Below are 144,179 nucleotides of genomic sequence, written 5' to 3' on the forward strand. Positions count from 1 at the left end.
TTTGCTAGTGGTGGCCCGGATTTCTGCGTTGTCTTCTCCCCTCTGCTCTTCTTCCGATGTTGACACGACACTCTCTCCGGCTGTAATGCTGTCTGAGTGCTCCGCTATGACTTATATAGGCGGTGACCTCGCCCCCTATGACATCACAGTCCCGGGGCATGCTGTGACTGTGAGGTCATAAGGGGGCGTGGTCATAGGATGACATGACCACACCCCCTTATGACCTCACAGTCCCAGCATGCCCCAGGACTGTGATGTCATAGGGGCGGGGTCACCGCCTATATAAGTCATAGCGGAGCGCTCAGACAACATTACAGTCGGAGAGAGCGTCGTGTGAACATCGGAAGAAGAGAAGAGGGAAGAAGTGTGTTTTTTTTATTGACACTTTTTTCCCTAGGTGAATGGGTAGGGGTACGATGTACCCCATACTCATTCACATAGGGTGGGGGGCCGGGATCTGGGGGCCCCCTTATTATAAGCCCCCCGCCCGCAGACCCCGGCAACCAATGGCCAGGGTTCTCGGGAAGAGGCCCTTGTCCTCATCAACATGGGGACAAGGTGCTTTGGGGTGGGGGGGCCGCAGGGCGTCTCCCTCCCCCAAAGCCCACACCCCCCATGTTGAGGGCATGTGGCCTGGTACGGTTCAGGAGGGGGGGCGCTCACTCGTCCCCACCCCCTTTCCTTACCGGCTGGGCTGCGTTCTCGGATAAGGGTCTGGTATGGATCTGGGGGGACCCCCACGCCGTTTTTTCGGTGTAGGGGTTCCCTTAAAATCCATACCAGACCTAAGGGCCTGCCTTTTTTTTTATTAAAATTTGGCGTGGAGTTCCCCCTCAAGATTCATACCAAACACAGTGCCTGGCATTGGCGGGATCCAAGTCGGATCCCCGCACCAGTGTGAACCCGGATCGCAAGGTGTCAATCTTGCCGATAAAAGCGGCGACATTGACACAATATCAGACAACAATACAGAAGTTGACCAAAGGAGGGTGGTAAAGAGCTGAAAAACCATGTGATTTGGTGAAAGTTGGCTGGAAAAGTCCTGCCGTCTGTATGCAATACAAACTTATGGTGTGTATGGGGCTTAAGATACATCTGGATGAGAGGTGCTGACTGCCAAGGGGTGAGTGAGCTCACCATCCATGCCTGTGTGTGACTGAAGTCTCCCCCATTGTCTCTCCTGCCTCTGAGTGAGTACACTAAGGTAAATCAGGGTTCTCAAAACACCCCTTACATCAGAGTCCTCTCCGTACATCAGAGTTCATAGTCCATTCCAGAGATAAAACGATAATTCTCCCACTCTACAAGACTCTGGTCCGGCCGCACCTAGAGTATGCTGTCCAGTTCTGGGCACCAGCCCTCAGGAAGGATGTACTGGAAATGGAGCAAGTACAAAGAAGGGCAACAAAGCTAATAAAGGGTCTTTATTAGTTATGAGGAAAGGTTGCGAGCACTGAACTTATTCTCTCTGGAGAAGAGACGCTTGAGAGGGGGATATGATTTCAATATACAAATACCATACTGGTGACCCCACAATAGGGATACAACTTTTTTGCAGAAGGGAGTTTAACAAGACACATGGCCACTCATTAAAATTAGAAGAAAAGAGGTTTAACCTTAAACTACGTAGAGGGTTCTTTACTGTAATGCCCCGTACACACGGAAAATGTGCGAGTTGTCGGAAATTCCGACCGTGTGTGGGCTCCATTGGACATTTTCCATCGGATTTTCCAACACACAACGTTTGAGAGCAGGCTATAAAATTTTCCGACAACAAAATCCAATCACGTCAATTCCGACCGTGTGTGGACAATTCCGACGCACAAAGTGCCACGCATGCATCAGAAGAAATTCTGAGACGGAACAGCTCGGTCTGGTAAAATTAGCGTTCGGAATGGATACAGCACTTTCGTCATGCTGCAATGTAAAAAATGGTTTAATACAGCGCACTCTCTTCTTCTTTGTAATGTGAGAAGAATGAAGTAGTTTTGCTGCTGATATTCACACAGACTTCTCACAAACTTCTTTCTTTATTATTTATCGTAATTCCCTCAATAATTTTGATTTGTCACATCTGACCAAATTTCTTTTTTGTTGTTTTATTTTATTTTATTTTTTTTTTCAAGGCTGTTTTTTTTTTTGGGGGGGGGGTTGTATTTTTTTCAAGGTTGATCTTTGTTTTATTTTATTTTTAGTTTTACTCCATAATAATAATAATTTTTGTGTGTCAAGTTACCACAACACCATTGATAGCTTGTATTATTTAATCTCAAGGAGATTGTTTGGTGTTGGTGTCCCTTGTTAATTTCACATTGAATTTTTGAAATGTACTTGAATCCTCACAAACAAACTGTCCTTTTTTGACGGAAAACACACATAGGTGAGTATAATTGAAACAAAAATTCCTTTATTAAGGGATCAGAACCAAAGAGGGAGGCAACGCTGGATAAACATCATAAATTGGCGAAGCCTTGGACCCCCAGGGCAGACATCAATTTTTTTCCTGCAAAATTGGTGGCCTGAGGAGTCCATATCTAAGGGAGTGCAGTCTGGTCCAGAAGTCCCAGAGATCCGGAAAGCAGCGGATGACATCTATGTCCCCAGGCAGTGGTACTACAAGAGCCTGCTTCTTTTGCCAGACCAGACTGGACCCAGGGTCATCACTCTCTGGTCTTCTTTCCACGCTTCCTTCCTGGCTGTGGCTCTGGTGTTGGAGATGTGGTAGGAGGAGGAGTAGGACCTGGAGGAGGAGGAGGAGTAGTAGCACCTGGAGGAGGAGGAGGACTATGTGTGAGGTTACAAATGTGGGTAGCACATGTTATTTGGCCCCTCAACCCCTTATTGAGAGCTTCCAAAATTAAGGACTCACACAGGAGTCGTTGGCCCTCCTCCATCTGCATCATTTTGCAGGCAGTTATGCCAGCAAAGTCCTCCTCCACACTGTGGTGGCTTCTCATGGCCTCCGTAACCTTCCAAAAGAGGCCTATGGCAGCCTCCTCCAGGTTACTCCTCTTCCTCTACTTTGTCTTTGAAGGCGGAGGGGAGGGACTTGGATATCAGGCAGCCTGCTTGGCCCAGCCACCTCCTGGCTGAGACTTCCCTGTGTATGAAAAAGGGACATGGTTTTAATTTTTGCATCATCAATCACAATCTTAAATTAGTACTCCAAACTAACATCTAGTTAACATCATTGATTGGACAACCATGAAGATTTAGAGGAATGCTATACCTGGCTCAAGCTGGGCTCCTCCACATGTTGCTGCCTGGAAGGCCCAGGTTGGGCGTCAGAAGCCTCAGCTGGGGGGGAAGGAAGATTGGAGAATGCTGGCCTGGGTTCAGTCTGGCCTGACAGAAAATGCAGCCTGTCATAGTACCACAGCCTGGGGACATAGATGTCATCTGCAGCTCCAGGTCTCTGGGAATCCTGGACCTTCTTGTGCTCCCTTAGATAAATTCTCCTCAGGCCACCAATTAGGATCTTCAAATAGGTGATGTCTGCCGTGAGGATCACCGTCTTCACAAATTCCAACAAATTATCCAGCGCTGCCTTCCTCTTTGTTTGGTTCTTATATTCAGGGTGGTTTATCTCCCATAGACAGGGCAGCTCCTTGAACATATCAATGAAGATTGGCATAAAGTCCTTATCTTTCAAGATATCCATTTTCACTGCAAGACACAACACAAGACAAACTCTAATGTCAGCCTAAAGTCTTCTAAACTTGTGCAAATACAGGCCTCAATCTAGAAGCAGTATAGGCCCAATCTTAAATCTTACCTTTGCAATCACGATCGGTGCCTCCGTTACTCCTTCCTCCGCTCACAGATCGTACGTACTACCCACGTGTGTTACGCTTTATAGACACTGCACATGGGGGGAACTCCGCCTGCCCCTGACGTTCTTTCTAGTCTATTCCCCGCCCCTTCTCGTTCGTCACAGTGAGGAAGAGCACATGGCGGAGTCGGAGCAGGTGTATGCTAATTACAACAACGAGGAGGAGGAGGAGGAAAGCCCGGAGGCAGAGACGTCCCGATCCAGAAGGAGACGATTTAAGGCATCAAATATGTCCTTTGGGGAGATGTTGGAGATGGTCGAATCCTGAAGAAGGCCGACTATGATGGAAAGTATGGACCTTACCCCAACCCCAATGTCCGAAAGGCCAAGATCATAGCGAAAGTGGTCAAAAGTCTGCACCGGAATTTCGGGGTACGTCGATCGAAAGATCAGCTCAGGAAGCAGTGGTCGGACCTAAAATTAAGAGAGCACGAGCAGTACAGAAAGATCCGGAGAGTGCTGCAAAAAAGTAAGTAGTTGTGCTGTGTTCCTATTCTTTTTATGTTTATTACGTTCGTGCTGCTCCATGTGCTTTTCTTAACTGTTATCCAGTTTAAAATGTCAACTTTCATGTTCATGGGCACATTATTCGTTCGTATCAAACATTTTTCTTTCGGCCTATAAAACACCATTGTTTTGGCCATATGCATTTGCCAACATTTTTTAGGGCCTACTTGTGTGAAACTAATTTGGTTGTGTAGATGGGTTTGTTACTAGAATGAAATGCAAACTAGATTCTGTGTAAGGAGAGGACACTCAGCAGCTGTTTACACATCTGGACGCTGGAGCACTAGTGTGGGACACAAGAACACCCTTTTTATTAGGGGGCCCACACAGGTGCTCCAGTGTATACTATAGGGGTGACTCCATCTGTGAAGCTTGTACAAAACAGGTAAGTATTGAAGCTTCACAAAGGACAAGAAAAATGCAACATCTTGGAACTCTGCCAAAACAGACAATTGTACCCCACCTCCAAGCAATGTTTCATATTTATAGTTCTGCTATCAAATATCTATGTGCTAAGTAGACCTATTTTTTTTTACATAGGGGAGAAAAGACTTGGAGGACACCCCTCATCCGAGGAGACCACAGACCCCCCACCTCTGGAAGAAGGGGAAATACACCCAAGACAAACAGAGCAGGAGGAGGAAGACGTGGTGGAAATTGGCACCACACCAGGTGAGTGTCTGCGACCACAGGCTCAGGTAAGAGATGAATGCCGGCATATTTATAATACATGGTGTTTTTTGGTTTCTATCTTTTTAGGTGATCGTGATGTTGTGGATCCAGATCCTTTCACCTCGGAAAGTGCACAGCTCCTGATCGGGGAGATCATGGAGTGTAATAGGAACTTGGAAAACATCAAGAAAAACATCAATGATGTTCTTCAAAAAATGAAGAACATCACTGATGTTTTAGAGAGAGTTTAAAACCCCTCCAAATCCCTTTGTTTTTTTGTGTGCTACAAATTTTTGACATTTTTTGACAAATTTGAGAAAAAACAAATTTTGAAGAGGCACACAGTGTGTCAACATGTGCTATATGCCATCACGGGAGATCAATGGATGCGTTTTGGGGGTGCAACCCCTTCCTCAATAATAAAGTAGCTGTTGGGGGTTGCACCCCCAAAACACGTCCCTTGATCCCTCGTGATGGCAGGTAGCACATGTTGACATTCGTAAATTTGTGTGCATCTTCAAAATTTGGCTTTTCCTGGGGTGACTTCACCCCATCTGAACGCAATATCAAACGCAGTTTGTAAATACTCATGTCTGATATTGCCTTCAAGTTCTACCAAAAGTGAACTTTGTAAGTTCAAGATTTGTGTCTTTCTTGTTGGTTTTAAGCATGCCTGTTTTATCTTAAATGGACATTTCTACTTTTTCTAATGTGACCCCAAAAATTGTTATACATCAAACATGTTGGTTTGTTTTAAAAACCTTTTCTAAATGCACATGTGATTGTGCTGGTATTAAAAAGATTGTTAATCAAGAATGTGTGGATTATTGTCTCAACGCTACAACACTTTTGTGGTGCTCTAATTGGTGTTTTCTGTGACATAGGTGTTATTTCCTAAGGGCAAATCCACTTTGCACTACAAGTGCAGTTTCAGTGCAATTTCAAGTGCACTTGTAGTGCAAAGTGTCTTTGCCTTTAGTAAATAACACCCACCAGTGCTTTGTAAGGTTACACAATCACGCCATTTTCAGGACTCATCACATTTCTGTCAGGGTCAGCTAAAACAAACACAAGCAGTAAATGTCACCAAAGATTTGAATAGTTATTTGTTTTTTTTTATTTGAAAAAGGTTTCAGACATTGTCTGGCATATTGATAGCCCCCCTACCCACAAAGTATTCAAGGTATCTTAGCCGGACATCATGGGCACTCAGGGGGGGCAAGCCAGGACGGACACTTTCAAGCGCCATCAGGGTTGTTTCATTTTGAAGTCCAGCCTCAGGCCCAACTGAGCCAGCATAGTTGGCAGAATGTTGCCGTGAAAAGTTGTGTAGAACACAGCACGCCAGGATGATATGATTCAGTTTATACTCCTCCATATGTATGGGTGTAAGAAATAGGCGGAACCGGCTGGCCATGATTCCAAACGTGTTCTCCATTACTCTTCTGGCTCTGGCCAGCCGGTAATTAAAAATCCTCTGGTCCGGGGTGAGGGTCCTCATCGGGAATGGCCGCATAAGATCGTCCCCCAGCGCAAATGCTTCATCTGCAACGAAGACGAATGGGAGTCCTTCCACATTGTCTTCTGGAGGTGACAAGTCCAAGCTGCCATTCTGGAGACGCCTGTAGAACTCCGTCTGGGACTCCACCATCGGACATCCGGCCATTCTTCCCCACGTCCACATACAGGAACTCATAAGTAACCGACACCACTGCCAACATCACAATACTATTGAACCCCTTATAATTATAATAGTACGACCCCGAGTTGGGTGGTGGGACGATGTGGATGTGTTTCCCATCAATTGCCCCACCGGAGTTAGGAAAGTCCCACCGCTGAGCAAAGTGGGAGGCCACACTGCCATTCCTGTGGCGTGGAAGGAAACTGTGGAGTCAAACAAAAAAAAGTAGTCATTTTGCACATAAACAGGGAAAGCAGATTAGGCACAAACATTCTTGGCCAACATCAAGATAACATTTATTTGAGGGAGTTTTTAAAGACCAAAGTATAAGGTACACCTATCACATTCCCCCCCCCCCCCTCATGGGCCATTTCTAAGATTATGGGGGGGGGGGACTCTTGGACAGGTAACCCTCTCCACTTCATTGAGAGATGAATGCCTAAATAATGTGTATTATAATGTGTATTACTTCCTTAGTTACACTATTGGCAGCCCACTGGACAGGTAAGAAGTGTCATAATACAAAGATATAAATACACATTGTACACATTTGAGCACATTTGGACATTCTGCTATTACTTATCAAGATAATAATAGTATACAGAAACTTCAAACAGTACCATTTGAAAGTATACAGGCAGGCCCTTGCACTACATGCTTTGGGGAATTCATCCATAAATCTAACCACAAAAGAGATGGCTATAGTGTGTATGGGTTTGGCAAAGTCAGCAGATAGATGATTGAGGATAGATAGAGAATTGGTATCAGCTGACTTAACAGTTGGGGGGGAGGGAGGGTTAAAAGTGATTTGGGGACCCCCCCAAAAAAGCCTCTGGCACTCTGCCTGAATTTGAAGCACAAATCACATTTTAAAACATTTTAGGGGGTGTCCGGGGTAAAGCACTACTATGGAGCTGATAAAATACATTGTTAAGTGACTACATGAGGTGAATATAGGGCCAGGAGACCATGCTGGGGAGGTAAGTGAAGGTAAATATGTATGAAGGAGAAAAAAAATAATTACCTAAAAATCCAGCATACATGAGGACAAAGGGGACATTAACAGCATATTACAATCATGGTAATTAGGGAATGAGGAAAGAAATACAATACATTAGCAAACATCAAATACAATAAAATGTGATATTAAAGGATAAAAATCTTACCTTCATATACTCCTTCTGCAGGACCTAGATGATGGCAGAACAGGTCTCTGGGATAATAATTCCCAGAGCCTGGGGGGAGATGCCTGTCGAGAACTTAGATTCCTGTAGGCTTCTCCCCGTCGCCAAGTACCGCAGGGTGGCGACGAGCCTCTGCTCCGGATTGATGGCTTGCCTCATGCAGGTATCCTGCCTGCTGATATAGGGAGTCAGCAAAGCCAACAAACGGTGAAATACGGGGTCCGTCATCCGGAGAAAGTTCCTGAAATCATCAGGATTATTCTCACTGATCTCACGGAGCAAAGGCATATGACAGAACTGGTCACGCTGAAGCAACCAATTCTTGGTCCATGAACTCCTCCCCACCCTGTTCATGGACTGGACTTGTGTCAAGGTCAGGACCCCAACACCAAGCCCCTGCACAGCACGAACTTACGAGGAGTACGAAAACGGTCGGCTGCTCAGAAAGAAGTAACAGAATGCACTGAAGAACAGCAGGGCCTGTGAAGAGCGACCTGAAAAACAGTAACGAATGAACAAGAACAGAATGACAAGAGTCACGCGTCACTTGATGCACGCACTGAAGAGCAGATACAAACCCACAAGCACAAACTGAACAGCAGAAAACGATCTGAAAACCAGGAGTCTGAAAAAGCGCGAATTGTCTCTCACCAAACTTTTACTAACACGAGATTAGCAAAAGGATGGCGCGCTTGGTTCTGAACTGGCCTTTTCTAATCTCGTCGTACGTGGTGTACGTCACCGCGTTCTTGGCGATCGGAAATTCCGACAACTTTGTGCGACCATGTGTATGCAAAACAAGTTTGAGCCAACATCCGTTGGAAAAAATCCATGGATTTTGTTGTCGGAATGTCCAATCAATGTCCGATCGTTTGTACGGGGCATAAGAGCACAAGGATGTGAAATTCCTTTCCACAGACCACAACATACAGGGACATACAATGTAATACTGACATATAATCACACACATAGGCTGGATTTGATGGACTTATGTCTTTTTTCAACCTCACCTACTATGTAACTATATGTAACTATGTAAAGGGGGACTCTTGTTATTAACTTCATATGATTAGAAATGTTATTTAATAGCAAAATATACGTATAGTTTAAAAAAAAAAATATGGCTGTGCGTCATTAAAGTGTTCAGGTTTGACTTGAAGAAAATGTGGCAACCCTAGGTACGACTTTTCATGCAACTTTGCAGTGACAAGTCGTAGACATGTGCACACTGAAATATTTTGTTTCGGAATTATGATTTCGTCCGAAAAATACATTTATTTAGTTTCTCCTGAAATTAGTTTTTTCATTTATTTTGTTTCGTTAAAAAATGCATTTGTCCAAAAATCCGAAATAATTAAGGTCGAATCTGTCATTGAAGGCTTATGGTGTCTGTCACATGTTCTAAGAAGTTTCGACGGAGCAGCTAAACTGTATGACGCCGCAATCGTACATTTCCAGGCGAATGTTCTGCCTACAAGCTATAGTAGAATTCTAATGTTATATGTCACTAGTAATAATTATATTTTATATAATATTATTATTACTAGTCAACCAACATTAGAATTCTTCTATAGCCTATGGGCGGAGCACTTGACCATAAATGTCCGCTCGCGGTGACTGCTTCGTCGAATCTTCATGTTGAATCTTTTCTCTCTATGTCCATCTATGTAATAGAGTTAGGTTAGGCACATTCGACCTTTTTTTGCTATTGTCTCTATAATGTCGACTCTTTTCTCTCTATGTCGAATCTTTTCTCTCTATGTAGAATAATCTTGGACTAATAGAGCTAAGGTTAGGCACATTGGACCACAGGTTCGATGGACACAGATCGCTAATGTCAGCATCATGTCCAATCTCCTATCTATATTGAACTGTTGTCACAATGAAAATGAAAATAAAGCATTTGTTTATGTCAGATCTTTCGGTTTTCGGATTCTGCACGTTCGTTAAACGATAACAAAAATACCTGAAATTTGGACGAAAATGCATTTGGACGAAAACAAATGCACATGTCTAACAAAGTCACACTAGTGGAAACTAAGCCCAACACAGTAATCCCAGAGCAAGCATTGAGAAGGGCCCAGGTAAATGCCATAAAAAGGGAAAACATGGTGCGCATGCGCGGGTCTCCCAACATGGCCGCATAAGCCAGGAGCTCCACTCTGCCCGAGCCAACGAGTCACACTAGCACAGGAACCGGCCCCGAAGGAAGCCCGATCTGGACGGGGATAGCACGGGGAACAGCTCTAGCACACCGGGATGTCCAGCAGTTCGGTCCGCCGCGACCTGGGGCCACAATTTACGGCCGAAGGAAAACAGGCCGCGTTCAAGATGGCGGCCGCGTCTTAGCCACGAGACCCACATGCAGGGGGACACTCAGAGCACAGGCAAGTGATTAACCCAGCCACTTTATCCTTCACCCCCCAGACGAATCTGGGTAGCCATAACATTACAACCCCCTCGCCTGCATCAACACACATTTGAAAACTATATGCTATCTCCCATGAACAACACTCCAGGCCCAGGGAAACCCTTATGTAACCAGGAGCAGGCCTCAGGACAGATACAGGACATTCCCTCAAACGTAGGGGATCTATTCATTAAATTCTCTGAAATGCTTGATCGAGGGCTTGCCATTATAGCCAGCAAGATCACTACTGATATAAGAGCAGACTTCCAGAATCTGGGCTCCAGAATGGAAGCCATAGAACATAAGCTAGACATAACGGTCTCCAGGGCTAATCAGAATACAGACCATATACAAGTAATACAGGACCAACTGGAAGTGGCGTTAAACCGTATTGATGACCTCGAAAATCGCTCCAGAAGAGATAATTTTAGGGTGAGAGGTATCCCCGAATCAGTTTCTGATGCACCTAAAGCCATACAGGACCTCATACAATTTCTAATCCCTGAAATACCACCACACAAGCTGGAACTGGACAGAGCACACAGGTCATTGGGTCCCCCCAGGAGAGACGGGAATCCCAGGGATATAATAGTAAAACCACACTATTACAGTGTGAAGGAAGAGATCATGAGGATATCCAGGAAACAGTCAAGCATCTCATTCCAAGGACAAGATATACAGATCTTTGTGGACATCTCTCCGATGACCATCCAAAGACGCAGAGCATTAAAACCATTACTACTTGTTCTCTCCTAGAAAGAAATAAAATACTGGTGGGCCTTTCCTTTTGCCCTTAAGTTTACCTTCAATGGAAAAACTTACTCTTTCTTCACCTTCACAGAAGGAGAGCAAGTTCTTTTAGCTCTAAAATTCATTACCCTGGAGTCTGGAGACATGGACACATCTAACACGCAGGCAAGTTCATCCAAAAGATCATCACCAGCCAGCCCCCTATCTCCATTATGGAAGGCGAACAAAACCAAGAGAGCGAAGGATCAAATGCCCACCTGAAGTTCAACGTTGCTGTTTACCCTTTTTTCTTTACTTTTCCCTCATGGCGAGATCATGACGGGAAAAAACCTTACATACCCTCACGTCATCTCTGGAGGATGAGTCCTTCTAATAGAACCTCAATATACCACCTATTCGGCTGGAAGCAGGGTTATGTAAACAAGATGGTTACCGCCATTCCCCACATTTTTCTACTATCACCTTTTTAACCCTTTTTGGAATTGTAGAGATTGCTCTACAATGGAACACAGGAACTAATCCTATTGTATGAAGCAAGACGGACTTCCCTAAACCGAGGCATTAGGCCTAGGGATGCTCAGGGACCTCTTCACAGAAGATACACATCATTATGGGATTCTATACTTTCATATTGAAGTCCCATTGTCTAAAACTCCCCCCCAAGTTTCATACACTTGGGGATTTCCCCCCGTCCCGGTATTACCAACTGCCCTTTTTTGTTTTTTATGAGGGGCTTCACGTTTTTTTTTTTTTTTTGGTATGATAGATCCTGATGGACTGGTTCCTTTCATAGTTTTTCATTAATACTTCTGGACTTTGATACAAGGTCTATTTTTTATATAAATAAGGATATTTGAGTATCATAGTCCTTATTCGACTGTGGCTCGGGCAGCAGTCATGCGTGCTCTCCCATCCCCCCAATATGGCTATTCTGTATTTGGGAGATGGGATGTCAGTGCTCTCATAGGGCTGCTCAATGTTGTTATCTACTAACGTAAGAGAGGGTTTTTCCCCCTTACTTCGTTACAGGCCTCTGTCTGGCCTTCTTTTTCCTCTTCTTCACTTTCTTTTTTCTTCTATAATTAATCTTCTCTTTTTGATTGCCAGCACTCGGAGAATTCTTCTGTGTCCGGAGGCTCCAGGTCCCAGGTTTCACCACGATACTATGTCATGGCTGATCACTTCAACGCTCCATGGGGTAAGTGGTAGACATAACGATACATCTATTTTCACGCCTATCCATGCCTTCTAACACCGTTATCTCGTCATCGCTTAGAATTGTTTCCCACAACGTGCAGGGATTAAACTCAGCGATTAGGAGAAGGAAGGTTCTGCAGGAATACCGGTCCAAAAAAATGGATGTGGTGTTTCTGCAGAACATACATTTTCCAATACAGTATAACCCTTCCTGCATGCTCATTATCCCCTCTTCTATTTAGCAAACGCTCAGGACAAAACAAAGGGGGTAGCAATTTTGTTTGCTAAATCCTGCCAATTTAAGCCTACTCAGGTTTACAAGGACACGGAGGGTAGATTTATCCTGGTGAAGGGAATGCTAAATAATCAATTGTACTCCCTGGTCTTGTACTATTCCCCCAACAGAGGTCAAGCTCAATTTTTTCACCTTCTGTTTCAAACACTAGAACCACTGCTGGAGGGAATAATGATTTTGGGAGGGGACTCCAACATGGCATTTGACCTATCCCTGGATAAATCTAGACCTCTCTCAACCCAAATGACGCGCCTCAAAAAGATTAGTACTAAAATTGCTAAGATGATCTTTAATCAAGGTCTTGCAGATATCTGGAGAGAAACCAACCCGACCAGTAGGGACTACACTCACTTCTCAAATCCCCACCAATCCTATTCTAGAATAGATCATATATTCATCTCAACTCATCACATACCCCTAGTTAAGAAATCTTTCATCAAGGACTCCCCCCTCTCAGATCACTCGATGGTCATTCTAGTGATGCGAGAGCTGCAACATAAACCCCCCCCAATAGAGACTCAAGGAATCCATCCTTAAAGACCCGATCCAGGTTACTATTATTGAAAAGGCTCTGAAGGAGTTCTTTATTCTAAACGATGTAGAAGGAACCTCGGCGGAAACAGTCTGGGCTGCCCACAAGGCAACGATCAGGGGCAAATTGATCCAAATGACATCACAACTCAAAAAAGAGAAAACCTCTGATGTTATCAAACTTGAAAATAACTTTGAAGCTTTATGTAAGCAACATAAATTAGACCCTTCTAAGGTCAATACAGCACAACTTGATGCCGCGAGGGTGGCTTTAAACTTGGCCCTGACGGTTAAAGCCGAGGTTTCCCTGCATTGGACAGGCGCAAAATTTTACCAGTATAGAGATAAAATGCATACAATTTTGGCCTCCAAGCTCTCCCCCAAAACACGTACGTTCGCCCTACCCAAGATCAGGCAGCAAGACGGTACGTTCTCTTTAAATCCCCAACGCATTCTACAATCATTTCAGGATTTTTATACAAACTTATACAAAGAGGGAAATCACATCGGGGAGTCCAGATTTGATGAATTTATGGCAGATTTAAAACTTCCTCGCCTTCAGAAAAGTCATGTAGATCTGATGGACGCTTCTTTCTCTACAGAGGAAACCCTAGAAGTGATTAAAAATTTAAAAGTTAACTCCGCCCCAGGCCCAGATGGCTTCTCAAACTTTTATTACAAAACATTCACGGCTACTCTAGCTCCTCACCTCACCAAATTTTTTAATTCCAAAAGAAGGGCTGAAGCCATTGATACCCATGCAAACTCAGCCTTCATTTCAGTTATCCCTAAACCTGATAAGGACCCTTCCCTTGTAGAAAACTTTAGACCCATCTCCCTTATTAACAATGATTTGAAGATATTAACCAAAATATTAGCCAATAGACTAAGCTCATTCATTGGACAATATATTCATAGGGACCAGGTGGGTTTCATCCCAGGCAGACAGGGCCCGGACCAAGTGAGGAGGGCGACGGATATTGTATCAATCCTTCAATCTGCCTGGGATGGAACCCCCCAGCAGGAAGGCCTGTTGTTATCACTAGATTTAAGAAAGGCTTTTGATTCGCTCTCATGGTCTTACTTATTCTCTACCCTTCGCAGATGGGGTTTTGGGGAACATTTTATGGGGATCCTACAATCATTCTACTCGAGTCCGGTGGCCAGGGTCAAACTTCAGGGCTTTGTCTCTAATCCCATTCCGATCTCCAGAGGGACCAGGCAGGGATGTCCTCTCTCTCCAATAATCTTCACCATTGCGATTGAATCTTTGGCCATTGCAATCAGAACAAATGTCAATATCCAAGGGATAAGGTGCGGACACTCAGTCCATAAATGTGCTCTTTTCGCAGATGATATCCTACTCTTCGTCACTTCCCCAACCACATCTTTACCTAATATTAACAAGCTCCTAGACTCTTTCGGGGATTTATCTGGTCTTCAAGTGAACATAGCTAAATCACAAGCACTGAATGTTTCTCTTCCTATAGCCCTAGTAGACCAACTGAAACAGTCCTTCAAATTTAAGTGGAGCGACAACTTAATTCGCTGTTTAGGGATAAATCTCACCTCAAAATTTGAACTATTGTATCAGGCAAATTTTCCTCCCATGTACCGTAAACTAGAGAAGGATCTCCTCACCTGGTCCCATCACAACATTTCATGGATAGGTAAAATTAATTCCATTAAAATAACCCTATTACCCAGACTACTCTATCTCTTCCGTTCCCTACCGATTCCTATCAGGAAAGATCACTTAAAATCACTTCAAGACAAAATAATCAAATACATTTGGGGTAAGAAAGGCTATAGACTAGCGAGAAAAGTCCTATTCAGCCAAAACACAAAAGGAGGACTAGGTCTTCCAGACCTTTTCAAATATTATCAAGCTGCCAGATTAGCCCAACTATCAACGATCTACTTCAAACACGAAATCCCAGATTGGATTAATATAGAAAGACAAGCGGTCCCTACATACACGTTAGACTTTCTACTGTGGTCTCCTCGTAAAAATAGAACTCCTATCTTGTCCCCCGCTCTTTCACATTCCATGAGATTATGGGATGATATAAAACACTCACCCTCCTTGACGTCTGACATTCAACCGTTGGCCCACATTTTCCATAATCCCCTCTTCAGACCGGGTATGGATATCAAAACATTTCAATGGTGGTTAGATAAGGGGATGTACAGGATTGGACACTACTTTACCCCTTCGGGCCCTGTTTCCCTGAAATTCTGTATGGATAAACTGGAGATCCCGGCCTCAGAAAAATTTAGATTTTATCAAATTTCCCACTTTCTTCATACAATTTGGAAAAACAAACCCATCCCTCCAACTTTTTCAGAGTATGAACGCTGGTGTGGCCAGGGTTCAGTGTATAAAGGGGGCATCTCCATAATATATTCTTTCCTATTAGAACCTACCTCTAAATTCTCTTACATGGAGGCCTGGGAGAAGGACTTACAAGAAACCTGGGACCTGGAGACATGGCACGGAAGAGGAATCAGAGCTCACAAAGGTATAATGAACATTTCATTAATAGAAGCCAATTGGAAAGTGATGACCAGATGGTATTTGGTTCCGTTAAGATTGAACAAAATGTTTCCTTCCTTATCTCCTCTATGTTTTAGGGAATGCCAAGCCCAGGGTTCCACGCTTCATATTTGGTGGGAATGCCCAAGAATTAGAGGGTTCTGGAATAAGATTTTTAATCTTATCTGCAAAGTAACAAACCTACCGATCCCTAAGACTCCACAAATTGCTCTATTGAATGAGCAAATCCCCAAGATTTCTAAATTTTCTCACCGACTTATTACCTTCATGCTATTAGGAGCGAAAATTACCATCGCTAAAGCCTGGAAGACACCAAAAATTTCACTTGTAGCGGCTAAACGAAAAATCTCTTGGATTATGACCCAGGAGAGGGTAGTAAGCAAAATTCAGGATAATTACAAAACCTTTGAAGCAATATGGGAACCCTGGGCTGGGCATATAGGTCTCTCCCTGGTTCCTGGAATCTTCTCGTCAGGATAGTTACTCATGAACTGAGAGCTGGACGTCTCTTTTTCTATTCCTTTCTTATGCTTTCTTCTTTCCTTTACCTTCTGCCTATTTCGTCTATTTCCCAGATATTGCAAGAATAGATGACTACGGTTCTTTTGACAAATCAAGTTTATGTTAGTTAATCCTTTAATTTCGTACGAGATTTTATACACTGCTATGTTATAAGGAATAAAAGTTCACCCTTGGAGATCGGTGCAGTTTCTCCATTGAGAATCAGTGGCTTTGGGGAGGCAGCTCATGATCTCTAATGGGTAGGGCATTTTCTATCTAAATATCATCAAGGTATAGACCAGGACACAGTGTGATCCCGTCAGGGGTGTCTGGTCAGTCCCTAGTTTATTGCGCCCTATGAAGCATTAGTCCCAATATGGTTGACGATGATAGTATGTCTCATTTCTTATTTTATGTTGAGTATCCTTAGAGTTTCGGATGTAAAGAGATAATAATGTACACTGAACTCTGTCTTTTGATTGGCATAATCTGTAATGTAAGTTGTCTCAATAAACTTGTTAAACTTCAAAAAAAAAAAAAAAAGGGAAAACATACCTGCAAACAATGACCACATAAGAATCCAGCATGCATGAGTAGTAGAGAGCTCCACATTTGTTTCTCAAAAATGCCATAAAACCATTAAAAACTCACATTTGCCATTAGTGATGATATCAGTGCCTGAGCATGCTCAGATCGCCATCTTGGAAAAGCTCTAGCCAAGAAACAGTTCAGAGGCCACATCACATCCTGCCTCTCATGCTCAAAGTGTACTTGCACTGCTGCAGCCATCTTGGAAATGACAAACGTCCATAACACAAATAAAATAAGTAAAAAGCATATGGAAAGCAAAGGGAAATGCTGTCACTCACGTCAAAGATTGTTTAACCACTTCAGCCCCGGAAGATTTGGCTGCTCAATGACCAGGCCATTTTTTGATATACGGCACTGTGTCGCTTTAACTGGCAAATGCGCAGTCGTGCGACGCTGTACCCAAACAACATTTTTTTTCCCCAAAAAAGAGAGCTTTCTTTTGGTGGTATTTGATCACCTATTTGATCCCCTCTGCGGTTTTTATTTTTTGCGCTATAAACAAAAGAAGACAATTTTGAAAAAAACACAATATCTTTTAATTTTTGCTATAATAAATATCCCACATTTAAAAAAAAAATAATAATATTTTCCTCAGTTTAGGCCGATTTGTATTCTTTTATATATTTTTGGTAAAAAAAAAAAAAAAAAATCGCAATAAGCGTATATTGATTGGTTTGCCCAAAAGTTATAGCATCTACAAAATAGGGGATAGATTTATGTCATTTTTATTATTATTATTTTTTTACTGGTAATGGCAGTGATCTGCGATTTTTATCAGGACTGCGATATTGCAGCGGATAAATTGGACATGTTTGACGCATTTTTGAGACCACTGACAATTATACAGCGATCAGTGCTATAAAAATGCACTGATTACTGTATAAATGTTGCTGGCAGGGAAGGGGTTAACACTAGGGGGCGATCAAGGGGTTAACTGTGTTCCCTATTGTGTGTTCTAACTGTGGGGGGATGGGAATGACTAGGGGAGGAGAGAGATCGGTGTTCATATAGCTCATTTAGAGACTGTACAGGAACGACTTCCACCCAGGAAAGGCTGAACCTGGCTGGGACGACAAACGGTAAGGGATACCTTGCGATTCCAGTCCTGATCAGGTAAGGAAAAAAAGAAGAATGCTGTGAGCTGGTTCTGTCTTTGATTTATATTTAACCAGTCCTATCAGGTTGTGTGGGGCTGAGTCACAACCCATGTGTATGCTGCCATGATGCACAAGGGAAGGAATGTTACTATTTAGCCTCTAAACATCTATGTGCATGAGGTCTAGTGTAACATTTTTTTTTTTGTTTTGAAAAGGGAAATTAGAGTTTTTTTGGGGTTTTTTTGCCTTTAGTGATTTGATCACCATGTTTTTTTCACTGGGACTAAAGGAGCGGACACTTGTTTCAGTGACAATCGAAAGAAAAATTTATGTTACTGAGCAGAGATTTTCTGTCACTTTTGTGACCACAGGGCAAGAAGGAAGAGAACATAAATGACAGGGGTGTAAACCATTCCCTACGCCATCCAAAATGAAAGAAATGTATGACTTTAAATATACTTACATATGAACTCTGAGCACAAAAACTTTAATGCAAAAAGAAAATAGAGCTCCTAAATTAAGTATCCAATGTCACTTTACCCTGTGCCATAACAGTGATGCCTCCTTGCTTAAAGCAGAGCTCCATCTCCTCCCCACCAAACACTGTAGCTGCTGACTTTTAATATTAGGAAACTTACCTGTCCAGGGATCTCGCAATGTTGACACCCCAGCCAATTTTGTTTTGTTTTTGCTCTTGGGTGCAATGATAAAGTGTCCTTCGCTCTGATCAGATGATAGAGTGAAAAATAAAAGCTAATAATATTGAATTATATACATATAAAAGGTTATATATATATCTATATCTATATATATATCTATATATAGATATAGATATATATATAGATATAGATATATATATATAGATAGATAGATAGATAGATAGATAGATAGATAGATAGATAGATAGATAGATAGATAGATAGATAGATAGATAGATAGATAGATAGATCTATCTATATAGATCGAAAGGGAGGTGTCATCCCAGTAGGCACTGTAAGTTTCTAAAGGTGGGCCCCCATCCCAATTTCTAGCCAAACACAAGCACCCCCTATCGGAGTGCAATACCTCTAACGGGACTTTATGGCGGGGTCACCTCTGGTAAAGTAGAAAATAGTAGGAAATTTTTAAATTTTGTATAAAAGTATTAAAGTTTATTCATTAAACATTTCTTAAAACACATTACCATGACCTAACCGTATATACAGTAAAAATGGATGCGTATAATGGGAAGATACAATTGTAAAGGAAAATTGACCAATTGCAATGATACAGGTAAATAACCAATAATCATAGAAACCCAACGTTTCGAGGTATGTAAAAAAGTTGACCTCTTCTTCAGGGGTAACGATAATTGGTCAGAGTGGGTGTTTCATCTAAAAAGTTAACAAAAAAGCAGAACAGAAATAAGTGAAAGAAATTCTCAGATATTCATAACAGGAGGCAGTGGAAAGCATTTTGGTTTGCATTACAAGGTTCAGTTCACATTTCAACAGTTGTTAACATCATTGGTAAATTCTAGGCATCTATAAGCAAGAAATTCATACTGACCCCTTGAAAATTATGTAAAACTTCCTAAGGACATTTCCAGCATCCAGTGCGACTTAAACAAATTGCCGTCCGTCACGGCCACACAGGAATCGCAAGACCAAGGTTGAAGCAGATAGAGAAAAGACCAAGTAAACCGCAGGAGTGAAAGCCAGGGTGGGCTGAGGTTGCTTCACAAAGGATGTCCCCCAAAAGGCGGAACAGACACAGTCCTCCCCTTTTCCCCTATGAGGGCTGGAAAAACAGCCTGCTTGATGGAGTATGGAAGGTGGGGGGTAATAGCCCGCTGTAATAAAAATACTTCAATGAGGATCTCAGAGAAGAAACTAGTATAAGTACAATATTCATCTCCAAAGTAGAGGTAATATTGGGGTAAGCAGATACAGACCACCCAGAATTGTACATATCAGACACATACCTAAAAAGATATAAAGGTGAGTGGAATCAGGTCACGGATTCCAGTATTGAGCCAAAAGGAGATATTTTGATAAACCTCAAATTAAAGTGGGCCGAGGTCCAGAGGGGTCTGCAGGTTCCCTGGTTAGGTATAGGCCCGCATAAGTCTGCAGATTGAAAGGCACAACAGGGAAATGTTGTAAGTAAATCAATAATCAGACCTCTGCATGGTTAGCAAGAATCCCAGTCAAAAATAGTCCTCAGGTTTACCTGCTTGTCTTAGCTTCCTCCAGGCACGTCTGTGTGGTATAGGAAACAGCTGATGAGTGCAGCGTCAGCAAGGTTTAAATCTGTGTGTGCTGGAGTGGGAGTTGGTGCCCAATCAGTAGCCTGATTGGCTGAGCCAGGGGTGGGGGGCGGTCTAGAGAAGGGAGGCCAGGACGTGTCTGTAAAGGACATCCCCCGGGCGGAGCGACGTACAGCGTCATCTCCACGATGCACTCCCTGGAGTGGAACCATCCACAACAGGGCGGAGATGGACCAATGCCGAGGCGCAGCGCTCGGCGGGGGGCGGAGCCAGCGCGACGTGGAGAGATCCCCCATACGTCTAAAGGTCCCGCAGCGCAAAGCTGGCGTGCCCGCTGTCATGGAAACCCATGCCACAGACTGCCAGAGAGAGGGGAGGCCGGGTGCGCTCAGAAGAGAGCGCATCTCAGTCTCCCCCGAGTGCGCTGAGTGAGCTGACACACAGCCCAAGCCTGGGAGAATTGAAGGGGAGAGTGAGGGTGATGGATTGTAAAGTAGGAAGGGGGAGGAGCAAACGACCGACAGTTAGAGAGTGCAGGCATGAAGGAAGGAATGAAGGGAGAGATGGAGATGACAGTAAGTGAAAAGAACAAAGGAAAGGAAAAGGGGAAAAGAAGGAAGGAACCAAGTTGGGACTCAGAGGAAAAGAAGGGAGAAAAGCTGGTGTAAGTGCAGGAGAAAAGAAAAGGGAAAAGGGAGGGTGTGTGCAGAGGAGGAAAAGAAAAAAGAGGAAGAAAAGAACCGAAGAGAAAAGGGAAAGGAGAGGAAAGAATGAAAGTGCATGCTGTGAGGATTACCAGCACTTGGTGAGTTTATCTGTGTAGTCGAGAGGGGCAGTCCCACTGAATTAGAAAAAGGTCCTAAAATCATAAAACAAGGTTATTGTGTCATACATTGAACAATGTGTTACATCAAGGGCCAGACAGGAACAAGCATATTCAAATTAAAGATACAGTCCTAGTGGTTCATGTGTCCTGTTGGTTTTAAGGACTATCCCCAAGAACCTGGGGTATATTGATAGTCCCGTATAGATACCCGATTGCTATATTCTGAATGAGGGGTACCAAAGGTCCAAGTGGGACAAAGGGCTGCATCAGTTTGATTGAGGGGGTGATTTTATTATAAGGACTCCCATTCGGATCCTCCTGAGGAGAATCCCTCCAGGAAGGGTCTGAAGGAAGTAGTAGCATTAAGGCCAGGTGGCATGGTCGCATTTAAGCGAAAAATCCACCTTTGTTCGGCCTGCATTAATGTTTTATTAGTGTCACCCCCTCTTATGCCAGGATGTATTCTGTCTAGAATCAGGAAGGAAATCTTTGGAGTGATTCCTTCATGTAGATCTCTCGCATGTCTACCCAAAGGGAGGCTTGGGTTACAAGCCTGCATGGATAAGATATGTCGATAGGCACGTTGCCAGAAGGGCTGAATAGTTTTGCCCACGTAAAAACAGAAGCAGTTACATAGAAGTAGGTACACTACATTAGGTGTTTGGCAATTCGCATAGTGTTTAGGGCGGTAGCGTTCGCCATTTGGGAGTGTTATGTTGCGCGTGGTGTTCATAAACTGGCTTTTCTCCCTTCTTTTCCTCTGAGTCCCAACTTGGTTCCTTCCTTCTTTTCCCCTTTTCCTTTCCTTTGTTCTTTTCACTTACTGTCATCTCCATCTCTCCCTTCATTCCTTCCTTCATGCCTGCACTCTCTAACTGTCGGTCGTTTGCTCCTCCCCCTTCCTACTTTACAATCCATCACCCTCACTCTCCCCTTCAATTCTCCCAGGCTTGGGCTGTGTGTCAGCTCACTCAGCGCACTCGGGGGAGACTGAGATGCGCTCTCTTCTGAGCGCACCCGGCCTCCCCTCTCTCTGGCAGTCTGTGGCATGGGTTTCCATGACAGCGGGCACGCCAGCTTTGCGCTGCGGGACCTTTAGACGTATGGGGGATCTCTCCACGTCGCGCTGGCTCCGCCCCCCGCCGAGCGCTGCGCCTCGGCATTGGTCCATCTCCGCCCTGTTGTGGATGGTTCCACTCCAGGGAGTGCATCGTGGAGATGACGCTGTACGTCGCTCCGCCCGGGGGATGTCCTTTACAGACACGTCCTGGCCTCCCTTCTCTAGACCGCCCCCCACCCCTGGCTCAGCCAATCAGGCTACTGATTGGGCACCAACTCCCACTCCAGCACACACAGATTTAAACCTTGCTGACGCTGCACTCATCAGCTGTTTCCTATACCACACAGACGTGCCTGGAGGAAGCTAAGACAAGCAGGTAAACCTGAGGACTATTTTTGACTGGGATTCTTGCTAACCATGCAGAGGTCTGATTATTGATTTACTTACAACATTTCCCTGTTGTGCCTTTCAATCTGCAGACTTATGCGGGCCTATACCTAACCAGGGAACCTGCAGACCCCTCTGGACCTCGGCCCACTTTAATTTGAGGTTTATCAAAATATCTCCTTTTGGCTCAATACTGGAATCCGTGACCTGATTCCACTCACCTTTATATCTTTTTAGGTATGTGTCTGATATGTACAATTCTGGGTGGTCTGTATCTGCTTACCCCAATATTACCTCTACTTTGGAGATGAATATTGTACTTATACTAGTTTCTTCTCTGAGATCCTCATTGAAGTATTTTTATTACAGCGGGCTATTACCCCCCACCTTCCATACTCCATCAAGCAGGCTGTTTTTCCAGCCCTCATAGGGGAAAAGGGGAGGACTGTGTCTGTTCCGCCTTTTGGGGGACATCCTTTGTGAAGCAACCTCAGCCCACCCTGGCTTTCACTCCTGCGGTTTACTTGGTCTTTTCTCTATCTGCTTCAACCTTGGTCTTGCGATTCCTGTGTGGCCGTGACGGACGGCAATTTGTTTAAGTCGCACTGGATGCTGGAAATGTCCTTAGGAAGTTTTACATAATTTTCAAGGGGTCAGTATGAATTTCTTGCTTATAGATGCCTAGAATTTACCAATGATGTTAACAACTGTTGAAATGTGAACTGAACCTTGTAATGCAAACCAAAATGCTTTCCACTGCCTCCTGTTATGAATATCTGAGAATTTCTTTCACTTATTTCTGTTCTGCTTTTTTGTTAACTTTTTAGATGAAACACCCACTCTGACCAATTATCGTTACCCCTGAAGAAGAGGTCAACTTTTTTACATACCTCGAAACGTTGGGTTTCTATGATTATTGGTTATTTACCTGTATCATTGCAATTGGTCAATTTTCCTTTACAATTGTATCTTCCCATTATACGCATCCATTTTTACTGTATATACGGTTAGGTCATGGTAATGTGTTTTAAGAAATGTTTAATGAATAAACTTTAATACTTTTATACAAAATTTAAAAATTTCCTACTATTTTCTACTTTACCAGAGGTGACCCCGCCATAAAGTCCCGTTAGAGGTATTGCACTCCGATAGGGGGTGCTTGTGTTTATCTATATAGATCTATCTATCTAGCTATCTATCTATCTATCTATCTATCTATCTATCTATCTATCTATCTATCTATCTATCTATCTATCTATCTATCTATCTATCTATCTATCTATATATATATATATATATATAGAATATATTGCAGCAAAATGTGAGTGCTCGCAGTAACACCAAAAAGTGAAAGATAAAAAGAAATATTTTGCGCAATATTAAAGTGGATATACGTGAAATAAATTGCTATGAATAATGTGCATCCTGTGTATACACCATACAAATCTATAAATAATAATATAGTGAATGATGTGGCATAAATGGCATTCTCTATAGGGACAAGGTTGTCCCATATATATGATGGATGCTGAAACTCCTAATATCTAAAAAGAGGGCTATAGTACGCGAAAAACCATGCAATGAAATAAATATACTAATAATACCGCAGTAAAAGTAAAAATGGAAATGCACTAAAATAAATAAATACACAATTGTGTTAAAGCGGGGTTCCACCCAAATTTTGAACAATATCTGTATGTATTCTCTTCCTTGCCTAGATGCTGACATGCCGTTTAAAAAAATTTAAATCGCCGTAATTACCTTTTATTTTTCTATTCTTCTTTGCACTTCCTGGTTCTCCTCCCGTGGGAGTAGGCGTGTTTCTAGGCTCTCCCAGACTCCTGGGAGCTAGTCTCAGGCTTCCCAGGATGCCACTGAGCATGTGCGGGAATGAGCGGTGAATGCTGGGAGCACAGCATTCACCACATCCAGGAAATAAATGCTTGTGGGCTTCAAATGCCCACAATGAAGATGGAAACCGCCTGCATTGAATAATATAAGTTATTCTTTCCGACGAAATCTGACACAGGTGGACATATTACACACAATATGTGAGTATGTAATGCTGAGAAGAAAAGTTTGTGAATGAACTAAAAAAAAAAAAAACGATAGATAGGTGGACCCCCGCTTTAAATGCACAGTAAAATAATGAATGTGATAAAGTCCATAGAAAATAATATTCAATGAGATGGAGAGTCTCTTAAATGTGGGATTAGGAATAAAAAAGATCCTCTAATCAGTAACTGGCTGGTGTTGAAATATAGTGCGATGACCTATTAAACCTCCAAGTAGTGTCTTCTGTGTGTGGTCTCACAGAACTCTCACCTTCAGACTGATGTATAATAGCATTGGGGGTTGTAGGTATATTGTTGTAATTTCTGGTTGGTATTGTCAGTGAGGTCCATGGATCTTTCCCTTGTATTCCTCCATCGATATCTCCTGGTATTTTTCTTCAATTGGCAAACCCAACTCACTCCCAGAAGTCACTTCTGCACTTGAGCATTAAGTTGTTTCCCTCTAGACTAACTTTGGTGATTTTTTTCAGTTGTGTGATTTGTTTAGTTATGATCAGGGTGGGTGGGGTATGTGCGAGACAGTCCACGTGGATATACAGTTTAGACAGTTATACACAGTGTACATAAATATATATTTCTACACACAGTATACAGTTACCTGGTAGAAGAGTGTAACTTGTCACTTTAACTCTTTTGTTCAGCACTGACTGAACCTTCATTGCCTTCCTCTTGTTTCTCGGGGGAATGTTTTAATCACCAGACATTTCCTGCTTCCTCTAGTTTTGGAGAAAGGGACTTTCATTTAATTCAGCATTCACAGGCAAGCCAGCAGTACCTTGTGGGAAGGCAACAGTTCATGGAATTTTTCTAAAGTTTAAAGTTTGCACCCCTTGGCAAGTGGAGCAAGGTATGCAGTAAAGGTGCATTGTCATTGTCAGTATATATATTTTTAGGCATAAATTCAGTTCATGCTGTTAGTTAAAAAGATATGTTCTAATCTAGACAACCCACATGTTTGAACATATAGTCATGTTTTCAGCCCACTTCAGCCCATGTTTTCCAGCCCACTTCTCTCATCCGTCCGCCCATCTGTCTGATCCTCCACCCGGCTCTCTCATCCGTGGCCCGGCTGCAGAGAGGCCACGGCCAGTAGTGGGCCGCGGCCCAGTGGTTGGGACCCCTGATCTACAGGATATCACCGGGTCCCTCATGCAGAGCACAGAGCTCCAGCTAGTCATGTCCGTCCATGACAGCAGAAGCCAGACAAAATGGAAATTACAGTGGATATTGGGCTTATAAAACATGACATGCGAAAAATGCGTGACCGTGTGGGTGAGGCTGAAAATAGAATCTCTAATCTTGAGAACACATTGGCACTAATACCTGACAAAATCGCAGCATATGAAAAACAAATGTTAATGTGCCAACAAAAAGTTGATGATTTAGAGAATCGTATGCAGCGCAATAACATTAGGATTATCGGGATGCCTGAAAGGGTGGAAGGCCAGGATCCAGGGGGGTTTGTGAAAAAAATGGCTGAGATCATTGTTCCCTGATGCTAATTTTTCACCTGCATTTGCAATCGAACGGGCACATAGGATACCAGCTATCACCCCTAAACCTGGTGTACCCCCCAGACCATTTTTTGGCAAGAATATTGAACTGTAAAAATAGAGATTTGGTGCTTCGCAAAGCAAGACAGAAGGGGACAATTGAGTATGAAAATACTAGAGTGTCCATATTCCCAGATTTTTCCCTGGAATTTCAAAAACAACAAGCAACTTTCAATGAGGTCAAACGGAGAGTTCGAGAAAAAGAAATTAAATATTTAATGGCATAACCTGCTCACCTGAGAGTAGTGGATAAAGATAAGGTTATGTTCTTCTCCACCCCAGAGGAGATCCAGGAGTGGCTTAGGACATTTGATATGACAGTAGCTAGGTAATTAGAGGATAGAGTAACAAGTAAAATGCTCTATCCAGCAAGGCTGAATGGCTGAACTTGGCACTGCATAAAAACTGTAAGATACACTAGTTGATGTGGTAGTGTGCAGGGGGGTTGGAAATAGTTTTTTTTTGTGTGTTTGTCTTTTTTGCCCCCCCCCCCCCCCCTTTTTATATATAGCAGGCATGTTGTAATGCAATTTCTCTTTTTGGCCACAAGATAGAGACAGAGAGATGCTGTCTGGTCCTTCCAGAAAACTGAGAGAGAAAGGTAACACTGGGAAAAAGGGGAGTTTCAGGAAGTGCTGAGGGGACAGAAGAGAGGGGAGTACTGAAGTAAAAGAGAAAGATTTCTGACAGGAGACAGAGGAGAGGAGATTGCATAAAAGAGAGGGAGATACCAAGGTTTTTAAAAAAAAGTCCTTAGCTGGAACACAGTGACACTTAACAGTAAGGAGAGGAGGAGGTGTGAGGGGAAGTAACTGAGGTGCCAGAGTTAGGAGAGAGACACACCCTGACACCAGGGACTGTGTGCCCCAACAGAGGAGGAGGGATATCCTGAAGCCTGGAAAAAAGATTCTGTGAGGAGAATAAGGAGAGCAGTCTGAGGAGAGAGAGAAAGAGAGAGAGAGAGAGAGAGAGAGAGTGTGTGGTGAGGTGACAGGTGTGAGGAAAACCACTGAGACTGAGCAGACTGAGAGAGAGAATCTGGCAGCATCAGAGGGGGAGAAAGCCAAGCTTTTTCAGAGACTGCCAGAAGAGTGTTGCCTGGAGACAGAGGTGTGAGGCTGCCTGAGGGGAGCCAGGAGCAGAGACAGCCATGTGGTCCACTACTATTTAGTCCAGGGATCCTACTCAGCAACCCAGCACCACTCAGCTCAGCAGAGATGACCCATGCCTTTCAGGGATCGAAATACCCATTCGCGTATCGGGTCGGCCGCTGCCTGTTCATCTTGCAAGTTTCGCTACCAGTAGGGATGAGCTTCGAGTTCGAGTCGAACTCATGTTCGACTCGAACATTGGCTGTTCGCAAGTTCACCGAACAGCGAACAATTTGGGGTGTTCGCGGCAAATTCGAATGCCGCGGAACACCCTTTAAAAGTCTATGGGAGAAATCAAAAGTGCTAATTTTAAAGGCTAATATGCAAGTTATTGTCATAAAAAGTGTTTGGGGACCTGGGTCCTGCCCCAGGGGACATGGATCAATGCAAAAAAAAGTTTTAAAAACGGCCGTTTTTTCAGGAGCAGTGATTTTAATAATACTTAAAGTCAATCAATAAAAGTGTAATATCCCTTTAAATTTCGTACCTGGGGGGTGTCTATAGTGTGCCTGTAAAGGGGCGCATGTTTCCTGTGTTTAGAACAGTCTGACAGCAAAATGACATTTTGAAGGAAAAAACTCATTTAAAACTACCCGCGGCTATTGCATTGCCGACAATACACATAGAAGTTCATTGATAAAAACGGCATGGGAATTCCCCAAAGGGGAACCCCGAACCAAAATTAAAAAAAAAAAATGACGTGGGGGTCCCCCTAAATTCCATACCAGGCCCTTCAGGTCTGGTATGGATATTAAGGGGAACCCCGGCCAAAATTTAAAAAAAAAATGACGTGGGGTTCCCCCTAAATTCCATACCAGACCCTTCAGGTCTGGTATGGATTTTAAGGGGAACCCCGCGCCAAAAAAAAAAACGGCGTGGGGCCCCCCCAAAAATCCATACCAGACCCTTATCCGAGCACGCAACCTGGCAGGCCGCAGGAAAAGAGGGGGGGACAAGAGTGCGGCCCCCCCTCCCTCCTGAACCGTACCAGGCCACATGCCCTCAACGGTGGCCCCGCCCCCCCCGTTATTTAAGAACTGTCAGACGAGGAGCGCCGTCACACAGCGGGAGCCTCCCTCCATGCCAGCATGGATTGCGGAGCGGCCCGGAGAAGAAAATGAAGAAGAAGAGAAGAAGAGAAGAAAAGAAGAAAAGAAGAAAAGAAGAAGAGAAGAAGAGAAGAGCGGGAGCCTCCCCCCCATGCCATGGGTGCGGAGCGGCCCGAGGAGAAGAAGACAGAAGACGCCGCGGAGGAGATGCTGGACGAGAACGCCGGAGGAAGAACCAGAAGAACCAGAAGAGCCAGGAAGATAGAAGAAAGAAGAAGCATTTAAATAAAGGAATTGTCAAAAACTGTCTCTTGTCATTTTTAACATTTTTGACACTTTTTTCGTGAAATGGTAGGGGTACTTATGTACCCCCTTACCATTTCACACAGGGGGGGGGGCCGGGATCTGGGGGTCACCTTGTTAAAGGGGGCTTCCAGATTCCGATAAGCCTCCGCCCGCAGACCCCCACAACCACCGGCCAGGGTTGTGGGGATGAGGCCCTTGTCCTCATCAACATGGGGACAAGGTGTTTTGGGGGGCTACCCCAAAGCACCCTCCCAATGTTGAGGGCATGTGGCCTGGTACGGTTCAGGAGGGAGGGGGGGCCGCACTCTCATCCCCCCCTCTTTTCCTGCGGCCTGCCAGGTTGCGTGCTCGGATAAGGGTCTGGTATGGATTTTTGGGGGGACCCCACGCCGTTTTTTTTTTTTTTTTTTGGCGCGGGGTTCCCCTTAAAATCCATACCAGACCTGAAGGGTCTGGTATGGAATTTAGGGGGAACCCCACGTCATTTTTTTTTTTTAATTTTGGCCGGGGTTCCCCTTAATATCCATACCAGACCTGAAGGGCCTGGTATGGAATTTAGGGGGACCCCCACGTCATTTTTTTTTTTTTAATTTTGGTTCGGGGTTCCCCTTTGGGGAATTCCCATGCCGTTTTTATCAATGAACTTCTATGTGTATTGTCGGCAATGCAATAGCCGCGGGTAGTTTTAAATGAGTTTTTTCCTTCAAAATGTCATTTTGCTGTCAGACTGTTCTAAACACAGGAAACATGCGCCCCTTTACAGGCACACTATAGACACCCCCCAGGTACGAAATTTAAAGGGATATTACACTTTTATTGTTTGACTTTAAGCATTATTAAAATCACTGCTCCTGAAAAAACGGCCGTTTTTAAAACTTTTTTTTGCATTGATCCATGTCCCCTGGGGCAGGACCCAGGTCCCCAAACACTTTTTATGACAATAACTTGCATATAAGCCTTGAAAATTAGCACTTTTGATTATTCATGTTCGTATCCCATAGACTTTAACGGTGTTCGCATGTTCGAACGAACTTTTTTCCTGTTCGCATGTTCTGGTGCGAACCGAACAGGGGGGTGTTCGGCTCATCCCTAGCTACCAGTCATCTCGGTCGGCCATCAGCAAGATATCAAGTGCCTTACAACATCGCTAGGAGCATCAGGAGCCTGAACCAGCACCTGGGATTATCGTTGTGTCATTGCACAGAGGACTGGTGAGCGGGTGTAAACCCAATATCCCTCTTGACACAATACTGATACTGCATGCAGACACCAATTTCCCTTTTTAGTGTCACAGGATGCTTGTTTGGAGTTGCCATCTCTAGTAGTTTGTCCTTTTAAATTTCTACCCAATGGAACATTCTAGATGATTACTGCTCCACGCAAGCTTGTTTAACTACTTCAATACCGGGCACTTACACCCCCTTCCTGCCCAAGCCATTTTTCAGCTTTCAGCGCTGTCTCTGTTTAAATGACAATTGCGCGGTCATGCTTCACTGTACCCAAACAGAATTTTTATAATTTTGTTCCCACAAATAGAGCTTTCTTTTGGTGATATTTTATCACCTCTGCGTTTTTTACTTTTTGCTAAACAAATAAAAAAAGACCTAAAATTAAAAAAAAAAAAAGTTTTTCTTTAATTCTGTTAAAAATGTTGTAAATAAGTAAGTTTTCTCCTTCACTGATGGGCGCTGATAAGGCAGCACTGATGGGCACTGATGAGATGGCACCAATGAGGTGGCACTGACGATGGGCACTGATAGGCGGCACTGATGGCCACTGGTAGGCGGCACTGATATGCAGCACTGATGGGAATTGATAGGCGGCACTGATGGGCACCGATAGGCGACACTGATGGGCACTGAAAGGCTGCACTGATGGGTACTTATGGGTGGCACTGATACGTGGCACTGATGGGCACTGATATGCAGCGCTGATAGATGGCATTGATAGGCATCACTGATGGCACTGGCACAGGCAGGCATGGGGGATGGGCACTGATTGGCAGCTGCCTGGGCACTGATTGACAGCTGTCTGGGCACTGATTGACATTTCCCTGGTGGTCTAGGGTGGCATACCTAGTGGTCTAGTGTAGTGGCAATCCCTGGTGGTCCTGGCGACATCCTGGTGGTCCTGGGTGGGTATCCAAGGGGGGGCTGTGCTGATAAACAATCAGCACAGACCCCTCCTGTCAGGAGAGCAGCTGATCGGATCTCCTCTACTCGCGTTCTTCAGACGCGAGTGAGGAAAAGCCGATCAACGGCTTTTCCTGTGTACATTGTGATCAGCCATGATTGGACACGGCTGATCATGTGGTGCAGAGCCTCCATCAGAGGCTCTTTACCGAGATTGGTGTAACGGTGTGTCAGACTAATACACCGCACCAACGATCGCAGCGATGCTCGCCCCCACAGGCGCGCAAGAGCAGTCGTTCTGGAGGGCCGTCATATGACGTCCACCCAGAACGAGAGCTGCGCTGCCCAGCCATCATTTGACGGCTGGCAGGCGGGAAGTGTTTAAACCCACTCTTAAAACAAGGGCCCCACCGTTTTCTAGCAGAAGACACTACAATTCTTCACCTCAGGACCTGTAACGTTACAGAACTATGCTTACTGTACTTGTGTAACCCATTCTTTTCTTTGTATGTGTGCAGCCCAGAAGGAGCTGGGAAGTTGACCAGTCTTCTCTCCTCCCTCTCAGCGCCTGTATTAAGGGCATATAGATTACTGTCTTTTCTATACTTACAGTTGCTAAGCATTGAAGGTTATCTTTTCTAATATATTTAATCTTTACAGCAAGGTTTAAACGTGTTGTAAATTTTCTATATGCTTTAAACCGTGAAAATATATGCAGCTCATTTATCACTACCAGTTGTGTCTGTCTGTCTGATATTGGTACTTTCTTCAATTGCATTTCTAAAAGCGTTTGCAGAAATTTTATAATTAACCAGGTATGCCAGAGGGGCTGAGGCCATTCTTGGAGTTGAGCATAGAACAGAGAACCCAAAAATCACCAGACGGCTCCTACGGGGGTGGTGGTACATATATATTAAGACAGGTCGGGTATGGGAGGTGGAGGTTGGGATGCGGGAGCACAACGTATTGCCGAGTGTAGGAGTTAGATACACTGGTAATGCCTCTATTTAGGTATGGAAGATATGCTTTTTATTGCTGTTTTGATATAGATGGTAAATGAAAATGGTATAAAGGATATACATGTAGACAAATCTCACAATTTAACGAAGCAAGTAAATCTAAGGTTTGAAGGGGGGAACACCTTATTGATGGGGAAAATATATACACATGTAAAGAATGAGTAATCAGTGTATATTGTTATTATGGAACGTTAAAGCCCTGGGGACAGCAATAAAACTGTTTTTTCTGTGATAAGTAAATAACAGGCCAAAATAATATTTCTACAAGAAACTAATTTAATTAGGAACCATCTTGGATATTTAAAGAAAACTTGGGTTCAACTCACTTGGGAAACTCACCCATTTCATACCACATACTCTAGGTGGGGAGTCACTATTAATACATAGATCGGTGCAGTGGGAATGTATATGGGTTAAAAGGGACTCAGAGGGTAGATATGTGTTTGTATATGCCAGGTTATAATCTCTCCCATTTATAATATTTTGTACATACAATCCCCCTCCTGCTAGTATGCAAATATTGAAAGAACTAGTAATGTTTATGGCTCAATATCCAGAGGCATATGTCTTGTGTATGGTGGGCTTTATTACAGTATGTGACTAGATCCGACTCTGGAGAGGCATGGAATGTCTGCCCAGACTTGTATAATGGGAACAGTTACATTAAAAAAATGTATTGAGGGGGCGTGGCCTGGCTATGAGACGGTGAGGACGCACATCGTGTGAGCTCCGGCGCCAGCAACTAAAAACCTTCCTTTTACACATAATCCACGACTCCTCCGTACACATGCCGGGCACGGGCAAGAGGTCGGGTAAATCCCACACTAAAAAAGCCACTCCGGCGAGCTCTATCAAGCGCTATCTTGCTACGGAGCCTGAAGATCCTGGTGAGTCAGACGGCCTAGGCCGCTCGCCTCGTGGGAGGAGTGTTAGCTCCGCCTCTCGCCATAGGCCGGAGACAAGACACCGGTCTCCAGTATCCTCGTGTGGATCAGACAGGGAGAGAAGCCCGAGGGAGGACTCGAGAGTGGCGGACTTAGTAAGCGGACTCCCCACCAAATCAGACCTTGCCCTGATGCTATCGGGCCTTGAAAAGGTAATTAAGAAAGAACTATCTGCCGTTCGCACGGACTTAGAACAAGTTCTTGAGCGCGTGGAGGAGACGGAGCAGAGGCTAGACAGGCACGCCAACGCCATTAGAGACTTAAAATCCTCTACACGAAATCTGTATATTGCGCACAGAATGGCGTTATACAAGCTGGAAGACCAAGAGAATAGGAACAGGAGAAATAACATACGTATCAGGGGTCTTCCAGAGGCGACAAGGGATGACGACCTGGCAGCGTCCGTCCGCGGCATCTTTAATACCCTGCTGGGGAACCAAGCTGACCACCCACTAAAGATAGACAGGGTACACAGAGCGCTTCGCCCACGCAACCTATCCACCGATACGCCAAGAGATGTCATATGCAGACTGCATTACTATGAGGAGAAGGAGATCATCATGAAGAAAGCAAGAGAGGCAGAATCATTGGACTTTGATGGAGCGATCTTGTCCTTCTTCCCAGACCTAGCCAGAGAAACCTTAGAGAGGCGCAGAGCACTAAAACCTCTCACAGAGAAGCTGCGTAATACCGCCATTTCCTACAGGTGGGGGTTTCCATCTGCGCTGATTGCTCAAAGGAATGGAAAGTCGGCGATCTTGCGATTCCTAGAAGATCTGCCAGCGTTCTGCATGGATCTCAGCATTGAACCACCTGAACTCCCTGGGTGGCAAGATGGCATCCCTAGATCACCTCCACTCACAACTGAAGATCAATGGCAGAAAGTATCCCGTAAACGTCACCCGGCTCATAGGGACTCCACTGACGAGGCAGTTTGAAGGCCTTAGATTGCCAAACGCTCAAAGGAGGTCGCAGTAAGCTATTTTTCGAGCTCAGCTATTGTCTCTAATAACTATGCATACCAAAGAAAAAGGAGGAAAGAAAACTTTTTTTTTTTTTTTTTTTTGCTTCTTCTGGGGTTTTTTCTTTTTCTTCCTTTTTTCTTTTTTTTGTTTCAGCGGTTTGGTTACAGTTTTTGGTTGGTTTGCGATATGCATTTAATAACAATTACTAGAGATATATAAGCTGACTGTCTTAACTTACTTAAAGTTTGAGTTATGTAACTTCATTGCATGGAGTTTGCTGGCGCCGGATCACGTGTGTGGATCCGAGTAGGCCACACATACATTGATGTACAGGATGGGTTATCCCCCCCATCTAGGGGCGACGGGGGGATCCCCTTGGTGGCGCGGGCGACCCTTCGGGGGAGAGCGCGCGGCTGGGGGGGTCCACACGGGGCCCCTGTTTTTGCACCGCAAGAGTTTGCGTGCAGATTTTTGTTATTTTTACATGATGGAGATTCCGGTTGTTTTCTTCCTGGATCTCTTTCTTTTCTCTTTTTTCCTCACTCTCCTCTCCTGCTCTCTTCCTTTTCCTTTCCCTTTCCCCTTTGAGTTATCCCTGCCAGCCTTGCAGATATTGTTCATGTGTATAGCCCCCCTGGGAACCCGATGGCCAACACTAAGCTAATCTCACTTAACGTGAGAGGTCTGCACGTTGCAGGCAAAAGACACTCGCTATATAGGGAATTAAGACGTATGCAGGGAGATATTATCTTCCTGCAGGAAACCCATTTAACACATACTACGCATACTAAATTATTTGATCACCATTATCCAAATTGCTATTATAGCCTATCAGATGTGTCTAAGGCGAAAGGTGTGGCTATTGGTTTCCGCAGGGGTACCGCATTTTCAGTTGAGGACCTCCTCGCTGATCCTTTGGGTAGATTTCTGTTTATAAGGGGCAGCCTGGGTGACTTTTCATGTACATTAGTGAATTTGTATGCCCCGAACCAGGGACAAGCCGATTTTATGTCTACAATTCTAACTAAATTACAAGATTTTGCGCGTGGGTGTATCATTCTGGGGGGAGATTTAAATGTCCCCCTAGAACCACTTATAGACGCTTCTAAAGGAAAGTCATGCATCCCGCATAAGCGGCTGGCATATATCCGAAGGTTAATGCATAACTCCCAACTTATAGGCACATGGAGGATGATGCACCCAGGCGCAAAAGACTATACCCACTATTCACAAGTCCATGACTCCCATTCGAGAATAGACTATCTCTATATGCAACATCACTATCTAGACCTTTTAGTTAAATCACATATTGAAATTTCGACAATATCTGATCATTCTCCGATTAGCATGACGTTCCAACCCCCATTCCTACCTATGAAATCCACAAACTGGAAAATGAATGACTCTCTTTTAAATGACGAAATAGATGTAAAAGAAATTGAAAGGAACCTCTCCCTTTACTTCAGAGACAATGCTTCCCCAGAGACTTCTCCGGGAACTCTCTGGGAGGCCCATAAGGCTCTTATTAGAGGTAAACTTATTGAACTGGGGGCGAGAAAAAAGAGGGAGAGAACACACCTACAATCTGCACTAATTAAAGAAATAGGAACACTTGAGCAGACCCACAAACACAGCAACTTTAAAACAATATTCCATGCCCTCACTAAAAAAAGAGAAGAATTGAAAGCTCTTTTCCATTCTGAGTATGTATCCCGCCGTAGAGTTGTTGATCAACAATACTACGAATGGGGCAACAAGCCAAGTCGAATCCTAGCCAGACCCTTGCAACAGAGGAAATCAGCATCCTTTATCGCTAAGATTAAAACGACATCAGATATAATGGTACACAAAACTAGGGACATTGCTCAGGAATTTCGGGCTTTTTATCAACAGCTTTACCAGGTCAGGAACACACAAACGTCTGATGACACCAGAGGTACACACATAGAGAAATATTTATCTGAGGCCAACCTACCAAAACTCCCGGCTAACATGCTAGAAGCTTTGGAGGGGGAATTCACTGTGGCGGAAATCAGGGGTGCACTTAAGTCGATGGCCAATGGTAAGGCCCCCGGCCCGGATGGGCTGACAGTGGCCTATTATCGCGCCTTCGCAGATGTTTTGCTTCCACATTTGACTGCATATACTAACTCAGTGCCCAGCAATGGCGGGTTCAGAGTGGAAACTCTCCATGCGCATATTACGGTAATCCCTAAACCTGGGAAGGATCCTACCTTGTGTGGTAGCTACCGCCCAATATCGCTGTTAAACCTGGATGCAAAGTTGTACGCCAAGGCTCTGGCCATTAGACTTTTACCCCTGATTCCGCAATGGGTCTCTAAGGACCAGACTGGGTTTATCCCGGGGAGGGAGGCGAGGGACAACTCACTCAGAACTCTTTCTTTAATGTCCTATGCCCGTGGATGCTCCCAGCCCACCCTTCTTCTGTCTACAGATGCTGAGAAAGCGTTTGATAGGGTGGACTGGGAGTACCTTATGGCCACACTGTCACATTTTGGTCTGGGTCCAAATATGTTGGCAAAGATTTCTGCTCTTTACCAAACACCAACAGCCCAATTACGAATTAACGGAACGCTAAGTGACCCCTTCTCTCTCCATAACGGAACACGACAGGGGTGCCCCCTTTCTCCCATTTTATTTGCCCTTTCCTTGGAACCCTTCTTAGCAAAGATACGCCACAATCCTAACATACATGGAATTACAGTAGGTACAACTGAACACAAATATGCGGCATACGCAGATGACGTTCTCTTTTATATTCAGCAACCACTCATAACTTTACCCAACCTCATGATAGCCTTTACGCAATTTAGTGAAATATCTAATTTTAAAATAAATTTGTCCAAATCGGAAATTCTAAATGTTTCAACTCCCCGCCCAACTGTGATTAACCTACAAAGATCTTTCCCTTTCCATTGGCAACCATCGGCTATGAAATATTTAGGAATATACTTAACCCCAGACCCGGCCTCACTCTTTCGTAAAAATTATATCCCTTTGCTTAATGCTATTCGGTCAGACTTACAAAAATAGTCGCAGATGGCGCACTCCTGGTTAGGAAAAATAAATATTGTAAAAATGAATGTGTTACCACGGCTGCTCTTTTTATACCAAATGATACCATATAAGGTTCCTATAGGTTTCTTTAGGATCATTCAATCTGTGATAAGTAAATTCATATGGAATCGTAGAAACCCCCGTATTGCCCACAGGTGTCTAATTAGACCTAAGACGGAAGGCGGTTTAGCACTTCCGGACCTTAGGAAATATTATTTAGCTACAGTTCTTAATAGGATCTCGGATTGGAAATACCATAAATCATCCAAGCTTTGGGTGCAACTAGAAATGGACTTGGGTAGAGCGGACCTGTTTCCTCTCATATGGATACCTAACAAGTTCCGCAAGTTAGCTCCAACTACTTCTCCATTGACCAAATCCTCATTGGCTTCTTGGGACTCTCTATGTCACAAACAGCATTGGCCATACAACTCTCCACTGATGCAACTAAAAGGTCATAACTTCTTTCCGCCAGGGAACATGAACTCAAAATATGGTGAATGGTTTGCGGACCCATCCCTACTTCTTGGTAAAGTGGTAAAGGACCAAAAGATACTGCCAATATCTGCACTCTCAGCTAGTGTACCAATATCGTTTATGCAACAATGGCAATATCATCAGCTAATACAATTTATTAAAGCTCTACCTCAACCCTTACGGTCAGATGCAGAAATGAATCCTATAGAGTCCTTACTGTCAGGAGACCTCCCGTCTGACAAACCTTTGTCTTGCTTCTATCACGCTCTACTTTCTCTATCATCAACGAATCAGGCATCCTTCCTGTCTAAATGGGAACTGGAGCTCCAGAAACCGCTTTCCGACCATCAACGTAGTGTGATTCTCCGTTTGTCGCATGTTTCATCAATCGCATCTAAGACTGCGGAGGTAAATTATAAATTACTAACCAGATGGCACTATACACCTGCTACTCTCCACAGATTCTTCCCAACCATCTCAGATTTATGCTGGAGGGGATGCGGGTCCACAGGGACTCACGCACATATATGGTGGTCTTGTCCTTTTATAAGCCCATACTGGTCCACTATCTTGTTCTGGTCTGAAAAAATTCAAGGATGTTCAATTCCAAACGATCCATGGGTGTTATTGTTTCACTGTACAGATGAACCAACTGGATCATATAGAAAGTCAATCACACCTCACTTGTTGAATGCGGCAAAGGCCCTTATACCAAAATTTTGGAAACAGCAAAAAGTACCCTCACTACGCCAGTGGTTACTGGAAGTAGATAGAATATATTACATGGAAGATAGCACTTTAAAACTCAGGAACAAATCGGCATTGGCATCTAAGATTTGGTCCTGTTGGTTCATCTTTAAATATTCATCCTTGTACGCTGAGATTATGGAAAATAGAGATGCTTCATAGATGGAACAGTAGAAATAACACTGTAACTACAAGGTCGATGTGAATCTTAAATAACATAGCATACACTGCAATGGCTGGCAACCCTCTCCCCCCCCATCCCCCCCCCTCTCCTCCTCTCCCCTCTTCTCTCTCTCCTCACCTTTCTCTTTCCCCACTACCCTTCTACTTTCTCTTTACTGCTCTTTCTATTCTCTAAGGTTTCCTTTTTGTTTTTATGTGGTTTATTTGTTATTGATGGTTTAAACACGACATTCAGGAAATGGGTAATGGAAGCTTCTGGACTTTAAGAACGGCGACTTTTTGAATGCGTTCTAGTTCACAGAAGCAAGGATCCACCCCATATGCCAAACGCAAGATGGGCTGGTTGTCCACTGCCCATCTACTAATTGCTTTCTATGATTGATAGAGTGATAATAGGTCCAGAACTTGATATATGTACCAGGAAGTCAATCTAGGTAATATTGTCGGTGCACAACAGTACAGAAATTCTTATTTCCTGATGTCAATACTGTAAATGTTAACAGTATGTTAATTCTCTATACTTCCAATAAAAACTTATTGAACAAAAAAAAAAAAATGTATTGAAGAAGTAGGCCTAACGGACGTTTGGAGGAGTAGGAACCTGTACACAAGAGCATATTCCTGGTCTGCAATTAGTAGAGTAGTGTTTCTCAACCTTTTTACAGTCGAGGAACCCTTGGCAAAAGGTTTGAGATCTCGGGGAACCCCTAAAATAGCGTTCGGGTCTACAGCTCACAGAACATTGCTGTGATTATCGAGCTGTGATATGACAACAATTATTTTAAGAAGTAGCATTAAATAATAAAATAATAGAACTTACCTATTTTATGTGAAACTTGTGCTGATGCTCAATTCTAGGTTTAACTTGAGATAAGCAGTGTACAGAGGACAGCAGGACAGAGCACAGGAGGTCAGGACACAATACGGGGGGGACAGCAGGGCACATTATGGGGCACCACAAGGGCACATTATGGGGGGACACAGCAGAGCACATTATGAGGCACACAGCAGAATGTTGAGCACATCACAGGACACACAGCAGGACTTGAGGCACATCATAGGGCACACAGCAGAACACAGGGCACATCATGGGGCACTCAGCAGGGCATAGGGCACACAGCAGAACATGAGGCACAAATCAGAACATGGGGCACATCATGGAGCTCATAGCAGGGGATGGTGCACACCATGGGGTAAACAGCAGAACATGGGGCACACAGCAGGGCATATCACAAGGCACACAGCAGGACATTGAGCACACAGCATGGTACAGGGTACAGCAGGGCACATTTTTTTTTACAGGGCACACAATTTGGTGCAGGGCACACAAAATGGTGCAGGGTACACACACAACAGGGTACCCAATATTATACAGGTGACACAGCATGAAACAGGGCGCACAGCATTATACAGGGCACATAACATGGTACAGGGCACACAGCAGAGCCAAAAACATGGTACAGGGCACAGCAGGATACAGGACACACAACACGGTACAGGGCGGTGCAGGGCACACAGCACAGTACAGGGCACACAGCAGGGTACACAACTGTCAGGAGACGCAGGTCGCCTCCGTACCCTGGGCTTCGGGGCGCATGCGCAGTGGGCTAGCGCTGAGATGTACACCCGTTCGCGGCCCGATGGTGCGGTGCGCGCGGGTGCACGGCGGTCCCCGTGTGCGCACCGTCGCCCGTGCGGGTGCCCGGTAGCTACTTCAGACGGCTCCAGCACCCAGTCGGGTTGCTGGTTTGTCGTCAGCTATTCCTGTTTCCTTGAACCATTGCTAGTTCCTTGTTCCTGTCTGCCCGTGCTGAACCTCTGCCTGTTTAACGGATTACTCTGCCTGCCTGATACCCCGGTTCTGACCTCTGCTTGCTTAACGGACTCTGATCTGCCTGATCTGCCTGATCTGCCTGATACCCCGGTTCTGACCTCTGCTTGCTTAACGGACTCTGATCTGCCTGATACCCCTGTTCTGACCTCTGCTTGCTTAACGGACTCTGATCAGCCTGATACCCTGGTTCTGACCTCTGCTTGCTTAACGGACTCTGATCTGCCTGATACCCCAGTTCTGACCTCTGCCTGCTTTATGGACTTTCTGTTTCTCAGTCCCCCGGCCCTGCACGGCACCCGCCGGTGTTCTCCAATATCCACCTAGGACTTCTAGCCGGCCTTCCTGATATCCTGCAGCTAGCGGAAGCCCATGCCTCCGCGTGCCCCCGACTCCCTGTATCACCTCCAGGGGCTCGGGTGCGCGTGGTCGTAAGGGCGAGCCACTCTCGGCATCTTGGCCTCGGTGAGTATTAGTCGTGACAGTACAAACCAGCCAGATGTCCGAGGCCGACAGAGCGCGCTCCCCCTTGGAGATGCTGTGTCAGCAGGTTTCCACCCTGGCCGACTCGGTACAGAAACTACAAGAGGGATATACTAATTTTCTCCTCCACGATTGAGCTACACAAGGGGCACGTCAGAAAGGTTCTTACCATACTGAAGCAACACAAGCACTACTTGAAAGTGGAGAAGTGCGAGTTCGAAAAACCAGTCGTGCAATTCCTTCCTTCATCATATCAGCAAATGGAGTCGCAATGGATCCTCAAAAGATACAAGCTATCCAGGAGTGGCCAGCCCCATCTGATAAAAGAGGAGTCCAGCGGTTTATAGGATTTGCCAACTTCTACCGGAAATTTATTGTTGGATTCTCTGCCATAGTGGCACCTATCACCCAGCTAACCCGCCAGCACGGTTCATTCCGGTGGTCCCAAGCCGCACAGGAAGCCTTTCTGAGATTGAAGACCCTGTTCAGTTTCGCTCCAATTCTTTGTCACCCCGATCCTTCTCAGCCATTTGTACTGGAGGTGGACGCATCAGAGATCGCAACAGGAGCAATTCTTTCCCAAAGACAGGGACCTAAAGCCATCCTACATCCCGTTGCATTTGCATCCTGGAGACTCAGCCCGCCGGAATTAAACTACGATGTGGGTGACAGGGAGCTGCTGGCCATAAAATTCGCCCTGGAGGAATGGAGATATTTGCTTGAGGGGGCACTCCACCCAGTGATGATCTTTACAGATCACAAGAACCTTGAATATCTCCGGACAGCAAAACGACTCAAACCCAGACAAGCCTGTTGGGCCCTCTTCTTCTCTAGCTTCAATTTTCATATTTCCTACAGACCTGGTGCAAAGAATGGAAAGGCAGACGCCCTCTCTCGGATGTTCTCAGCTGATCCCCAAACTCCAGAACCAAGCACAATCCTCTCTCCTCAAAACTTCCTTGGGCTGGTGCAGGCGGACTTAATGTCATCCATCAAAGCCTCGTCTAACTCATGTACGGAACCAGAGGTACATTCCTTTAAGAAATATGGGAATTTTTTTTGGATCCGGGGGAAAATTTTTGTACCTCAGGAGACACGGTCATTAACACTTAAAATGTGCCATGACCATAAACTGGCAGGGCACTTCGGAATCAGGAAAACATCTGAGCTGATCTCTCGCTCCTTCTGGTGGCCTGGGTGGAGACGGGATTGCAGGGAGTATGTGGCCTCCTGTCCTCTTTGTCAACGGAACAAGGGCCAAAACACTAAGTCCTGGGGTCTGCTCAAACCCCTGCCCATTCCAGAACGACCATGGACTGACGTGTCCATGGATTTTATCGTGGACTTGCCGGTCTCGGGAGGCTTTACCACTATTTTTGTCGTGGTCGACGTCTCTCCAAGATGGCTCATTTTTTGCCCATGGAGGGCACTCCTTCTGCCGTGGAGACGGCCAATACTTTTTTGAAGGAAATCATCAGGCTCCATGGCGTACCAAGGAGTATAGTGTCGGATAGGGGCGTGCAATTTATGTCTAAATTCTGGAAGGAACTCTGCAAAGCCCTGGATATCAAAGTTTGCCTCTCATCAGCTTAACATCCTCAGAGCAACGGTCAAATGGAGAGGACGAACCAGACCTTAGAGCAATACCTCCGTTGCTTCTGCTCAGGATCCCAGGATGATTGGGCAAGTCTTCTCCCGTATGCGGAGTTCGCTTATAATAATTCCGTTTACGCAGCTACCAACCAAACGCCTTTCTGGGCAAATTGCGGATTCCACCCTACGTTTCTGTCTAACGAGATAGCAGTCCCTGCAGTTCACAACAGGATAACCTCCTTACAATCTAATTTCCAGAGGATCCAAGACATGTTACAGAAAGCTCAAAGGGACTACAAGGAGCAGTATGACCGGGGTAGGAAAGAGAATCCAACGTTTAAGATAGGGGAAGAGGTCTGGTTATCCACCGCCAATCTTAAACTACCTGTGCCTTCTCGGAAACTGGGACCCAAGTTCATTGGTCCTTTCCCTATCAAAAGAATTATCAATCCTGTGGCCATGGAGCTAGCACTACCAAAGATGTACAGGATCCATCCTGTCTTCCATTTATCTCTGCTGAAGCCTGTGGTGCCCAGTGCTTTTCCAGAAAGAGGAGAGTTCCCTCCTCCACCAATCAGGGTGGACGGGGAGAACGAGTTCGAGGTAGAATCCATCCTTAATTGTAGGAAGAGGGGCAGGCAACTACAGTATCTGATCCAGTGGAAAGGATACCCACCTGAGGACAATTCTTGGGAGCCCGCAAGGAACCTACATGCACCTCGTTTAATTCAAGCCTTTCATCGAGACCATCCGGAATTGATGTCCAGCCTGGGCGTCCAGTGTCCGCCCTTAGGAGGGGGGCACTGTCAGGAGACGCAGGTCGCCTCAGTCCGCCGGGCTTCGGGGCGCATGCGCAGTGGGCTAGCTCTGAGACGTACACCCGTTCGCGGCCCGATGGTGCGGCGCACGTGGGTGCACGGCGGTCCCCGTGTGTGCGCCGTCACCCGTGAGGGTGCCCGGTAGCACGTCACGCTGATGCGCTCGCCGGGGAGGCTACTTCAGACGGCTCCAGCACCCAGTCGGGTTGCTGGTTTGTCGTCAGCTGTTCCTGTTTCCTTGAACCATTGCTAGTTCCTTGTTCCTGTCTGCCCGTGCTAAACCTCTGCCTGTTTAACGGATTACTCTGCCTGCCTGATACCCTGGTTCTGACCTCTGCTTGCTTAACGGACTCTGATCTGTCTGATACCCTGGTTCTGACCTCTGCCTGCTTTACGGACTTTCTGTTTCTCAGTCCCCCGGCCCTGCATGGCACCCGCCGGTGTTCTCCAATAACCAACTAGGACTTCTAGCCGGCCTTCCTGATATCCTGCAGCTACCGGAAGCCCGTGCCTCCGTGTGCCCCCGACTTCCTGTATCGCCTCCAGGGGCTCGGGTGCGCGTGGTCGTAAGGGCGAGCCGCTCTCGGCATCTTGGCCTCGGTGAGTATTAGTCGCGACAACAACATGGTACAAGGCACACCAGGGCATACAATATGGTACAGGGCACACAACATGGTACAGGGCACAGCAGGGCACACAGCATGCTACAGAGCACACAGCAGGGTACACAACATGGTATAGGGCACATAGAAGGATACAGGGCACACAGCATGGTGCAGGACACACAGCAAAGTACACAACATGGTACAAGGCACGGCAGGGCACATAGCAGGGTACAGGGCACACAATATGGTACAGGACACACAGCATGGTACAGGGCACACAGGAGGGTATACAATATGGTACAGGGCACATAGCAGGGTACAGGCCACACAACATGGTACAAGGCAGTGCAGGTCACATAGCACCGTATAGGGCACACAATATGATACAGGGCACATAGCATGGTACAGGGCAGTGCAGGGCACATAGCATGGTACAGGGCACACAACATGGAACATGGCGGTGCAGGGCACATAACATGGTACAGGGCACACAACATGGTACATGGCGGTGCAGGGCACAGGCCACACAGCAGGGTACAGGACACGGGCACACAGCAGGTTACAGGACATGGGCACACAGCAGGTTACAGGGCATGGGCATACACCAGGGTACAAGACATGGTATACAGCAGGATACAGGGCATGGGTATACAGCAAGGTACAGGACACGGTATACAGCAGGGTATAGGGCATGGGTATACAGCAGGGTAATGGCCATGGGTATACAGCAGGGTACAGGCCATGGGTATACAGCAGGGTACAGGACACAGGTATACAGCAGGATACAAGACATGGGTATACAGCAGGGTACAGGACAGGGGTATACAGCAGGGTACAGGACACAGTATACATCAGGGTACAGGGCACGAGTATACAGCAGGGTACAGGACATGGGGATACAGCAGGGTACAGGACATGGGGATACAGCAGGGTACAGGACACAGGTATACAGCAGGGTAAAGGACATGGGTATACAGCAGGATACAGGACATGGGTATACAGCAGGGTACATGACAAGGTATACAGCAGGGTACAAGACACGGGTATACAGCAGGGTACAGGACACGAGTATACAGCAGGGTACAGGCCAAGGATATACAGCAGGGTAAAGGACATGGGTATACAGCAGGATACAGGACATGGGTATACAGCAGGGTACAGGACATGGTATACAGCAGGGTACAGGACACGGGTATACAGCAGGGTACAGGACACGAGTATACAGCAAGGTACAGGCCAAGGATATACAGCAGGGTACAGGCCATGGGTATACAGCAGGGTACAGGACACGGGTATATAGCAGGATACAAGACACGGGTATACAGCAGGATACAGGACAGGGGTATACAGCAGGGTACAGGACACAGTATACAGCAGGGTACAGGGCATGGGTATACAGCAGGGTACAGGACATGGGGATACAGCAGGGTACAGGACATGGGTATACAGCAGGGTACGGGACACGGTATACAGCAGGATACAGGACACGTGTAAACAGCAGGGTACAGGACACGGGTAGACAGCGGGATACAGGACACGGGCAGCAGCAGTTTCAAATGCAGAGTAGCGCTGGAAGTGGCTCTAATAAGACCTCTCATAACGCAATCTTTCCCGCCGGCCCCTCCATTCCTCCCATCCACCCTGGGGTGGAAGGGAGAAAAGGATGGGCCGGAAGGAAGGATTGCGTTATGCGAGGTCTTATTACAGCTGCTTCCCGCTCTGCTTTGCATGTTGGCTTAGACTCGATCTACCTGTCAGCTGTCTGTGATTGACGGGTAGATCGCCACAGAACCCCTGGGGAATCCCCGCTTGAGAAACACTGGAGTAGAGGATCCCTATCGTGTATAGTCCTTTTGCTGGGTAATGACAAAGTTTTGCCACTGATTCAGTCAGTAGAATATCTAGTGCGCGGAATTTCTGACCATTCACCATTGCTTGCTAAAATTATAATAGGTCCCAGGGGAAGACGCACGGCTGGTTGGATACAGCCTTTTTGGCTGCCTCGGATTGGCTTCAATGATCATATTTCGGATCAACCGGAGATGGTCATGGAGGCACATGAGAGTAGCCAGGGAGATGGTTTCTTCTGGGATACATTGAAAGCATATCTTAGGGGAGAATTGAAATGAACAATTTCATTTTTAAAGTGTACTACAAGACAAGAGGAGGAGGAAATAGCAGGGAAATGTGCCCAGGCAGAGAGGGAATACATATCAAATCCTTCAAGTAACCAAAACTGCAGGTTAACAGAGGACAGATTTAAAATTAGACTTGAGAAACTTAACATTAATAAATCACCGGGACCAGATGGCTTGCATCCGAGGGTAGTTAGGGAACTCAGTCAAGTGATTGCCAGACCGTTGTTCCTAATTTTTACAGATAGTCTACTGACTGGAATGGTACCAGCTGATTGGAGAAAAGCCAATGTAGCACCAATATTTAAAAAGGGCCCAAAACACATCCCTGGGAATTACAGACCAGTTAGCCTAACATCAATAGTATGTAAACTCTTGGAGGGGATGATAAGGGACTATATACAAGATTTTACTAATAAGAACGGTATCATTAGCAGTAATCAGCATGGATTCATGAAGGATCGTTCTTCCCAAACCAATCTATTAACCTTCTATGAGGAGGTGAGTTGCCATCTAGATAAAGGAAGGCCCGTAGACGTGGTGTATCTGGATTTTTCAAAAGCATTTGACACAGTTCCCCATAAACGTTTACTGTACAAAATAAGGTCTGTTGGCATGGACCATAGGGTGAGTACATGGATTGAAAACTGGCTACAAGGGCGAGTTCAGAGGGTGGTGATAAATGGGGAGTACTCAGAACGGTCAGGGGTGGGTAGTGGGGTTCCCCAGGGTTCTGTGCTCGGACCAATCCTATTTAATTTGTTCATAAACGACCTGGAGGATGGGATAAACAGTTCAATCTCTGTATTTGCAGACGATACTAAGCTAAGCAGGGCAATAGCTTCTCCGCAGGATGTGGAAACCTTGCAAAAAGATCTGAACAAATTAATGGGGTGGGCAACTACATGTCAAATGAGGTTCAATGTAGAAAAATGTAAAATAATGCATTTGGGTGGCAAAAATATGAATGCAATCTATACACTGGGGGGAGAACCTCTGGGGGAATCTAGGGTGGAAAAGGACCTGGGGGTCCTAGTAGATGATAGGCTCAGCAATGGCATGCAATGCCAAGCTGCTGATAACAAAGCAAACAGAATATTGGCATGCATTAAAAAGGGGATCAACTCCAGAGATAAAATGATAATTCTCCCACTCTACAAGACTCTGGTCCGGCCGCACCTGGAGTATGCTGTCCAGTTCTGGGAACCAGTCCTCAGGAAGGATGTACTGGAAATGGAGCGAGTACAAAGAAGGGCAACAAAGCTAATAAAGGGTCTGGAGGATCTTAGTTATGAGGAAAGGTTGCGAGCACTGAACTTATCCTCTCTGGAGAAGAGACGCTTGAGAGGGGATATGATTTCAATATGCAAATACCGTACTGGTGACCCCACAATAGGGATAAAACTTTTTCGCAGAAGAGAGTTTAACAAGACTCGCGGCCACTCATTAAAATTAGAAGAAAAGAGGTTTAACCTTAAACTACGTAGAGGGTTCTTTACTGTAAGAGCGGCAAGGATGTGGAATTCCCTTCCACAGGTGGTGGTCTCAGCGGGGAGCATTGATAGCTTCTGTTGTATATGTTGTAATATGTTCACTGATTTATGTAGGACATTATATTATTATATGCTATGTACACATACAGTCAATATTGACCAGGCCAGAATTCAATTGACAATGGTTGATTTGTCCAACTGAATTTTAACATAGCAAGGGGACAGCTGAAGACCCTTTGATGTGTTAATCTTATGCAAGTCTATTTGAACATTTCAAAGGGTGTTCAGGTGGTATCTGTTAATCTAATCCAATTACACATATCTAAGGGTACATTGTTTAAAGGACCATAAAAGAAGTATTTATTGATGGTAATTAGACTTGAGGGGGTAACAATAAGATCAAAGAGTATTTTGGGTTGACCTAGCAGAAACTCCCTCCTAGTGGACTAGTATTTCATAGAGGACATTCAAGCTGGCCTTTAGTTGAAGGGAGGCTTGTCTGTGTATGGACACACAGACCTAGGAACATGGGGTTCGGAATTATATTTCCTCTGTCGGATTTTTTGTCATCTGTGGACTTTGGACTTTGTTCTGTGTTGGAAGTCAATAAAGTGCATCTCTCTGGAAGAATTGGGTTGCTGCGGAAGAGTACTTACTAATTAATTATCATACCCACGATACTATCCACCCAATACACGAGACCACTATACTACTACTACTACTACACCATATTATTAAATTACATTACATTACACTACACTACATCCGGGTCACGGCACCAATGTAGTGATTTAATAATATGGTGTAGTAGTAGTAGTATAGTGGTCTCGTGTATTGGGTGGATAGTATCGTGGGTATGATAATTAATTAGTAAGTACTCTTCCGCATGATGAATTAATCCCCTGATGAATTACATTAGGGAAAAGTTGGAAGTATGGAAGAGACTACCCATATCAGTAGCGGGAAGAATTGGGTTAATTAAAATGATCCTATTGCCGAAATGTATATATATTTTTCGCATTCCCTGGTAATTATCCTTAAGCTCCTATTTCAAAAATGACACTCATATTTTATAAGATTCATATGGGCTGAGAGAAGATGCAAATTGAATTAACGACATTACAAAGGCCAAAGTCAGATGCTGGATATTTATCTATATTACTTAGCGGGACAATTGAAACATCTAAGGACATGGGTGACACAAGATCAAAGAAATGGGGTAGAAAGACACCTATTGGAGATATTACAGGTGGAAAACCTAATTATCAGTTTGGAAGCCAAAACTATATGTTTACCTAGAGTAAAGACACCCATAGTCACATTGGCTAGAGCAGTATGGTTAACAGGTTTCGAAGATGCCCCCCTAGAGACTCCTATGTGGAAGAACCCCTCTTTAGAACACTTGAGGATGTCTCCTGATAATAAATTTTGGAGGAAGAGAGGAATAATTACAATAAAACAGATATATGATCATAGAAATCTGCACACATTTGAACACCTCAGTCAACAATATGATATTCCCCATAAGTTTTTTACAAATACTTACAGCTAAAATATATGGTTCAGGCTCAGTTTGGGCATCAAGACCCTAAAGTGTTCAAATATCCATTAATAGGTATATTGCGATCACATAGACAAAAGGGTTTAATATCCGTTTTATATTCTCAGTTGTTGAGTGCTAAGTTACTGTAAGTGGTATGTCACTTAAAATAAGAGATAAGTGGTGGGATATGCTCCCTGATGGGATAGAGGAGAAATGGGGCAGGATTTGCTCTTCACATGTCAGAGTGTCTCCGCCATTAGCAACAAGCTAATCCAGTTGTATATTATTCATCAAACATATCTTCCCCCTCAAAAAAATGTATAGAATGGGAAGAATGACCTCATTTGATTTTAATCAATGCCATTACCCAGAGGCAGATTTTATACATTTGATGTGGTCATGTCCTGAAATAGCTGACTATTGGCAACAAGTGGTAGATAAATTAACCAGCATTATTAATAAGGAGGTACCATATACCTTGGGAGTATGTGTATTGGGATTACTAGAGGTGGAAGAGGGATCGGAATATAACAGGATTATGTTACAAGAAACATTATTTATGGCACGTAAACAAATATCATTAAGATGGATGCAACCAATGGTCCCAACTAAAAAATAATCGATTAGAGCAGTTAACCAGATAATACCATATAAGAAGATAATGTATGAGCACAGAGGGGTGCCCAATAAGTATTATAAAATATGGGATTTGTGGTGTAACTCCCCGATGACTTTGGATTTAAAAGAAATATAAATCGAATTGAATTGTTAGAAGGAAAATAAATTAATGTAAATCTAAGGTAAAAAGGTGAAGTTGCTTTGAGGGTATAATAAGGCAATAACGTGGGAACTGTATTAATGTTATATTGAATGGTGTAGCTAAAGCAAATTGATGTGGAATTACTGTATTTTGAATTGTATACATGCCTTTGATGTAAACTTATGCAATAAAAAGTATGGAGAAAAAAAAAGCATGGTGGTGGGAGTGTCATGGTCTGGGGCTGCATGAGTGCTGAAGGCACTGGGGAGCTACAGTTCATTGAAGGAACCATGAATGCCAACATGTACTGTGACATACTGAAGCAGAGCATGATCCCCTCCCTTCGGAGCCTGAGCCACAGGGCAGTATTCCAACATCATAACGACCCCAAACCTCCAAAACAACCACTGCCTTGCTAAAGAAGATGAGGGTAAAGGTGATGGACTGGCCAAGCATGTCTCCAGACCTAAACCCTGTTGAGCATCTCCGGGGCATTCTCAAATGAAGGGCGGAGGAGAAAAGGTCTCTAACATCCACCAACTCCGTTATGTCATCATGGAGGAGTGGAAGAGGACTCCAGTGGCAACCTGTGAAGCTCTGGTGAACTCCTTGCCCAAGAGGGTTAAGGCAGTGCTGGAAAATAATGGTGGCCACACAAAATATTGACACTTTGGGCCCAATTTGGACATTTTCACTTAGGGGTGTACTCACTTTTATTGCCGGCGGATTAGACATTAATGGGTGTGTGTTGAGTTTATTTTGAGGGGACAGCAAATTTACACTGTTATACAAGCTGTACACTCACTGCTTTAAATTGTAGCAAAGTGTCATTTCTTCAGGGTTGTCACATAAAAAGATATAATAAAACATTTACAAAAATGTGAGGGTGCCTTCCAGAGTGGCTGTGCCGGCTGTGTTGCTCCATCCATCCATGGCATAGGACTTTTCCCCACAGTGATATACTCACCACCTCCCTCTGCTTGTTAATGCATAAATTATTGTTCTTAATTATTTATTTATTAAGTGACATACTGCATGTGGTGGCTTGGTGCCTCTCTCTTCTCATTATTTTTTCAGACCTTGGTTTCCCAAGCCTGATGTAAAGAGGCAGCCTTTTTTCAGCCTGCATCGCAGTTTAGTGTTTATTGTCTGCTGTAGTTGGCACTACACCTCTGGAATGTAATATATTTTTAAAAATATTTTTATATACTGTTAACTTCAATATTGATAACACTGAGTTCTTGCTCCTTGTATTCTTTATGAAAACTTTCAACATATTATCACTTGCATTCATCTTAGTATTGTCATTCCCAAGAGTTAATTTAACTATTATATGGTTCTTCCTCTCTTTAGCTTGTGAATCCTTGACTTTGGATGTGTGCAAGGGGCTCATTTCTTTTGTCCAGTGTCAGAGACAGCACACACACAACAGAATGCAATTTTTGGGCATGACACATAAGATAGTCAGAGCCTGTGGGCATGCTACAGGACAGTTTGCAGAGAATGCAAGCTGTTGAAGATTACGGACATACAGTACTTCACAAGTCAAAGACTGGAGATATAGAGTATTGGCCGCATGTCCAGACCATGTGTTGGGCATCAGAAGTTTAAGTGTTATTTGTTTTTAGTGGAATGAACTATTAAGGACAAAGTCTGGAGAATGTAGTGACCTGACATGTGTTGGTAGTAATGCATTATTGATGCTTTTTTCCAAATTTTAACCAATATGCTAGTTTGCCCTCATCGACACATTCTCCTTAGACTTTGACTGTCAAGATATCCTTCAGCAGTGACTACGACAGTGAGTACTTGCATCATTCAATCCAGCCAGAGAATCATAGTTATATAGTTGGTAAGGTTGAATAAAGACATCAGTCCATCCAGTTCAACCTGAGTGTGTGTGTGTTTATGTTACTAACAATCTCCCACATTGGGTTCATTGAGAAAGACATCAAAAGAATTTATCTACACTTCTTGCTGACACCACCAACTGTGAAGGGGAGTTCAACATCTTTACTGCTATAACAGTAAAGAACCCTTAAGCAGTTAAGTCAGCATATCCAATGCCAAGTAGGAGACTCCTCTCCTTGGAGGATTTTGGTACTTTTTTTGCTGCTATTGCCATTTGTTTCTATACCACCTCTGGGCACTGAGGATTTGTAAGACTATCTTCTATCGTAACTGTCCACCATTTATTTTGAAAGAAAAGGACTACTCTTAGTAACATGTCTTGTTATAGTGGAATAATTGTATGATGTTCAGACTTTCAATTTGTTTCACATTAAAAAATAATACTACTACTGTTGCTTGGCATACTTGTGTGGCAATCTTTTATAAGGACAGTAATTGGTTGTTCAGAACTTCCATTCTCCACCATATTCTCCACCATCCTCTTACATGGTTACAAATCTCCTTGGTGAATTTAATATCTTACAATTTATAGAGGAAGTTACAGTGTTCCATATCTACACTGGCTTTATATGATGTTATGCAGACTATTTATTTAATGAGATATGTCTGAAAAAAATCAAATTTATCATAATATATATTATGTAAGGTAGGAAAATACATACAGCACAAATCAGCCTTTTGCAACCTATTTAAACACAAAGGGACCATTAAAAAAAACTTGAAGATCTCACAGAACCCCTGCTAATATTATATCTACAGATTCTGAGACATTAGAGTGAATAGTAGGTAGGTACTGTTCTAAACACGGGAAACATGTGCCACTTTACAGGCATACTATAGACACCCCCCAGGCACGATATATAAACGAATATTTCATTTTTATTGTTTCACTTTTAAGCATTAAAAAAATCACTGCTCTCGAAAAAAACGGCCGTTTTAAAAAAAAAATTTTTCATTGATACATGTCCCCTGGGGCAGAACCCAGGTCCCCAAACACTTTTTATGACAATAACTTGCATACAAGCCTTTAAAATGAACACTTTTGATTTTTCATGTTAATGTCTCATAGACTTTAACGGTGTTCTGGCGGCTTTCGAATTTGCCCCGAGCACCGCATATTGTTCGGTGTTCGCAGAACATCTGAACAACCAAAGTTCGGCCCAAACTTATGCTCGGGCCCATCCCTATTTACAACCCCTCTAATCTCACCATATAAGAAAATGGCTGCCCCCCAGTCTGTCCTGAACAGAACTCTGGTTCCAGGGTGGGACATTCCCCCTAAGCAGCCTGGGAGTTTTATAGATCCAAGAGTACTCAACCTGCTTCAGATGAGCTTGTTAACCTTTCAGTGAGCCAAGCAGGAACACCAGGGATTTCACATAAAGGAAGCAATACAAAAAGAACAGGATACCTTCTCATACAAGTACATGGTACAGCAGGCACATACTGTATAAGGAATATGAAGTGTTGGGGTAATAAATGTTTTAGGTAACCTAAGCTAACTTTGAAGGAACCCCAGGGTTGAGAATGGTTGGTATAAACAAAGAAGGTGCAGCAATTGCAAAAGAAACATTTGTTGTAAAACTAGTGAAAGTGTATTTTGTCTTTTAAATTATATAATAGTCCAAAAGAAAAAACTTGACATAAAACCATGATGTGTGTTTTCAGCCTGGGTGTTGGTAGTACATGCTCATTTGTGTTTAGGGGTAATAGGACGTTTGTTGCGTTTTTCTGATTTCAGATAATCACTCAACTTTGGACGTTTGTCAAGCCGTTGACTGTAAGCTGAGAGGAGAGGGAAGGAAGCTAAGCATTTTGGGTCAAGATCAAGGTGACAGTGAATCATATCTAGGAGATTGTAGTCAGCAAATGAGATCTGTAACAATAGCATAAAACATTAAAAACATTCTAAAAGCAATTTTTTTAAAATAACAAACATGTCATACTTACCTGATCTGTGCAATGGTTTTTCACAGAGCAGCCCTAATCCTTTTTTCTGGGGTCAGTACTCCTGGCTCCTCCCTCCGCATGCCCCCATAGCAAGCCACTTTGCTATGGGGGCACCCATGCATGCTCTCTTCCAAGCCACGCTCTTCTCTGTGTGTCCATAAGGCACAAAGAGTGGGACTCAGCCTTGCCTCCCTCCTCACTAGCTGTGTCTGAGCAAATGAGGAGAGGGAGAGCTGACCAAGCCGCTGCTCTTGTGCACATTGCTGGATTGAAATTGGGCTCAGGCAAGCATTTGGTGTGGGGGGGGTAGAGTTGCTAGCAGAAGGTTTGCATGACCATTCTAAAATATTAAAAGGGTACTTGTTGAGCAGAGTAGAGGCTGATTAAAGCAGAGTTCCACTCGCTTGTAACTTTATTAAGAGTCAGCAGCTACAAAAAGTGTAGCTGCTGACTTTACAGACATTACAGACATTCACCTGTCCCACGGTCCAGCGATACAGCTGCCCAGAGCCTCGCTCCCCCCCCCCTCCGCGGCGCCATCATTGCAAGTGTGGGCAACCAGCTGTGACAGCTTGCGGCTTCACATCCGGGCGCACACTGCGAATGTGCGAGTCACGCTGCGCTCTTTTAGTGGCCAGGCAATCGTCTGGGACCTGTGACGTGACCCAGAAGATTGCAGAGAGCGAGGGGCCACCTAGGCAGCGAGGCAACTGAAGCAGGAAGTAGGAGAGGAAATGCCTGTCAAAACTAGGTACCTACTCCCCCCAAAAAAAATTACATAAAATGTGACATGTAAGGGGGTGAGGAGTGCTTGTGGATGGAATTCCGCTTTAACTTGTTAATTTTATTCAGTTCTATTTCTTTTCATTTTCTATTTATTTTCTTTCATTTTCTCTGTTACTTGTTATACAGTGGGGCAAAAAAGTATTTAGTCAGCCACCAATTGTGCAAGTCCTCCCACTTAAAAAGATGAGAGAGGCCTGTAATTGTCATCATAGGTATACCTCAACTATGAGAGACAAAATGTGGAAACAAATACAATCACACTGTTGCTGGTATGTTGGCCCATTCTTCCATGCAGATCTCCTCTAGAGCAGTGATGTTTTGGGGCTGTCGCTCGGCAACACGGACTTTCAACTCCTTCCAAAGGTTTTCTATGGGGTTGAGATCTGGAGACTGGCTAGGCCACTCCAGGACCTTGAAATGCTTCTTACGAAGCCACTCCTTCGTTGCCCGGGTGGTGTGTTTGGGATCATTGTCATGCTGAAAGACCCAGCCATGTTTCATCTGCAATGCCCTTGCTGATGGGAGGAGGTTTGCACTCAAAATCTCACGATACATGGCCCCATTCATTCTTTCATTTACACGGATCAGTCATCCTGTTCCCTTTGCAGAGAAACAGTCCCAAAACATGATGTTGCCACCCCCATGCTTCACAGTAGGTATGGTGTTCTTTGGTTGCAACTCAGCATTCTCTCTCCTCCAAACAGGACGAGTTGTGTTTCTACCAAACAGTTCTACTTTGGTTTGATCTGACCATATGACATTCTCCCAATCCTCTTTTGGATCATCCAAATGCTCTCTAGCAAACCTCAGACGGGCCCGGACATGTACTGGCTTAAGCAGGCGGACACATCTGGCACTGGAGGACCTGAGTTCCTAGCGGCGTAGTGTGTTACTGATGGTAGCCTTTGTTACGTTGGTTCCAGCTCTCTGCAGGTCATTCACTAGGTCCCCCCGTGTGGTTCTGGGATTTTTGCTCACCGTTCATGTGATCATTTTGACCCCACGGGGTGAGATCTTGCATGGAGCCCCAGATTGAGGGAGATTATCAGTGGTCTTGTATGTCTTCCATTTTCTAATTATTGCTCCCATAGTTGATTTCTTCACACCAAGCTGCTTGCCTATTGCAAATTCATTCTTCCCAGCCTGGTGCAGGTCTACAATTTTGTTTCTGGTGTCCTTTGACAGCTCTTTGGTCTTCACCATAGTGGAGTTTGGAGTGTGACTGTTTGAGGTTGTGGACAGGTGTCTTTTATACTGATAACAAGTTCAAACAGGTGCCATTAATACAGGTAATGAGTGGGGGACAGAGGAGCCTCTTAAAGAAGAAGATACAGGTCTGTGAGAGCCAGAAATCTTGCTTGTTTGTAGGTGACCAAATACTTATTTTCCACCATAATTTGCAAATGAATTCTTTCAAAAATCAGACAATGTGATTGTCTGGATTTGTTTCCACATTTTGTCTCTCATAGTTGAGGTATACCTATTATGACAATTACAGGCCTCTCTCATCTTTTTAAGTGGAAGAACTTGCACAATTGGTGGCTGACTAAATACTTTTTTGCCCCACTGTACATTTCCAGAACCTGTAGCTTGATTTCTATTGAATGCAAAGAAAGTCCAGACCACTGCACTGCTAAAAAAAAACTACCTTTATTGAAGAAAAATAGCAAAAACAGGTAAAAACATCATAAAGTAAGCAGTGAAAGGGTAAGGTAACCAACTAATGTTATACTTGCACTCATAGTTACATAGTTCCTTGGTTAGTCAGGTTGAAAAAAGACACAAGTCCATCTAGTTCAACCAATAAAACTTACTCAGGGGCTGCTGTGAGTAAGCAATAGTATAGCATGAAATGCGTTAGCGGACTACCTTACCCCTTGGCTACCTACTTTATGATGTTTTTACCTGTTTTTGCTATTTCTCTTGAGCAGCTGTGGCAGATTGTTGCTGATCGACCTGGAACAGTGTTTCTTTTCAGCTGATTTCTAGTAAAGTGTAGATTGAGGCGAGCACCAGAAGTTCTGAACGTTGGTCTGAAAGTTGTGAGGGTCACTGAAGTGATTGTAGTTTACATATTGCACTCATATTCCCATTTGGTAGTTTGGGGTGGTGTTACACATTAAATTAGTACCGTTGCTTTCTGACTTTATGATATCTGGCATTAGAAGAGGTTAATAATTATGAAACATATTTTGTAACAAAAAAAATTTGTTTTTTCTGACGTTACCTTATCTCCCACTACAAATTTGGTTCCATTTGCATTATTAGAAAGAATCTTTTCAAAAGGTGACAGCTGATTAGGTAGATCCTGCAAGTATTTCTCCTTCCCAGTTTCCTGTGAAATAGAAATAGTTACTCTTGCATGTTAACTGTGCTTTCTAAAATAGATATACTATATACACACTATATATGCATACATATTATATAGGTATACTTAAAGTATATTTAATGTTAAAACTTTAACATTTTGAATATGAGAGGAGTGATGAAATGTGAGCACCTCTTTCAGGTTTTTATGATTGTCTTTGTCACTTTATCTGTTTGTCCTAGTGTAATTTGTTACTGGGACCAAAAGTGATGGAAAAGCAAAATGTTTATTGTCACAAAAATAAAAGAACATAGGTGATTAAAAAAAAAAAAAAAAACTGACATGGGTTTTACCTTTCCACTTTTCTATCCAAAATGGAAATAAATGTTTTGGCTTTGGACGTTACTTTCCTTTACTTTAGGGCAAGGGTCTCAAAACTTTTCAAACAAAGGGCCAGTCTACTGTCCTTCAGACTTTAGGAGGGCCGGATTGTGGCCAGCGGGGGTAGAAAATGTGCCAAGTCCAGCATCAGTGAGAATAAATACAGCCTCAGGGTTGGTGGTCAGTAGGAGGAACAGTGTCCCATTATTGGTTTATTAGGAGGAATATTATCCCATCATTGGTATCAGTGGAAGACATAGTGCCCCATTGCTGGTGATAGTGGGCAGAGAAGTGCCCCAAGGACCAGAGTTTGGAGACTCCTACTTTAGGTTATTACTACATTTTGTAGAAATGCCAGAGGGATTCCATCTTGAACTTATTGCTTGACTTCACACAGTTTTATTGAAAAAGCTAATTTTTCTTTCAAATAGAATACATTATATGAGAGTACAAAACGTTTTACTATTAAAGAATTATGACTATTTTGGTAGGACTTAAAAATGCCAGTGATAGATCGCTTGATTACAGTCCCACTTTCCCTACCTCTGGGTTTCCTCCTCTGTCAACTATCTTTGCGTCTGGTTGACCCCTACTTACTCTTCCTTGTTTGCTGCCAATTATTATTCATTGCTTCGTCCACTGTCTGCCCTTATGCAGTCTTGGCAGTTTCCGCATCTGTCTTGGACAGGTCAGATCAATTACAGTTTTGCCCAAATTCTTGTATTGTTTCCGCACTCTACCCATACGGGTCCCTCCATACTATCTCTGTTTAATCCAGAGTAGAATTCTGTGCTTAATTTTGGCCAACAAGCACCTTGAGTCCCCAGAACCACTCTTTTCACACATAGATTGCAGGTTGGGTTGCAGGCTAACATCTCCAATTATTACCTAGCTGCCCAGATTTCCCAGCACTTTGTCGTAGACTTATGCACCAAAGTAGACTTATGGCCTCCCTCTAAAAAAGTATGTGCTGCAGAACAAAGTCCTCCAAATATCTGTTGAGCCTGCCTGTGAAGTCCACGTAATGCAGCTTCTTGTGATAGAGCTTCCTGCAATGATGCTGCACTGATCCTAAGTTCAGAGCAGAGTATCTCCTTTCATGTGGGCTGTGCCTGCTTGCAGTATAGAGGAATGAAAAATAAATGTTACCAGAACATGTCTATCAGCATTGTCACTACTTTTCACAAACCTGTAGATTGTCAATTAGCACCTGTCCATACTTAGTCCTGCCCACTTCTTTCTTGATCAACAGCACTGCTTCTGTTGCTAAAACCCTTTCACTGTGAGCTGCAGTGTCTGGGAGGGGGTGCATGTGAAACAAAATTAAGGATATGGCTCAGTAAGGGAGGGTAAAGGAAGTATTTTGTTTACTTAAAGCGGAGTTCCAGGCTTTTTTTCGTTTATTAAAAGTCAGCAGCTACAAAAAGTGTAGCTCCTGACTTCTGACTTTTAATAAACACACACAACACCTGTCCCACAGTCCAGCGCTGTCACCCACTCCCCCCCCCTCCCAAAAAAAAAAAAAATTACATGCCAAATGTGGCATGTAAGCGGACAAAGAGTGCTTAAAGCTTTTGGGTGGAACTCCGTTTTAATGAGGTTTGTGCATCACATAGTAACTAGGTTTAACACATGTTTAAACTGTTAAATAGAGCCTTTAGTAATACTTTAACCTGCATAATGTTATTAAAACTATGGGCAGCATATAAATACTTCTTATTACCACTGATGTTAACAAGGTATTTGCCCACATTATTTGCATAAGGATAAGTTTACGTGTGAAAATATATATTTTACATACAGTGGAATGCAGAAAAAACTTGCTTGCAAATGACAAATTGTGCAAACTTTACGAGGAAATTCGATTATTTTAAATTAGTTTAGAAAGGAAGGAGGCAATGAGTGATGAGCACTAAAACCAGTATTTCAAATGTCACCCTCTAGTTAGCTTGTGGTAATGACACATACAAATTCAATGAAAACAAAGCGGCTGAATTTCTGCCTCAAATCTTCCACTCCGTCGTTCACCATGTCAATACGTGCGCTTTCTTCTTTGTTACTGCCAGCAATTCCTGAGAATTCATAAAATATGTGTTAGACCAAGCTACAGAATGTATCAATACACTTAAAGGAAATATTTTGAGTGCATTTAGTAAGTATGCATTTTGATTTTTTGCTGTATTTCGCAATGTTTGAATAAATGGCATATGACAATAACATTTTCACTTACTCTGAAGCTTTCCAAAAAGCTCCCTATGCAAAACAAGAATTTTAATACTCTCCTACTGCACTGCCCCTTAACTTTCTTGTCTCCATCAGAGTCTTCAGTATCTCTGGCTTCAGGGTGTGGTTGGTGCCCATGGACATAGCATAAGGGGTTGCAGGGGTCACAATCGCAACCCCACCCCTAGCTCCAGGGGGCACCTGCAGCCTCCCTGTCATATTATCATATCCTTCACAAAGTCCAGCTCCGATCTGCCCTAGGGCCCCACAGCCATGCTTCAGTACTAGGCTTCCACTTTGCCTTCCACAGTCCACACCCCTCTGTTCTCATTGGCTGGGGAGAAGCTGTGAGCCATTTCCTGAATGGAGAGGAGCATTGGGTGAGAACAGCCCAGGATGGGGAAGTGTCTGTGCTGTGTGGAGGCAACATGGAATGGTAACCGAGCTCAGCGAGTTAGGAGGAGGCGAATGCCGTCCTATAGCCACGATGGGACCAATGTCACTGGTGAGGTAAGACACCGCTCAGTGTCTTCTAGTCACTAGATGGGATTCTCTGTACCCCGCCCGGGGATGTTCGCTTACCCCACTTCCCTGACAATTGGGAAAAGACATGTACCTCAGAACGGCAACATAAAAGTCAGATTACACCCTGTGAAGGCTGATAGACTGTGTGTACAGGAATGTGATTTCAGCCCTGTGTATTTTGAAGGGGGGGGAGCTGTTTACAGTACTGGAATGGTAAAGGAGCTCTGCCCAATGACCTGGGGTCCCTGTCCTCTGATTCTCTAGGGGTGATCCCTGTCCAGGGGTGATCCCTGTCCTCCGATTCTCCAGGGGTGATCCCTGTCCTCTGATTCTCCAGGGGTGATCCCTGTTTTCTGATCCTCCAGGGGTGATCCCTGCCCTCTGATTCTCCAGGGGTGATCCCTGGTGATCCCTGATCCCTGAACGCTTAAGCCAGTTTGAGTATCTTGGAGTATCTTGGCGTGCGGTGGGTGTATCTGCACACACAGTGGAAGTGGTGGGTGGTAGTGGGGGGGACCAGGTCAACTTTTGCATCGGGGTCCACAAGCTTCAAGCTACACCTCTGTTGATGCCCCTTTGTGCGCTGTGGTTACCTCTGTCTGCCCACCCCTACATCACATTGTGGTTATGGGGCTAGCAGATGTAACGAACTACGCATAAAGGACCATGATCCTCGGCATCTGTATCTTAAGAAGAGTGAAGATCTGAGAAAAGGCCGGAGGGACGGGTGAGTATAAACATTATTACTTTGCAGAAACTTTGTTTAAATTTTTTATATATAGGAGCAAAGCCCCTTGAAATTTCAGAGTTGACAGTATTCGTCTAAAGAAGAATAAAGGAAATAAGTGAATTACAGAAAACAATAACATTTAATTAAACTGGGAGAGATTTTCATTAAGATTATTATTATTAGTTTGCAAGGCAGTCAACATTGTTTTTGAAACAATAAGCAGCAGTTAATTTTACAGGCCCCATTTTAATAAGGAAACTTACTGCTACTGTAAAAAATCACTCTAGTATTTTGGGGATTGGTCGGGTGGGATGTCCAGAGGAGTTTTTCCATCCCAACCCCAACTCCCCACCTCAATTTTTTTTGCCTGTCCAGGCATCCAGCAGTGTCCTCATCAGGTCTGATTCTTGATTGATCTCTCAGGTGCTGCCGCCGCCATCTAAGAGAGACTGACAGTGAAGCCTTGCGGCTACACAGCCGGTATCCTACTGCGCATGTGTGAATCTTAATGGGCCAGCTGCGGGAGTAAATGAGGAGGGGGCCGAACTTCTGACTAATTTGCCGCGGCCAAGTGAGCCTGAAGTGGGAGCTCTCCCCTCCATCCCAAAAGGTACGAAATGTAGCAGCGGAGGGGGAGGAGGCAGATAAGCAGAGTTTCCACTTTTGGGTGGAGCTCTGCTTTAAGGTGGGAAGGGTCATATCTTGCACATCATAGAAGTCTTCTGGTGAAGCTGATCACTACCAAAGCTTGCCGGAAGCAGCCATTTGCAATATACAGTATCTCACAAACGTGAGTACACCCCCTCACATTTTTGTAAATATTTTATTATATCTTTTCATGTGACAACACTGAAGAAATTACACTTTGCTACAATGTAAAGTAGTGAGTGTACAGCTTGCATAAGTGTGTACATTTTCTGTCCCCTCAAAATAACTCACACAGCCATTATGTCTAAACCACTGCCAACAAAAGTGAGTACACCCCTAAGTGAAAATGTCCAAATTGGGCCCAAAGTGTGAATATTTTGTGTAGCCACCATTATTTTCCAGCACTGCCTTAACCCCCTTGGGCATGGAGTTCACCAGGGCTTCACAGTTTGCCACTGAAGTCCTCCACACTTCCATGACGACATCACAGAGCTGGTGGATATTAGAGACCTTTCGCTCCTCCACCTTCCATTTGAGGATGCCCCACAGATGCTCCATAGGGTTTAGGTCTGGAGACATGCTTAGCCAGTCCATCATCTTTACCCTCAGCTTCTTTAGCAAGGCAGTGGTCGCCTTGGAGGCATGTTTGGGGTCATAATCATGTTGGAATACTGCCCTGCAGCCCAGTTTTCGAAGGGAGGGGATCATGCTCTACTTCAGTATGTCAGGTCACCTGAGTCCACGTGACAGATGAACACTGTTGGAGTCAGGAGTGCACCGCTTAGGTAGTGGACCCTACGGCTGACTGCTGCGAATGGAACTCTGGGTGGTTCAGGAAGGCAGGTCCACTGGAGCACCAACACGGATCACACTGGGAGCTAGAGCATAAGATTCCCCAGGGCACGGAGTCTAAGAGCCAGCAGGTGTTCCTCTAGTGGTGAGGATGAACTGCACTGCAACTGACTCCAGGTCGTGGCCCCCAGGGTCTCCCAGCTCATGCTCACAGTAGGCTACAGGAGGATAGAGAGGAAGCAGCAGCCCAGGACAGCAAGGGATAGTAAGGAGATAAGCCAAAGGTCGGGGCGTCTAGCAGACAAGGATAGACAGAGAACACGCCAAAGGTCAGGGTCACAAGTAAGCAGGGATGGTCAAGAACAAGCCAAGATCGGTAACAGAGACAGACGTAGAGCACACGGCAAGCAGGGAACAGGAAACCACACACAATATTGCTCAGCAAGGCAGGCTTGGATAACATGGTGTTAAATAGTGGTTCCTGCTAAGGTTAGGGTGGAGCCACACTGAGGCAGGGCCAGCGCTAGCAATAGGCGGGTCAGGCGGCTGCCTAGGGTCCCAGGGTAAGGGGGGCGGCAAAATCCGGATCTCCAGCCACTCTCTGGGGATTCAGATTATTAAAATACCTCCAGGACTGCCATTTTTTAAAAACATGCTGCCTTATGGCGCCAGCCGCCAGGCTAGGGGGGCGGTTGCGCCTGTGAAGACATCCCGGATCACTCTGTCCCCAGCCTGCAGTGCCGCCCTAGCAGTGAGGAGATGAGGGGAGAGAGCCGGGACAAGGAGCAGCCGACCGGAAGTGCCGCATGATTAATGGAACCGGCTGGAGTGGATGAGATGGAAGCCCTGCATACGGGCTTGCCACAAAATCTGCTCCCCCTCCTCCTGGTCACTCAGGGATCTGTTGTGGGAGGACAGGCAGGCAGCAGCGCCACACTCATGGAGTAAAGCCATCACCGCCGCTGGCTCAGGTATAGTGGAAGCACAGGCAGCACGCTCAGTGCTACAGCCTGAAATCACTTAAGGGGGAACATATATATGTGTGGGGGGGGGGGCAGACGTGCAAGGGGGTACAGATATATGTGTGTGTGTGTGGGGGGGAAACAGACATGCAGGGGGGTACAGAGGGGGAACAGATATGTGTGTGGGGGGGAACAGATATATGTGTGTGTGCGGGGGAATAGACGTGCAGGGGGGTACAGATATATGTGTGGAGGAGGGACAGACATGCAGGGGGGAACAGAGGGGGAACAGATACATGATGGGGGAACAGACATGCAGGGGGTACAGAGGGGGAACAGACGTGCAGGGGGGTACAGAGGGGGAACAGATATATGTGTGGGAGGGGGGGAACAGACATGCAGGGGGGTACAGAGGGGGAACTGATATATATGTGTGTGTGTGTGTTGGGGGAACAGACATGCAGGGGGGTACAGAGGGGGAACAGATATATGTGTGTGTGGGGGGGAACAGACATGCAGGGGGTACAGAGGGGGTACAGACGTGCAGGGAGGTACAGAGGGGGAACAGATATATATGTAGGGGGTACAGATATGTGTGTGTAGGGGGACAGATGTGCAGGGGGGTACAGAGGGGGAACAGATGTGTGTGTGGGGGGGACAGATTGCAGGGGGGTACAGAGGGGGGGACAGATGTGCAGGGGGTACAGAGGGGGAACAGATGTGTGTGTGTGGGGGGAGGGGGGGACAGATGTGCAGGGGTACAGAGGGGGAACAGATGTGTGTGTGTGTGGGGAGGGGGGGACAGATGTGCAGGGGGGTACAGATGGGGAACAGATGTGTGTGTGTGTGTGTGTGGGGAGGGGGGACAGATGTGCAGGGGGGGTACAGATATGTGTGTGGGCATGCAGAAGGGAACAGAGGTGCGGAGGGGGGTTACAGAGGGGAACAGCCATTCAGGGTGATACAGTGATTGGGTGATCTGAGGTGTGAAGGTGGAAGAATTGTGGTGATCTGAGACCTGAAAATACAGGAATTGGGGTGATCTGAGGTGTGAAGGTTCAAGTTCACCTTTGTAAAAACAATAAATAAATGCAGATCTTTTTGCAGGTATAAAAATGTGGATTTATTATTATTTTTAGTAAGAGCCTGTAAAACATTGTCAGTGTATCTGTATGCTTGTACAGACAGGCAGTTACACAGTTAGTCTGTTTGTATACTGCCTTAGCCTCTGGACCACGGCTGGCGTGAGGAAGCGAGCTGGTGCCATCCACTATTTGTCTTCTGGCCGGGTGGACCACGGTTGAAGAAATAGGTGAATAGGCGCCGTAAAAATCTCAGTGAGGGGCGGAGCCAATTGGGGGGGCCAAAATGAGATTTCGTCTAGGGTGTCAAAAATCCTTGCACCAGCCCTGCACTGAGGGAAGATTACTTAACTGTGCAGGTGTGAGAGTGCAGCCCTAAGGCTGATATACAGACAGGGTAAGACACAGTACATTTTGGCATTAATGGTTCCCTCAATGAACTGTAGCTCCCCAGTCCCGGCAGCACTCATGCAGCCCCAGACCATGACACTCCCATCACCATGCTTGACTGTAGGCAAGACATACTTTTCTTTGTACTCCTCTTGTGGTTTGCGGCCACACATGCTTGGCACCATCTGAACCAAATTAGTTTATCTTGGTTTCATCAGACCATAGGACATGGTTCCAGTAATCCATGTCCTTAGTCTGCGTGTCTTCAGCAAACTGGTTGTCGGCTTTAACAACACAGAAGTTCTCAAAAAAGATCACTTATCCGGCGCTTAGGAAAATACACTATTATAGTAGAGAAGCAAACATTTCTAAAAGGGAAGAAATCAAAAACTACAATTATAATAAAATTAAATAAAAAAATAGTCTTTCAATCTTCAGCAGTGCTGCTGAAGTTTGAAAGACTATTTTTTTATTCAATTGTATTTTAATTGTAGTTTTGATTGCTTCCCTTTTAAAAATGGTTGTGGGCTTTCTTGTGCATCATCTTTAGAAGAGGCTTCCTTCTGGGACGACAGCCATGTAGACCAATTTGATGCAGTGTGTGGAGTATGGTCTGAGCACTGACAGGCTGACCCCCCTACCCCTTTACCACTGCAGAAATGCTGGCAGCACTCATGCGTTTATTTCCCAAAGACAACCTCTGGATATGACGCTGAGCACGTGTACTCAACTTCTTAGGTCGACCATGGCGAGGCCTGTTCTGAGTAGAACCTGTCCTATTAAACCGCTGTATGATCTTGGCCACCATGCTGCAGCTCAGATTCAGGGTCTTGGCAATCTTTTTATAGCCTAGGCCATCTTTATATAGAGCAACAATTCTTTTTTTCAGATCCTCAGAGAGTTCTTTGCCATGAGGTGCCATGTTGAACTTCCAGTGACCAGTATGAGAGGGTGGAAGCGATAACATCAAATTTAACACACCTGCTCCCCATTCACACCTGAGACCTTGTAACACTAACGAGTCACATGACACCGGGGAGGGAAAATGGCTAATTGGGCCCAATTTGGACATTTTCACTTAGGGGTGTACTCACTTTTGTTGCCAGCGGTTTAGACATTAATGACTGTGTTGAGTTGTTTTGAGGGTACTGCAAATTTACACTGTTATACAAGCTGTACACTCACTACTTTACATTGTAGCAAAGTGTCATTTCCTCAGTGTTGTCACATGAAAAGTTATAATAAAATATTTACAAAAATGTGAGGGGTATACTCACTTTTGTGAGATACTGTATCTATTGTTTACACAGGCCTTGCTGAAGCTAACATGATGGTAGAAAAAAAATATTTTTTTTTATTCATTTATAGAAAATGAACTAATAGGGCGTACACACGGTCGGACTTTGTTCGGACATTCCGACAACAAAATCCTAGGATTTTTTCCGATGGATGTTGGCTCAAACTTGTTTTGTCTACACACGGTCGCACAAAGTTGTCGGAAAATCCGATCGTTCTGAACGCGGTGACGTAAAACACGTACGTCGGGACTATAAACGGGGCAGTGGCCAATAGCTTTCATCTCTTTATTTATTCTGAGCATGCGTGGCACTTTGTCCGTCGGATTTGTGTACACACGATCGGAATTTCCGACAACAGATTTTGTTGTCGGAAAATTTTATCTCCTGCTCTCCAACTTTGTGTGTCGGAAAATCCGATGGAAAATGTCCGATGGAGCCCACACACACGGTCAAAATTTCCGACAACACGCTCCGATCGGACATTGTCCATTGGAAAATCCGACCGTGTGTACGGGGCATAAGTCTTCGGATACAATAGCACCAAAAGAAAACCTTGTTTGTGCTCCTCACAAATTAATCGGCTCATAGCTAAAACTAAAAACTTGGAGCTTAGCTGGTGAAAGAGAACATCTATAATGTCATGTCTTTGCCATCAACCTCTTCTCTTGCAAGCAGCTTGCTGTAAAACCATCCCATGTGTACATTGTTGGTGTTAAAAACCTATGTTTGTCAAAAGCTTTGAATGTAATAAAATATTAAAAAATATAAAATATCAGAAGACTCACCGAATTCATGTCCCAGGTACCTCAGGATGGAATTGCTCTGATACAGAACAAAGTCATCACGTTGAAATCGAGGTAGTTGTCCAAAGGCCTGCAGGAGACAATATTGTTATGGAGATTAAAAGAAAATTATATGGGTGGGTGGCTGTAAAGAGAAAGAGAGAACAGGAAGACATAGGTAATCTTAAAGTCCAACTCTAGGCTCACTTCTCCCTTCCCACAAATTTCCCTAACAGAATTTTTTGTGTTGCGCTACCCCCAAAGGAGCTGCTGGAAATTGCCTAGATTCCTTTTGCCAATAATTGCCTCGTAGCCAGGCACACAATCACAGTCACTCTTTGGCAGATAACAAGTCTAGAGGTGTTTTTTTTTTTAACTGGGATAGGGTTGAGGCAATTTAGTGGGATACTCCAAAAAGAACACATGTACAAAATGAGGACAGTAAGTTTCCTTCTGTATAGCTGAAGAAAAAGTCCATGCAAAAGCAAACTGTGGACATGGCTTTGTAGTCGAAGCAGGCAAAACCACAAAAGCTTCTTTTTTTCAGCAATCAGACAATCAGAGTCCCTTCACAAAGAACCAGCTAGACTGAGCTCTGTGGGACACCAGCCAATGTCCCTTTTAAATAAATGCACAGCTAACTCTTTATCACAAGAGGAGTGGCAGCAGCCCAAAAGTCTCTTAGATCTCCCACAGCAGTCTGTACTCACAGATGTCCTTGAAAAGTTGGTTGCCTCCTTCCAACATCAATGTGACACCTTTCTCCTGTGATACCAGACTAAATCTTTAGATGACTACCCTTCAGTCAGCTCTCTGTAGCTTCAGCATCCAGGCTAACCCAGCTGAGGCCTCATGAACAGCAAGCACATGGCAGAGCTGCCTGAAGGCCAGTGAGCCCTTCAGGCTGTGTTCCACTCCAGAAGAAAAAAGACCCTGAAGCTCTGTCTCAAAGTTTTTATACAAACTCCCAGCAGTCTTCAGGGCCACCCTCCCTGGGATTGGCCAGGGCTGTAAAAATATTCATGCTGCTATCTGCATTGCTCTATACCTATGTTCCAGAGAGTTCTACCGTTCTCTGGAATGCAGAGGAAACAATCAAACCGGCAGCAGCTAAAACACTGAAAAGACCTAACTAATCACATGCAGCTGCACTGATTATAGTGAGCTAGAACTAAATTTGCCTAAAACAGCAATTACAGCCATATTGGTTACAGTGAGACAAGTAAAATTACCTAACAAAAATACAGCGCCACTGAACACAGTGAGCCAGAACTAAATCTACCTAATCCTAGCACCTACCTAGGAGGGTGCTATATATGCTATTTTTTAATACTTCACTTTTTCTTTAGGTCGGTCAGGTTATGTCACAGGATCCTCTTCCTCTTTGATCTTCACCTGGTGACTGGTGGTCCTCAGTAATGCAAGGGGCAGTGCTAACATGAGGATGTCAGTGCTGCATTCACTGTGTTAACACCCCCTCAGGAGGCAGCCCTATGACACCCTGCACTAACAGTCTGCCCTCAGTCTCCCAGGCTACCCAGAAGACTGACAATATGGCAAAAAGAGAGTACTTTGGGGCAGCAGATTAAAGATGAGTATTGCATCCTGATCTTCATTTTCCCCACACCCAATGGGGAGGGGAACTCAAAGTTTTGCAGTGTTAATATAAAAACAGGAGTTTCGCAAAAGATGACATAGAAATAACTTATAACAATTCACACTTTTATCTACATATCCAATATGGGAGAGCAACTAATATGTAGGTCGTTAGCAGAGGCCTCACAAACGACGTGCCTGCCCTCATCACTAATTCATGTAATTTGATGGCATAGGTTACACAGCACGATGCAGGGAAATACCCACAGTGCTAGTGGAGATAAGTTCAGACATGCAAAAACATACCGAGGAGTAGCAACACATAGGAACTCTTATAATACATTTTTCACATGAATCTACATTTTTCACATGAATCTCTAAGGAGATGATAGTGGTATGTTAATGTATACTTTAGATTCAGATAGAGTTCTTTAATCTCAAAAGCAGAAACAGAAAATTGTTTAGAGATGATTTTTTTCCCAACAGCATTCTGCTGAAATAGTAAAGGCCCGTACACACGATCAGAAAATTGGAAGTAAAATTTCGTCCGATGAACAATCTGACGATTTTCTGATCGTTAGTAAGGTGCTTTTGAAAGCCGATTACGAATTTTCGGCAGACAAAAACTGGATGTGCAGGCTCTAAAATTTTTGTCTGATGTGACCATAATGTCCGATTTTCGTTTCATTAGTACTGTTTTCGGTCCCAAAAAAATCTGAAGAGCAAGACTACGCATGCTCAGAAACAAATGGGCCTGCTTAGTCTGAGGCTGTGGAACTCTGTGTTAGTGGAACTGGTATAAGTGGTGAGTTAAAAACCAGAGTTTAAAACAGGAGGTTATAACAGGGGTCATAGTACCCGTGTAGTGTGAGTACCTGAGTGTTTTCTGAGTAGTGTGTGTGGATCGTTAGTACTTGTGTATTGTGTACTGTATACTTGAGTATTGCGACTGCAAGTAGGTCTGCGACTGTTCTGCGATTGCACGTAGGTCTGCGAGTACCTGGGTATTGTCTTGTTGTGTACCTGTGTATTGTCTTGAGTATTAGTGCCAGGAAGCTAGCTGTTAGGTAATTTGGACAGGGTAAAATCCCCAACTCCTCACTAAATGTAATAGGTACGATGCCCGGCGGGTGTGGAGAGGCGACTCTTTGTACATCTTGCTGCATGTATGCGTTCCTTGATCATCCGATCGATAGCGAATACTGCTGTGCAAAATGTAAGCACATTGTTTCCCTGGAAGCCCAGGTTCTGAATCTGGGGAAGCAACTGTCAGCACTGAGAAGTCCCTCCATACTAAAGGAGAGCCAGGAACGTACACGGCTGGTGCCGGCAGGGGCCAGCACAGAGGCGGGTGGAGACAAAGAGGTGCAGGCACTAGCAAAGAGTAAATGGGTGACAGTCAGGAGGGGTAGAGGGGGAAGTGCCAGGGAGGCCGATCCAGGACTGGAGCATCCCAATAAGTACGCTCCATTGAGTGACATTGGTGAAAACAGTCAGGGACCAGCACTGCTGGAGCTGAGGGACTCTCCTAGCTGCCAGGGGAAGAACTCCTCCAGTGAGAGTGGGGGGGCAGCAAAGGGAAAGGAAAGACAGATTCTGGTGGTAGGGGACTCAATTCTTAGAAGGACAGAGAGGGCAATCTGTAACCAAGACCTGAAGCACCGAACAGTATGTTGTCTACCGGGCGCTCGGGTTCGGCACATCACGGATCTTGTGGACAGATTACTGGGAGGGGCTGGGGAAGACCCGGCTGTCATGGTGCACGTTGGCACCAATGACAAAGTCAGAGGCAGATGGAGTGTCCTAAAGAACGATTTTAGGGACTTAGGAGCTAAATTGAGGAAAAGAACCTCCAAGGCAGTATTCTCAGGAATACTACCGGCACATCGAGCCACAGCAGAAAGGCAGAGGGAGATTAGAGAAGTAAACAAGTGGCTGAAGAGCTGGTGTAGTAAGGAGGGGTTTGGGTTCCTGGGGGACTGGGCCGACTTCTCAGTCGGTAACCGGTACTATAGAAGGGACGGACTGCACCTAAATGAGGAGGGTACAGATCTGCTGGGAATGAAGATGGCCAAAAAGTTAGAGGGGTTTTTAAACTAGGCAATGGGGGGAGGGTCCAGAGACAGAGATAGCCAGCGCGGAAGATATTCCAGAGGGTAGTATTGGGGGCATTAGTGGTAGGTTAACCAAAGCACAAAAACACAAGGTGAGTATAGTAGCAAGTCCTAGTTGCAATCTCGAAACACCCAATATGAGGACAATATGCGACCGGTCTAAACTATGTGGCATGTTCACCAATGCCAGGAGCATGGCGGACAAGATGGGTGAACTAGAGATACTGTTGTACAAGGAGGATTTGGATTTTGTGGGAATTTCAGAGACCTGGTTCAACAGCTCTCATGATTGGCTGGCAAACATTCAAGGGTATACCCTATACCGCAAGGATAGAGAGGGTAAAAAAGGGGGAGGGGTATGCCTATATATCAAGAATAATGTACAAGCGAATGTGAGAGATGACATCACTGAGGGAGCTAGAGAAGAGATGGAATCCTTATGGGTAGAGCTCCAAAGTGATGAAGCTAAGGGGAAAAAAATACTGGGAGTATGCTATAGGCCCCCTAACCTGAGGGAGGAAGTGGATACGGATCTCCTATCACAAATTGGATTAGCAGCAAGGATGGGAAGTGTTATCATAATGGGGGATTTTAATTATCCAGACATAGACTGGGCGGAGGGAACCGCGCATTCATTTAAGGCTCGCTAGTTCCTTAATGTCTTGCAGGACAATTTCATGGGTCAGATGGTAGACGCACCAACTAGAAATAAAACATTACTGGATCTACTGATTACCAACAATACAGACCTGATCACGGATGTGGAAATACGGGGCAATTTAGGTAACAGCGATCACAGGTCAGTTAGTTTCAGTATAAATCACACAAATAGGAAACATGAAGGGAACACAAAGACACTGAATTTCAAAAGTGCCAACTTCCCTAAACTACAAACCTTGTTAAAAGGCATAAATTGGGATAAAATATTAGGAACAAAGAATACGGAGGAGAGATGGGTTTGCTTTAAGAGCATATTAAATAAGGGCATTAGCCAATGTATCCCATTGGGTAATAAATTTAAAAGAGCGAACAAAAATCCTGGATGGCTTAACTCCAATGTAAAAATGCATATAAAAGCAAAGGAGAAAGCCTTCAAAAAATACAAGGTTGAGGGATCATCCTCAGCATTCAGACTTTATAAAGAATGCAACAAGAAATGTAAGGGTGCAATTAGGACGGCTAAGATAGAACATGAAAGACACATAGCGGAGGAGAGCAAAAAAAATCCCAATAAATTCTTTAAGTATGTAAACAGTAAAAAAGGGAGGACAGACCATATTGGCCGCATAAAGAATGAGGAAGGACATCTGGTTACAAAGGATGGGGAGATGGCGAAGGTATTGAATTTATTCTTCTCCTCAGTCTTCACAAGTGAATCGTGGGGCTTCAGTAACCAAAACTGCAGTGTTTATCCTCATGACACAACACAGGAAGCACCTCCATGGTTAACAGAGGACAGAATTAAAATTAGACTTGAGAAACTTAACATTAATAAATCACGGGACCAGATGGCTTGCATCCGAGGGTACTTAGGGAACTCAGTCAAGTGATTGCCAGACCGTTGTTCCTAATTTTTACAGACAGTCTATTGACTGGAATGGTACCAGCTGATTGGAGAAAAGCCAATGTAGCACCAATATTTAAAAAGGGCCCAAAATACATCCCTGGGAATTACAGACCAGTTAGCCTAACATCAATAGTATATAAACTCTTGGAGGGGATGATAAGGGACTATATACAAGATTTTAGTAATAAGAACGATATCATTAGCAGTAATCAGCATGGATTCATGAAGAATCGTTCTTGCCAAACCAATCTATTAACCTTCTATGAGGAGGTGAGTTGCCATCTAGATAAAGGAAGGCCCGTAGACGTGGTGTATCTGGATTTTGCAAAAGCATTTGACACAGTTCCCCATAAACGTTTACTGTACAAAATAAGATCCCTTGGCATGGACCATAAGGTGAGTACATGGATTGAAAACTGGCTACAAGGGCGAGTTCAGAGGGTGGTGATAAATGGGGAGTACTCCGAATGGTCAGGGGTGGGTAGTGGGGTTCCCCAGGGTTCTGTGCTGGGACCAATCCTATTTAATTTGTTTATAAACGACCTGGAGGATGGGATAAACAGTTCAATCTCTGTATTTGCAGACAATACTAAGCTAAGCAGGGCAATAACTTCTCCGCAGGATGTGGAAACCTTGCAAAAAGACCTGAACAAATGAATGGGGTGGGCTACTACATGGCAAATGAGGTTCAATGTAGAAAAATGTAAAATAATGCATTTGGGTGGCAAAAATATGAATGCAATCTATACACTATATTGGCATGCATTAAAAGGGGGATCAACGCAAGAGATAAAACGATAATTCTCCCACTCTACAAGGCTCTGGTCCGGCCGCACCTGGAGTATGCTGTCCAGTTCTGGGAACCAGTCCTCAGGAAGTATGTACTGGAAATGGAGCGAGTACAAAGAAGGGCAACAAAGCTAATAAAGGGTCTGGAGGATCTTAGTTATGAGGAAAGGTTGCAAGCACTGAACTTATTCTCTCTGGAGAAGAGACGCTTGAGAGGGGATATGATTTCAATTTACAAATACTGTACTGATGACCCCACAATAGGGATAAAACTTTTTTCGCAGAAGAGAGTTTAATAAGACTCGTGGCCACTCATTACAATTAGAAGAAAAGAGGTTTAACCTTAAACTACGTAGAGGGTCCTTTACTGTAAGAGCGGCAAGGATGTGGAATTCCCTTCCACAGGCGGTGGTCTCAGCGGGGAGCATTGATAGCTTCAAGAAACTATTAGATAATCACCTGAATGACTGCAACATACAGGGATATACAATGTAATACTGACACATAATCACACACATAGGTTGGACTTGATGGACTTGTGTCTTTTTTCAACCTCACCTACTATGTAACTACTATGTAACATATAAAACAATTCAACAGATTATGTCACTTCTGACGTTGAATTCTGTCATACGAAATGACAAGGCTTAAGAGAGAAACTAAGAATGAAGGGAAGGCATATAACCTAGTTTTTACTCACTGCTTATCCCTGTGTAACTCATTTTACATTACAGATTACACTGTAGCTCTGTAGCTTTCACTGAAAGGCACAATCAGACTAATTGAAGGTACGTAACACAAGAAATTATCGAGAATGTCGCAGGTAGTGATACAGCTGAGATACAACATAATCATACACATGAATGTGCTGTGGGGATTTAGGATTATACTAAAAATCTATAGGTCCAAAATATTCGAGGCAGCTCCTCAATGAGACTGAATTGCTCTCTGATATATAAACAAAGAGCCGAGGGTGTCAACTAAGTGCAATTTATAGGAAAAGACCATTAAAAATAAGAAGTGGCAACTCACAAGGTGCATAAGGGTAAGAGCATGTCATGCACCCAGTGCAGTAAGCTATTGAGCCTCAGTGTGTCTTCAGAAGCCAGGAATCAGATGCCGCTGTCAGTAGTTGAAACTGGAAATCCTGGAGTCATCCTAGAGTGCATGGACAGCACAAGACTGAAAGTGTCATCACACATGGGAGGGCTGTAATGTGGGGAGTGTGGCTACATGTTTTGAAACCTAAGGACATTGTTCATGGGGACACGTATATACTGTATATAAAAGAGCAGGGAGGAGGAGCCATACAGGATAATTGGTAAAGACCACACTGAAAAGGCTGCTCAAAGTTTGTACCATACTAAAGGCCTCCAATAAAATGGCTGCTTGAGGTCATCTGAATGGAGTCTATTAGTATGGTACAAACTTTGAGCAGCCAGACCATATTAGTGTGGTCTTTACCAATCAGTCTGTATGACTATATATACGTGTCCCCATGAGCATGTCCTTAGGCTTGAAAAAGGAGCAGCTACGCTCTGTAACATGTAGTCATGCTCCCCACTTTTTAGCCCTCCCAGGTGTGAAGACACTTCCAGTCTTGTGCAGCCCATAGGGTGACTCCAGGATTTCCAGTTTTGTTTCTGGTGTCCTACACAGTTTCTGACAGTGGCATCTGCTTCCTGGCTTCCGAAGACCCACTGAGGCTCAACAGATAACCGCACTGGGTGGTTGACATGCTCTTTCCCTTTTGCACCTTCTGAGTTGCTATTTGTTATATTTAATAAAGTCTTTTCTTATATAATGCACTTAGTTGGTGTTCTCTGCTGTTTCATTTCCTATACTTGGAGGTATGCCCCTCTGCAGACTGCTCCCTAAACTGGCAGATTAAGTGTACCCTGAAAACAGTCCAGGGACCCCTACCACAGGAATGCTGATAATACTGTATGTACCTATTAATACATAACTTAAACGCTAAAAACAGAAGGGTGAATGGCTGAACTATTCTCTGAAATCCCACAATATAATCATCACAAGTGGGACATTTAGCTTTGCATAGGCATGTCAATGCAGTTGAAATGTCATGCCACCAAACCAGTCACTGTTTATAATGACAATACAATTGTTTTTTTTTGTATAACTTTAATACTATGCTATACATAATAATGAACAAAATAAAAAAAAAAAGTTGGTAATGTTTTAAAGATGAAATCAGCAAAAAAAAAAAAAAAGCTAAAGGGAAAAGGCTGCAAGTGGCTGCAGCAGGACCAGGTATTGGTCACCTAAGAACTATGGCCACCAGGTGGCTGCCAAAATCACCACAATAGGGATTTGCCACTGGCTTCCTTACCATGTGTGCCTAGCTTACACAAGCATGATTATTATGATTATTCGAGTAAATGGGACAAGCACCGGGATTCAGGAAGGGGGTGGCCCACAGCTTCCAGAAATATCTTATTTTGAGTAATTAAACAATAACAATTGAACTAAGTTTTTAGATTTGTCACTGTCCAAAACATACTCCTGCTTCAGTCACAACACTGCTAGATCTGGCACTTATCTGAAGTCTATGCCAAGATTTACGTGAAGGTGTTTTAAGTTTTAACCGCTTGCCGACTGCCGCATGTACTTATACGTCAGAAGACTGGGCAAATGGGCGTACTTGTATGTCCCTTTGAATTTGCCGCCGTGCCATCGTGTGCGTGCTCCCGCTGCAAGCTCCGTGAGTAGGATCGCGGGTCCCGCGGATACCCACGATCGTCTCACGGAGAGGATGAACGGGGAGATGCTAATGTAAACAAGCATCTCCCCATTCTGCCTAGTGACACTGTAACACATCCCTAGGACACACTTAACCCCTCCCTAGCCCCCTAGTGGTTAACCCCTTCACTGCGAGTGTCATTTTACAGTAATCAGTGCAATTTTATAGCACTGATCGCTGTAAAAATGACAATGGTCCCAAAAATGTGTCAAAATTGTCCGATGTGTCCGCCATAATGTCGCAGTCACAATAAAAATCGCAGATCGCCGCCATTACTAGTAAAAAAATATATATTAATGAAAATGCCATAAACTATCCCCTATTTATTAGACGTTATAACTTTTGCGCAAACCAATCAATAAACGCTTACTGCAATTTTTTTTACCAAAAATAAGTAGAAGAATACATATCGGCCTAAACTGAGGAAAAAAATGTTTTTTTATATATTTTTTGGGGATATTTATTATAGCAAAAAGTAAAAAATAATGCGTTTTTTTTCAAAATTGTTGCTCTATTTTTGTTTATAGTGCAAAAAATAAAAATCACAGAGGTGATCAAATACCACCAAAAGAAAGCTCTATTTGTGGGAAAATAAGGACATCAATTTTGTTTGGGAGCCACGTCGCATGACTGCGCAATTGTCAGTTAAAGCGACGCAGTGCAGAATCGCAAAAAGTGCTCGGGTCTTTGGCCAGCAAAATGGTCCGGGGCTTAAGTGGTTAAGTAAAAGTTGTGAATACATGCCAGGCCACAATAAGGTGGCTGCTATTACTTTTATCAGCCAGAACAGCATAATCTTTGAACTTCAGTGATTCAGGTTTATTACTAAGTGCTAAGTGCGTAGTCTGTGTGTGGGACTAAAGGTACACACTACAGTTGTTTTTTTTCGTGCAATGCAGCAGGTCGCACGAAAAAATACTGACAGCTCCGGTCAGAGCCGCTGTACTAACCATGCAAGGTTAGTTCAGCAATCTCCCCTGCTGAACTGTTGTGTTCTGAAAGTGAGACGCCCTCCCGCCAGAAGGCTTCGATCAGTGCTCTCTGCCATTGGCTGAGAGCACTGATCGGGATTTGGTCAGCTGCTGGTTTTCCAGCATGCATGTCGACAGAAGCTAGCTGAACGGCCAGCTTCTGTTGGACAGATCGATATACACACGGACCGAATGTTGGCTTTTTTATTGTTTTTTATCTGCCCGTTCTTTTCTGACATTCAGCCCATGTGTATGGGGCTTAGGCCTTGTTCAACTGCTATGCCCTGTTCAATGACAGTGTCTTAAATGGCAGTTAGGGTGTTTGGGTGTTTTTACTGAACAGATTTGTGCAGCACCAAAAAGTTTAGACAAGCACTGTGAAATGTGGGAGTGGCTGATGAATGACACAGTCTGAAAGGAATCAAAGGCATTGCCAAATGTAATCATATAGTTTCCAGTTGCAGTGTGTTTTTAGTATTAAGAATTACCCTAAGAGCCCTTTGACACTGGGGCGGTGCGGGCGCTGGCGGTAAAACGGCGCTATTTTTAGCGCCGCTTTACTGTCGTTTTAGTGGCGGTATTCGGCCACTAGCGGGGTGGTTTTACCCCCCTGCTAGCGGCCGAGAAAGGGTTAAAACCACCGCAAAGCGCTACTGCAGCAGCGCTATGCCGGCGGTATAGCCACGCTGCCCCATTCACTTCAATGGGCAGGAGCGTTGAAGGAGCCGTGTATACACTGCTCCTTCACCGCTCCAAAGATGCTGCTAGCAGGACTTTTTTTAGGCCCCTTTCACACTGGGGCGGCGTCGGCGGTAAAACAGGCCTTTTTTTAGCGCTGCTTTACCGTCGTTTTAGCGGTGGTATTCAGCCGCTAGTGGAGTGGTTTTACCCCCCTGCTAGCGGCCGATAAAGGGTTAAAGCCACCACAAACTGCTGCTGCACTATGCTAGCGGTATAGCCGCTCTGCCCCACTGATTTCAATGGGCAGGAGCGGTGAAGGAGCGGTGTATACACCGCTACTTCACTGCTCCAAAGATGCTGCTAGCAGGATTTTTTTACCGTCCTGCCAGCGCACCACTCCAGTGTGAAAGCCCTCGGGGCTTTCACATTGGAGACACAGCAGCGGCTCTTTCAGGGCACTTTGCAGATGCTATTTTTAGCGCTGTAGCGCCTGTAAAGCGCCCCAGTGTGAAAGGGGTCTTGCCGTCCTGCCAGCGCACCGATCCAGTGTGAAAGCCCTCTGGCTTTCACATTGGAGACACAGCAGTGGCTCTTTCAGGGCGCTTTGCAGGCGCTATTTTTAGCGCTGTATCGCCTGCAAAGTGCCCCAGTGTGAAAGGGGTCTTGTCGTCCGCTAGCACACTGATCCAGTGTGAAAGCCCTCTGGCTTTCACATTGGAGACACAGCAGCGGCTCTTTCAGGGCGCTTTGCAGGCGCTATTTTTAGCGCTGTAGCGCCTGCAAAGCATCCCAGTGTGAAAGGGGTCTTATTGGTGCTAGACTTGTGCACAACGGAAATTTTGTTTAGTTTTGGTTCGTTGTCATTCGTAAAATACATAATTTCGTTCTGTTATATTTGTTATGTTACGTTAATTAGTTTTTGGATAATTCGTTATTATTCGTAGAGTGTCGATATTCGCTATACTGAATCTCGAATCATGTCGAATTCATTTGTTATATCCGCTATAATTTCTTTCGTATTCGTTGAAATTCGATATTTATGTATGTATATATATTCGTGATAATGATTTGTAGTTTGGAAAGTCGTTTGTTTATTGAATCTATTAACACACACAATGACAATATCTCTTCTCCTCTGCTCAAATACAATACAACATCCTTCTCACTCAGTTCTCAGGAATGCACTTTGCCAGTAATCCAACCTCCAGCACAAAATGAATCAGCTGATTGGACTGTAGGACTTACTTTGAGTTGACCTTTTATTTCATTAGATCTTTAACGAATTACCGAATCATGTCGAATTCATTTGTTATATTCGCTATAATTTCTTTCATATTAGTTGAAATTCGTTATTTTTTTAATCGGATACAAAATTCGGCCAAATTTCAATTCGTTATGAAACAAATTGCACATGTCTAATTGGTACCATGGAGGACTCCTGTGATGTTCCCTTACTCCACTATTCCCTATTCAAAATTAACCATGTTGTGCATCATAGAGTACACCAAAATGTCTGCACTAAAAATGTCACTGTTTCCGCAAATCCCCCAATAAAAAATGTCCAGTTGGTGCAGAAGAAGGCAAAAAGCCATATAAAGTGTGGTCTAATGTATATCTCTACAAAAAGATCCAGCATAAGTTCTAATTTTAGGCCAACACAAACAGGTAAAAACCAATGTAAAATTTTGATCTGGAAATTCACAAGAATACATTCCTAGACCTTCATTCCTTCTGTTGATACAGCATCAAACAAATGCCCAGTCAAAACCTTAGTAGAAACCATTGCCCTGTACTAAGTGAAACAGCAAGAGACTTAAAATAAATCTATAGCTCCGACTGATAAAAAATGTGCTGCAGCACTTAATTATTATTATTATTATTATTAATTGTAATCATTATTACATCTACACTTAGACCCCTTTCACACTGGGTGCTTTTCGGAGCGTTTTTGCGCCTGTAAAGTGCCTGAAAAGCACATCTCAATGCTCCCCAGTGTAAAAGCCGAAATGCTTTCATACTGGGGAGGTGCGCTTGCAGGGCAGGGTAAAAAAGTCCTGCAAGCAGCAATCTTTGGGGCAGTGCGGGAGTGGTGTATACACCGCTCCTCCACCGCTCCTGCCCATTGAAACGAATGGACGCCGCTTTCAAAGCGCCCTAAGAGCGATTTGAAAGCAGTGCTAAGCGGCTGCTTTTAATCATGTTTTAACCCCTTCTAGTTAGTAGTAAAGCGTCGCTAAAACTAGAACTTACCACTACCGACCCACCGCCCCAGTGTGAAAGGGCTCTTACAGTTTTCTCTTGGTCACTGTGCAAAGTCTCACAAAAATTGATCCTGCCAGTGAAGTTCACCTAATGCAGCTTCTTGTGATGGTGCGGTAACAACTATGTGGCAACATCTCTGTGCTGCTTCTGAATTCCAAGCATATTTGCCACTCTTTTCATGATTAGGTTTGTATTACCAGCACTGCCCCTATTGCTAAATCCCTCAAAAAGGTTTTCAGCGCACTTATATACTTTTTCAGGTCATTGGCCAAGTAATTTAGTCAGGATGAAAGCCCTGGACTTGCACCTTTCAAAACCATCTCAGCAATGGCTTCTCACATATCCTAGGAAATTCATTTTATGCTGGGAAAAGAAAATACTCTAAGAATTTCTACTTAAAATTTGTCACTCACAGCAGTCTTCTTCAGTTCACATTTTCCAGAAAACCAATCATCTATCTGAACTTCTTTCTCTGTCCAGATGGCTCCTTGATCAGCCAGCAAAAGCCGGATGGGCTCAGCTCTACCTGTAAAGAAGATCAACGGGGAAGTGTAAGGTAACTTTGGAAAGGTTAATTTGTGCAACTAATAATATTGTCTTATCAGCAGGTACTGCGAACATGAAATCAATTAATAATTCTATCCCTTTACAAAACACTGGTCTGGCCTCATCTTGAATATGCAGTTCAGTTTTGGCCACCAATCCTCAGGAAAGACATTGTTGAATTAGAAACAGTTCAGCAAAGGGCAATAAAATGAATAAGGGGGGGGGGGGGGGGTAGAGAACCTTAGCTATTAGGATCAATTACATATATTACAGTTATTCACTCTGAAGAAGAGGATATGATTACAATGTATAAATATAGAAAGGGTGACTTCTGTAACTGTATTAAGCTGTTTACTCTAAGGCAGGGGGTCTCCAAACTTTTTGAGCAAAGGGCCAGTTTACTGTCCTTCAGGCTTTTAGGGGGCCAGACTGTGGCCAGTGGGAACACAAAATGCCTTAACATCAGTGAAAGAAAGCAATGCCCCATCATTGGTATCAGCCCTGGGGTCACAGTTTGGAGACCCCTCCTCTAAGGTTCCTGACACATGACCATGATAGAAGAAAGGAGGTTTAACCTTAGATTGTGGTAAAGGTTCTTTAGAGCAGTAAAAATGTGGGACTCCCTCTCCTAGGAAGTGCTACTAGCTCAACAACTTCCTCAGGAAGCAGAATAGACTTGGTAGAGGATAAAAAAATCACACACAGGTACACACATACTCAGGTTGAAAAGAATGGACTTTTGTCTTTTCTTCAACCTTATAAACTGCAGTGCAAATATTTGCACCAGAAAATTTGTTTCTGTATTTTTGAGCAGTCAATACTCAAAGTATTTTGCTAAAAATATCCATTTTGCCTTATCTTAAGATGCTGCCCATATATCTTTCCATCCCCAACTAGAAACATAAAATTGGCAAAAGTATGGGGTATGCGTCTCCCAAGCCTTGAATCAGATCACTTCATAGAAGGTTGGGTGATGGACATCTGCTATCTGCTATGCTGCACAGACTGCACAAATCCAAAGAGAGAAGACTGACTGCACTCCTTTCACCCACAAGGCTGCACTTAATCAAAGAAGTGAGGAGGAGAAGGTAGGGAGAGACATAAGCCTCGTACACACGATCGGACTTCAAACAAACTTTTACGTGGATTTCTGTCCAAAGGGCGTTGGCCATGAACTTGGTATGCATACACACGGCAGGACTTTTTCAGCCAACTTTCACCAAATCAAGTGGTTTTTCAGCTCTTTACCGCCACCCTTTGGTCAACTTCTGTATTGTTGTCTGATCTTTTGCATTGGTTCTGAGCATGCGTGTTTGTACTTTGGACTAAAGTCCAATGGATTTGTGTACACACGATCGGACTAGCCGACCTAGGACTTTTGTTGCAGGAAAGTTTGTCTGTTTGCACAGCCAACATTTGTCTAATGAAAACACACACGGTTGGATGTTGCCTTAAAACAGTTGTCAAAAAGTCCGATTGTGTGTATGGGCCTATATACTCACAGAGTAATTAGCATTTGATGATATTCAAAGCAATAGATACCTGTATTCTATCAAGCGCCATCATTTGTCATAATGATATCTCAGCAACTTAAGGCTGTGCTTTATCTATTACAGACAATGCAACTGAAGACCAAAAGGTAGCTAAAACATATTTTGTGGTTTCATTACCAAGAGATATCAATCAAAAAGGCAATGAGAGGGAACCTGTCGTTGATAAAATGCGAGATGAAATAAAAGTCATGATGGAACTTACACCTCTTCAGTGTATAATACACACGAGGGTTGATCTACTAAAGGCAAATAAGCTGTTCACTTTGCAAAGGAATTGGTTCCAGAGCTTAGTGAATGCGATGAAGTTTCATGATAGGAAAAAGATTTTTCAACAGAGGTAGCAGTGGAACAGGCATATCATTTTGCAAGAAACAAAAATAGGAAAACTCTGTTGAAAGAAAAATTGAGAGACCATCATAGAAATAGATCTTTAATATCTCAAGGTATCCTTTTTTGTTTTACACAGCATAGTGTAGAATGTGAGGTGATAAAACAGATAATCTGCAAATACTTACCCTTACACTAAGTTCACAGCATTTGTGTGGGCACGGCAGCCCATTCAAATGAATGATCTGCTGTGCCTGCATTTCTGCAAAAAGGTGCATGTACCTTTTCAAATCGCAGGGAAATTGCATGGACTTTTTGACCATGCAATTTCCCTGTGGTCCCGCACATGCCCTGCGATTTTACATGCGTGGGGGTGCCATTCAGAATGAATTTTCGCAGAGCAGTGCGTTTTTACTGCGGGTGTTTGCGGGTGCGGGTATCACTGCAGGAATCACAGCAGCACCAGCTCTCTGCTCACGGAGCACTCAGAACTGAACGATCAGTGATGTTTAGAGCCGCAGGGGGACAGATGTAGCATCGTATTGATGCTGCATCCACCTAGGTAAGTATGATTCTTTAAAAAAAATCCCCAACTTCTCTTTTAAAAAAGCTAATGTTGGAACTTTTTTAGAGACAAATCATAGCAGCGTTTCAACAAAAGTTACGTCTGTTTGAATTTTTTTGTGTGCGCAGCTTTGGTAACAGCTTTGGCATAAAAATTTTAGCTGGCTCTTTAAAAAAATGGTAACAAATGAGCAAGGGTTTTGAGCTTCTACCATCACAAACCTGACCCACTAAGGTTTAAAATGTCACTTTTTGCATTTGGAATACCTAATGCCGCGTACACACGGTCGGACTTTTCGGCTACAAAAGTCCGACAGCCTGTCCAACAGACTTTCGACGGACTTTTGGCGGACTTGCGGCGGACTTTCTAACGAACGGACTTGCCTACATACGATCACACAAAAGTCAGACGGATTCATACGTGATGATGTACACTAGACTAAAATAAGGAAGTTGATAGCCAGTAGCCAATAGCTGCCCTAGCGTGGGTTTTTGTCCATCGGACTAGCATACAGACGAGCGGATTTCTGGGTCCGGCAGAGTTCTGACGTAAATATTTGAAGCATGTTTCAAATCTGAAGTCCGTCAGATTTGCGGCTGGAAAAGTCCGCTGAAAGTCCGGGGAAGCCCACACACGATCGGATTGTCCACCGGATTTGGTCCGTCGGCGTCCGTCGGACTTTTGTAGACGAAAAGTCCGACCGTGTGTACGTGGCATAAGTGTTAGATATCATCCATTGTCTTCTGTGGCCTCAAGCATCTGTGGCCTTGGGCCTTATTTAAATTACTACCTCAGACAATATGAAGAGGTCGTCTGAGAGGCAAGAGGAATTTGCATAAAATAATTTTTGTTTCAAATAATATAAGAAGCTTTTTGCATTTGGTTTCTCCAACACACTATCAGTAGTTAAAGTTAACAAATATATATTTTTGATTACTTGTTTGGAAAATAATCACATCATCAATGGTTTTCTTTCAGAATAATTTTTCATGTGTTTTTTTTTTTCAAACATTTGGATTTGGAAATACTTTAAAGAATGGAAAGTGTAGGGCTGTATTAATTGCAGGGATCTACACACACACACATACTGTACTACCCATGGGTGATCCATGTGAATCCAAAAACATGGAGGTGAACAAACTATTGAACTCAAAGTCCAATCCACCAACAACACCACCTGGTGATAATGTCACACAGTGTTTTTATGTACTGTGTGAACAACTGATAATTGATAATTGTTTTATAAATGTTTTATTAGAAGCTGGCAAAATGAAACAAATTTCAGTCCATTAAGAGTAAAGAAAAAATCAAGTGGCTCTTACCTCTGACCGGGAAGTAGGTAAGTGTAAATCCAGGCACTAGGGGGAAAGAGCAAAACATTAGTAGATGTATGTTGTTGATGTAAGTCAATTTATATATTCAGTGTCATTGTTAAAGTGGAGTTCCACCCAAAAATGGAACTTCCGCTGATCGGATTCCTCCCCCCTCCAGTGTCACATTTGGCACCTTTCAGGGGGGAGGGGGAGCAGATACCTGTCTATTCCAGGTATTTGCTCCCACTTCCGGACATAGATCGCTGCAGGCTCTGCAGTGATCTATACCATGTCCAGAATCTCCTCCGTGTCCCCTGCTGTCTTCTGGGAGACACTCAGGTCCCAGAAGACAGCAGGGACCAGTGAGGATGTGGAGCACAACTCACGCATGCGCAGTAGGGAACCAGGCTATGAAGCCGCAAGGCTTCACTTCCTGATTCCCTTACCGAAGATGGTGGCGCCTCCACCTGAGAGCCAAGGGACAGATCGGCTTTGGGTGAGGACATCGTGGGCGCCCTGGACAGGTTAGTGTCCATATTTTAAAAGTCAGCAGCTGCAGTATTTGTAGCTGCTGTTGTTAAAAAAAAAAAACTATTTTGGCGGAACTCCGCTTTATAGTAACTGTAAAGTCTATTTAAAAAAATAAAATAATAAACAGGTTTATACTTACCTGCTCTGTGCACAGAGCCACACCCGAACCTCCTCTTCTTGGGGCCCCCCCCGTCGGCACTTTTGGCTCATCTGCTTCTGTGTCTGCCCCCATAGCAAGCCTCTTGCTATTGGGTCAGATGTGCAGGCTCACTCCCGAGTCAAGCTATGTGTGTCCATAGACACACACAGTGCGGCTAGGCCTCTATCACCCTGCTCACTGGATTTGACTGACAGCAGCAGGAGTCAATGGTTCCTGCTGTTCTCAGCAAAGAAGCAGACATCTCAAGCCTCCCGGAAGGTGCGGGAGACTCCCGCATTTCTGTGGCGGCTCCCGCACACCCGCAAGCACCTCCCGATCTCCCACGAATGATCGTGCAGCGGGGATCAGTTGTAATCACCGATCTCAGCTGACCGAAGCCCCCCCAAAAATATTTAAAAAAAAAATTCTAAAAATAATTCTAAAAAAATGAAAAAGTGTAAAAAAATAAAATAAAAAAACTACTGACACCACTCTCCCCTGCTCTACCAACACTGTCCACTGCCCCAACCCCCTCCCCCCAAAAAGCATTATGAAAAAAAAATTAAAAACAAATTAAATTGTAAAAAGAATCAATTATTAAAAATAAAAAAAAAACTACTGACACCGTCCACATACCACCCACCCTCACCCCACCACCTTCCCCAGAAGCAATGCGAAACAATATTTAAAAAGTGATTTGCGGGCGTGAAGCGCCACCTTCCTGAAATGAGTTTGTCACCTCCCTGAAATGAGTTTCTGCAGGTTGGGATGTCTGAAGAAGAGAGGGAGGAAAGATTTGCAGCCGGGCACTGCGCTGGATCGCTACAGGAGTCAGGTAAGTATTGGTGGGTGGGGGCGCACAGTGAAAGTTATGGAATGAAATGCATTATGGTAAAAAAACCTTTAGACTTTAGAATCACTTTAACACTGTTTGTAAGCCAGTCCATGACGACGTCATCTCTTTGACGAAACTAGTTTGGCGTGGCTACAAGGCTTCATCATCACGCACGCTTGCTGACCGGCGTTTGAGTTTGGTGCAGCCACACAGCCTGCTGCTTTTTTGGAGAGCAATTGTGTCTATTTTTATTGCTGTATGCAAGTTTTTTTGATCATATTGCCCAAGGAATTGCTTAGTGTGATTCCCTTTGCAAGTTTTTTTTTTTTTTTATTAAATGTTTTTTATGGGTTACATTATGCTTTTTATTTTTCATCCTGCTGATGAACCAACCCTGACTGGATCACGTTTGGTGCTTTGAAGTTTCCCTTCATAAGGAGATGTAACACACACATTTGACCATACTATATGATGGTCCAGAGGATTCAGTAAGAGGTTTTAATACCTGGTGTCACCTGGTGGTGGAAGCACTATGAATTGTGATTGCGGGGTGGAGCAAGTGAATCATGGATGATTTGTTTCCTTTGGACTTTTTTGTTTTACATATATTTTTCCTTTTTTAGCACTTGTGAATGGGCTCTTATGGACACTTATTTACTGTACATATACTGAGCAAAATTATAAACGCAGCACTTTTGTGTTTGCCCCTATTTATCATGAGCTGAACTGAAAGATCTACGCTTTGGAGACGGATTATGGTCGAGAAATGAACAATAAATTCAAAGGTAACAGCTCTGGTGGACATTCCTGCAGTCAGCATGCCAATTTCACGCTCCCTCAAAACTTGGGACATCTGTGGCATTGTGCTGTGTGATTAAAATTGCACATTTTAGAGTGGCCTTTTATTGTGGCCAGCCTAAGGGTCAGTTCACACTGGGGCGACTTGGGATCCGACTTTTACGCCCTCAAGTCGCCCCAAGTCGCCCCAGAAATAGATTCAATGGGAGTGAACGCTAGCGTCTTAATAGACACTACTGAAGTCGCTCCGACTTCAGAGCGTACTCCCTGTACTACTTTGATCCGACTTGGTAGGCGACCTGTACCATAGAAATCAATGGAAGTCGCCTCCAAGTCGGATCTCTCTGTAAAGTCAAGCGACTTTGCAGGGAAAACCCCTCCCTCCCCCCCTCCCTCCCAGAGAGCTGATTGCCCTGTGATTGGCCACAGCTGAAGTCGCCTGTCATGGAGGCGACTTCAAGTCGCCTTGTAATTTGCTGAAGTCGCGCTGAAGTCGCGCTGAAGCCGCGTTGAAGTCGCGGTACAAAGTCGTGCTGAAGTCATGTTGCCCCAGTGTGAACCGACCCTAAGGCACACCTGTGCAATAATCATGCTGTCTAATCAGCATCTGGATATGTCACACCTGTGAGATAGATGGATTATCTTGGCAAAGAAGAAGTGCTCACTAACATAGATTTAGACAGATTTGTGAACAATATTTGAGAGAAATAGGCCTTTTGTGTACATAGAAAAAGTCATAGATCTTTGCGTTCAGTTCATGATAAATAGGGGCAAACACAAAAGTGTTGCATTTATAATTTTGCTCAGTGTATTTGGTGTGATTTCTTTATACATGTTTTTTCACCTAATAAGTTTGATGTTATTATATTGATTTATTTTTGTGTTTTCACAATATTGAGTTAAATTTTTTAGCGCTGCTTCATATATTTATCACTGTACGTAACTGTGTCTAAAGCTAGCCATACACTATTACATTTTCAAACGATGTACAAGTACAAACATTTGTAAGAAAATTCTCATGACAGAATTCATTTGAAAGTACTTCAAAAAATGTTTGCTTTTACCATTCTACTCTGAACTCTCAAACAAAAACAATGTTCACTTTCAAAATTGTGATGGCTGAACAATATTTTGTATGCTGCTCCTTCAAGTTTTCTTGTCACTGCAGTCAAAGACGAACATCGAATTGACCCCGCTAATAGTTAGAAAATCAAACGTTCTTAAAATAAATACTTTCAAACCAAATTCTACTAGTGTATAGCCAGCTGAAGACTGATGAAGGAGGCAGGTTCTAGCCTCTGAAATGTATTTCCTGACAGCCCTTGCGACTATACATGTCCTGTCATTTTGAGCAAATCATCCGGTGGTGTCTTCTGTGTCCCACAGTAGCAGTTCTTCCCCGTCCCACAGTAGCAGTTCTTCCCCTGTCTATAGTGCCTGCTGGCAGCAGCTCTGGCATAGCAGTCACGGAGGGAGCTGTGCTCTAGTCTTCCATCTCCACAGATGTCCGGACTGCACACTGATTTAAGAGACCCGCTTTTATCTACTTTTGTTTGTGAGTGCATCTTTTATCTTTTTTTGGTCTCTACAATACACTCACTTACTTCACTATGGTCGGCTTGGAGCCCCTCTCTTTTTTCTTTTCTGTTGAAGACCCCAAAACCAAGCTTGACTCTTCTGTTATTGACCTGACTTGTCCAGGACTGGGCATTGTTAAAGCCTGCTGACAGCCTCCACAATAAAACATATGCATAAGTCCCTAGCCATAAACATACCTCACAACTTTCTGAAATGGGAATGAGCGACACCTATTAGCAAAAGAATTTAGGCATAGGAAACACCCCCTGCCACGCCCCCTTAAAGGAGAATTGTACAAAAACTGTTTGGTTAAACCCACAAGTGTTTTTTTACCACTACTACTCCTTTATAACAGCTTTTGGAATGTACAAATGCAGCAATTTAGAAATCAGATGAAAGCACCGTAAAACACTTTTTGATAGATAAGTAGTGCATTTTATATACAACTATATAGATCAGACCAAAATGAGGGACAAATGAAGAAGAAAGATGGACAAAGGGACTTTGTTCCAAATCAGGGACAGTCCCTCGAAAACAGGGACAGTTGGGAGGTATTCCATAAAAAATAATGGTTGTGTTAATCTTTCTGCACTGAGTAGGTCTCTACCTGGTTTCTGCATACCTGTTCCCTGTTGGCAAGGCCGTCTGGGGGAGTAATATGAAGAATTGTATTTTGCAGCTACACTATAGGTTCTGCAGCTACCTTACTTCTTTGCTAGATGCAAAACAATTCAAAATGTAGAAGCTAATTGGTGACAACAGGAGCCAATAGAATTTGATATAAAAATGAACTGTTTATTTAAATTGAACTGTTGTCCTTTGCAATTGCTCCAGTCCATACAAGTCAGTCCCTATGTCCCTAGAGAAGGTGCAAAAAAATGTACTTACTTGTTGCAATGTGAGTGTACTTTCTTGCAGTTTGATCTTGTCCTCTCCTGAAACTTGCTTCAGCCACCTATACATTGGCTCTATACTGCTGGCTTATATAGAATGTCACTTCTGCTGAGTCACAATGAGGCAGATAAGGGATAGATTTAGTCAATATGATGTCAACAGTCTTTTAGTGGGACCATGAGTTACAGAAGAAAAAATTCTAGAAAATAGTTTTTTTTATTAGACCTACATCAGCTAAAAGAAGATAACCTGACTTGATGGGTATATGACTATAAGATTACGTTATCTGATTTTAGGTTCCTACAAATATAAAAGTACCTGTGGTGGATAAAGGAGTGTTTATGTATCTCTAATGGAAATTCCGATGGAAGAGGGGAGGGGGGAGAAGGGAGAGATCAGCTGTGTGTCCTCTGTCATCCCATGCGAGAGAGGACAGACCGGACGGTCTCCGTCGGAGAGGGATATAAAAAATATATATATAAAATATATATAAAAATAAATATATAATATATTATATGTTATATTATAATATATATAATAAATATATATAAAACTGTCAATGCCGGTGTCTCTGTGCTGCTGTTACCTGAGAGACAAGCTCTCCGCTCAGAGCCGTGCTGTCCTGAGAAGACAGAGGACTCTGATGGGCACTGATAGGAGGCACTGATAGGGACACTGATAGAGGACACTTATGGGCACTGATAGAGACACTGATAGAGGACACTTATGGGCATTGATAGAGGACACTTATGGGCACTGATAGGGGGCACTGATAGAGGACACTGATGGGCACTGATAGGGGGCACTGATAGAGGACACTTATGGGCACTAATAGAGGACACTTATGGGCATTGATAGGGGGCACTGATAAAGGACACTTATGGGCACTGATAGGGACACTGATAGAGGACACTTATGGGCACTGATAGGGGGCACTGATAGGGACACTGATAGAGGTCACTGACAGGGGGAACTGATAGGGGGCACTGATAGAGGACACTTATGGGCACTGATAGGGGGCACTGATAGAGGACACTTATGGGCACTGATAGGGGGCACTGATAGGGACACTGATAGAGGACACTGAAGGGGACTGATAGGGGGCACTGATAGAGGACACTTATGGGCACTGATAGGGGGCACTGATAGAGGACACTTATGGGCACTGATAGGGGGCACTGATAGAGGACACTTATGGGTACTGATAGGGGCACTGATAGGCACTTATAGGGGATGCTGATAGGGGAAATTGATAGGAGGCACTGATAGGGGGCACTGATAGAAGACACTGATAGGGGACACTTATAGGGGACACTGATAGAAGGTGCTAATAGGGGGCACCGATGGGAGGCACTGATAGGATTTACTGATGAGCACTGAAGGGAGGCACTGATATGGGGCACTGAGAAGGCACTAGGGGGCACTGATAGGGGACACTGAGAAGGCACTGGGGGGGCACTGATAGGGGGCACTGAGATGGCACTAGGAGGCACTGAAAAGGCACTAGGGGGCACTGATAGGGGGGATTGAGAAGGCACTGAGGGGCACTGATAGGGGGCACTGATGGAAGGCACTTATAGGGGGCGCTGATAGAAGGCACTGATGGGGGGCACTGATAGGGGACACTGATAGAAGGTGCTAATAGGGGGCACCGATGGGAGGCACTGATAGGATTTACTGATGAGCACTGAAGGGAGGCACTGATACGGGGCACTGAGAAGGCACTAGGGGGCACTGATATGGGACACTGAGAAGGCACTGGGGGGCACTGATAGGGGGCACTGAGATGGCACTAGGAGGCACTGAGAAGGCACTAGGGAGCACTGATAGGGGGGATTGAGAAGGCACTGAGGGGCACTGATAGGGGGCACTGATAGGGCACTAGGGGGCACTGATAGGGGGCATTGAGAAAGCACTAGGGGGCACTGATAGGGGGCATTGAGTTGGCACTAGGGGGCACTGATAGGGGGCACTGATAAAGCCCTAGGGGGCACTGATAGGGGGAACTGAGAAGGCGCTAGGGGGCACTGAGACAGGCACCGATGGGAGGCACTGGTGGGCACTGATAGGAGGCACTGATAGGAGGCATTGATGGGCACTTATAGGTGGCACTGATGGGCATTGATGAGCACTAATAGGCAGAACTTATAGGCTGCACTAATGGGCACTGAAGAACACTGATAAGCAGAAGTCAGGCAGTATTGATGGGCAGCATTGGAGAGTACTGATTGGTGGCACGAATGGACGCTGTTAGGCAGCATTAATGAGCACTGATTGGTGGTGCTGATAGGCAGATTTGATGGACATTAATAGGCAGCATTAATGAGCACTGATGGGTAACATTTGTAGGCGGCATTGATGGGCACTGATAGGCGGCATTGATGGGCACTGATGATTGGGGCACTGATTATCAGTGTAAACAATTTTCTGATGTTCTTGACAGTTAATGGCAGTCCTTTCCTAACACAGACACAGCATGGGAGGAAAGGGCTGCGGATAGCCGGCAAGTCTGTTTACATGTGATCAGCTGACGTCACATGGTAAAGGGCCACCGTGATTGCGCTGGATGCACGTCCCAGGGGGCATGTGGGAAGCACGGTTTTGGGACAATGTACATGGACACCCTCCCAAAATTGGAGGCCCGGGGCTCGGATGGAAGGGGGGGCCCATCATGGTTTCTTGCACCGGGGCCCCGAAGGTTCTAGTTACGCCACTGCCGTGGGGACCACCGGCTTCACCAACTCCAGCAGTTTCTCCAGGGCTACCTCTTTTGTTTATGATTATATTGCGGGTGTTTCAACTGCCACAGACAGGGCAGCTCCCTGTATTTGTCTATGAACAGGGGGAGAAAGTTGTGGTCATTGAAGCCATCCATTTTATCTGCAATACACAAGACAAACCCTAATGTCAGGCTAAAGTCTCCTAATCTTGTCCCAATATAGGCCTCAATCTCTAAGCAGTATAGGCCCAAGTTTACATGTTACCTTTGTTATCACGATCGGCGCTTCCTATACTCCTTCCTCCGCTCACAGATTGTACATACGACGCACGCGTGTTACGCTTTATATACACTGTGCATGCGCAAAACTCCGCCCGCCCCTGAGTTCTTTCTAGTCTATTCCCCGCCCCTTATCATTCGGCGCAGTGGGGGAGAGCACATAGCGGAGACAGAGCAGGTGCATGATAATTACAGCAATGAGGAGGAGGAGGAGGATAGGCCGGAGCCAGAAACGTCATGATCCCAGAGGAGACAATTTAAAACATCAAATATGTCCTTTGTGGAGATGGTGGAGATGGTCAACAGCTTGAAGAGGACCGACGATGACGGGAAGTATGGACCTTACCCCAACCCCAATGTCAGAAAGGCCAAGATCATGGTGAAAGTTGTGAAGAGTCTGCACTGTAATTTTGGGGTACGTCGATCCAAGGATCAACTGAGGAAGCAGTGGTCGGACCTCAAAATCAGGGAGCACGATCAGTATAGAAGGATCAGGAGAGTGCTGCAAAAAAGCAAGTAGTTGTGCTGTGTTCCTATTCGTTATTTTTATAACGTTCGTGCTGCTCCATGTGCTTTTCTTTACTGTTGTACAGTTTAAAATGGCAACTTTCATGTTCATGGACATATTGTTCGTTCGGCCAATAAAACACCATGTTGTGTCCAGATGCAGTTCAATACATTTTTTCTGGCCTACTTCTCTTAAAATAATTTTGTTGGCTAGATGGGTTAGTAACTAGAATGAAATGCAAACTAGATTCTGTGTAAGGAGAGGACACTCAGCTGCTGTTTACACATCTGGATGCTGGAGCACTAGTGTGGGACACAAGAACACCCTTTTTATTAGGGGGCCCCACACAGGTGCTCCAGTGTATACTATAGGGGTGACTCCATCTGTTTTGTTTTGTTTTGTTTGTGAAGCTTGCACACAACAGGTAAGTATTCAAGCTTGACAAAGGGAAAAAATATTTCTTCATCTTGGAACTCTGACAAAAGAGACAATTGTACCCCACTTCCAAGCAATGTTTCAAATTCCTATTTCTGCCATAAAATATCTGTGTGCTAAGTATACCTATTTTTTTTTTTTACATAGGGGAGAAAAGACTCAGAGGACACCACTCATCAGAGGAGACAACAGACCCCCCACCTCATGAAGAAGTGGAAATCCCCCAAACCCAACCAGAGGAGGAGGGAGACGTGGTGGAAATTGTCACCACAACAGGTGAGTGTCTGTGACCACAGGCTCAGGTAAGAGATGTATGCCTGCATATTTATAATACATGGTGTTTTTTTAACTCTATATTTTAGGTGATCGTGATGTTGTGGAAGAAGGTCCTTTTACCAGTGAAAGTGACCAGATCCTGATCGGGGAGATAGTGGGGTGTAATAGGGACTTGGAAAACATCAAGCAAACCATCAATGATGTTCAAAACAAAATGAAGAACATCATTGATGTTTTAGGGAGAATTTAAAAGCCCTAGAAATCCCTAACTTAGTTCTGCTTTATTGTATTTTTGATTCTGACAATTGTTTAACATATTCTGGAAAAGCCAAATTTTGAGGATGCACTCAGTGTGTCAACATGTGCTATCTGCCATCACGGGAGATCAATGTACGCGTTTTGTGGGTGCAACCCCTTCCTCAATAATAAAGTAGCTGAAAGTAGCTGAGAGGAAGGGGTTGCACCCACAAAACACATCCATTGATCCCCCATGATGGCAGCTAGCACATGTTGACATTCGGCAATTTGTGTGCATCTTCAAAATTTGGCTTTTCCATGGTTGACTTCACCCCATCTGCTGAACGCAATATCAAACACAGTTTGTAAATACTCATGTCTGAAATTGCCTTCACTTTCTATAAAAGCTGAACTTTGTAAGTTCCAGAGTTGTGTATTTTTTTAATGGTTTTAAACATGCCTGTTTTACCTTAAAAGGCAATTTCTACTTTTAATGTGACCTAAAAAATTGTTATACAACAAACATGTTGGTTTGTTCTAAAAACCTTTTATTAGAAATGCACATGTGATTGTACTTTCATTAAAAAGATTGAGAATCAACAAAGTGTGGCTTCTTCTTTCAATGCTCAAAAGCATTTTTTGTATTAAAGTTGTTGTTTTCAGTGACAATGGGGGTTATTTAATAAAGGCAAATCCACTTTGCACTACAAGTGCAGTTTCAGTGCAGTCTCAAGTGCACTTGTAGTGCAAAGCGTATTTTCCTTTAGTAAATAACACCCACAGAGTGCTTTCTAATTTTACACAATCACGCCATTTTCAGGACTCCCCAAATTTCAGTCATGGTCAGCTAAAAGAAAGCCAAGCTGGAAATCTAAGCAAATATTTGTTCATTTTAAAAAATATTTTTATTTAAAAAATGTCTCAGACATTGTCTGGCATATCGATGCCCCCCCACCCGCAAAGTATTCCATGTATCTTATACGGACCTCGCGGGCACTCAGGGGGGGCAAGCCAGGACGGCCAGCTTCAAGCCTCAGGCCCAACTGAGCCAGTATAGTTCCAAGAATTTCTCCTTAAAAAGTTGTGGAGAACACAGCAAGCCAGGATGATGTGATTAAGTTTAAATTCCGCCATGTGTATCAGTGGAAGAAATAGGCGGAACCGCCTGGCCATTATTCCAAACGTGTTCTCCACCACTCTTCTGGCTCTGGCCAGACGGTAATTAAAAACCCTCTGGTCCAGGGTGGGGGTCCTCATAGGGAATGGCCGCATAAGATGGTACCCCAGCGCAAATGCTTCATTGTCAATGAAAACGAATGGGAGTCCTTCCGCATTATCTTCTGGAGGTGGAAAGCCCAAGCTGCCATTCTGGAGACACCTGTAGAACTCTGTGTGGGCGATGACTCCACCATCTGACATCCGGCCATTCTTCCCCACGTCCACATACAGAAACTTGTAAGTAGCCGACACCACCGCCAACATCACAATACTATTGAACCCCTTGTAGTTGTAATAGTATGACCCCGAGTTGGGTGGTGGGACGATGTAGGCGTGTTTCCCATCAATTGCCCCAACGCAGTTAGGAAAGTCCCACCGCTGGGCAAAGTGGGAGGCTGCAGTCTGCCATTCCTGTGGGTTGGAAGAAAACTGTGGAGTCAAACAAGAAAAATAAATTAATCATTTTGTACATAAACATGGAAAGCAGATTAGACACAAACATTCTTGGCCAACATCAGTATAACATTTATTTTAGGGAGTATTTAAAGACAAACGTATAAGGTCCACCTATCAGATTCCTCCCCCCACCCTCTCATGGGCCATTTTAAAAATGTTAGGGGGGGGAGATGTTTTGGTCAGGTAACCCTCTCCACTTCATTGAGAGATGAATGCCTAAATAATGTGTATTACTTTGGCCAGCCCCTCCTTACTTACACTATTGGCAGCCCACTGGAAAGGTAAAAAGTGTCATAATAGAAAGATATAAATACACACTGTACACATTTAGCACATTCTGCACATTCTTACATTCTGCTATTACCTATCAAGATAATAATAGGATACAAAAACTTTAAACAGTACCATTTGAAAGTATTCAGGCAGGCCCTTGCACTACATGCTTTGGTGAATTCATCCATAAATATGACCACAAAAGAGGTGGGTATAGTGTGTATGGGTTTGGCAAAGTCTGCAGATAGAGGATTGGTATCAGCTGAGTTAGCAGTTGTGGGAGGGAGGGTTTCAAATGATTTTGGGACCCAAAAAAAAAAAAACCTCTGGCACTCTTCCAGAATTTAAAGCACAAATCACAATTTTACACATTTTAGGGGGTATTTAGGGTAAAGTACTACTATGGAGCTGACAGAATACATTGTTAATTGAGTAGACGAGGTGGATATAGGCCCAGGAGAGCATGCTGGGGAGGTAAGTGAAGGCAAATATGTATGAAGGACAAAAAAACTTTAAACAAAATCCAGCATGCATGAGTGTCAGGTCACCTAGAGGCTGGGTGACAGATGCACACCGTTGGGATCAGGAGTGCACCACATGGCAGTGGACCCTACGGCTGACTGCTGCGGATGGGAGTCCGGGTGGTAAGGAAGGCAGGGCCGCTGGGACACCAACACTGATCCCACCGGGGCTAGAGCGTAGGATTCCCTGGGGTGTGGAGTCTAAGAGCCAGCAGGTGTTCACCAGAGCCTCTAGAGGTGAGGATGGACTGGGCTGCAACTGGCTCCAGGTCGCGGCCCCAGGGTCCCCCAGCTCACACCCACAGTAGGCAACAGGAGGATAGGGATAGTAAAGGAATAAGCCAAGGTCAGGGCCACAAGCAGACAAGGACAACAGAGTTCACGCCAAGGTTCAGGGTCACAGGCAAACAGGGATAGTCGGGGACACGCCAGAGGTCAGGGACACGAGCAGACAGGAATAGTAGAGAACACGCCAAAGTCAGTAACAGAAACAAACGTAGAGCACACGGCAGGCAGGAACAGGAAGCCAAACACACAAAGGTTGATCAGCAGGGCTGACCTGCAGTGCAGAGGTTAATATAGAGTTCTCTGATAGGAGCTGGGGTGGAGCCATGGTAGAGGAGAGTTAATAAAAGCAGCCAGGTGAGAGACAGCTGGTCTTTGGAGATGAACACATGGAAACAGGTAAGCTGACAAAAGACCTCTATTGCATAACCATGACAGTACCCCCCTCTTATGAGGCCTCCCCCTTCCCCGCCTGGGACAAGGTTTAGAGGGGAACTTCAAATGAAACTTCCTCAACAGACGAGGTGCAAAGACCTCAGAAGCCTTGATCCACGACCTCTCCTCAGGACCAAACCCCTTCCAATGCACAAGGTACTGGAGAATGCCTCTACAGAGTCGGGAATCCAAAATTTGGCTAACCTCGTACTCCTGATTATACTCAGAGATCGGCGCTGCGGTAGAGAGTAGACGAGAGAACTTATTGAGGACTAAAGGCTTCAGAAGGGCAACATGGAAGGAGTTAGAGATTTTGAGGCTTTTGGGAATCTGGAGCTTGAAACAAACCGGATTCAGTTTAGAAGTTATGGTGTACGGACCAATGAATCTTGGGGCAAATTTGAGAGAAGGAACCCGGAGTCTGATGTTCCTGATGGAGAGCCAGACTTTGTCTCCTAGCTGAAGAGAAGGCGGCTTACGCCTGCGACGGTCAGCAAAATTCTTGAATTTGTTGGCAACTTTCTGGAGGGAATCATGAACGTCAGCCCACATGGAATTGAATGATTCCTGAACAGTAGCCAAGGCTGGAATGTCGGAAGAACAGGTCATAGGAAGAGGGAGTTGAGGTTGTTTTCCATAAACAGTGATAAAGGGTGTTTTCTGAGAACTGACGTTGACATGATTATTGTGGGAGAACTCTGCCCACGAGAGTAGTGATGCCCAATCATCGTGATGAGCCGAGACCAAGGTACGGAGAAAGACCTCCAACTCCTGATTAACCCTCTCAGTCTGGCCATTGGATTGGGGATGGTAAGAAGAGGTAAAATCCAAGGTAATGTTGAGGGATTTGCAAAAGGCTCTCCAAAAACGGGACGTAAACTGAACGCCCCTGTCCGAAACGGCATGGGAAGGAACACCATAAAGACGGAAAATCTCTCTTACAAAGATGGGAACCAAGGCAGAGGCAGAAGGGAGACCAGGAAGAGGAACAAAATGAGCCATCTTGGAGAACCGATCGATTACCACCCAAATGGCTGTATTATTCTCTGACAGTGGAAGATCGGTGATAAAATCCATGGCGATGTGAGACCAGGGCTCCTTAGGAATGGGCAAGGGCATGAGAAGACCAGCAGGGGCTTGTGTGGAAGATTTAGACTGAGCACAGACATGACAAGCCTTAACATAATCTTTAACATCTGAACGGAGGTTAGGCCACCAGTAGAGACGACTGATGAGCAGGAAGGATCGGAGAAACCCAGCATGACCTGCCACCTTGGAATCATGTCCCCAACGAAGGATCTTAGCTCTTAGCTCCGTGGGAACAAAGGTCTTGCCAGGAGGAAGTTTTGATTCCAGGGTGGTAGAAGGGGCAACAATGCATGAGGTTGGAATGATCGGCTCAGGATCAGGGGTGGACTCCTCGTCCAAAGTGTCAAATGACCTAGAGAGCGCATCAGCCCGACCGTTGCAGGAACCAGGTTTGTATGTAATCGTGAATTTAAAACGAGAAAAGAAGAGACTCCACCTGGCCTGTCTGGGGTTCAGACGTTTAGCATTCTGTAGGTATTGTAGATTCTTGTGATCAGTAAAGATCGTAATGGAGTGAGGAGAACCCTCCAAGAGATGACGCCACTCTTCCAACGCCAATTTAATTGCGAGAAGTTCCCGATCACCAATGCCATAATTTCTTTCTGCCCGAGAAAATTTTTTGGAGAAGAACGCACATGGTTGACGTCTCTTCTCAAAGAACTGAAGAAGCACAGCTCCCACCCCCATCGAAGAAGCGTCTACTTCAATAAAAAATGGGTCCTCAGGATTTGGTCTCCTCAAGAGAGGTCCAGAAACAAAGGCCCGTTTCAGAATGTGAAATGCAGAGACAGCCTCGGGAGACCAGTCTTTGGCATTCGCACCCTTCTTGGTTAAAGCGATAATAGGCGCGGCAATGGAAGAGTAATTCCTTATGAACTGCCTATAATAATTTGTGAAGCCAAGAAAGCGCTGTGTGGCCTTAAGGCTAGCAGGAAGGGGCCAGTTGGTAATGGCCAAGACCTTTCCGGGATCCATGCGAAGACCCAAACTAGAAACAAAACATCCCAGAAACAGGACCTCAGGACATTCAAAGGAACACTTCTCCAGCTTGGCATAGAAATTATTCTCTCTAAGGCGCTGAAGTACGGTGCGGACATGGTTCCTGTGAACAAGCAGATTTTCAGAAAAGATGAGAATGTCATCCAGATAGATGACAACAAACTGGTATAGTAGATCCCTGAAGATTTAATTGACAAAGTTCTGGAACACAGCTGGAGCATTACACAAACCAAAAGGCATAACCAGGTATTCGTAATGCCCGTCCCTAGTGTTAAACGCAGTCTTCCATTCATCACCTTCCTGTATTCTAATGAGATTGTATGCACCTCTGAGATCCAACTTGGTGAAAATGGAAACCCCCTTCAACCTGTCAAATAGCTCAGATATTAGAGGTAAGGGGTATCGGTTTTTGATAGTCACTGCATTTAACCCTCGATAGTCGATGCAGGGTCTGAGGGTACCATCCTTTTTAGCAACAAAAAAGAACCCTGCTCCTGCAGACGACGAGGATTTCCGGATGAAACCTCTCTCCAAATTCTCGGCGACATACTCAGACATGGCCTGGGTTTCTGGAATGGACAGAGGGTAGGTACGACCCCTGGGTAGAGTTGCTCCAGGGACAAGGTCAATGGCACAGTCAAAAGATCTGTGGGGAGGAAGCACCTCGGCAGACTTCTTACAGAACACATCCCGGTAATCGCTGTATGCCGAGGGAAGATCAGAAGATACGGATGTGGTAGCAATGGGAAGTCTCTCCTTGGGGACCACCTTGAGAAGACAGGACGAGAAACACGAAGGGCCCCAAGCCAGGATCTGCCCAGAGACCCAGTCCACATGTGGAGAGTGGAGCTGTAGCCAAGGAAGGCCTAATACAATGGGGGTAGAGGCCTTGGGTAGAATGAGGAAGGAAATCCACTCCTGGTGGAGTATCCCTACCGACATCCTAATAGGTAGCGTCTGGAAACGGATAGGGCCCCCTGGGAGCACAGTGCCATCAATTGCCGAGACTACCAGTGGTGTAGCAAGGGGAGAAAGGGTAAGCTTCATAGAAGAAGCAGTTCTCCATTCCATAAAATTGCCGGCAGCCCCGGAGTCCAGATATGCTAGGACCGATTGGGGAGAAGGGCCTACATGGAGCAACACCGGAAGAAGAAGACGAGAAGGTGATGTTTCTGGGTCCAATACACCTTCTAAATGTATTAGACCTGAGCGTTTCCCGGACGAAGCGAGCAGGAGTCACGAAAATGACCCTTGCCCCCACAATAAAGACATAAGCCCAGAGTTCTGCGTCTAACACGTTCTTCGGGGGTTAGTCTGGTCCGGCCCAGCTGCATAGGTTGCTCCACAGGGCGACGGGAGAAGAGATCTGGCTGACTAGGACCTAGGGGGTGCTGGCGTCTTTTTTCTAGGGACCTCTCCTGGAAACGAATGTCAATCTGATTGCACAAGGAAATTACATCATCCAGACCGGCGGGGATGGCTCTTCCTGCTAATTCGTCCTTCACTCGGTCAGAGAGGCCATGTAAAAAGGTTGTGACCAGGGCCTCATTGTTCCAGCTCAATTCAGCTGTGAGGATATGGAACTGAAGCACATATTGTTCCACTGAACAAGATTCTTGGCGAAGGCGTAAAAGGGCACTAGCTGCTGAAGAAACCCGAGCTGGCTCCTCGAAGATATTACAAAAAAGCCTCAAGAAGTCGGACAGGCTGGAAACCACCAGGTCATTCCTCTCCCACAGGGGGGCAGCCCAAGCTAAAGCTTCACCAGAGAGGAGGGAAATTATATAGGCTACCTTAGCCCGATCAGACAGAAAGTTTTGAGGCTGGAGCTCCAAATGAATGGTGCATTGGCTGAGGAAGCCCCTGCAGGCCTTGGAGTCCCCAGAAAAACGGGACGGAGCTGGCAGTGAATATGAATGTGTGGCTGCGACTGGTGCGATAGGTGCAGCTGCTGATTGTACTTGAGGCTGCAGGTTCGGGTTTCCCAAGGAGGCCTGGAGCTGCTCGAAGCAGGAAGCCAGATCCTTAAGGAATCGCATCACCTGAGTCTGATTAGATTCCTGGGCCTCGAGTCTGCGAACTATGCCCTGCAATGGATCGGCTGCAGGAAGCAACACGTCAGCCGGGTCCATGGCTGATCAAACTGTCTGGTCACCTAGAGGCCGGGTGACAGATGCACACCGTTGGGATCAGGAGTGCACCACAAGGCAGTGGACCCTACGGCTGACTGCTGCGGATGGGAGTCCGGGAGGTAAGGAAGGCAGGGCTGCTGGGACACCAACTCTGATCCCACCGGGGCTAGAGCATAGGATTCCCTGGGGAGCGGAGTCTAAGAGCCAGCAGGTGTTCACCAGAGCCTCTAGAGGTGAAGATGGACTGGGCTGCAACTGGCTCCAGGTCGCGGCCCCCAGGGTCCCCCAGCTCACACCCACAGTAGGCAACAGGAGGATAGGGAAAGTAAAGGAATAAGCCAAGGTCAGGGCCACAAGCAGACAAGGACAACAGAGTTCACGCCAAGGTTCAGGGTCACAGGCAAACAGGGATAGTCGGGGACACGCCAGAGGTCAGGGACACAAGCAGACAGGAATAGTAGAGAACACGCCAAAGTCGGTAACAGAAACAAACGTAAAGCACATGGCAGGCAGGAACAGGAAGCCAAACACACAAAGGTTGATCAGCAGGGCTGACCTGCAGTGCAGAGTTTAATATAGAGTTCTCTGATAGGAGCTGGGGTGGAGCCATGGTAGAGGAGAGTTAATAAAAGCAGTCAGGTGAGAGACAGCTGGTCTTTGGAGATGAACACATGGAAACAGGTAAGCTGACAAATAACCTCTATTGCATAACCATGACAATGAGGACAAAGGGGATATTCACAGCGTATTACAATCATAGTAATTAGGGAATGAGGAAAGAAATACATTACATTATCAAACATTAAATACAATAAAATGTGATGTTAAAGGATAAAAATCTTACCTTAATATACTCCTTCTGCAGGACCTGGATGATGGCAGAACAGGTCTCTGGGATAATGATCTCCAGAGTCTGGGGGGAGATGCCTGTTGAGAACTTGAAGTCCTGCAGGCTTCTCCCCGTTGCCAAATACCGCAGGGTGGCAACTAGTCTCTGCTCTGCAGTGATGGCTTGCCTCATGCAGGTATCCTGGCTGCTGATATAAGGGGTCAGCAAAGCCAACAAACGGTGAAATACGGGGTCCGTCATCCGGAGAAAGTTCCTGAAATCGTCAGGATTATTCTCATGGATCTCACGGAGCAAAGGCATGTGACAGAATTGGTCACGCTGGAGCAACCAATTCTTGGTCCATGAACTCCTCCTCGCCCTGTTCATGGACTGGGCTTGTGTTAAAGTAAGGACCCCAACACCAAGGCCCCGCACAGCACGAACTCTACGATGAGTACGTACACACAACATGGCTAGTCAGAATGAAGTAACAGAATGCACTGAAGAACAGCAAGGCCTGTGAGCGACCTGAAAATCAGTAACGAACGGACAAGAACACAATAACAAGTCAATGGGAACTCGCTGCACGCACTGAAGACCAGATACAAACCCACAAGCCCAAACTGAACAGCAGAAATACGATCTGAAAACCACGAGTCTGAAAAAAGCGCGAATCGTCTCTCACCAAACTTTTACTAACACGAGATTAGCAAAAGGAGCCCAAAGGGTGCTGCGCTTGGTATTGAACTGCCCTTTTATAGTCTCGTCGTACGTAGTGTACGTCACCGGGTTCTTGGCATTCGGAAATTCCGACAACTTTGTGCGACCGTGTGTATGCAAAACAAGTTTGAGCCAACATCCGTCAGGAAAAAATCCATGGATTTTGTTGTCGGAATGTCCGATCAATGTCCGACTGTGTGTACAGGGCATTAAGTCTTTTTAAATGTTCTCTGGCCAAGTCTGCTCAATGGAAGAATTTATCAGCAGAGAAAGTAAGGCCTCATTCACACGGGCACCGTGAGTTTAGCCACGTTAAAAACGTATCAGTTCTTATCCGTTGCTTCATCCATCTTCATCCGTCTTCTGTTCCGTTAATCTCCATTTTCATCCGCCTTCCGTTCGATTAAGATCCGTTTTCATCTGTACACATTTACATCTGTTTTTTCATCCGTTTTTGCATCCGTTTTCATCCGTTTACAGCAGTTTCTGTGCCTTTAGAGAAATTACCCAGAAAGCATTGCTCCTCCCATGCTGCATTGCAGTTTTCAGTTAGTGACTTGTCTTTGCTGTGTCCTTCCTTTGTCCTTGTCCTTGTGTGTGCTATCTGCATTGTGCAATGTAAGCTCCTCATGGGAGACATCTATTGCTATGTTTCTCCTTGGGCATGTACAGGGGATGTACTGGGGATGTACTTCCTATGTCCAACTACTGCCTGGGTCATAGGTTGAGTTCACAGATAAACAAAAAATATATATATTTCTTCAAAACGGATCTTAACTGATCAGACGTCAGTTAATATCCGTTTTCAGGGATCTGGACATAGCCTTGTACGTTAAAAAAAATGGGTAAAATCGGAAGCGGAGGTTAACGGATGTAACGGATGGTCATCCATTTGCCCATAGGAATGCATTGTCCTCCGTTGACGGATGGAAGAAAAACGGATAGACGGTCCGTCCATGAGAAAGGGGCCTAAGGCCCGGAGTGAGACAAATAAAATGAAAAGATAGTGTAGAGCCAGCATGACAGTGTGAGAAGGGGAAGCAACTATGGGGTTAAGGATTGTAGGTGGAGAATAGGGGAGAGGAAGGATTGGTTGGAGCAACAGGATGAGGAGGGGTTTGTTGTAGTTTATTTAAGGGATAGGTGGGGTCTCCCGGGCAGCAGTGGAGGGAGAGGTGACAAGCAGACAGTTTATTCCACGCTGCTGCTTGTCACAAAATTGAAACATGGCCAATGTGGATAGGATCCTGGCGCAGCTGCAGGCTGCAGCAGCTTCCAAGGGGCCGGAGTGGCTACAAAGCCAGGTATCTGCCCTTCTAGAGGACCAAGCATCCGGATCTGCAGCAGGGGGGGCAAGACATCCCACGCGCTCGGTGGTCTCGACCATTAAAGTGTTTTTCCTCCGGATCCTCCCCCCGAGCTTTGCGCCAGTGCAGGAGCCCCACCCGGGACCCATCAGGACCACCAGCGAAGCAACCACCAGCTTCCATGGGTGGTGGGCCTGGACGGAATCCTCAACGTAGGTAGAGCTCAGCGGGCGGGGCATCAGGTTGTGTGGGCACACCTCCTCCGCCTGCCCGGCGTCACTGTCCGGAGCCAGCAGACTTCTCCCCCTCTGATGCTTCAGGAAGGGGGAATCTTGGTGTGGAAGGAGGAATGTCGCCATTACCAGATGCTGCTGGTGGCTCCAATGTGTCGTCGGCAACCCCTTCCAGGAGAGAGAGGGATGGGAAGGGCATAGAAAAGGCAGAGATGGAGGCCCAGGGTACTGGACGTGCTGGAGGTCTGTGCAGCATATCGATGGGTGGATCCGGTGCAGGGAGGAGGAGCCACGTACGGCACGGATCCACGTCATCCAGGCCTTCCTTGTTTGGGATGCTTCAAGGTGAGAAAGCACAGATCCAAGAGGTGCAGTCAGAGGGTGAACCGTCCTACTCTGAAGATAACAAATCGCAGAGACATCAGGCATCGGGGGATTCAGGAGCGGCGGCTGTTGGGGGCCTCCCTGGTCAGCCTGGTAAGTCTGCTAATTTACTTAACAGCTTTGTTAGCAATGTATTGGGTAGTTTGATGGGGGTAGCTGATCGGAGGGTGGTAGCCCCTCACGGTGCCACATCATGGGCCATGTCGGGCTTTAGGTCCGGCCCACAGGTGGTCGGTGTTCCACCTGCCACGTCCGGGACGGACGCGCAGTTACAGGATTTATTAAGGGGGCTGCGAGATTTGGTGTAACAGTTTGCAAGGGGGAAATGGGGTAATGCCCTGCAGGTGGCGCAGTGGGTTCAGCCGGGTGGAGGAGTAATTGCGGAAGGTATAGGGATGGGGCCCAGTGTGGTACCCCTTCCCCCTGGTTATGGCGGTAGCTCCCGCTACCATGGGGCCCGTAGTATCTCCCCCAGATCAGGTGGCTGCTGTTGCGACATCAGGGGAAAAGGCCAGAATGTCGCAGGAGGTCCCGGGAAAGGTGGATGTTGTGCGGATAGCCGACGCAGGGGCACACTTGAAACGGGACAACTGGGATAAAATTTGCAAGGGTGAGTACCTAGAGATCTTCTCCCTGCTACCTCTTGAGAAGTTTAACCTGGATAGGGTTAAGCCCGATGACTCGAAGAAGGAGGATGAAATAAGGCGGCAGTACAGACTGTATCCGAGGAATTTCGCCAATTGGCTACAGGCGTTTGCCATTATGGCGAGTGTCATAGGGAACAAGAACCCAGAGCACTGTTCAGTGCTCTTTTGTTATATGGATGCTGTCAGGGATGCCCAAAGAGTATACTGGGGATCTGCTTGGCTGCGGTATGACGAACATTTCCAGCAGTGGAGGGCCGTCCGTCCTTCCCTTCGGTGGGACCACAAGGACATCAGCCTCTAGATGTGGCTCATGTCCTCAGCGCGGGCTCCAAACCAGTTTTTTCCAGGAGGGGCCGGTGGTGCAGATTCCCCTGGACAACCAGCCACTAAGAAGTGGGGTTTCTGTCTCAGTACAATGAGGGCTTTTGCAAGTTTGGGAGCTCCTGATGTTTTAAACACGAGTGCTCCGTATGTGGAGGTTCAAATCCCGGGTCCCGTCGTTTTAAAAAAGGCAGGGAACGTACCGGAGCATCTGCAAACAAGAGGGAGGACGCCGGCGAGGGGGAAAGGATGCAACCTTTCCTAAATATGTATCCGGACCGTGAGGCTGCGCGGTTGCTGAGGGAGGGGTTCTTGGAGAGTATTAGGATCCCTTGTTCCTTAAGTGCGGTTCCGCCTATGGCGCGGAATTTGCATTCCGCTTTAAAACATCCTGGGGTGGTCTCTGAAAAACTGGGTAAAGAAGTAGCGCTGGGTCGCATGGGCGGTCCTTTCGCGGTGAAGCCTTTGCCGGATTTGGTGATTTCGCCTCTAGGGGTGGTGCCTAAGAAGGAGCCACACAAGTTTTGCCTTATACATCACCTATCCTTCCAAAAGGAGGTTCGGTCAATGACGCCATTGATCCGGAGGCGTGTATGGTTTCGTACACTTCTTTTGACGCGGCGGTTGGCTGGGTTCACCGCCATGGAAAAGGGGCTCTGATGGCGAAAGCGGACATTGAATCCTCTTTTCGTTTGCTTCCTGTCCATTCAGAAAGTTTCCTCCTGCTGGGGTGCGGCAGGATGAATTTTACGTAGATTGCTGCTTACCCATGGGCTGCTCAGTTTCCTGTGCTCTATTTGAGATATTAAGTTCCTTTGTTGAATGGGTGGTCCGTGACATATCGGGGGTGAATTCTGTCATCCATTATTTGGATGATGTCCTTTGCGTGGGGCCTCCTTCTTCTAAGGTGTGTGGGATACTTTTGTCTACATTACAGCACATTGCGAGTAGATTCAGTATTCCTTTGGCTGAGGGCCCAACTACCATGATCAGTTTCTTAGGCATAGTGATCGACTTGGACACCATGGAGTGTCGGTTGCCGGAGGATAAATTGTTGGCCCTCAAGGCGGAGATCCGGGACATTGGGACTGTGTAAGATCCAGTTTAGGAAGTTACAATCCCTGTTGGGTAAGTTTAATTTTGCATGTTGCATTATCCCCATGGGCAGGGTTTTTTGCAGACGGCTATCGGCTGCTACGGCGGGGGTTAGGTCCCCTACACACTTTATCCGTCTTAATTGGGAACATCGGACTTGAGGGTGTGGCACACGTTTCTGGAAGAGTATAATGAGAGATCGGTTTGGATGTTGGGGCCGGTGAGCAACTTCGACTTGGAACTTTTTACGGATGCAGCAGGGTCATCAGGTTATGGGGCCTTCTACCAGGGTCATTGGACTGCGGCACCTCGGCCACGTTCCTGGTTAGACGCGGGTTTTCTCGGTTACTTGGTGCTCCTGGAGCTTTTTCCAGTAGTGCTGGCTATGAAAATCTGGGGCGAGTTGTTTCGAAACTTGAAAAGCCGTTTGAATTGCGACAACATGGGAGTGGTTCAAGTCATTAACCGCATCTCAGCATCGTCACAACCTGTTATACGGCTGTTGCGTCACATGATGCTACGCTGCCTAAAATTGAACATGTTTCTGTATGCTGTTCACCTCCCTGGAGTAGACAATACTCTAGCTGACTCCTTGTCTCAGTTTCAGTGTGACAGGTTCTGAGAGCTGGCACCAGCGGCTGAGCAACAGGGGGTTCCTTGTCCTGGGTGGCTGTAGGAGATTGCCTTGAAGCCGTTGCTGGATGGATCAGGAGGTCGGTGAGTGTGGCAACGTGGAAGGCCTACACCAAGGTATGGGGGGAGTGGTTGGAGAGGGTGTGGCTAGCTGGGGTTGATCAGGGAGATTCAGAGGTAAGACTGATGGTCCTTTACTTCGTCTCTAGGAACATGGAGCAGGGTGCATCTGTGTCCGCCATAGAGAAGAAGCTGGCGGGCTTAGCGTTTTGCTTTAGGTTGCAGGGCTGGGTGGATTTTACAAAAGATTTTTGGGTTTGACAGGCAGTAAAAGGATATCGGAAGTCACATGAGGATGCTAGGCGGCCTGTGTCCTTTGCTAAGCTACAGGCCATTTTTGGGCCGCTGGGATTGTTATGCTCATCCAGCTACGAAGTTGCCTTATTCAAGGCGGCCTTTTCACTGGCCTTTTTTGGGGCATTTCGGATTAGTGAGCTGGTCAGTCTGTCTAGGAAGGTTCAGGGGGGTATTTGGGTACAGGATGTGATTTGTAGTAGGGACAGGTTGCGCATATTGCTGCACAGGTCCAAGACGGACCAGGAGGGCAAGGGGGCATGGGTGCAACTGTTTCCCTTGCCAGGTTCCCCGGTGTGTCCAGTGAGGGTGGTAAGGGAGTTTTTAGAGGTTCGCCCGGTCATGGGGGGGCCTTTCTGTTGCATTTGGATGGGTCTCTATTGTCCAAGTTTCAGTTTATAGCCATTTTCCGGAAGGGCCTACAGGCAGTGGGTTTGGAGGACAAACAGTTGAGGGGGTTTATTGTTGCTGGCTGCAGGGGATTTATTTTACCGCCTTTCTTGTTATCATTAATACGTTCCATACAAATTAGTTACAATAGCACCACAAAATGATAATTGGTTCTGTACTGTCTAAAAGGGGCATTACTGGGAGATGGGTAGGGTCTGGAGACAAGGAACACAGGTGGCTGGGGGGCAGGGGTGAGCTGGAGGATCAATTGATACTGGCTGCTGGTAGATCTATGGTCACTGGGGGAGTGTAGTGTTGATCAAGGGGTCTTATGTTGCTGGAAAGGGGTTATTGTTGCTGGAGGGATCTACTGTTTTGAAGGAGCTCTATTGTTGTTGGCCATTGGGACATTTATTGTTGCTGGAGGGAGTCTATTGTTGCCGGTGGGGGATCTATTGTTGCTGGAGGGTATTTTGTTGCTGGTGGGGTCTATTGTTGCTGGGGGAATCTGTTGTTGCTGGGAGATCTAGTGTTTCTGAAGGGGTCTATTATTGCTGGCCGCAGGGGATCTATTTTACCACCTTTCTTGTTATCATTAACAAGTTCCATACAAATTACCTAGCACCACAAAGTGATACTTGGTTCTGTACTCTCTAAAAGGGGCATTGCTTGGGTGAGGGTGGGGGTGGAGATAAGGAACAGAGGTGGCTAGGGGGCAGGGACAAAGAATGACTCAGGGGATGGGGGAGTTACATATAGTTGGTAAAACTGAATAAAGACACCAGTCCATCCAGTTCAACCTGAGTGAGTGTGGGTGTCTGCAATTTTCCCTATCCCTGTTCAGTTTCTGAACCTAATCTCTTCAAATATATTTAGTGGACTGGGTCATTCATAAACAGTCAGGAGAAATTCCACTTGATCCTATTTTGTGGTCCAGCTAGTTGAATACAAAAATCTTTGCTGTAGAAAAGTTCCTAAATCGTATTCTATATGAGTTTAGGGATCATGCACAGCAGCACATGGGCACACATGAGTACACTGTCAGGAGCAGTGTATTTCTGTGCCAAGGAGTCACAGGTGTCTGCGTACAAGTGGTTAAATTTTTTCTGCTGACTGCTATCTGTGTCAAGCTGTACTGTTTCTCATGTCTGAGCCAGCCAAGTGCAAGTTCTTACAATATAGATGTGTGGAGGATCTGAGGAATTGATTGGCTGGATTTTCAGAAATCCACATAAAAAGAGCTCACTGAAATGCCTTGTGTGCTTCCTTCTAGAGTTGCCTGGGGAAATGCTTCCAAAAATGGAGCTCAATCAGGGTTCCTGGTGAGGGTCTAGATCTAGATCCCATCTAGATGCCATCTGCCTAAAGCCGGTCATACACGATGCGAATTTCGAACGAAAATACAAATCGAAAGTAAAATTGCTAGTTTTTCGTATCGTTAGTGTGGTATGTGCGACACGCGATTTTCGTACGACAGCCGAAATTGACTGATCCAACATGTTGGGTTTTTCTACGAAAATTGTCCAAATTTTGTATCATTAATGGGAGAGTTGGAAGTTTTGACCTACGAAACAGAACTGCGCATGATCCCTGGAAAGTTCGACCCGATTTTGTACAGTAGGGGTGTGTCCAGTAGAGGTGTCGTTAAAAGGTTAAACATTGCATCACTTCCTCTATTGGCATGAAAACAGTTTGGAAGTACGATTTTCTTTTTTTTTTTTTTCCAATTTTTTTTATTGAAGATATTGCAGATTACAAATATGAAGACAACAAACTGAGCGGTAATATACACTCGAAATATATCGTTGGAAGTACGATTTTCATGCCTAATTGATGGTACACTCGCATCGAGCATCGAGTATGCGAGCACCACTTTCGTTTATCGCTCCACAGATCGTTCAAATTTCAAGGTTTTTGGAGTAAAATGGCCTTACAACCTTTTTATTAATAATTAACGTAATTTAAATAAATAACATTTTAAATAACCATCAACCAACTTCTCTATATACTTTGGGGGTCTTCGAGGGCAATGACACACAACTTGGTCACGGCGACCAACTTCTTTTAAAGTTTAGGCCTCCAGTCGCAAGCCACCGACTCAGAGACAGTACTCAACCTTCGCAGTGACCTACATTTTTACCCCTTCCTGGTTAACCTCTCATTAACCAGAAGGTACCTGAGAACCCCATACCACAGATGGGTTCCAACCATGTTCTATATATAACAGTCATCTTCTCTTCCTCCAAAGACCCACCATTGCCACAGCATGTAAGGGGTAACACCTTACCCTTGCGTGCACCTCCACACCCTTAATGTTCTCTGTATACCTTTCTGTAACCCCAGTGCCCAAAGATTGATTCCTACGGCATTAAGGTGCACCACATCACTCCGCAGATTCCTCCAGGTATCAACTTCCAGCTCCCTATGACATATGGCCACTCCCCCATTCCTAATCACAAATCTGGCCACTTCCTTGTTTACCTTCACTCGGGCCCTGTCCACCTTTTTAACTGGCCCGGCCCACCGCCAGGACGTCCTGCCAACCATGTCAGACCAAACTATGACCATCCCGGGAAAAGCCGTACGCAAAGGAAAAAAATCTAATTTCACGTCCCATATTAGTTCCCGCATAGACCTGGCTCCCATGTAATTCCCCGCCACATGTAGCACCAAAACATTTGGTGCCCTGTCAAGACGAGAGAACCTCTGTAAGCACCCTGTTCCACAGCATACCTGGTACCCCAATCCATCGGACCTGGGCTTCCTGTCTGGGGATACCCAACTGCCTACTGTTCGGCTGAATATCAGCTTGTCTGGCCCCCCCAGTATACATAGGAGTGACCCAGAATCCACACTAGGCCAACCTGTAAGGTACCTGGTAGTTGAGCCTGACTGGTAGAAGGAGACCTCTCTTAAACGCTGGTTCAGGAGCCGCTGGAAGTGGGAACAGTGGTCTCCTGAGCACAGTGGGTAGGAGGGCCTGATGCAGGTTCCAGCAGAAGCAGACACCGGAACTGGAAGGATGTCCCTCAGGAATGGCTGAGCTGCGGATGCAGGCTGCGGATGCAGGTTGCAGATGCAGGCTGCGGATGCAGGCCGGAAGGCAGGCAGACTGATGCGAAGACAGCAGCAGGATGCGAACAAGCAGGCTGGAAGCAGCGTCACAGGACACAGGCAAGCAAGGTCAGACAGTCCGTTTGGCAGGAGATCAGGCAGGTATAAACAGGAGGGATGATCCAAGAATAGTCAGACAGGCAGGAGTTCGGCAACAGGTAACAGAATAAGCAAGGTCAGGCAAGCCGGGTCGGATTGGAGACTGGAGAGTGGTCAGACGTAGCCGGGTCAATAGCAAACAACAGACAGGCAGATACAGGAACTTTCAGGTGCAGAGCTGCAGACGAACAGCACCTGACATGAGCACCTGTCACTCTTTTAAAGGGCCCTTGGCGCCAAACGGCGCTAGCGTGAACGGGCGCGCGCACGGGCGTGCGCGCACCCGCGAACGTGCGTACGGGCACACGTGGGAGCGCGCCGGTGCCCCCTGGGGGGAATTAAGCTGAATTAGCCTAGAAAGATTCCTTGTGGACCTGCGTGCACGCAGATTCGCCCGACGGCTGCTGACAGGCCCCTGACATTGCCCCCTCCCAACGGGCAGCCTCCGGAGGCCCAGATAACTTTTCTTTTCAGGATGGGCAGAGAAATAAGCATGAATTAAACGTTTGGCATGAATATTACAGTCAGGTTCCCATGAGTTGTTTTCCGGACCATACCCCTTCCACTTAATTAAAAACTGTACTTGCCCAGACCTCTTTCTGCAGTCAAGGATGGATTCCACTTCATACTCTTCATTGCCGTCCACCAGAACTGGTTCAGGGACCCTGGTGCCCCTATCAGGAAAAGGATCATCTACAGCAGGCTTTAAGAGTGACACGGGAAACACAGGGTGTATCTTAAGTGAGTCAGGTAAGCATAATTCATAAGATACTTCGTTAATTTTCCTTTTCACAGGGAAAGGCCCAATAAATTTAGGGGCAAGCTTCTTGGAAGGACATGTCAATCTAATATTATTAGTAGACAGCTATACCTTGTCGCCAAGCTGAAGGATTAGATCTCCTCTCCTTTTCTGATCAAAGAACCTCTTATTGTCCGCTTGGGCCTTGGATACCGCTTCCTGCAAGATCCGGTTATTATGACTGAGAAACTGCACTGTGTCCTGGACCGCTGGAACTGATGATTCTGAAAGAAAATCTGGTAAAAAAGATGCATGAAACCCATAATTGGCAAAGAAAGGGGATTGACCGGTGGCAGAGTGGCTGGCATTATTGTAAGCGAATTCCGCTAGGGGCAGCAAGGACACCCAATCATCTTGCACAAAAGATGTAAAACACCTAATGTATTGCTCCAGAGTCTGATTTGTCCTTTCAGTTTGCCCATTTGTTTGGGGATGGTATGCTGAGGACAGAGCTAGTTCAATCTTCAGATTTTCACAAAGGGCTCTCCAAAAGCGTGAAGTAAACTGTACCCCCCTATCGGACACTATATTTGCGGGGATCCCGTGTAACCTGACAATTTCCCTAATGAACACACGGGCCGTCTCCACAGCAGAAGGTGTTCCCTTTAGGGGCACAAAGTGGGCCATTTTGGACAGCCGGTCAACGACCACAAGGATCGCCGAACATCCCTCAGAACATGGCAATTCAACTATAAAGTCCATTGCTATCATCCTCCAGGGCCTATCTGGTATAGGCAGTGGTCTTAGTAGTCCCCAAGCTCTGTTCCTGGGAGTTTTATTTTGGATGCAGACAGAGCAGGAGTTGACATATTTTCTGCAAAATTCCTTTAGGTTAGGCCACCAAAAGGTGCGCTGCACCAGCTCAAGAGTCTTACGGACCCCAAAATGTCCCGCAAGTGGGTGGTCATGCAACAGTGTCAGAACCTCGACTCGGACGTTCTCTGGTACAAAAATTTGACTTCCCCTCCATAATAGTCCATCTCGGGATGTTAAAGAGGACCCCTGGAGACTTGAAGGTTCTGGGGATGCTTCTCTGATCATGGATAGAAGATCTGTTTGAAGGAGAAGGAAACTATTTGCCGGCAGAATAGTGTCAGGTACAGAAAAGTCTTTGGGATTATCGAACATGCACGACAGCGCGTCTGGCTTTACATTCTTGGATCCCGGCCGGTAGATGATATGAAAGCAAAACCATGTAAAGAATAGAGCCCAACGGGCCTGTCTGGGTTTTAGTCTTTTAGCAGATCTTAAATATTCCAGATTCTTGTGATCCGTATAAATCAGTACTGGATGAACTGCACCTTCAAGCAAATACCTCCATTCCTCCAAGGCTGTCTTGATAGCAAGTAGCTCCCGGTCCCCCACATCGTAGTTCCGCTCAGCCGGCGTAAGTTTCCTAGAGAAGAACCCCACAGGATGCATCAGGTCCTTGTTGCCTTGTCGTTGGGAAATAATAGCACCCACAGCTACCTCAGAAGCATCAACCTCCAAGATAAAGGGCAAAGATGGATCAGGATGGCTAAGAATCGGAGCCGACGTGAAACGCCTTTTTAACTCTTCAAAGGCCCCCTGAGCTTCCAGGCTCCAGTGGAAACGAAGATTCTGCTTGGTTAGCTGTATAATGGGAGAGATGATGGCAGAGAACCCCCTGATAAACTTCCTATAAAAGTTTGCAAATCCAACAAAGCGTTGTACGCCCTTCTTGTCCATGGGTGCTGGCCATTCTAACACAGCAGACACCTTCTGAGGATTCATTTTGATGCCAGTTGGGGAGATAACTAACCCCAGGAACTGAATCTCTTTTTGTTCAAATTCACATTTCTCCGCCTTGGCATACAATCTGTGCAGGCGGAGTCGGGCCAGGACTTTACGGACATGTTCCCTATGTTGCTCGAGTGAACTGGAGAAGATTAGAATATCGTTCAAGTAGACAATTAGAAAGATGTCCAGGAAATCCTTGAACACATCATTGACCAGATGCTGAAACGTGGCAGGAGCATTGCAAAGGCCGAAGGGCATGACTAAATATTCATAGTGTCCGAAACGAGTCCGGAAAGCCGTCTTCCATTCATCCCCGGCCCGAATGCGGACCAGATTGTAGGCCCCTCTCAGATCTAATTTGGTAAAGATGATGGCGGACCTTAGTTTTTGAAACAGTTCAGGTATTAGGGGCAACGGATAATGGTTTTTGACCGTAACCTTGTTTAGCTCCTGATAGTCCACACAAGGGCGAAGCGTAAGATCTTTCTTGGAGACAAAAAATATTCCCGCCCCAGCTGGTGAAGTTGACTGTCGAATGAAGCCTTTTTCAAGATTTTCATTGATGTAAACCTTAAGTGCCTCTTGTTCCTTTTCGGATAGCGGAAAGATGCACCCAAAAGGAATCTCAGCTCCCGGAAGCAGCTCGATTGGACAGTCATAGGGACGATGGGGTGGCAGAGAGTCTGCTCCCTTCTTGCTGAACACATCTGCAAAGTCCTGATAGACCTCTGGTATGTCTTGAAGCAGATCTGGGTCAATGTCCATACAAAGTAAGGTAGCAGCAGAATTAACGGGTTCAGGTAGACAATGTCTTTGGCAATATGGTGACTGAAACTTGATCTCGCCCGTGGCCCAGTTAACAAGAGGATTGTGGGCTTGAAGCCAGGGCATACCCAAAATGATTGGGAAAAGTGGTGATGAAATAACGTCCAGGACTAGGATTTCTCGGTGCTGAGATGAGCAGGTAGCAGACAGAGGAATGGTTTCTTGAGAAACTTGTCCAGACTTTATATGAGACCCATCGGCCAGAAAAATTGAAAGTCTATGTGTCTTATTCCTTAAAGGAAGATCTTGTTGAGTAGCAAAAACAGAGTCAACAAAACAGCTACATGCCCCGGAATCAACAATGGCGTTGACTTGAATTGTTCTTCCCTGGAGCTGTAATGAGAGAGTTGAGTGGCATTGGCTGTTAAAGCGGATAAACTGGTAGGAGTTGAAGGAAAACACTTACGGATCTTTACTGGGCAGTTGTTCACATAGTGGCCCGTCCCGCCACAATAGAGACAAAGATTCAGTTGGCGCCTGCGTGCCCGTTCTTCAGGGGTCAGAGTAGTACACATAAGTCCCAGTTGCATAGGTTCAGGAGCATCAGTTGTTTGGTTGACTGGACTTGGCCCGGCAGAAGGTAGATACCGGGAGGCAGGCAGCAGGGCTCTTGAGGTCATCCACATAGGCCGTGTTTGCTGAGAAGATCGTTCCGACCGGCGCTCACGAAGGCGTCGGTCAATTTGGATAGTAATGGCAATAAGCTCCTCCAAGGTGTCAGGCATTCCCACCCGGGCCAGTTCATCCTTAAGACCCTCAGATAGCCCCATGCGGAATTGGTGGCGTAGGGCTGCATTATTCCATTGCGTGTCCGCGCTCCAGCGTCGAAAGTCCATGACATAGTCCTCGGCCGGCCTACGGCCTTGCTGGAGCGCGATCAAAGCTGCCTCAGCTGTGGCAGCCCGCTGAGGATCCTCATAAAGCTGGGCCATAGCTTCAAAAAAGGCGGGTAAAGACTGAATCTGTATAGCGTTGGTTTCAAGCAAGCGGTGGGCCCAGGTCTGGGGTTCCCCCTGGAGGAGGGATATGACAAACCCCACTTTGGTGACTTCTAAGGAAAAAGTCTGTGGCTGTAAGCCGAAGTAAAGTTGGCAAGCGCTGCGGAAACCCAAAAACTTGGTTCGGTCACCAGAAAACTTTTCAGGAACAGGGACTCTTGGTTCCGGTGGAAGCATGACCACGGAGGGTGGTGCAGCAGCTTGTGCTGGAGCGGCTGCGGGAGCAGGAGCCACACCACCGGGACCACTGAGATTTAACACTTGACCCTCCAGTCTGTCATAACTGTCCTGTAAAGTCTTTACTGCTTGGGTGAGGGCTGCCAAGTGCGTACAAATCTCCTTAATGGGAGAGGTCTCTCCTGCAGGCTCAGTCATGGCTGTTCGTACTGTAAGGTACCTGGTAGTTGAGCCTGACTGGTAGAAGGAGACCTCTCTTAAACGCTGGTTCAGGAGCCGCTGGAAGTGGGAACAGTGGTCTCCTGAGCACAGTGGGTAGGAGGGCCTGATGCAGGTTCCAGCAGAAGCAGACACCGGAACTGGAAGGATGTCCCTCAGGAATGGCTGAGCTGTGGATGCAGGCTGCGGATGCAGGTTGCGGATGCAGGTTACTGGTGCAGGCCGGAAGGCAGGCAGACTGATGCGAAGACAGCAGCAGGATGCGAACAAGCAGGCTGGAAGCAGCGTCACAGGACACAGGCAAGCAAGGTCAGACAGTCCGTTTGGCAGGAGATCAGGCAGGTATAAACAGGAGGGATGATCCAAGAATAGTCAGACAGGCAGGAGTTCGGCAACAGGTAACAGAATAAGCAAGGTCAGGCAAGCCGGGTCGGATTGGAGACTGGAGAGTGGTCAGACGTAGCCGGGTCAATAGCAAACAACAGACAGGCAGATACAGGAACTTTCAGGTGCAGAGCTGCAGACGAACAGCACCTGACATGAGCACCTGTCACTCTTTTAAAGGACCCTTGGCGCCAAACGGCGCTGGCGCGAACGGGCGCGCGCGCGCACCCGCAAACGCGCGAACGCGCGTACGGGCACACGCGGGAGCGCGCCGGCGCCCCCTGGTGGGGAATTAAGCTGAATTAGCCTAGAAAGATTCCTTGTGGACCTGCGTGCACGCAGATTCGCCCGACGGCTGCTGACAGGCCCCTGACACAACCTCTCTACCTGTAAACAAGAAAATGACAACACAAAACAGTAAGCTCCCCCCACACGTAATACCACTCAAATAACAGCATGAAAACCCATGTGAGACCTAATTCTGCATCAAATGAGGGCAAATATAAAGCTTAAATCTGTCCAAGTCCCACTGCCCAATGCGCTTGACTGCTTCATCACTCAGGCCCGCCCGGGAAGTCTCTGTGGCCGACCCTATGCGGAAAGAGTGGGAGGTGTAACTTTTTGGGTCGTAACCGGCCGCTGTCAAACATTTGCGAAATACTGCAATGAACTGGAACCTTAACAAGGACAACCCATCCCTATGCATAAGAAACAAGCCTTCGAGCAGAGGACGTATGTCCCGGAAGGATTCAACTGCCTTTACTGTACATATGTTTGACTCTGGATTTCGGAACACTTCAATCCGCATGCCCTTTCTACCCTGATCAGTTTTTGACCGTCTTACCCACAGTCTGACTGAGTCCTCTAAATAATCTACCTCCCGCACCAACAGTCCCCCTTGTGCCAGTTTTAAGGGGCTCACTAGCTCACTGATCCGTAATGCCCCAAAGAAGGCCAGTGCAATGGCTGCTCGGAATAAAGCACATTCATAATATGAGCTACAAATGCTGCCCAAACACGAAACTAAAACCTGTAACATGTCAAACGAAACTGGGCGCAGCCCATCCCTCTTCTTATGAGCTCTCCTGTACCCTTTTACTGCCTGTTTCACCCAGAAATCCTTCGTATAGTCCCGTTTCCCTTGTACCTGTAAAGAAAGGCCAAACCTGCCAATTTACGATCAATGGTGGCAGCCGAGATTCCCTTTTCCAATCCAATATTAATAAAATAAAGGACTGCGTGGTTCACCTCTCGACCATCCGGGGGCGATCTCTAGCCTGTACAAGCATGCTAACCATTCCTGCCATACCTTAGAGTAGGCATTCCAAGTAGCCGTACTCACAGAGCGTTGAATCCACCAAGCTGCTTTTCCAAGGCAATGTCCCCCATTCCAATCGGGACAGATGACCCCGTGCTGCTCCGCATCTGGTGCCAACACCCGGAACCTGTCCCACTGTAAACAAGACAAGGCTTCAGCCAAGGTGTTGTCAACTCCTGGAAGGTGTAAGGCATAAATGAAAGCATTCAATTGCAAACAGCGCAGGACCAAATGATGCAGCAACTGAACCACCGGTGGTGATGCCGCTGACAAGCGATTAACCACATGGACAACACCAAGGTTGTCACAATTGAAATGCACTTTCAAGTTGCGGAAGTATTCACCCCATATTTCCATCGCCACTACAATCAGGAAAAGTTCAAGGAGGACCAGTTTCTTCAATAAACCAGCCTCACACCATGCAGGAGGCAAAAGTGCTGCACTCCATTTTCCCCGAAAGAAAGCCCCATAGCCCGTCAAACCCACAGCATCTGTGAACAACTCCAAATCGCAATTGCTGATGGGTCCAGACATCCAAAGAGTGTGTCCATTGAATGACTCCAGGAAGTAATGCCACACCCGCAAATCCTCCCTGTGTTCCCTGTTTAGACTCACAAAATGAGTCGGCGCCTTGACTCCAGCAGTCGATGCGGACAGCCGGCGGCAAAAACCCTACCCATGAGAATTATGCGGCAAGCAAAATTTTGCTTCCCTAACAAAGACTGTAATTGTTGCAACTGGATCTTGCATTTTCCAATGGTCCCTCACACTTCTGACTTAAGAGCTTCGAGCTTTTCTGTCGGTGATCGGCATTCCATCCCAATCGAATCCACTACAATTCCCAGGAAAACAGTGGTTGACATGGGGCCCTCTGTTTTTTCGGGAGCTAATGGGACCCGAAACGTTCAGCTATATATTGCAACGTCCCCAAAAGGACGAAGCCGGTGGGCCAACACATAAGAAGTCATCCAAGTGAATGACCGAGTTGATCCCTGAGACATCCGTATGACCCATTCCAGAAAAGAGCTAAACATTTCAAAGAAGGCACAGGATATCAAGCATCCCATCGGGAGGCAACGATCAACATAGTATGCTCCATTCCAACAGCCGGAAGGCCGATTAGATATCCTTCGCCATCAGTGCCCCACTCCCATACCGTTGAACCCATGATACCACTGCATCAAAAGAAGTGTAAGTCACCGCACATCCCTCAGGAGCAATAGCATCATTAACCGACCCTCCCCTTGGAAAGGAAAGGTGGTGAATCATTCTAAACTTGTTTGGCTCTTTTTGAGAACTACTCCCAACGGAGAGACCACCAGGTCTGGAAGAGGAATCGTACCAAAGGGGCCAGACATGCCCCCCAGATTGACTTCCTTCAATAGTTTTTCTGAGACCACTGAAGGATGCAGCAGGGCAGAACGCAAGTTCTTTGCTATGGGCGGGACGGCTGACAATCATGCCAGTCGGGGTACCTACTGAGGAAAGGAAGCATCCTTTCCACCCGCATCAGCGCGTCCCTCTTACTCATACTCTTACTCATAGACTCTTCTGAAGCACTTTGACAGTGCATGGGATCCTCCGCAGCCAGAACACCTGTGTCTGAAGCGACAGTTTGCCCCAAACTTAAACGTACCCTCATTGAATTGCCAGCAGAAGCCCCATCTTTTGTCGGTCGGTTGTCCTGAGGCCAAGGTACCCCCTCCCTGAAAAAAACGAAGTAGGTGCCCGCGCCGCTGTCATAAGCTTAATCCACAGGCTGATGTCCTTGTGGTCCCAGCGCAGCGACAGTTGGACGGCCATTCATTGTCTAAACTGTCATGCCATAGCCATGCCTCGCCACCATATGTCCAGTGTGCCTCACTAATGGCCTCCAAATAAACAAACAATGCCGAGCAGTGTTCAGGAGTCTTCTCACCCACTATACTCGCCAGGATGGCGAACGCCTGCAACCAGTTAGAAAAAGTACAAGGAATTAACTGATATCTGCGTTTTTCCTCGTCCTCCTTGCTTTCCTCCGGGTTCAATCTATCCAGATTGAATTTTGCGAGAGGCAATAATGTGAAGATCTCCACATACTCCCCCTTTCCAAATTTTTTCTTTTATGTGTGTTTTAAGATGGGCGCCCAGGGGGCCCTCAAAACAGACATAAACTTCACTTTTTGAGGAGTCCGCTAGCCTGACTGACTCTGCCTTTTTCTCTCCTGCTTTTCCCTGGCTGTCTGATTCTGCAATGCTGGCCAGTATCTTGGGAGCAGATACTCCCTTCTGTTACTGCCCGAGCCGACATCGCAGGAGAATCGCTTGCAACCCTGGTCGCGACTGCTGGCAATTGTGGGGCTGTCGCAGCACAATCCTTACCTTGTTGAGGAGCCCACGCCTGTCCCGGCGACAAACTGGCCCCCGGCGCCTGACTCGAAAAGCTATAACAAGTCCCACAAGTCCATCAGTAGTTCCTGAAGGCCCGCCCCACCTGCCTTGTGTACTGCGTCCCTCGACCTGAACAGTTCTCCTTCCAAACTGTCACTGCTCTCATCCAGCCGAACGATCACCGGCTGCACCCCAGAGGGTCCTGCTCTGGTTGCCGAGGGTCCACATTGCTGTTCCCGTCTGCCTCTCCTTCCTGTCACGCAAGACCCACTCGCTGCCTGCACCGATGGACTCCTGATCCATCCCCTGGCACTGGCATCAGTTGCACGACCTCTGCCATCGCTCACCACTTCCACGGTGCTCCTCACGTTCCTCCTTCTGGTTGCTGTGGGACTGCTGGCTGCCCTGGCAGCCTGGCAAGCATCCTGGAGCACCCTTCAGTGGTCTCAGAAAAACTATTGAAGGAAGTCAATCTGGGGGGCATGTCTGGCCCCTGGAGGCATGGCTCTCCCTCGTTGGGATGACTGGCTGCACTGACCCTCTCCAGCAGCCCTGGCCGCGTGCTCCAGACACCTGCGATGAGCAGGGGGGCGGAGCCATGTGGTGTGCTCGGCTCCCCCACCTCTGTGCTCCGTGCTCTGCGCTGATTTCTTCTGTTCTCCCTTCTCCTGGACATCAGTGCCCCACTCCCATACCGTTGAACCCATGATACCGCTGCATCAAAAGAAGTGTAAGTCACCGCACACCCCTCAGGAGCAATAGCATCATTAACCACTTGCCGACCGCCTCACGCCTATATACGTGATCAGAGCGGCACGGGCAGGCAAAATCACGTACCTGATACGTGATGCCTTCCCGCGGGCGGGGGGTCCGATCGGACCCCCCCGGTGCCGCAGGCAGTCGGCTCTTGTTCGCGGGCAATGAGGGGTCAGGGGGAGGCCATCCAATGATGGCCACCCCCTCCCGATCGCTCCCAGCGAATCAAATGCTTCCTCTCCCTCTGTAATGTAAACAGAGGGAGAGGAAGTGATGTCATCTCTCCTGGAGCCGGTCTTTTTGATCCGACGCCGAGGAGAGAAGACATCCAAGTAAGTGCACCAACACTACACTTCCAGTAGAACACGCAGGCACACTTTTCACCCCCCTGTCACCCCCCGATCACCCCCCGATCACCCCCCTGTAGCCCCTGTCACTCTGACACCAATAGCAGTGTTTTTTTTTTTGCATTGGTGTCAGTTTGTGTCAGTTATAAGTGTTAGGGCAGTTAGGTTAGCCCCCTTTAGGTCTAGGGTACCCCCCTTTAGGTCCAGGGTACCCCCCTAACCCCCCCTAATAAAGGTTAACCCCGTGATCACCCCCGGTCACCAGTGTCGCTAAGCGATCGTTTTTCTGATCGCTGTATTAGTGACACAGGTGACGCTAGTTTAGGGAGGTAAGTATATAGGTTCGCTGTCAGTGTTTTATAGCGACAGGGACCCCCATATACTACCTGCTAAAGGTTTTAACCTCCTGATTGCCCCCTAGTTAACCCTTTCACCAGCGATCACCGTATAAGTGTTACGGGTGACGCTGGTTAGATAGTTTGTTTTTTGTAGTTTATTATAGTTTATTACAGTTTATTATAGTTTATTATAGTTTTAGGGCACCCGCCGTTTATTACCTTAAAAAGGTTTAACCCCCCTAATTGCCCGGCGGTGATAGAAGTTAAGTTTTTAGGATCAGATAAGGTCTGCGTCGCCCCAGGCAGCGTCAGGTTAGCGCCAGTACCGCTAAAACCCACGCACGCAGCATACACCTCCCTTAGTGCTATAGTATCTGAACGGATCGATATCTGATCCGATCAGATATACTCCCCAGCAGTTTAGGGTTCCCTGAAACGCGGGATCAGCCCAGATACCTGCTAGCACCTGCGTTTTGCTCCTTGGCCCAGCCCAGCCCACCCAAGTGCAGTATCGATCGATAACTGACACTTACAAAACACTAAGCACACATAACTGCAGCGTTCGCAGAGTCAGGCCTGATCCCTGCGATCGCTAACAGTTTTTTGGTAGCGTTTTGAATCAGTCGCTGACAGTCAGGAGCTTTTTTGCCTGTGAGTCTCACTAGTGTACCCCTAAATTTAGAGGCCAAAATGGCAAATCGAAGGTACACTAGTGAAGAGGCCTACAGGTTTCTGAGCATGACAGATAGTGAAGAGGAAGTCACTCATCTGTCAGATTCAGGCTCAGAATACGATCCTGTAGAGGACAGCGGCTCCATGACAGATAGCTCTGACGACGGAGTTGTGGTCCCTGCTAAGGTCAGGCGTACCAGACCCCGAACTTATTCTGTCCTTGAAGTGCAAGAACCGCAGGGCTCTCGTATGGAGCAGAGAAGTACTAGTGCCGCTATTCCTTCTGGTGAACTGGCAAGCACCAGCGGCCTAGTACACCCTGGTCGTACATCCAGCACTGCAGTAACACTTGGTGACGTGGCGAGTCCCATAAGTGCAGTTCAAGCTGGCGAGGTGGCAAGCACAAGTAGTGTCCCGCTGCCACCAAGAAGACGAACACAGGCCCGTCGTGCCCATAGTGCCCTTCCTGCTGCATTCGCCAATCCGAATTGGGTACCCACCACTTCTGCAGCACCCGTACTTCCCCCTTTCACTGGCCAACCCGGAATTCAGGTGGAAACAGTTGACTTTACGCCACTGGATTTTTATTCGCTGTTTTTCACCGAAGATCTCTATAGATCTATTGTGGACCAAAGCAATTTATACGCTGGTCAATACATTGCCGCTAATCCCCAGTCCTCCCTTGCCAGAGATTGGAGACCAATTACGGTCTCCGAATTTAAGATCTTTCTGGGCCTTTCCCTCCTCATGGGGTTGAATAAAAAGAGTGAGTTGCGGTCATATTGGTCCACTGACCCAATTTACCATTCACCCTTGTTCTCTGCCTCCATGGCCAGGGCACGATACGACCAGATTTTGCGGTTCATGCACTTCAACGACAATGAACTCTGTCATCCTCGTGGAGACCCTGCATACGATCGGCTCTACAAAATTCGGCCCCTCGTAAACCACTTCAACCAACGTTTTGCAGACTTGTTTACTCCCCATCAAGTTGTCTGCGTTGATGAGTCCCTGGTTAAATTTTCTGGCCGCTTGTCATTCAAACAGTACCTTCCCAGCAAGCGTGCCAGATACGGGGTCAAGATGTATAAGCTGTGTGACAGGGCCACAGGCTATACATATAGTTTTATGGTTTACGAGGGCAAAGATAGTCACGTAGAGCCGACAAACTGCCCTGACTACATAGGAAGTGCTGGCAAGATAGTGTGGGACTTGGTGTAACCCTTTTTCGGAAAGGGGTACCACTTGTACGTGGACAATTATTATGCGAGCGTGCCACTTTTTAGCCACCTTTTTGATCATCAGATTGGAGCATGTGGCACCGTGCGACCTAATCGCCGGGGCTTTCCCCAGCGGCTTGTAGATTCCCGTCTTAGGCTGGGGGAGAGAGCCTGCTTGAAGTATAATAATTTGCTCGCTATGAAGTGGAGGGATAAGAAGAATGTTTTCGTTCTCACCTCCCTTCATGCAGACACGATGGTCCAAATTCCTACGGCGACTGGTGTTGTGGAGAAACCCCTCTGTGTCCATGAATATAACCTTAATATGGGAGGGGTGGACCTCAACGACCAGTTGTTGGCGCCGTACCTAATTGCCCGTAAGGCCAGACGCTGGTACAAAAAAGTGTCTGTTTATTTATTTCAATTGGCTTTGCTGAATGCTTATGTGCTATACAGAGCTTCAGGACAGACTGGATCCTTCCTTAAATTCCAGGAAGAGATCGTCAGAGCCCTTCTGTATCCAGACGGTGCTCCACCTCACCATCCCCAACCAAATGCAGTAAGCCGGCTGCATGAGAGGCATTTTCTTTATGCCCTCCCGAGTACCCCTACCCAACGAACCCCCCAAAAAAGATGTCGTGTCTGCAGCAAGCGCGGATTTAGGCATGACACCCGGTATTATTGTCCCCTCTGTCCTGGCAATCCTGGTCTTTGCATTGGTGAATGTTTTGAACGCTACCATACACTAGTGGAGTATTAGCGTAGGGTACAGCACTGCACAGACTAGGCACACTTCCACAGGGTCTCCCAAGATGCTGTCGCATTTTGAGAGACCCAAACCTGGTACCAGTTAAAAAAGTTAAAGTTACAAAAAAAAGTGTAAAAAAAACAAAAAAAAGTAAAAAAAAAGAAAAAAACACAAAAAAATATATAAAATAAAAAAAACAAAAATAGTTGTTGTTTTATTGTTCTCTCTCTATTCTCTCTCTATTGTTCTGCATTCTATACTGCAATGTTTTATTGTTATGCTTTTATCATGTTTGCTTTATAGGTATGCAATTTTTTTATACTTTGTTTTTTTTATTGTTAACCACTTTTTTGTTTTCAGGTACGCCATTCAGCTGCAGAGCGGATTTATTTATCTTGACAGCAACAGCGTTTGCTCCCACGATACATAAAGCCGTGACTCCAGCGCTGTTGGAGGTGATTTCACCACCACAGTTACATACTTCAGCATATATGCCGAAGCGTGGGGGCAGCAGTGGGTGGAGGAGCGATTTGCTCCTGCCTTTTGCGGGAGGATGCCCCCATGCTTCGGCATATATATTTTTTAGGTAGGCACAGGTTGCATTAAATGTTTTATTTTTTACTATGTTTTTTTTGTATTTTGCTTTGCAGGTATGGTAACTATTACTGTTATACTGTAATGTTACTTTGTTTTTTGTTAACCATCATTTGCTTAGCAGGTACGCCATTCAGTTTCAGCACGGATTTATTTATCTTGACAGCAACAGCGTTTGCTCCCACGATACATAAAGCCGTGACTCCAGCGCTGTCGGAGGTGATTTCACCACCACAGTTACATACTTCAGCATATATGCCGAAGCATGGGGGCAGCAGTGGGTGGAGGAGCGATTTGCTCCTGCCTTTTGCGGGAGGATGCCCCCATGCTTTGGCATATATATTTTTTAGGTAGGCACAGGTTGCGTTAAATGTTTTATTTTTTACTATGTTTTTTTTGTATTTTGCTTTGCAGGTATGGTAAGTATTACTGTTATACTGTAATGTTACTTTGTTTTTTAGTTAACCATCATTTGCTTAGCAGGTACGCCATTCAGTTGCAGCACGGATTTATTTATCTTGACAGCAACAGCGTTTGCTCCCACGATACATAAAGCCGTGACTCCAGCGCTGTCGGAGGTGATTTCACCACCACAGTTACATACTTCAGCATATATGCCGAAGCGTGGGGGCAGCAGTGGGTGGAGGAGCGATTTGCTCCTGCCTTTTGCGGGAGGATGCCCCCATGCTTCGGCATATATATACGGTGCATGTATGCCCATCATTAGAAGTGGGTGGATGAAGGGAGGTATTCTAATGGTGGGCATACCCACCGATCAATATCTTTTTTTCGTTCAGCCCACAGGCTGCATGAAAAAAAAGTTTACAATGTATGCCCAACAAGGACCAGCAACGTACTGGTATGTTGCTGGACTTTGAGTGGTTATACCAGAATGATGCCTGCAGGTTTAGGTATCATCTTGGTATCATTCTTTTCAGCCAGTGGTCGGCTTTCTTGTAAAAGCAATCCTAGCGGCTAATTAGCCTCTAGACTGCTTTTACAAGCAGTGGGAGGGAATGCCCCCCCCTCCGTCTTCCATGTTTTTCTCTGGCTCTCCTGTCCCAACAGGGAACTTGAGAATGCAGCCGGTGATTCAGCCAGCTGACCATAGGGCTGATCAGAGACCAGAATGGCTCCAAACATCTCTATGGCCTAAGAAACCGGAAGCTACGAGCATTTCATGACTTAGATTTTGCCGGATGTAAACAGCGCCATTGGGAAATTGGGAAAGCATTTTATCCAACCGATCTTGGTGTGGTCAGATGCTTTGAGGGCAGAGGAGAGATCTAGGGTCTAATAGACCCCAATTTTTTCTAAAAAGAGTACCTGTCACTACCTATTGCTATCATAGGGGATATTTACATTCCCTGAGATAACAATAAAAATGATTAAAAAAAAAATAAAAATGAAAGGAATGGTTTAAAAATAAGATAAAAAAGCAAAAAAAATAATAAAAAAAAAAAAAAAAAAAAAGCACCCCTGCCCCCCCTACTCTCGCACAAAGGCGAACGCAAGCGTCGGTCTGGCGTCAAATGTAAACAGCAATTGCACCATGCATGTGAGGTATCACCGCGAAGGTCAGATCGAGGGCAGTAATTTTAGCAGTAGACCTCCTCTGTAAATCTAAAGTGGTAACCTGTAAAGGCTTTTAAAGGCTTTTAAAAATGTATTTAGTTTGTCGCCACTGCACGTTTGTGCGCAATTTTAAAGCATGTCATGTTTGGTATCCATGTACTCGGCCTAAGATCATCTTTTTTATTTCATCAAACATTTTGACAAAATAGTGTGTTTTAGTGTATTAAAATTTAAAAAAGTGTGTTTTTTCCCCAAAAAATGCGTTTGAAAAATCGCTGCGCAAATACTGTGTGAAAAAAAAATTAAACACCCACCATTTTAATCTGTAGGGCATTTGCTTTAAAAAAATATATAATGTTTGGGGGTTCAAAGTAATTTTTTTGCAAAAAAAAATAATTTTTTCATGTAAACAAAAAGTGTCAGAAAGGGCTTTGTCTTCAAGTGGTTAGAAGAGTGGTCGATGTGTGACATAAGCTTCTAAATGTTGTGCATAAAATGCCAGGACAGTTCAAAACCCCCCCAAATGACCCCATTTTGGAAAGTAGACACCCCAAGCTATTTGCTGAGAGGCATGTCGAGTCCATGGAATATTTTATATTGTGACACAAGTTGCGGGAAAAAGACAAATTTTTTTTTTTGCTCAAAATGCCATGGGAATATGTGAAATTACACCCCAAAATACATTCTGTTGCTTCTCCTGAGTACGGGGATACCACATGTGTGAGACTTTTTGGGAGCCTAGCCGCGTACGGGACCCCGAAAACCAAGCCCCGCCTTCAGGCTTTCTAAGGGCGTAAATTTTTGATTTCACTCTTCACTGCCTATCACAGTTTCGGAGGCCATGGAATGCCCAGATGGCACAAACCCCCCCCAAATGACCCCATTTTGGAAAATAGACACCCAAAGCTATTTGCTGAGAGGTATAGTGAGTATTTTGCAGACCTCACTTTTTGTCACAAACTTTTGAAAATTGAAAAAAGAAAAAAAAAATATGTTTTTCTTGTCTTTCTTCATTTTCAAAAACAAATGAGAGCTGCAAAATACTCACCATGCCTCTCAGCAAATAGCTTGGGGTGTCTACTTTCCAAAATGGGGTCATTTGGGGGGGTTTTGTGCCATCTTGGCATTTTATGGCCTTCAAAACTGTGATAGGTAGTGAGGAGTGAAATTAGACAGGGTGACTCTTCAACACATGTGCTGCCGGTTCTTTTTTTGGCGTGAAAAAATGACTAAGTATGAAAATTGGCGAAAAAAAGACTAAGTCCCCACCGTCTGTTCGTCAAAGACCTTCTAAGTACGAAAATCTTCAAAAAAAAGACTAAGTCCCCACTTTTTTGGCGTGAAAAAACGACTAAGTCCCCACTTTTTCCCCCAAGCTGGCCAACGACTATTAAGCTGGGGGGACTTGCTGCGGGGGGGTGTCTCAGGGTCGGGGGAGACTGTGAAAAAAATTTGGGGGGCGGGGGAGGGGGGGTAGGGGGGTGGGGGGCCCCGCCAGGGAAGGGTTTCTGGTCAGCTTGGCGCGACGAGGGGCCTACTTTGAGCACCTGTATCCGGGGACCCTTACGGTGAAAGCCCCCCAAACTTGGCACAGTCGTGCGGAAGACTGACGGCTACACGTGGAAGAAATTTCGGGTCCAGGGAACCTAAGGCCGGCCGGTACCGACGACCCAAAGTTGACCACTCGCGTCGTTTTGGCGCCTGGGGGAAAATGGCGAAGATAGGGGGGCAACTTTGGGCTCCGGTATCCGGGGATCCACCGGGTCGAATCCCCCCAAACTCGGCACACTTGTAGGGGAGCTCCACGGCTACACGTGGAAGAAATTTCGGGTCAAGGGACCCGAAGGACGGCCGGTACCGACTCCCCAAAGTAGCCCGCTCGCTTAACATGGAAGTCTATGGGGAAATGAGGCGAATTTGGGGCTCTTTTCACTTATCGCTTAACCGTTCGCAGACCGAATGGGCTAGAGGCACCAAACTTGCACCCCTTCTTCCCAGATAGCACAGCTACACCTCCAAAAAATTTGGAGGTTCGGGGGTGCTTTACCGGGGACTTACCGGGGCCACAATGTTGACCGTCTTCTCGGTACCGGTGCTCCCGGACCCTAGGTCACAAAATTACCAAACTTGGGGGTGTTGTAGATTCACTCTCTGGGTACCCCCACACCGATTTGGGGCCCGGTACCCCCACCGGAACCTTCCGGTAACCGGAAAATGCCACTTTGAAACGGTATAGCTCTCGCCCGGTTCACCGGGGAAAGCCCCGGTAGGGTTCAAAAGAATATTTCATCGCTTTCCAGTAGAATGAGACCCCCCTCGACTTTCGGGGGTCAATAGCCGCTTCACACGACACCGGCAAAGACGCGCGCGTCGCTCTCCGGTTCTATGGGTCTTAAAAATACACAGACACCGGGGGTTTATGGGGACACACTTCAGGGACTCACTGGCCGAGTTTGGGGTCCAGGGAACCGATAGCGGGCCGGTGGCACCCCGAAAAGTAAAAACCGATTTAACATTGGAGTCTATGGGAAAGTTGGTCAACTTTGGGGTGTTCTAAATCGTCGGCTGTTGGGGTTAGGAACCCCAAACTCGGCACACTTGTAGGGGAAGCGATGATCTACAGGTGGTCCAAATTTGGGGTTCCTAACCCTTAAGGTTGCCCCGTGACCGTCTTCCAAAGACGGCACCCCTAGGACCAGAGGACCGGCTTCAACCGAAAATTTCCTACCGACCACGGGGCACCAGGGGACCGTTTCCGATCTAGCGGTCACTCGCTCCCCCCTCGGCCGCGGTGGCCACCGTGGGTCGGTCAACTTTGGAGGACCCTAGCTCCCCCATACTTTGAGCTAGAGACCCCAAATTTGGCAGGTCGCTACAGGTGGATTTTAGACACCAGATCCGGGTGGACCGACCCTCCTGCGAGCCACCGTGTGGAAGTTTCTCTCCGATTGAACCCGGAATACCACCCCGGGAAAGAGGGGACTCATCTAAGGTCACTGGGCCGATCACCTCTCGTAGTGGTTCGGATCAAAATTCGCCTAAGTCCCGCTGGGGAACTTTTCTTCCATAAAAACGACTAAGTCCCAACTTTTTGGATGACCGAGTCCCCCTAATTTGGACCCCCAGATAATCGATTTGGTCCCCGCTTTTCACGCCAAGCTGGACACAGTTTGTAGAGCAGTCCCAGCGCTACACGTGGAAGAAATTTCGGGTCCAGGAAACCCACAGCCGGCCGGTACCGACTGCCCAAAGTGGGCCCCTCGCGTCGGTTTGGCGCCTGGGCAAAAGGGCGCATATAGGGGGGCAACTTTGGCCTCCGGTTTCCGGGGATCCACCGGGTCGAATCCCCCCAAACTCGGCACACTTGTAGGGGAGCTCCACGGCTACACGTGGAAGAAATTTCGGGTCAAGGGACCCGAAGGACGGCCGGTACCGGTTCCCCAAAGTACCCCGCTCGCTTAACATGGAAGTCTATGGGAAAATCACAAGTATTCAGGCGAATTTGGGGCTCTTTTCACTTAACGCTTAACCGTTCGGAGACCGAATGAGCTAGAGGCACCAAACTTGCACCCCTTCTTCCCAGATAGCACAGCTACACCTCCAAAAAATTTGGAGGTTCGGGGGTGCTTTACCGGGGACTTACCGGGGCCACAATGTTGACCGTCTTCTCGGTACCGGTGCTCCCGGACCCTAGGTCACAAAATTACCAAACTTGGGGGTGTTGTAGATTCACTCTCTGGGTACCCCCACACCGATTTGGGGCCCGGTACCCCCACCGGAACCTTCCGGTAACCGGAAAATGCCACTTTGAAACGGTATAGCTCGGCCCCGGTTCACCGGGGAAAGCCCCGGTAGGGCTCAAAAGAATATTTCATCGCTTTCCAGTAGAATGAGACCCCCCTCGACTTTCGGGGGTCAATAGCCGCTTCACACGACACCGGCAAAGACGCGCGCGTCGCTCTCCGGTTCTATGGGTCTTAAAAATACACAGACACCGGGGGTTTATGGGGACACACTTCAGGGACTCCCTGGCCGAGTTTGGGGTCCAGGGAACCGATAGCGGGCCGGTGGCACCCCGAAAAGTAAAAACCGATTTAACATTGGAGTCTATGGGAAAGTTGGTCAACTTTGGGGTGTTCTAAATCGTCGGCTGTTGGGGTTAGGAACCCCAAACTCGGCACACTTGTAGGGGAAGCGATGATCTACAGGTGGTCCAAATTTGGGGTTCCTAACCCTTAAGGTTGCCCCGTGACCGTCTTCCAAAGACGGCACCCCTAGCGTGGTTTTGGCGCCTGGGGAAAGGGCCGGATACAGGGGGGCAACTTTGGCCTCCGGTATCCGGGGATCCACCGAGTCGAATCCCCCCAAACTCGGCACACTTGTAGGGGAGCTCCACGGCTACACGTGGAAGAAATTTCGGGTCAAGGGACCCGAAGGACGGCCGGTACCGGTTCCCCAAAGTACCCCGCTCGCTTAACATGGAAGTCTATGGGAAAATCACAAGTTCTCAGGCGAATTTGGGGCTCTTTTCACTTAACGCTTAACCGTTCGGAGACCGAATGAGCTAGAGGCACCAAACTTGCACCCCTTCTTCCCAGATAGCACAGCTACACCTCCAAAAAATTTGGAGGTTCGGGGGTGCTTTACCGGGGACTTACCGGGGCCACAATGTTGACCGTCTTCTCGGTACCGGTGCTCCCGAACCCTAGGTCACAAAATTACCAAACTTGGGGGTGTTGTAGATTCACTCTCTGGGTACCCCCACACCGATTTGGGGCCCGGTACCCCCACCGGAACCTTCCGGTAACCGGAAAATGCCACTTTGAAACGGTATAGCTCGGGCCCGGTTCACCGGGGAAAGCCCCGGTAGGGCTCAAAAGAATATTTCATCGCTTTCCAGTAAAATGAGACCCCCCTCGACTTTCGGGGGTCAATAGCCGCTTCACACGACACCGGCAAAGACGCGCGCGTCGCTCTCCGGTTCTATGGGTCATAAAAATACACAGACACCGGGGGTTTATGGGGACACACTTCAGGGACTCCCTGGCCGAGTTTGGGGTCCAGGGAACCGATAGCGGGCCGGTGGCACCCCGAAAAGTAAAAACCGATTTAACATTGGAGTCTATGGGAAAGTTGGTCAACTTTGGGGTGTTCTAAATCGTCGGCTGTTGGGGTTAGGAACCCCAAACTCGGCACACTTGTAGGGGAAGCGATGATCTACAGGTGGTCCAAATTTGGGGTTCCTAACCCTTAAGGTTGCCCCGTGACCGTCTTCCAAAGACGGCACCCCTAGGACCAGAGGACCGGCTTCAACCGAAAATTTCCTACCGACCACGGGGCACCAGGGGACCGTTTCCGATCTAGCGGTCACTCGCTCCCCCCTCGGCCGCGGTGGCCACCGTGGGTCGGTCAACTTTGGAGGACCCTAGCTCCCCCATACTTTGAGCTAGAGACCCCAAATTTGGCAGGTCGCTACAGGTGGATTTTAGACACCAGATCCGGGTGGAACGACCCTCCTGCGAGCCACCGTGTGGAAGTTTCTCTCCGATTGAACCCGGAATACCACCCCGGGAAAGAGGGGACTCATCCAAGGTCACTGGGCCGATCACCTCTCGTAGTGGTTCGGATCAAAATTCGCCTAAGTCCCGCTGGGGAACTTTTCTTCCATAAAAACGACTAAGTCCCAACTTTTTGGATGACCGAGTCCCCCTAATTTGGACCCCCAGATAATCGATTTGGTCCCCGCTTTTCACGCCAAGCTGGACACAGTTTGTAGAGCAGTCCCAGCGCTACACGTGGAAGAAATTTCGGGTCCAGGGAACCCACAGCCGGCCGGTACCGACTGCCCAAAGTGGGCCCCTCGCGTCGGTTTGGCGCCTGGGCAAAAGGGCGCATATAGGGGGGCAACTTTGGCCTCCGGTTTCCGGGGATCCACCGGGTCGAATCCCCCCAAACTCGGCACACTTGTAGGGGAGCTCCACGGCTACACGTGGAAGAAATTTCGGGTCAAGGGACCCGAAGGACGGCCGGTACCGGTTCCCCAAAGTACCCCGCTCGCTTAACATGGAAGTCTATGGGAAAATCACAAGTATTCAGGCGAATTTGGGGCTCTTTTCACTTAACGCTTAACCGTTCGGAGACCGAATGAGCTAGAGGCACCAAACTTGCACCCCTTCTTCCCAGATAGCACAGCTACACCTCCAAAAAATTTGGAGGTTCGGGGGTGCTTTACCGGGGACTTACCGGGGCCACAATGTTGACCGTCTTCTCGGTACCGGTGCTCCCGGACCCTAGGTCACAAAATTACCAAACTTGGGGGTGTTGTAGATTCACTCTCTGGGTACCCCCACACCGATTTGGGGCCCGGTACCCCCACCGGAACCTTCCGGTAACCGGAAAATGCCACTTTGAAACGGTATAGCTCTCGCCCGGTTCACCGGGGAAAGCCCCGGTAGGGCTCAAAAGAATATTTCATCGTTTTCCAGTAAAATGAGACCCCCCTCGACTTTCGGGGGTCAATAGCCGCTTCACACGACACCGGCAAAGACGCGCGCGTCGCTCTCCGGTTCTATGGGTCTTAAAAATACACAGACACCGGGGGTTTATGGGGACACACTTCAGGGACTCACTGGCCGAGTTTGGGGTCCAGGGAACCGATAGCGGGCCGGCGGCACCCCGAAAAGTAAAAACCGATTTAACATTGGAGTCTATGGGAAAGTTGGTCAACTTTGGGGTGTTCTAAATCGTCGGCTGTTGGGGTTAGGAACCCCAAACTCGGCACACTTGTAGGGGAAGCGATGATCTACAGGTGGTCCAAATTTGGGGTTCCTAACCCTTAAGGTTGCCCCGTGACCGTCTTCCAAAGACGGCACCCCTAGCGTGGTTTTGGCGCCTGGGGAAAGGGCCGGATACAGGGGGGCAACTTTGGCCTCCGGTATCCGGGGATCCACCGGGTCGAATCCCCCCAAACTCGGCACACTTGTAGGGGAGCTCCACGGCTACACGTGGAAGAAATTTCGGGTCAAGGGACCCGAAGGACGGCCGGTACCGGTTCCCCAAAGTACCCCGCTCGCTTAACATGGAAGTCTATGGGGAAATGAGGCGATTTTGGGGCTCTTTTCACTTATCGCTTAACCGTTCGCAGACCGAATGGGCTAGAGGCACCAAACTTGCACCCCTTCTTCCCAGATAGCACAGCTACACCTCCAAAAAATTTGGAGGTTCGGGGGTGCTTTACCGGGGACTTACCGGGGCCACAATGTTGACCGTCTTCTCGGTACCGGTGCTCCCGAACCCTAGGTCACAAAATTACCAAACTTGGGGGTGTTGTAGATTCACTCTCTGGGTACCCCCACACCGATTTGGGGCCCGGTACCCCCACCGGAACCTTCCGGTAACCGGAAAATGCCACTTTGAAACGGTATAGCTCTCGCCCGGTTCACCGGGGAAAGCCCCGGTAGGGTTCAAAAGAATATTTCATCGCTTTCCAGTAGAATGAGACCCCCCTCGACTTTCGGGGGTCAATAGCCGCTTCACAGACCGCGGGCAAAGACGCGCGCGTCGCTCTCCGGTGCTATGGGTCTTAAAAATACACCGACACCGGGAGGTTGTGGGGAAACACTTCAGGTACTCCCTGGCCGAGTTTGGGGTCCAGGGAACCGATAGCGGGCCGGCGGCACCCCGAAAAGTGGAACCGAGAGAAACCGCGATTTAACATTGGAGTCTATGGGAAAGTCACTCAACTTTGGGGACTCCTATTTCTTTGGCCGTTGGGGTTGGAAAGGCCAAACTGGGCACACTTATAGGGGAGATGGTGCACTACATGTGGTCCAAATTTGGGGTTCCTAGACCCTACGGTTGGGCCGTAACCGTCTTCCAAAGACGGCACCCCTAGGGCGGAAAAACCGGTTCTGCTACCCGAGAATTTCGGACTTAGGCTCTGGCGGGTCCCGGTCGGAGCACTTTGAGGGCTCGTATCTCCGGCCCCCTTGGGTCTACGAACCCAAAATTTGGGGTGCACACTCATGGGATCTAGGTCTACAACATATCCAAAAATTGGACCCCTAGCTCAAACGGTTCGGAAGTTTGCTTTCTTGGAGCCAAAAAATCACTTGAGATTGAAAGTTAGGTTGACACAAAGGCTACAAGGTGATTTCCAGAAAAGTGATTTCGGCCGCCTTTGGTTCCAGAGACCCCAAATTTGGCCTGCACCTAGGGGGGCTCTAGAAACCCCCAAGTACCGAGTTTGAAGTTCCTGGGACCTACGGTCCCGGAGATATTGACCGGTAAACCGAAAAATTCAGGCCGGCCATGGGGCACCAAGGGACCGTTTCCGATCTAGCGGTCACTCGCTCCCCCCTCGGCCGCCGTGGCCACCATGGGCCGGTCAACTTTGGAGGACCCTAGCTCCCCCATACTTGGAGCTAGAGACCCCAAATTTGGCAGGTCGCTACCGGTCGATTTTAGACACCACATCCGGGTGGACCGACCCTCCTGCGAGCCACCGTGTGGAAGTTTCTCTCCGATTGAACCCGGAATACCACCCCGGGAAAGAGGGGACTCATCTAAGGTCACTGGGCCCATAACCTGCCGGTCGTGGTTCGGACGAAAATTCGCCTAAGTCCCGCTGGTAACCGCAGCACATGTGTTGAAGAGTCACCCTATTGTAGCCTTACCCTAGGAACTTCTCTCTCATCCCTATCACTTCCCTATGAAAATACTTCAAAGTGGAGCAATTGTGTCTTACCCTAACAAATTTGCCATTGAGCATTGCTTTTTTTTACATCTGTCTATCAGCGTGCAAGGGAAAAATTCCCACCATCACCAACTGTCTTTGGAGATCTTAATCCCTTCAGAGATCAGATCAAACATTATTCTTGTTATATAGATGATTAGATCTAATTACAGCAAGATCTTTCATTTTGTGATTCTTTTGAAGTATTTGAATGATAATGATTGCAATCTAAAATTTACAGGAAATTAACACATATCTAGCACTTACTACCTGGACTTGACCAGGCCCTGCTCTAAACCTTAAAGTGGCACACATACTGTTAAAATATTTTGAATTCTAAGATCTTCTTCATAAGGTCAAGAAGGGTTTAAGAGTCCTACACTTCTACTACCTGGCCATGGATTGCCTGGAAAAATTACAGCACAGTCGTCAGCTGCCTACCGGCAGACAGGTATGCGGCACCCCCACACACTGGAATTCTATTCTACATACAGTATACTGCAGAGGATTCACCAGCAGCAGCAAGGGATTAATGAGTACCTCTGTGATTATAGGATTAGGGCAGGTTTTGGGGAGCGACAAAATGGTGAGCCGTGATCATGTGATAATGGTGAGTCGTGATCATGATCATGTGATAACAGACAGCAACACCCTTGTGCTTCTTGTAGATCAGCCTTTTTCAACCAGGGTGCCTTTTCTTTAGGTGTGCCTTGGAAAAAAGACTAAAAATGTATCAAAAATTGTATACTAGCCAGCAGGTGGATCAAACCTGCTTTTTAGCTACACAAAACCGCGGGTTTCCATTATGCACCACTATGACTTTCTAGACACTGGAATCCTAACAACCAATGACATCATTAGTTAATAAGAAGGATGTCTGTTGCCTCCACAGCATACTTGTTTGACCCTCCTGTGCCTCTCCCAGTCAGCACTGGGGTGACATTAGCCGACTGATGGAGAGAAATTGAGGGAGAAGAGAAACATTGGAATCATAGGTGTGCGCAGCCTGTTGCATTAGGGTATGCACCCCAAAGCTCAAACACACATGAAGGCCACCTGCTGCCACATGGAGGACGCTCTGATGGTGGGAGACAGTTGATTGGGAGCATATTATGCTACACTCTACATACGAGTGTAGTGTGTTCCTATACTTGAACCTAGCCTTTCATATAATTGGGGCATTCACACTGGCTACTGGTGCCACTCCTGGATAATGCTAATGCACATGGGGTGATTAGGGTATGATTAGGGTGTGCCCAGGCACACCCAGCACACCCTGTGCGCACACCTATGATTGGAATACTAGTCAGTGCCAGTGTGGAAAAGTGTATTTGCTTTGGAAGAATAAATCGCCTCTAATGTTGGGTGACCTACGTGTGGATGTTAGCGCATTGTGTAAAGCTATTAGAATGTTTTTTTTAAATTTTAGAATGGAGTGCCTCAAGACTGTCCATAATTTTAAAGGGTGCTTTGAGATTGTCTATAATTTTAAAGGGTGCCTTGACTGAAAAAAGGTTGAGAGACACTGTTCTAGAACATCCATTGCACTACCTCATAGACTGTGCACTGAAGGCACAGTAGTGAGAAAAATAGGAGGATTTCATTATCTCATGGACACTAGGAAGCTATGTTCTCTATTTCCATTCATTTCTCTTACTCCTCATAGACAGTTTGTGGGACTATAGCAGGATAAGGGAAAAATTAGGTGAAAAGGGGGGAAAAGAGCAGAAAACTGGACACTCTGCCCCTGGGGAAAGTAGAGGAGGAAGGCTTTGTGAGTCAGTCAACTGCCTCCTGTCTTTGCTGTGGCTGCATTGATTGGCCACTTTGTACAATGAAAGGTACACACCTCAATAAATCAGCTTTCCCTACACAATCTCTAATGCACTTAAAATATACAGTAGCTACTGTGAGCTCACCCTTTTATACCACCCTGTGAGCTCACCTGCTTTTCCAAAAGCTCCCATTATTAACCCTTCTAAAGCTGGCCATACATTATACAATTGTCATGTTTAATTACCTTTAGATTTAAAATTTACATTCTTGTGCCCTTGTACATGAACCTGATTGTATTTAAAATGGTGAACCTGTAATAACATAGTTTATATGCCTGTTGGGGAAATTTCCTTCATATTTCCTTATTAATATAGCCTCCAATATCCCGGTTACGTTTGCTGATTCCATACTATAGGAATGTGATTGTAAACTGACTATATGAACAAGTCAGCCCACTCTCCTTTCAGGTATGTGCCATTTTCCTTAGATGGTCATTTTGCTCTAGTTAGAGTGGGGTGACCATTTCCTTACATTCAAGTCCTATATTACCACGGTTAAAACTTGTAAGATTTCAGTCTCTCATCAAAGCTTGCAATCATGCATGCGTCTGTGGTCACCTGTGTGCCATGCTATCATGGGTGGAACTCCTATTATATCAGCTGGTGTGTTTAAAAACCTTGACAAATCAAATTAATGTAATATTCAGAGTTACAGTATGTATTCTTTTTAGTTAGTGTAGTTGTCAAATAAGAAGCACTCTATTCTAAAGTGGTTGTGAAATGTATAAAAATAACTTTAAAAATCAAACATATTATCTGACTTGCTTATTTGATACTATTTTGCATCCATGGGCACTCATCCCTTGCTGTTGGGAGCCTCCCCAAGATCCTACTTGGAAGGGAGATTGTGGACGCTGCCATAATGTAAACTTCATGCCACAGTGATTTTATATAGACTTTTCTCAAGGACTAAAAAGACTAGTGTTCCCCCTTTTCTTGCACCTGGGTATGTTTAGGGAGTTAATGCCCTTTAACCACTTGCCGACCGCCCACAGTACATTTACAGCGGGCGCCTGGCATGGGCAGGCTGGATGACCTACTTGTACCAGGTATGAATTTGAATCATTGTTTTCATTCAGATACTTCAAACATCTGAATGAAACAAATTAATTTTGTTTATTTCCTTACTTGTTTATTTCGGATTTGTTGAAATTCGTTACACACAAACCAATTGATATACACTTACTGGGATTTTTTACCAAAGACATGTAGCAGAATACATTTTGACCCAAATTTATGAATACAAATTATTTTATTTGATATGTTTTATAATAGAAAATATTGGGGGTGTTCAACATTTTTGGTATTTTTTCATTTATATAATTAAAAAAAAAAAAAAAAAAACAATGGTGAACTCATACCACAAAAGAAAGGTCTATTTGTGTGAAAAAATGTATATAAGTTTAATTTGGGTACAGTGTTGCAAGACAATCCAATTGCCAGTTAAAGGAACACAGTGCTGAAGAGCAAAATATGGCCTGGTCATGAAGGGGTTAAAAGTCTTTAGTTATTGATTTTTACAGGATGCTTGTAGGCAGGGCTTATCACCCAAAGAGAGGACAAGAGGAACTGCCCTCGCTAATGGCTGAACTTCAGGCTGGGAGCTGCGGTCATGTGACAGTCAACATTAAGACACAGGGAGTCCCGTAGTAAAAGAACAAAAGGGGATGGACAGAGGGATGGCGTGACAGGGCTGGACAGAGTACAGGCAGGGGATAAGGTAGAAGTTGTCCCCTTTAAGAAAAGGGGGGTGGTCTGGAGCCGGGAGGCGCCGGGAGGAAGTAAGTGGAGGAGAAGGGGGGAAGTGACGTCAGTCGAGAGCGGAGAAGAAGGAGATTAGAACGCTCTCTCACTGCTCTCCGGGTACTGTGAACACAAGCATGGCTGACATGGAACATTTAATCACACAGCTGTGAGCTGCCAGCAGCGGCGGCCATGCAAGGCATGGACTGGCTGCAGGCACAGGTGGCAGCCAGAGTGGGTGAGAGAGGAGCGGCAACGATCGGAGGGGGGCAGGTGATTCCACAAGCTCGGCGGTCACGGCCACCTGAGCGCTTTAGCCCGGACACCTCCCCCGGAGCTCAGAGGCAGCAACAGATGCCCGACAGGGACCCTCTACCCCCTGTCAGCCAGCAGACACTGATGTCCAGGAGAAGGGAGAACAGAAAAAATCAGCGCAAAGCATGGAGCGCAGAGGTGGGGGAGCACACCACATGGCTCCGCCCCCCCTGCTCATCGCAGGTGTCTGGAGCACGTGGCCAGGGCTGCTGGAGAGGGTCAGAGCAGCCAGTTGTCCCAGCGAGGGAGAGCCGTGCCTCGGGATGCTGGCCAGGCTGCCAGGGCGGCCAGCAGTCCCACGGCGACCAGAAGGAGAAACGTGAGGAGCACCGTGGAAGTGGTGAGCGATGGCAGAGGTCGTGCAACTGATGCCCGTGCCAGGGGACGGATCAGGAGTCCATCGGTGCAGGCAGCGAGTGGGTCTTGCGTGACAGGAAGGAGAGGCAGATGGGAACAGCAATGCAGACCCTCGGCAACCAGAGCAGGACCCTCTGGGGTGCAGTCGGTGATCGTTCGGCCGGATGAGAGCAGTGACAGTTTGGAAGGAGAACTGTTCAGGTCGAGGGACGCAGTACACAAGGCAGGTGGGACGGGCCTTCAGGAACTACTAACAGACTTGTGGGACTTGTTACAGCTTTTCGAGTCGGGCGCCGGGGGCCAGTTCGTCGCCGGCACAAGCGTGGTCTCCTCAACAAGGTAAGGATTGTGCTGCGACAGCCCTACAACTGCCAGCAGTCGCGACCAGGGTTGCAGGCGATTCTCCTGCGATGTCGGCTGGAGCAGTAACAGAGGGAGTATCTGCTCCCAAGATACTGACCAGGATTTGCTGCATCGGACGGCCAGGGAAAAGCAGGAAAGAAAAAGGCAGAGTCAGTCAGGCTGGCGGACTCTGTAAAAAGTGAACTTTATGTCTGTTTTGAGGGCCCCCTGGGCGCCCATCTTAAAACACACATAAAAGAAAAAATTTGGAAAGGGGGAGTATGTGGAGATCTTCACATTATTGCCTCTTGCGAAATTCAATCTGGATAGATTGAAGCCGGAGGAAAGCAAGAAGGAGGATGAGGAAAAACACAGATATCGGTTAATTCCTCGTACTTTTTCTAACTGGTTGCAGGCGTTCGCCATCCTGGCGAGTATAGTGGGTGAGAAGACTCCCAAACACTGCTCGGCATTGTTTGTTTATCTGGAGGCCATTAGTGAGGCACAACGGACGTATGGCAGCGTGGCATGGCTACGGTATGACAGTTTAGACAATGAATGGCCGTCCAACTGTCGCTGTGCTGGGACCACAAGGACATCAGCCTGTGGATGAAGCTTATGACAGCTGCGCGGGCACCTAATTAGTTTTTTTCAGGGAGGGGTCAGAGGTACTTTGGCCTCAGGACAACCGACTGACAAAAGATGGGGCTTCTGCTGGCAATTCAATGAGGGTACGTGTAAGTTGGGGGCAAACTGTCACTTCAGACACAGGTGTTCTGGCTGCGGAGGATCCCATGCGCTGTCAAAGTGCTTCAGAAGAGGGAAGGGGTGTGCCGGAGAGTCTATGAGTAAGAGGGTCGCGCCGGTGCGGGTGGAAAGGATGCTTCCTTTCCTCAGTAGGTACCCCGACTGGCATGATTGTCAGCCGTCCCTCCCATAGCAAAGAACTTGCATTCTGCCCTGCTGCATCCTTCAGTGGTCTCAGAAAAAATTATTAAAGGAAGTCAATCTGGGGCGCATGTCTGGCCCCTTTGGTACGATTCCTCTTCCAGACCTGGTGGTCTCTCCGTTGGGAGTAGTTCTCAAAAAAGAGCCAAACAAGTTTAGATTGATTCACCACTTTTCCTTTCCAAAGGGAGGGTCGGTTATCCACTTCAGCCCCGGAAGGATTTACCCCCTTCCTGACCAGAGCACTTTTTACAATTTGGCACTGCGTCGCTTTAACTGCTAATTGCGCGGTCATGCAATGGTGTACCCAAACGAAATTTGCGTCCTTTTCTTCCCACAAATAGAGCTTTCTTTTGATGGTATTTGATCACCTCTGCCATTTTTATTTTTTGCGCTATAAACGGAAAAAGACCGAAAATTTTGAAAAAAAATGATATTTTCTACTTTTTGTTATAAAAAAAATCCAATAAACTCAATTTTAGTCATACATTTAGGCCAAAATGTATTCAGCCACATGTCTTTGGTAAAAAAAAAGTCAATAAGCGTATATTTATTGGTTTGTGCAAAAGTTATAGCGCCTACAAACTAGGGTACATTTTCTGGAATTTACACAGCTTTTAGTTTATGACTGCCTATGTCATTTCTTGAGGTGCTAAAATGGCAGGGCAGTACAAAACCCCCCCAAATGACCCCATTTTGGAAAGTAGACACCCCAAGGAAATTGCTGAGAGGCATGTTGAACCCATTGAATATTTATTTTTTTTGTCCCAGGTGATTGAATAATGACAAAAAAAAAAAAAAATTACAAAAAGTTTCCACTAAATGATATATTGCTCACACAGGCCATGGGCATATGTGGAATTGCACCCCAAAAATACATTCAGCTGCTTCTCCTGAGTACGGGGATACTACATGTGTGGGACTTTTTGGGAGCCTAGCCGCGTACGGGGCCCCGAAAACCAATCACCGCCTTCAGGATTTCTAAGGGCATAGATTTTTGATTACACTCCTCACTACCTATCACAGTTTTGAAGGCCATAAAATGCCAAGATGGCACAAACCCCCCCAAATGACCCCATTTTGGAAAGTAGACACCCCAAGCGATTTGCTGAGAGGCATGTTGAGTCCATGGAATATTTTATATTTTGACACAAGTTGCGGGAAAGTGACAATTTTTTTTTTTTTTTTGCACAAAGTTGTCACTAAATGATATATTGCTCAAACATGCCATGGGCATATGTGGAATTGCACCCCAAAATATATTCTGCTGCTTCTCCTGAGTACGGGGATACCACATGTGTGGGACTTTTTGGGAGCCTAGCCGCGTACGGGGCCCCGAAAACCAAGCACCACCTTCAGGATTTCTAAGGGCATAAATTTTTGATTTCACTCCTCACTACCTATCACAGTTTTGAAGGCCATAAAATGCCAAGATGGCACAAACCCCCCCCAAATGACCCCATTTTGGAAAGTAGACACCCCAAGCTATTTGCTGAGAGGCATGTTGAGTCCATGGAATATTTTATTTTTTGACACAAGTTGCGGGAATGTGAGAATTTTTTTTTTTTTTGCACAAAGTTGTCACTAAATGATATATTGCTCACACAGGCCATGGGCATATGTGGAATTGCACCCCAAAATACATTCTGCTGATTCTCCTGAGTACGGGGATACCACATGTGTGGGACTTTTTGGGAGCCTAGCTGCGTACGGGGCCCCGAAAACCCAGCACCGCCTTCAGGATTTCTAAGGGCGTAAAGTTGTAATTTCATTCCTCACTACCTATCACATTTTTGAAGGCCATAAAATGCCCAGATGGCACAACCCCCCCCCAATTGACCCCATTTTGGAAAGTAGACACCCCAAGCTATTTGCTGAGAGGCATGTTGAGTCCATGGAATATTTTATATTTTGACACAAGTTGCGGGAAAGTGACAATTTTTTTTTTTTTGCACAAAGTTGTCACTAAATGATATATTGTTCAAACATGCCATGGGCATATGTAGAATTACACCCCAAAATACATTCTGCTGCTTCTCCTGAGTACGGGGATACCACATGTGTGGGACTTTTTGGGAGCCTAGCCGCGTACGGGGCCCCGAAAACCAAGCACCACCTTCAGGATTTCTAAGGGCATACATTTTTAGTTTTTCTGTAAGGAATTCTTGTATGGGGGCCAGAGACACCCTAGGGGAGGATGTAAATTGAAAAAATGGAACACACAGACATGCAATAGAACTCAAGCTGTTAATATGCCTACCAAGTACAGTGCGGAATTTGAGAAGGTGAGGTAGATTATACATAGATACTTGCACATTTTACATGATGAGATTAGATGAAGGTATGAAAGACATTTTATCAAAGGGGGCGCATTTTGTGGTAAAAAAAATAATGTGTAATGTTCAAAAAGCAGTATGTGGGGAGGACAGCAAGGCATCTGTGTGATCAAATATGAGACTATCTTTCAAACACATGAACAAATAAGAAAACTAATGTTACATGACAAACGACCTGGATAATGGGATAAACAGTTCAATCTCTGTATTTGCAGACGATACTAAGCTAAGCAGGGCAATAACTTCTCCGCAGGATGTGGAAACCTTGCATAAAGATCTGAACAAATTAATGGGGTGGGCAACTACATGGCAAATGAGGTTCAATGTAGAAAAATGTAAAATAATGCATTTGGATGGCAAAAATATGAATGCAATCTATACATTGGGGGGAGAACCTCTAGGGGAATCTAGGATGGAAAAGGACCTGGGGGTCCTAGTAGATGATAGGCTCAGTAATGGCATGCAATGCCAAGCTGCTGCTAACAAAGCAAACAGAATATTGGCATGCATTAAAAAGGGGATCAACTCCAGAGATAAAACGATAATTCTCCAACTCTACAAGACTCTGGTCCGGCCGCACCTGGAGTATGCTGTCCAGTTCTGGGCACCAGTCCTCAGGAAGGATGTACTGGAAATGGAGCGAGTACAAAGAAGGGCAACAAAGCTAATAAAGGGTAAAGGCTAATAAAGGGTCTTGGTTATGAGGAAAGGTTGCGAGCACTGAACTTATTCTCTCTGGAGAAGAGACGCTTGAGAGGGGATATGATTTCAATATACAAATACCGTACTGGTGACCCCACAATAGGGATAAAACTTTTTCGCAGAAGAGAGTTTAACAAGACTCGCGGCCACTCATTAAAATTAGAAGAAAAGAGGTTTAACCTTAAACTACGTAGAGGGTTCTTTACTGTAACAGCGGCAAGGATGTGGAATTCCCTTCCACAGGTGGTGGTCTCAGCGGGGAGCATTGATAGCTTCAAGAAACTATTCGATAAGCACCTGAATGACCGCAACATACAGGGATATATAATGTAATACTGACACATAATCACACACATAGGTTGGACTTGATGGACTTGTGTCTTTTTTCAACCTCACCTACTATGTAACTATGTTGTCAAACAACATGGGTCAAGTATTAATCTGTTTAGGGTACAAATCATAGAAAGAGTTGATTTTCCCTTTAGAGGAGATCACTCCTCGCTGCTGAGTAGAAGTCAAGTCTTCTGGATTTTTTTCTTTTAAATCAGAGAAAAGATTCTATTGAAAGCCAACAAACAGTACCAATTCACATTTCAGGGAGTTATGTCACTCATTACATTGCAGAAAGTAAAGTACAACAGTGCTCACATCAACATCCAAAACATTCATGGATACAGATTTAAACTCAGTAAACGTACCATGTCAACAACCCACTGCATGTATACTCATGAAATCACCATATAGTGATGCCCCCAATCCACCCTATCCCTGGAACACCCATCTAGGTACCATCTTATAACCGGATATTGGTATTTTATTTAGACACATTCAGATTTTATAATATCCAATATCCAAGACTAAGTCCAATGGAGCTAGGCCTGGGATAGCTAACCAACATCCCCATATCTTATGAAACCAGGGCGGGCTATCCCTATGCTGATATATCAAATGCTCATAACGTAATGTTACACCCATATTGGCTAGCCACATCTCCAACGTAGGAGGGGCATGTGAGATCAAATGCTGCAAAGTAAGCTTATGGGCTTGGAATAGAGCCCTGGATACTGCCTCTCCAACAAATACTTCCTGTATAACATCATCAAGAATGCCAAATATGCATGGTTTAGGGTCAAGAGGTATAGCTATTAATAGTGTGTATAACACTAGTCCAGTACTGCTGTATTTGGAAATCTGTATTCCACTAGCAGCAATACATAACATCTAGAAAGAAATATTTAGTGGAGATGGAGTCCTGCATCATGTTAAAAAGAGGGATTAGGAATAATATAGTAGAGGCCAAGGAAGGCTGGGCCGTAATAGCATACTGCATTTGGAGATAAGAGAAATGCATAGTAGATGGCAAGCCATATCCGGATTGCATCTGGTCAAATGTAAACAGCCTACCATTTATGAAAATGTGGTGCAGATGAGTTATGCCCAGCGCTCCCCTCCTGGCAGCACACTGCAACTTAAAGAGGAGCTCCATCCCTCCCACAAAAAAATTACGAATCAGCAGCTACAAATACGGTAGCTGTTGACTTTTAGTATTAGGACACTTACCTGTCCAGGGATCCCGCGATGTCGGCTACCCAGCCGACATTGCGGAAGTGGGTACCCACCCCGGAAGTGGGTACGGGTAACTCTAAAGAAACGTCCCACACTCCGCTTGAGTGCTTTCGTCATATACCGCTTCCTCCCAGTCTGAATATAGATATCAGATATTCCAACCGCTGACAACCAAGAATTAGGCAGTACTTGTTTTGGCTGCTGAACATGAACTGTTTATTGAAACACAGGTACACAGAGATATTCAAACTTCTCATCGGTAGACTGTCCAATCAGCAGGGAGAGCAGTTGGAGGAGTTTCCCCCTCCCCTCCCACAGCTAATCTACATACACATCCCATAATACCAAAGGCAGACAG

The 144,179-nt window shown here is 45.8% G+C and overlaps 1 protein-coding gene and 2 long non-coding RNA genes across 3 annotated transcripts; 1 reads left to right on the plus strand and 2 right to left on the minus strand.

The window, feature by feature from the left end:
* Window positions 1-19,002: 19,002 nt before the first annotated feature.
* Window positions 19,003-20,400, minus strand: LOC141105347 (uncharacterized). Its single transcript, XR_012235577.1, has 3 exons — window positions 20,017-20,400; window positions 19,769-19,913; window positions 19,003-19,636 (listed from the first exon to the last, which is right to left on the minus strand). It is a non-coding gene; the product is annotated as an uncharacterized lncRNA (long non-coding RNA).
* A 1,531-nt stretch (window positions 20,401-21,931) lies between these two features.
* On the plus strand, window positions 21,932-23,329 carry LOC141105348 (uncharacterized). The gene is made up of 3 exons (XR_012235578.1): window positions 21,932-22,315; window positions 22,419-22,563; window positions 22,696-23,329. It is a non-coding gene; the product is annotated as an uncharacterized lncRNA (long non-coding RNA).
* A 28,259-nt stretch (window positions 23,330-51,588) lies between these two features.
* On the minus strand, window positions 51,589-87,913 carry LOC141106320 (glutathione S-transferase P 1-like). Its single transcript, XM_073596994.1, has 7 exons — window positions 87,849-87,913; window positions 83,089-83,124; window positions 79,189-79,301; window positions 66,038-66,125; window positions 58,571-58,674; window positions 56,141-56,248; window positions 51,589-53,053 (listed from the first exon to the last, which is right to left on the minus strand). Coding segments are annotated over exons 1-7 (636 nt in total). The 5' UTR covers window positions 87,850-87,913; the 3' UTR covers window positions 51,589-52,867.
* Between the last annotated feature and the right edge of the window lie 56,266 nt (window positions 87,914-144,179).

The sequence above is a fragment of the Aquarana catesbeiana genome, linkage group LG08, assembly GCF_042186555.1.
Source record: "Aquarana catesbeiana isolate 2022-GZ linkage group LG08, ASM4218655v1, whole genome shotgun sequence".
NCBI classification, from domain to species: Eukaryota; Metazoa; Chordata; class Amphibia; order Anura; family Ranidae; genus Aquarana; species Aquarana catesbeiana.

Excerpts from the sequence above, each read along its gene's own strand:
- LOC141106320 (XM_073596994.1), bottom strand. Across the intron at positions 79,302-83,088 it reads TACCTACTTCCCGGTCAGAG|GTAGAGCTGAGCCCATCCGG; the intron begins GTAAGAGCCACT and ends TCTTCTTTACAG. Across the intron at positions 66,126-79,188 it reads GTGAACTGAAGAAGACTGCT|GCCTTTGGACAACTACCTCG; the intron begins GTGAGTGACAAA and ends TGTCTCCTGCAG.